General features: G+C 43.9%; 13 protein-coding genes across 14 annotated transcripts in view; 9 read left to right on the top strand and 4 right to left on the bottom strand.

The window, feature by feature from the left end:
* Positions 1 to 33160: 33160 nt before the first annotated feature.
* Positions 33161 to 40137, top strand: skor2 (SKI family transcriptional corepressor 2; the record flags this gene model as incomplete). The annotated part of the gene is given in 9 exon segments (XM_083670451.1): positions 33161 to 33173; positions 33176 to 35001; positions 35626 to 35689; positions 36094 to 36171; positions 38036 to 38101; positions 38376 to 38474; positions 38773 to 38840; positions 39730 to 39792; positions 39956 to 40137. Coding segments are annotated over 8 exon segments (2274 nt in total). The 3' UTR covers positions 39790 to 39792; positions 39956 to 40137.
* Positions 40138 to 40927: 790 nt separating this feature from the next.
* ier3ip1 (immediate early response 3 interacting protein 1) lies at positions 40928 to 42186 on the top strand. Its single transcript, XM_083670718.1, has 3 exons — positions 40928 to 41031; positions 41254 to 41355; positions 41635 to 42186. The coding sequence occupies exons 1-3, from the start codon at positions 40941 to 40943 to the stop codon at positions 41688 to 41690; spliced, it is 249 nt and encodes an 82-aa protein (XP_083526844.1). The 5' UTR covers positions 40928 to 40940; the 3' UTR covers positions 41691 to 42186.
* A 1434-nt stretch (positions 42187 to 43620) lies between these two features.
* On the top strand, positions 43621 to 47952 carry hdhd2 (haloacid dehalogenase-like hydrolase domain containing 2). Its single transcript, XM_083669783.1, has 8 exons — positions 43621 to 43678; positions 44116 to 44188; positions 44530 to 44642; positions 45378 to 45586; positions 45800 to 45884; positions 46186 to 46402; positions 46836 to 46899; positions 47003 to 47952. Exons 3-8 carry the CDS (start codon positions 44542 to 44544, stop codon positions 47104 to 47106), a joined length of 780 nt encoding a protein of 259 aa, XP_083525909.1. The 5' UTR covers positions 43621 to 43678; positions 44116 to 44188; positions 44530 to 44541; the 3' UTR covers positions 47107 to 47952.
* A 469-nt stretch (positions 47953 to 48421) lies between these two features.
* katnal2 (katanin p60 subunit A-like 2) lies at positions 48422 to 56310 on the bottom strand (the record flags this gene model as incomplete). Its single annotated transcript, XM_083670457.1, has 16 exons — positions 48422 to 48561; positions 49068 to 49170; positions 49297 to 49459; positions 49691 to 49801; positions 50252 to 50346; positions 50685 to 50803; positions 51363 to 51426; positions 52327 to 52425; positions 52731 to 52808; positions 54035 to 54133; positions 54543 to 54632; positions 54757 to 54880; positions 55181 to 55214; positions 55428 to 55594; positions 55731 to 55801; positions 56260 to 56310. The coding sequence occupies 16 exons, from the start codon at positions 56308 to 56310 to the stop codon at positions 48422 to 48424; spliced, it is 1608 nt and encodes a 535-aa protein (XP_083526583.1).
* A 2583-nt stretch (positions 56311 to 58893) lies between these two features.
* On the top strand, positions 58894 to 72807 carry zfyve16 (zinc finger, FYVE domain containing 16). The gene is made up of 18 exons (XM_083670256.1): positions 58894 to 59019; positions 60062 to 60170; positions 60531 to 62701; positions 64677 to 64773; positions 67113 to 67289; positions 67390 to 67529; positions 67762 to 68005; positions 68128 to 68250; positions 68588 to 68743; positions 68836 to 69060; positions 69203 to 69285; positions 69701 to 69805; positions 70024 to 70174; positions 70390 to 70470; positions 70675 to 70837; positions 70945 to 71050; positions 71163 to 71339; positions 71564 to 72807. Exons 2-18 carry the CDS (start codon positions 60101 to 60103, stop codon positions 71720 to 71722), a joined length of 4428 nt encoding a protein of 1475 aa, XP_083526382.1. The 5' UTR covers positions 58894 to 59019; positions 60062 to 60100; the 3' UTR covers positions 71723 to 72807.
* A 2250-nt stretch (positions 72808 to 75057) lies between these two features.
* On the top strand, positions 75058 to 81896 carry sec14l7 (SEC14-like lipid binding 7). Its single transcript, XM_083670693.1, has 12 exons — positions 75058 to 75152; positions 75578 to 75653; positions 77946 to 77989; positions 78734 to 78796; positions 78979 to 79167; positions 79304 to 79399; positions 79654 to 79714; positions 79819 to 79902; positions 80098 to 80204; positions 80333 to 80472; positions 80709 to 80878; positions 81041 to 81896. Exons 1-12 carry the CDS (start codon positions 75099 to 75101, stop codon positions 81142 to 81144), a joined length of 1188 nt encoding a protein of 395 aa, XP_083526819.1. The 5' UTR covers positions 75058 to 75098; the 3' UTR covers positions 81145 to 81896.
* Positions 81897 to 83711: 1815 nt separating this feature from the next.
* On the top strand, positions 83712 to 95175 carry LOC310804799 (metal transporter CNNM4). The gene is made up of 8 exons (XM_083670145.1): positions 83712 to 85146; positions 86622 to 86765; positions 87114 to 87248; positions 87507 to 87676; positions 90567 to 90663; positions 92178 to 92267; positions 93992 to 94167; positions 94420 to 95175. Exons 1-8 carry the CDS (start codon positions 83742 to 83744, stop codon positions 95032 to 95034), a joined length of 2832 nt encoding a protein of 943 aa, XP_083526271.1. The 5' UTR covers positions 83712 to 83741; the 3' UTR covers positions 95035 to 95175.
* Positions 95176 to 100197: 5022 nt separating this feature from the next.
* On the top strand, positions 100198 to 106432 carry cnnm3 (cyclin and CBS domain divalent metal cation transport mediator 3; the record flags this gene model as incomplete). Its single annotated transcript, XM_083670144.1, has 11 exons — positions 100198 to 100908; positions 101104 to 101438; positions 101779 to 101955; positions 102240 to 102397; positions 102532 to 102675; positions 102882 to 103040; positions 103650 to 103819; positions 104184 to 104280; positions 104524 to 104654; positions 104778 to 104904; positions 105872 to 106432. 11 exons carry the CDS (start codon positions 100198 to 100200, stop codon positions 105922 to 105924), a joined length of 2262 nt encoding a protein of 753 aa, XP_083526270.1. The 3' UTR covers positions 105925 to 106432.
* Positions 106433 to 115965: 9533 nt separating this feature from the next.
* Positions 115966 to 118606, top strand: il1b (interleukin 1, beta; the record flags this gene model as incomplete). Its single annotated transcript, XM_083670782.1, has 6 exons — positions 115966 to 116006; positions 116263 to 116326; positions 116542 to 116731; positions 116852 to 117037; positions 117547 to 117680; positions 118204 to 118606. 6 exons carry the CDS (start codon positions 115966 to 115968, stop codon positions 118420 to 118422), a joined length of 834 nt encoding a protein of 277 aa, XP_083526908.1. The 3' UTR covers positions 118423 to 118606.
* A 9182-nt stretch (positions 118607 to 127788) lies between these two features.
* Positions 127789 to 130299, bottom strand: purbb (purine-rich element binding protein Bb). The gene has a single exon (XM_083669687.1). The coding sequence runs from the start codon at positions 130247 to 130249 to the stop codon at positions 129353 to 129355; it is 897 nt and encodes a 298-aa protein (XP_083525813.1). The 5' UTR covers positions 130250 to 130299; the 3' UTR covers positions 127789 to 129352.
* Positions 130300 to 132991: 2692 nt separating this feature from the next.
* h2az2b (H2A.Z variant histone 2b) lies at positions 132992 to 135791 on the top strand. Its single transcript, XM_083669685.1, has 5 exons — positions 132992 to 133096; positions 133908 to 133985; positions 134212 to 134325; positions 134584 to 134713; positions 134839 to 135791. Exons 1-5 carry the CDS (start codon positions 133094 to 133096, stop codon positions 134898 to 134900), a joined length of 387 nt encoding a protein of 128 aa, XP_083525811.1. The 5' UTR covers positions 132992 to 133093; the 3' UTR covers positions 134901 to 135791.
* Positions 135792 to 135853: 62 nt separating this feature from the next.
* On the bottom strand, positions 135854 to 137251 carry ved (ventrally expressed dharma/bozozok antagonist; the record flags this gene model as incomplete). The annotated part of the gene is made up of 3 exons (XM_083670781.1): positions 135854 to 136162; positions 136286 to 136545; positions 136969 to 137251. 3 exons carry the CDS (start codon positions 137249 to 137251, stop codon positions 135854 to 135856), a joined length of 852 nt encoding a protein of 283 aa, XP_083526907.1.
* A 5416-nt stretch (positions 137252 to 142667) lies between these two features.
* The window catches only part of polm (polymerase (DNA directed), mu), a 4137-nt gene continuing 3880 nt past the window's right edge, over positions 142668 to 142924 (bottom strand). For both annotated transcript variants that reach the window (XM_083670833.1, XM_083670834.1), the window contains one exon: positions 142668 to 142809. In XM_083670833.1, the coding sequence (XP_083526959.1) occupies positions 142723 to 142809 (87 nt within the window). In that variant the 3' untranslated portion in view covers positions 142668 to 142722. The remainder of the gene's footprint in view (positions 142810 to 142924) is intronic.

The raw sequence follows: 142924 nt of genomic DNA, 5'->3' as shown, positions 1-142924 counted from the left end.
TAGCGGAGGGAATCAGGGGGGACACTGAGGACAAGGACCAGGAACCTTCGGGACAATAGATCTTTGATTGGTTGAATAACTGTACATGATGAGGGGCAAATTGCTACGATGCAGACTGAGTGGCCTCTGATTGCGAGGACAGTTGGACTGAGCACTGGTCACACACGCGTGGTCAGTGACTGGTGGTCTGTTGTATGCAGTCATTGGTATAGACTTGAGGGAGTCAACAGTGTCAGATACACTGTTGTACTTGTACTGTTGATGTCTCACAGGTCATTAAAAGGGTAGTAACAGGGGTGACCATAGAATTACTTGAACACCCTTATACTAGCAAAGGCTACACAAGGCCTCAACATTTTGGAGAATTCGAGTTCCATAGTGATCAATACTAATGTATGTATACATAACAATATTGTTGATTGTGGAAAACAAGCAGGTTATTCTTAATCCAAAATCAGTCGAAAGTCAAATGGCCTCTCTTGTTTCATTGTATTATTTTGATCTATAAATCATTAGCCTATTCTTCTTTTAAAGCAATTTATCATAGAAGATTAAAATAGCCTTTCTCTTCATTACCATAACAAGACATTGAGATGGAGGATGTCAATACCGGAGTGACCAGTTCCAGCGTAGCCGGGGAGAATATGGATTATCCCATACATGCTCGGACTGATCATTTCAAATTTACAACAGAAGTTGTAGCTTGTAAATGTAGACATAGATTTTTACTCCTGTGTTAACTATGTGCAAAGTTTATTCACATTTTAAGGGCAAATCAATTTGATTTATGTGATGTCTTTATACGTCCTATTTCACGTTTTGACTAACTGAAAATGGTTGCATTCTCAGTTTACAGCCCAGGAAAACAAACATGATAGGAATATTTCAATCCATAAAGGCACACATTTACACAACATGCTAGTTGCCTGCTCAAAAAAATCATTTGACAGATCTATTATGGGCCCATTTTACTTGAGCAAAAATTAAATATAATGATGTGATAATTAAATTAAAGGGGCAATCTGGAATTCAAAAACCCACAAAGTTGTCACCCTGCCACTATTTTTGGTTACCAGCTAAGGGCCATCCCTTAGCTGGTAACCAAAAATAGTGGCAGGGTGACAACTTTGTGGGTTTTTGAATTCCAGATTGCCCCTTTAATTTAATTATCACATCATTATATTTAATTTTTGCTCAAGTAAAATGGGCCCATAATAGATCTGTCCACTCCGGCTGGATAAATGTAACAAAATTTATAATTCATATTTGCATGAGCAAAAAAATGCCAGAAAGTGAGCAAAGTCTGCCATCTTAACCTTGATATTTCTTATTTCTAATAGATGAAACAATGGGAGTTTTGAATACTGTAATAAGCGTTTGTGTGATGTGCAATGCATTTTTAAACTGTTTTCTAAAACTCTGGTTGAATAATTACTGTTTTCTCATGTTTTTCATCATTCAGACATATCAGACTCAGGGATTGCAGACATAACACTATTGCGTGAGCATGTGTTGGTGTGTACTGTACAGTATGAGTGTAGTGGTGAGTATGAGTGTGTGTTGGAGAGTATGAGTGTGTAGTGGAGAGTATTAGTGTGTAGTGGTGTAAATTAGTGTGTGTTGGAGAGTATGAGTGTGTGTTGGAGAGTATTAGTGTGTAGTGGTGTGAACTAGTGTGTGTTGGAGAGTATGAGTGTCTGTTAGAGAGTATTAGTGTGTAGTGGTGTGAACTAGTGTGTGTTGGAGAGTATGAGTGTGTGTTGGAAAGTATGAGTGTGTAGTGGTGGGAATTAGTGTGTGTTGGAGAGTATGAGTGTCTGTTGGAGAGTATGAGTGTGTAGTGGTGGGAATGAGTGTGTGGTGGTGGTGGTGGTGGTGGTGGTGGTGGTGGTGGTGGTGGTGGTGGTGTGTCTGTCTCCCACTCAGGCAGGAACCTACTATATCACGAGGCGTGTGTACGACTGTGTTGGTGTGTATGATTGTGTATGAGTGTGTGGTGGTTTATCTCTTTACTCCCTCCCACCCCCCCACCCACCCAGGGGTGCTGTGTGTAAATAAGCATACGTGCCCCCCACCCCCCCAGATGCGAGCTACAACATCCATCCATCACCCCCAGCCCCGAGTCATCTCCTGGGACCGAGGTTACCATCGGCCCCTCGCCCTCCTGCTCGCCCCCCACTTGCCCCCAGCCATCATTTAGTGAGTTCTGTTCAGAGAGTGTTGCGGATGTGTAACACTATCTGAGGCCGTGGCAGACACAGGAAGACAAACCACTGGCCAGTGGGGTGGGGTGTATGTGTGGAGGGGGGTGGGGGGGGGGGGGCGTGTGCATAGAGCTGTGGCAGACAGACAGACAGACAGACAGACAGACAGACAGACAGACAGACAGACAGACAGACAGACGATTGTATAGACAACTACAGAGGTGAGCTCATGTCTTTGTCTTTGTCACTTGTTTGTGGCCAATTGTGTCAGCTGCTTTACACACAAGCCTACAGTAATTCACAATTTTGTTTTTGAAAATACAATTATTTTATATCATCCACTTTATACTGTACAGTACATGCAGTAATCCACTCAGATGTACCCCCAGTGGTGGACATGACATCCTATAAAGGGCGGCATGTTAACCCAGATATATATTTATAGCACATATATTTAGATATATACTGTACTGTACATATATATATAGTGGACCTAGACTCTGTGAAATGATCTCTCACCCCTCTTTCTCCACCAGATCCGCTTATGTATCTTAGCCAACATGAAATGACACATGTTAATAGAGGTTTATTCCATTTATAACTGTATTTACAGGGGATCTGCATGCACTGGCCTAATAACAGGGAATTAATAGACTAAGGGTAGAGAGGAGAGAGTGAGAGAGTGAGAGAGTGAGAGAGTGAAGTGAGTGCAAAAGGGTGAGAAGGCGAGAATGAGAGAGGCGGGAGGGAGAGTTAGTTCCAAAGTGAGCAAGTGAGTTCGAAAGACTGAAGTGACAGTGAAACAGTGGCAAGTCAAATCAAGCACACCTCAAGTTTTTCCAAGTATTGGAAACCTTTTAAAATGCGTATTTTTCCCAGGTCTGTGCTCTACTGACACATTTGCCTCTTGTCAGGTCCTGTACAGGCCTAGACTGATTACAGGGGATAATAATATAGACCCTGGCACCACAGAGAGGTTTAAGCACTTTAGCCTCTTCCTGTTCATCACTGGGCATCTCGTCACTCTCCCCAATGATTACAGAGAGAGGACCAGAGGTGGGAGAGAGAGGGAGGGAGGGAGGACGGAGAGGGAGGGAGGACAGAAGAGAGGAGGGAGGGAGAGGATGGAGGGAAGGAGGTGGAAAGAAGAGAGAGCGAGAGGGAGGGAGGGAGAGCTGAAGATAAAGATGATTACAGAGAGAGGAAGAGAGGTAGGAGAAGAGGGAGATAGAGAGGGAGGGAGGGTGGAGAGATGGATGGAGGGAGCTAGATAGAAAGGAAGAGAGGTAGGGAGGGAGGGAGACGCTGCTCTAATGGATTAAGGCTGCATTATCCTCCACGTCTGTGCTTAAATATTCATCAGGCCATTAGGTGGAGATCTCCTGGTGCCAGTTGCTATTGTCCTAAAGGGTTAATTACGTACAGAGAGGGGTAAATCTCCAGGACTTAGACTTCTTAAGTATGGATATTCTGATTAACAAAGGCTGTGTTATTTCATGTTATTTACATAAAGGCTACACTGTACTTCCACCAAGATTACATTTTCATAATGGAGCCAGATGCTCCATGTTTAAGCCAAGGTTTCATTTGGCCAGCTTTGTTTTGGCCTAATTAAAAATCAGTCTTATCAAAGTGAGTGATAAACACACACGCACACGCACACACACACACACACACACACACACACACACACCCACCCCCCCCCCCCCACACACACACACACACACACACAGACACACACACACACAAACAGGATGAAGTCCTCCATAGCAGTACAGAAGATAAAGTCCTTATATGACTGCCTGATTTCACCAGACAGTGCTCAATTTGACCAAGTGAGCTACATCATACCGACTCAAGGAATATGTTATATCTTGTACATTAAGCCAACAGTTTCATGGTGTATTATATAACTAAATATGTCTATTAATGTAAAGAATAAGATCAAAATAAATGTGACCAGAATTTTCAACTTGCTGTGATAACTATCTTAGTGCTCCTTGTGTGATTAGCTTGTTTAAATGTCCCATCACAATTTGAAGTTGGTTTGAATTTTCTGTGGTGGATTGAATAATGCATTCAAATACTGTATACTGCATATTAAATACGTATGTACTACTAATACTGCATAATATATGTGATGGTGCTGTTGGATGAAATTTATGACTGAAAACTTGCCATATAGTAAATCCGATTGACTGAAGCACGCTTTGATAAGATTTGTTTTATTTGTTATTTTTCCTCCTTTGTTTCTGAGAATTTTTAAATCAGCTTGTTGTCTGAATGCAATATCCACAATATCTGTATCCACTCTGTAAATCTCATAATAATAATACATTTACAATAAAATAAAATAAAACATCTTGTGTTGACTTACTGTACTTTACAAGCTCCTCAGCCTATCAAAGAATATTCAACTACAGTATTTCTCTGAAGAGATATCTTGTTACAGATACCAGTTTGTCCAATCAGGTCTTATTTGTCTTTCTCCATGGTGAGATAACTCCTAACTGAAAGGCTGTGTTGTGGTTACTGAGCGCTATCAGTTGTATTTACACACCAACCATCAATCAAAATATGCTTTTAGGGAGGGACAGCGGTTTCTCCTACTCTCTGCTCCTTTAATGTCATAAACACTGAAGATTTTTTCTATTTTTTTGATTGTATTTCAAATTCATCACCGATGTCAGGAGATGTACGGTAGTCCCTGTTGGATTGCGGTCAGCCGGACCGCTTTGCGTCTATCTCCCCTTTTATGTTCTTAAATATTCATAAGTAGCTTTGCAACATTAATATCTTAGATGGCTTACAAGAACACTTAAATAATATCTTGTGCTCCTGCCCCCCCCCCCCCCTCCCTCCACTCTCCCCGCTTCTTGTTGTTAATTTGCGTAATGCATTTGGTTGTTTCAGAGGCGGGGGCTAGAGGGGGGGTTTTGAGGATTAGTGTCAAGCCTCTGCACTGTGCTGTGGTCATTCACCGGCTCATAATTATGATGCTTCTGCTGCTCTCATCTGCTCCTGTAATCTCTGCTACCCCTCTGACTGTAGCCTAGCCTAGCCCCAGCCCCAGCCCCAGCCCCAGCCCCAGCCCCAGCCCCAGCCCCAGCCCCAGCCCCAGCCCCAACCCCAGCTCCAGCCCCAGCCCCAGCCCCAGCCCCAGCCCCAACCCCAGCTCCAGCCCCAGTTCCAGCCCCAGCCCCAGCCCCAGCCCCAGCCCCAGCCGCAGCCGCAGCCGCAGCCGCAGCCGCAGCCGCAGCCGCAGCCCCAGCCCCAGCCACAGCCCCAGCCCCAGTCCTAGCCCCAGCCCCAGCCCCAGCCCCAGCCCCAGCTCCAGCTTATCTCCTCAAAGCTAGAACACTAAATCCAATTTCTTTCTGAAACTAAGGCAGCTTCTACTAAGACTAACATTCCTCTGTCTTAAAAGGACACTTCACCGATTGTTGACCTCAGAGTCGAATCAGATCACCTTACAAACGTGTGGGCATGTGAGCATTTTGGACGTTGTAGGAAGTTCATCATTCAGACTGTTACATAAAGGTCAGATAAAAGGCTATTTTCTCGCTTATTTGCTTGATTTGTTTTATATTTCCTGGCTATTTAGACAACAAAGACCACAAGTAACTTGCTGTTGAGTCGTGGTGACAATCTGTGAAATCTTCCTTTTAAGACACGCTACAGAAGTTTATTAGCAAATGTTTTGCTTGAGTGTTGAGTATATGGTTATCATACTCCTATGATATAATATCAATCAATGTCTTGCATCATTAAACCACACAATCCTCACGTTCAGGCTTAAACATTTTGGCAAAATAAGCGGACACTTTTTTTTAATGTAAATTCTCACTACTAAGAGGACCCCTTTTGGCTTAAGAGCACCCCCAGAGGCAAATGTATCCGTACTGTAACTTTAAGTAGCACTGTCCTAAGCTGTCCTTGGTAATACTCGGCTTATAACATCATCCCTGTCCAGCCAGCCACACTCAAGGTGACTGCGCCATTTGGTCAGTAGCAAATGATTACTTACCGTTTTAGGCCCAGACACTTTTAATGCCTTTACGGGTGAACGGAAGCAAAGAGGACTTCAGAGGCTCAATGGCTGCTTAGAGGGATTACTGAGAGTCTTAGTGCTACAAAGCTCCTCCTTCTGTAGAGATCCCACTGCTATCTTAATCACAGCCCTATGCAGCAGCTCTCACTGAGGACTATGGAGCTGTAGAGAGTGGAGGTTTAACAGCCCGGCTTAATCCACTCAGCCTGGAGTTTGGCCCTTTTGTGGGATTCCATTGGTTGCATGGGGGGTAAAGTAAATCGAGCGCAGCTCAAGTATGTGGAAGTAGTAGTTGGATGGTGTCATGCGTGTATGATACTAAATCACAATACAAATATTATTGAAACAAGTATTTGAAAGTATTGACCATATGTATTTGACCTGTCATTTGGTGGACGCTTGGACCGACCTCTCACCATGCCAATCACATCCTCTGCTGTGCTGATCGATTGCCAGCCACATTGGCGTTCGCCCATGACACATCTCACACCGGAAATCCTACAATGTTACACTGTATATCATGTGACGTCAAATGCTATATAATGTTACATACATATATCCTATAAGGTCCTATAATGTTATATATAGCGTCCTCTGCTGCATGAGTGGTGCCAATCAGAGTTGAGAACAGCTTCATCTGTGTCCTTGAGGAGAGAGAGAGGCAGATGGGATTGGTAGAGCCATACATCCTCATCCTCGGGCCTGTTCACGGCTGCCGTAACCAAGCTGCTTTACCTGTACTTAAGACTTCCGAGTTTTAATGACTACGCCACACGGACACACATCACACTCACACACTGCCCCCCCCCCCTCCCCCCCCCCCCTCTTCATTATTAGGACTGTGTGGTCCTGTATTAGTATTCTAGAGTCCCATAGGGAGCTCCCTGCTGCTGCTCACTGGCACATCTCTCCCTCTTCTTGTTCCCCAAACAAACGCATGCGGGCCCCTGTCAAAATCACAGCTTCTGGAGCGGCGAGATGTGGGACGCACAGGGGGAGGTGTGTGTGAGTGTGTGTGTGTGAGTGTGTGTGTGTGTGTGTGTGTGCGTGTGTGTGTGTGTGTGTGTGTGTGTGTGTGCGTGCATGCGCGCGTGTGTGTGTGTGTGTGTGTGTGTGCGTGTGTGTGTGTGTGTGTGTGTGCGTGCGTGTGTGTGTGTGTGTGTGTGTGTGTGTGTGTGTGTGGGTGTGTGTGTGTGCGTCTGTGTGTGTGTGTGTGTGTGTGTGTGTGTGTGGTGGGGGGGGAGAGGGTGGCGAGGGAGGTAGGAAGTGGAGGAAGTGAACTCTAAGCAGACTGAGGGGGCCTCTTCATTACCACGCACGCCTCTGTAGGTGTATCGGACCGCGGCTTCCTTCAATAAGACAAATTTCCTGGCGGAGTGTCTACGCAGGGCCGGGGGAAGCCAGTCGGAAAAGAGTGATAGGGCCCGAGCGGGCGAGGTTCATCAAAGTCACCCCTCGCGACGCCGCTCATTTTTCAGTGGCTGAGAGGGGCGCCTACCTGGGAGTACACCTGTGAGGTATATTGGACAAATTGAGCGACAACATGTCTCTTTCATATTTCACGGCACAGCGGTTCTGCTTTGGAGGGAGGGACGGGGGGAGATGGGGGTGGTTTGCTCAAGGGGGAGAGATGGCCTCTCTCTCCTCGCCACCATTCGGAGCCATTATAGGTTTACCATGTTAGCTCTCAGCCGCTTGCCTACACTCACCCTCAGCACCCCCCACCCCCCACCTCACCACCACCCACCCCCCACCCCCCACTCAGACCTTCACAGCCCCCCAACCCTGCCAAATCCCTCCACCAGAGGCCAGAAAATAAACTAGATATAAAGAAACATATTCTGGAGCATTACAGTTTTTCAGTGGATAATTAAGGTGCCATATGGGAACCTCCTTCACATCAGTTCCATCTTTTCACATCTAAGTTGGGAATAACAGCAGGGAAAGAGAGGATTTAAACTGGGTAGAAGGGATAATATGTTGGCAGTCCAGCCCTATCGGAGAGAGTGCATCCACTGTTATCTGTACTTCATCACCATGGTCAAAACGCATCATCATCACATTTTTCCAGGAAGTAAATATAAGCTTAGCATGAGGACTTTTATGAGGCTTGTATGCACAAAATTTCATTTAAGTCATTTAGTAGACGCTTTTTTCCAAAGCGGCTTACAATAAGTACATATGTCTAAGTAAGTGAATCAACTATACAATAGTCAAGTAAATCCTTCGATAAGGAGTGCCATCAGTAGTCAGAGTGCTAGGGAAAGGAACTAACTTTATTGTATTTATTTATTTATTTATTTATTTTTATAATGGTAGGGTAGGGTGTTAGGGGGTGGAGAGGTCTGATATTGTCTGATATTTGGGGACCATTCATATTTCATATCTTGAATCCCATCCCATCCTTCTCTCTGATCCCAACCCTGCTTGACCCCAACCCTGCTAAAAATGACAAGCTACCAGCCAGGGAGAAGGCGTTTGCCCCCCCCCCCCCCCCCCCTCCCGTCCTGTACCAACGTCTACACCCTGTCCCACAGTGGGAGTCACGACCATCCATGACATTGGCACCACCACTCTACCTACCCATCTATCTATCATACCCTTTGCAGCCTGGTATTTAACCCTGGTGGCTGATAGACACCATTCAATCACCTCCAGAGAAGGAAAAAAAAACATTCCTTCAAAGCTTTGTCCATAGACAGGGGGCTGGGGGGCACTGCAGGATCTCCCAAAGGTAGACCAGGTTATCATCAAGCTGTGATGACTCGCGCCTCGTGTCAGTGGAGTTTTGATTGTACGAAGCACCTCCAGTTGGCCTTAGGCTGCTCTCGGTCATCGGGGTAGAACAGAATGGCCGTGGTGGGTCCGCACACACAATCAGTGCCATCACTCCGTAGCTGTCATCCCGAACCGCACGCTAGATGTGCTCCAACAGGCAGAGATATCAGTTACGGGCTCTCTCCTGCAGCGTGGGTTAAAACCTACAAAGGACGGCATGGTGAGGTTGGGTCTCTGTTGTTTTCGACACGGTTTACTCTGGAAATGAAGCTAATCCATCACTTCTCACACAAACACACACACACACATACACAGAAACACGCGCACGCACACACACACACACACACACACACACACACACACACACACACACACACACACACACACACACATAGCCGCCCTCTCCTCTCACCTCCATGTCATATGGCACATCAATGCCCTCTGGCTGGACATCTATATCTAGTCATAAACACACAATTGTTTTATGTGTTACCTCGAACAAGCTGTGTTGTGACAACAGTATTGCCTTAGCATGACAATGATACCTTTAGCATGAAAATTGCTAGTAAGTGATTTGGGGAAAATCTATGTAATGTAGTCCTTATCAATAGTTTATTAAAGCTTAAAGCCGTTGTCTAAAATGGGACCGTGGTGACTTCTGTCAAACATGTCCCTTCAACATAATTTATTGTCTCACGAATAGAAAGTATGTTTTTTCACTCAGCGCCTTTCACTGTCCTTTTTCTTCTCTGTCTCTCGTCTCATTCACGCCATTGCCTCAATGGCCAGTATTTCTTTTCTGTCTCCTAAGATGGCTGAGTAATGCTCCATTAATAGCCAAGTCAAGCCCAAGTTTATTTCTCTGTTTAAACATTAGCTTTTATCGACCTCCATTAGTTTGATCAATATCTCCGCATTTGAGGAGGAGGTGGTGACATTTTGAGGTTAATGATCATACATTCCAAAATCAATTAAATGGATCGCGCTCAGGCAGAGTTTTGACCACTGCAACTGCTGTCATGCAATAGTAACACTTAGACTCTACAATTATGATTGTTTTATTCCAATCACTCTCTTTCTCTCTCACACACACATGCACACACACACACACGCACACACACACACACAGACAGGCACAACGCCGCCCCCCCCCCCCCCCCCCCCCCCCCACACACACACACACACTCACAAACACACTACGACAACAACAACAAAAGAAAACAAAATCCATTATTGTCTTCCGATGCCACCTTAAGGCTCCTGTGACATGTACAAACTGTTGCCGGCGGCGACGGCAACGCGGCTTTGATTTTCTGTGCCGTGAAGGTTGAGTCGAGTCATTTTGCACCCAATTACACCGCAGTAAATTTGGCGGATGGCTCTTGTCGCGTGGTATTGATCCGCAGTGTCACCTTGAACTTGTTTATTGACACATCGGAGCGGGCCTCTCAATTTACTGCCGCTCAATTATATTGCATTCATATGATGTCACACACACACATGCCCGTCATTGGAGATTGTATCCATTTGTACCTACAACCCCCCCCCCTCTCCCACACTCACCCATCGCTCTCCCCACCACCACTTCACCCACCCCCCCCCCCCCCCCCCCTCAGTCACACACACACACACACACACACGCACGCACACATACACACACACTCCCCTGTCTGCCTCTCTCTCTATCACCTGCGACAGGCCTGCCCGCGCCATCTCCCCCTGACCTTTTCTGCCAGACAGATGGCACTGTAGCAGCAACATCATTAGCGCATGTCATACAGCCCCACCCCCCCCCACACCCCCTACTGGATTCCCTCTTATTTTAAGTGAAACATACTTGTTCAACAAATGGATTTTCAATTTGCCGCCATCAGACACATTGTACGTCTGGAGTTTTTCTCCTCTGCATGAAGGGAAAATCGCTCAAAAGGATAGAGATGGAGACCGGGCGGTGCGGCCCCCAGGATTTTTCTCCACCACTTTTCCCCCCATTGTATCAAGGTTGGTTTATTGCAGCGGCCGAAATCGGTTTACTGCATAAGGATCATCCTTCTCTCTGCAGCGCCTGTATTTGTTAGGCTGACTTTCCCCTAGGAAGTTTTTTTCCACAGATAGAAAAAAATAAAAAAAATAAATACAGATATAGGGTGGAAAGTGCAAATAAATACTGTACAGTGATATCCTTATTTTGTGAAAGCCCCCCCCCCCCCCCCCCGCCTAAAAAAATAAATAAAAAACCAATGCGGATAAGAGTTAGGCCTCAGAATGCAGTTGTTACCACTCTATGATTGCGTCATGCAACAGCCGTTCAAGAGCTATCGAACAACTTAATCGAAGTTGTACACTCCTATTGTTAGTACAGTATCCAAAACCCACTGATGAGATCATTAAAATGATCTGTGTACATGACTCTCAGCCGCCCCCCCCCTCCAACCCCTCCACTGCACCCTCCTCCGAGGGGTCCCATTACCCATGAGTCCCCACTCAGCGTTGACCATAGAGGGCACGGGTCAGTGGGAGAGGGCAGGGGAGCCCCTTTTAATGCCCAGGCACAGATGGGCCATCTACTGCCGGGTGGGGTCAGAGTTCACCTGGAGAACCTCTGATTCCTGTCCATCCATCAGATTTTATGGCAGACAAGTGTCACCACAAGCACACACTCTGGGGGGGGGGACACTGGCTGGTGAGTGGAGGGCAGGGCAGGAGGGCGAGCAATCTAAAACACCATGTGTTCATATCATTGATATCAAACAAAATGCAAGAACGAATGAAAGAGAGAAAGAAAAGAGATAGAGACAGAGAAAGAGAGAGAGAGAGAGAGAGAGAGGGAAGAAGCGGGGGGGGGGGGGGGTAAAGAAAGAAAGAACAAATAAAGAATGGACAAATACTGTAGTATAGCTGAACTTGCATTAAAGGTTTAGTAGCTCTGGTTCCAGCTCTGTGCTTAACATGTATTGGTTGGTTCTCTTTGGGGACCCAAGGGTCGGTTGCAACGTTCGTCTCCTGTCACATTTTGTCCTGTCACCCACTCCCATATGCTGTAGTAATGACAATTTAATTTCCCATCTAATTAGAGTGTTACTTAAATGATGCAGTTTTTTACATACATATCTGAATATACATGTAATACAGTGCCCTGCATAAGTAATGGGACAGTGAAGCATGTTGTCTTCTTTTGGCTCTATACTACAAGAGTTTGGATTCAAAATCAAACCATTACTATGAGGTTAAAGTAGAGATTCTCACATTTTATTTGAGGGTATTTGAGTACATATTGATTTTACCATTTAGAAATGACAACACTTTTTATACATAGTCCCACTATTTCAGGGCACCAAAACAACTGTCCCACTGATGAGGAACACTCTCCAGGAGGTTGGCTTGAATGTGTCAGAGACTACCATCCACGGAATATGTCACCAGCCAAACTACAGAGGCTTCACTGCAAAGTGCAAACCACTAGTTATTCTCAAAAAGGATGGTCGGGTTACAATTTGCTAAAAAAGTACCTAAAAAGCTTGCAGAGGTTTGGAAAAAGGTCTTGTGGGTAGATAAGATTAATATTATCATGTACCAGAGTAATTGCAAGCGGAATGTTTGGAGAAAAAGGGATCAGCCCAAGATTTACAGCATACCTCCTCATCTGTGAAACATGGTGGAGGGGGTGTTATGGTTTGGGCATGTATAGCTGCCACTAGAACTGGCTAACTTGTCTTAATTGATGATGTAACTGCTGACGGCAGCAGTGTACAGAAACATCTTGTCTACTTGATTCATTGGATAGCACTTCATCACTTCATCATACAGTAAAACAATGACCCAAAACATAGTGCCATAGCAACTAGGGAGTTTTTTCAGGGCCAAAAAGTGGAAAGATCTTGACTGGCCAAGTTAATCTTCAGATTTAAATCTAATTGAACATGCATTTCATTTCCTGATGATAAGATTTTAAGCAAAAAGGCTTCAACACAAACAACAACTGAAGATGGCTGTAGTACAGGCCTGGCAGAGCATCACCAGGGAAGATAACCATCGTCTGGTGGGTAGTGGCTACATAAACAAACCCAAAGTGTGGAATGCATGTGTCCTTGTCCAATGGACGCTTTTGTCTACTATTTATCACACAGACAAGTCAAGAGGTGACGAGATGACAAGGGGAGACTTAATCTTCTCTTGGTCTTTGTGTAAATAATGTCTAATCATCTTATCCTGCTCATTTGGCTAATGGTGACATACTAAGCACTGTTGTTTAAACCCTCCCATGCCTCCTTGCCCCATGCCCCGGTCCTCAGTAAGGACTGTGTGTGTGTGTGTATGTGTATGTGTATGTGTGTGTGTGTGTGTGTGTGTGTGTGTGTGTGTGTGTGTGTGTGTGTGTGTGTGTGTGTGCGTGTGTGCGTGTGTGCGTGTGTGTGTGTTTAAACCCTCTCCGTTGCCTCATCCTTGTCCTCATCCAGCACTCCTTGATTAAAGCTACCCTCCAAAAGCTACCCTCCATTTAATTTGGGGTTCCACTCAACTGCCTTTCACAAAGTCCCTTTCAATAACTGTAACTATCCATTTTAATACCACAGTGATGGTAAGTAAAAATAACCTTAGCCTAATATCTTAAGATTAAATACATCTTTTAGAGTCTGCATCTGGTAATATAGTGCTTTAAGCTGTCCTGCCCCTGTTTCCCACCGGCTATAGAGGGGGCTTTGGAGGCTGAGGCTGAGCCTTCAGGGCTTTGCAACACCATAGGAAATTACTCTGAATAATAATAATAATGTAAATTGTAAATGCATCATGTAATTGAGGTTTGCAATATAGATAGAGTCTGGATTGGAAGCTTTTTGAAGTAATGGTGTAATTCAGTGGACAGACTTGAATGGATGAAAAAGACGGTGGATTTAGAGGGGCAGAGACAGAGAAAGAGGGAGAGAGGGAAGGAAAGAGAGGGTCATATGAAAGGCAGAGGAAGTAAAGAGAGAGAGAGAGAGAGAGAGAGAGAGAGAGAGAGAGAGAGAGAGAGAGAGAGACAGAGAGACAGAGAGAGTGAGACTATCAGCACTTGACTGGTTGTCTGCACAAAAACAATATTTGCAAATATGTAATGAAAGATCTATGTCGGCCCCACAGTTAAACATAAATAAATACTGTCCAGTAGGCTTCTATAGGATCAATATATTATATTTGGTAGAATAAATACATTGCACATTGTAGGATGTATATATTAAGTAGGCCACCAGTAGGATAGATATAGTATATTTCATAGTATTACAACATATTTTATTTTTGGGGGGATTAACTTAGCGTACATACTATTAGATAAATACTCCATTGGAAATGATAATGGCAAGGGGAGAGAAGGACTGTGATGATGAGGAAAAAGAGGCAGAGGAAAGAGAAAGAAAGAGAGATGGAGAGAACGATGAGGGAGATAAAGAGGCGGGGTCACACACAGGAAGTGTTTTGGCTCTGGGCCACCCTCCCACTGTGTAAATAATTTCTCTCTCTTATTAAATTGTGGGTTAAGGACTCATTGCTCCTGTGATATGCCTGAAACGTGAAACACACACACACACACACACACACACACACACACACACACACACACACACACACACACACAGGCAGATTGTGCTCTAATGACATCTGGACACCTCCGAGCTTGGGCTCTGTGGCAAGGCCGTCACATACACCTGGAGCAAGGCATGCTGGTCTTTCCCATGAGCGGATCCCCGCCGCGCGGCTGCCACTATCCTCCATTAACTTCATCATGAGCGAGCGCCCCAGACGCAGGCAGCCAGCTAACCCAGGGGAACATACACACACACACACACACAGACACACACACATGCACATACACACACACACACACACACACACATGCACACATACACACACATACACACACACACACAGCAGCTCAGAGAACAGACACAATTGATTTAGTTGTCCCTGTGTCTCGTCACATTGCTATACCCACGGACGTGCAAACATTCTGTTCCTAGTGTATGATTTGCAGTATCACCTATACACCAAATGAAACGCTTTGATTTCTGATGGCTACAGTATATTTTATTCAGATAGAAAATTACTGAAAGCTTTTCCAACATGCAATGGTTTGGAAAATAAAAGGGAGGCAGATTCTGAAATGTAGGAAACGACTCTTCCCTTTGTGTACTACATAATGCTAATTGTAATTATATGTCTTGGTGAAAACAATTACTATGTCATCTGCAACGGTCTTCCTCTGTTTACACACACACAGAGAGAATAACAACAGTGTATGTGAACTGGGGAATTAGAGTGTACTTATGCCCAATTATCCACTAAATCTGCTGTCTCCTAAATGAGATTATTGCAATACAGTAAGAGTGTCTCCCATTGGGTTCCATTAACTTTGATTACTGCTAATTATTTACTTACAGCTAAGGCCCTGTTATTGCTTTCACTCACAGAGGGAAACTAGCAAGAAGCTACATCTGTTCTCTGTCTCTCTCAAACACACACACATGCACACACACGCGCACGCACACACACACACACACACACACACACACACACACCTCTATGCTCTCTGATACATTAATACAGTCACACAACACAACAAAAAACAACAACTAAGATACAGTACACACCACAGTAGATAGTATTACTGCCATCCTTCCTCAGAAAGAAATCCATGAATGTAAGCGATCATTTTGCTGCCATTGTGTGAAGTGTTGTTTCACTCGGATACGCTGTTGTGTTTGGTTCTGTGCCCAGTGCTTTGGGCATGTGCCACTCAGTGAGCCACTTGTGCTCTTCGGAGCCATCCAAGGAACTCACCAGGGTAGGAGGGCATTCTTTCTTTCTCATGTCTATTACCCAAGACATCAGCCAGAGAGAATCCAGCTGCTCTGTGCCCAACTTTTGATGACAAAACGCAAAACGCAAAACTACCAAACGAGGGGGAAAAAGCTCTAAGGCCTAATTTCATGACATTGTCCCTCACCTAATTGCGAAAATTCCTTAGTCTTTTTCTCCCTCATGCTGGCTTTCTTGTGCTCCAAGCAAAAAAGACAGTCTAATTTCATTTCAGTTTGTCTTAGGACAACCCTTTAGATGTTTAATTCAATCCCAATTTCATGTAATCAGGCGAAAGGCTTCCCTTGAGGTAGGGCAAAGCTACCAGGACCAGCAGCTCACAATTTGCAAATGTAATTGGTCCACCTTTCCCTTCCCCTCTCTCTCTCACTCTTTTGCGCTCCCTCCATTCCCATCTCTCCCCTTCTCTCTCTCCCTTCCCTCTCCCTCTCTTTGCCCTCTCCGTCTCCATCTCTTTCCCTTCCCTTCTCCCTCTCTCCTCTATCTCTCTCCATCCCTCCCTGTTACTCTCCCTCGTTCCACCACTGGCATTATTAACTATATATATATATTGCTTTCTGAATGTTTTCATCTAGTTTCTCTCCTTTTAAAATGGTGATGCTGCTCACCTATCCTTCCCTTCTATACCCCCCCACCCCCCACCCCACCCCCCGCTATACAGCACCCCATCCTCCTCTGTCCTCAAGGCTACCGTGTTGTTATTGTAATTTCATATTTCTCCGGCTCTACAGCCGCTGGATATTGAGTACAAAATCCATTATCATTTGTATATTTTAATTATGCAAATGAGGCTGCTCAGCTGGCTGGCCGAACCTGCAGGGAAGACCAACTTCATTTCGGGTGATTACAATTTATCCAGTCGAGTCGCTTTAATTGTAACAAGCTAATTACCTTGTTTCATTTAGTTTTAACAATGCCAAAAGAAAAGCGAGCGTGTGATAGCACCGGTAACTCACTAGTCGCTGACAGCTAGCGTGAGAACAAGAAAATAGGCGGAAGGTGCAGGCAGGGAGTGCCTAGGGAGGACCTGAGCGCACATTAGCTTTAGTTTGAAAGCTTTAAGCCAAATGCTAGGCAGTGGGTTAGTGAGGGTAGTGTACCCAGATACAGAGTAGAGTAGCCAGATACAGGGTAGAGTAGCCAGATACAGGGTAGTGTAGCCAGATACAGGGTAGAGTAGCCAGATACAGGGTAGAGTAGTCAGATACAGGGTAGTGTAGCCAGATACAGGGTAGAGTAGCCAGATACAGGGTAGAGTAGCCAGATACAGGGTAGAGTAGCCAGATACAGGGTAGAGTAGCCAGATACAGGGTAGAGTAGCCAGATACAGGGCAGAGTAGTCAGATACAGGTACAGTTCAGCTTGACTCAGCTCGGTTTGGCTCTGTGGTGTGATTAGGATAATTGTCTCAGACCCAGACTAATCCTGTAGGGGGCAGCATCAGAGGAATAAATCCTTCTGCCTGTATAAACGCATCAAAAGCATCCAGTTGTTTCCCGAAAGCTTCATAGTTTAAGTAGTCATAGCCTATTATGGGGCCCTTAGCAACATTTTGTTGGGGCACCATAACCTTTTTATTTGTTTGCACTATAGGCGGACCCTAGTGGCTGGAGGGCCTACGCAGCACGTATAAAAGGATCCAGCTCTGAAAGTAGTACTTTTTTGACAACGCAAGCCTTCGCCTCTCCTAGACCAGTAAAGTTCTTCTTTTAACAAATTGAGTTTGTTCACAGCATGTACAGAAGATTGACCTGTAAACATTGATTTTACAATTGTTACTCTCTCGTGGTTCTAAGGCTTTGTTGCCGGGAGGAATTAAGTACTTTTTAAGCTACAAAGCTTTCAGGAAACTCACCCTAGTTCATGCTCCAGTGGCTACAGTGAAATGAGTCCAAGACTTCTGGGGATTAGGACCAGGACTGTGCTGCTGCAGCGACTGTGGATGAACTCATTATCAGACGTGCCTTCAACACTGACACGCATGTGTAAAAAGAACATGTAAACAAAGACATGTAAACACATGTCGTAGAGAACTTGTACATTTATGTGCGTAGGGAAAATGTCTATGATTGTTAGAGAGAACCATGTATATGATTGTTTGAGAGAACACACGCGTGTGAGAGCAGACTCGAGAGCTGGAGCGTGGCGTAGCTGTGAATTAGTGCTGCAGCAACCGTTCTCATATCACCCTTTTGCAGTGTGTTGCCACTTTCTGCCATGTCATTTGCTTCTTTATCTCTGTCATCCTCCCTCCTGTCTCAATAGTTGGTGAAAAAAGCAAAAGATGAGTGGGATTCCACATTTCTTACAAAAAAAAAAGAGAAACAAATCGATGTCTACCGTAGTGGAAACACAAACAGTACACATGTCAGAGTGAACTCCTCGACCTCTGGGTGACCTCCAAAGCCACATGTCATAGGTCAAAGGACCAACAATGACATTATTATTTTTTGGCCACAGTTGGCCAAATTCACCGGCCATTCACTTACAGTATAGGATGCATGCGCCTGTAAGCATGTGTGCATGCACTTATCATAGCAACCAGCAGAGAGCTACAAAAGGAAGATTGCTACGCCAGGTGGTAGGTTGGGGGTGTGGAGGGCGTATAACCAACACTTGCAACCCAAACGTTGTGGGTTCAAGCCGGCTTTGGGGACATTTTGATAAAAGTGCTTTTAGTTTTTTTTGTTTCTTAGTTCATGTTGCTCATGTTTGCTAATACCTGACAACAAAACCTTAGAAGCTTAGGATCCACGTTCCCTCTCAGTTTGAAATGGCATGACTGCTCTGGTAGGGACTAACTGATCCCGACTCTACTACACATTAGTGTGACTCTCTACGCCAGGATTCTCCTCTACATTAAAAGGCTATTATTTTAGTGACATTAGCTGTAACTCTTTTACAGAATATATTGCACCTCATCAAACTCTGCTCCTACCTACTTTGCAAGTGCCATGGGGAGTGACTTGAAAGGTATTTGAAATAGTCTTCCTTAATCATTTCCCCTCGTCCCCCGAGACGGGGGGGTGACGTGAGGGGGGACTCTGAGAATGAGAAACGGCACAACGTGACGTGTCACTCAACTCCACCAAGGGTAAGGAGAAGAACACTGTGCTGGGCTGAGTTTATCAACCCCAACAAACAGGGAATGAATCATAACGGAAAATATGGACGAAAATGTCTGATTCATAGTTAGCATTTCAATTCATATACCGAAGGCTAAAGTAGGCTAAATGTATACTGATGTGGCTATCAAAATGTACTAATCATGAGTCTTATCAGCTGGTGAAAGAGATCAAATATGGCCCCCTTCTCTTCTACTAATTTCCCCCCCCCCAACTGTCCATGGTGCTGAAATAAGAATGAGGGACTGATCCTTTCCTGTGTGTTTTTCACTTATTCCTACTTATTGAGGCTCTCTATTAGGTTTAAACTAAACACAAGTGATGTAGATCTAGATATACAGCACAATAATCCTATTAAAGCTTCTAGTTTGGACTCATGGGTTGAACTGATTGTGGGGTCTTATATGACACTATGCTAACAGTATGTACATACGTACATATAGAACTTGAGTGGCCAGGAGTAAATAGGACTACAAGGTTCCAGTCTTAATGTAAGAGAGATATCAGTAAATATGCCAAAGATCAGAGGTCAAAAGGATGGTAAATGACAGTTGCATATGTGACCTATATATTATCAAACTCTGAACATCTGTTCTAGATGCAAGAATCTGCTGGTATACTTCAATGTAAACCGATCTGGCATTATCACAGGGCACCTTTGCTCTCTGCTCATAAGAGGATTGGGGTCCTAATCTGTTAATTGATACTGTATGTTCATCAGTGGATTGAGGTTTTTAATTGGGGGCGAGGGCTGAAAACTCAGATGCTTATCAGCGTGTTAACAAGGTGTGTCTTATATTTCCTTTCTTTTATTTGAGCAATATTTATTCTATTGAGCCTACTACATGGTGGAATGCATCTATATTGTGCAGTAGCTATGATTATAAAACATATACCATTTCGCTGGTGATGCTGAATTCACACACAAAAAACACAACAGCAAGGCTAAACCAGAAATGCAAAAATAGCTAAATATTTGCTCAATATATATATATAAGAAATAAATACTCTCTGTAAAAGTGCCAGATCTGTCATGCAAAATCTTTGTTGTTGATGGAGTATAAATTCTGTCCCGGATGGGATAGACGAGACGCATATTTAAATCTACAAATCTGAACTAGAGAGAGTGATCACTTAGAGATCAGAGCCACAGTGGATGATCTTAAAAGTATCTGCTAAAAAAAAAAACGAGTTTTAATCTCCTTAAGACGGTGACAGAATATGACCTCTTCATCCCATCTCTCTTTGTGCTGCCATGCTGGAAAAAGTATTGTCATAAACAGTATACCCAAATATTCTCATGATTAAACTTCTAGGCCAATCATAACACCAGGCTGGGGATTACCACGGCAACATCTGGAGACATCACTAATGTGTTGCATATGTTTTTGTCAACATGTTTCCCCCCCCCCCCTCCCCTCACTTTACTTCCATAGTTGAGTGATGGAGCTAGCTAAGCTAACACCCTTGATAGGGCTCTGGAGTAAGAGTTGTCTAATCCTTGTTTCAAAAATCACTGAGTGCAAATATCGTTAATGAACGAGAGTACTGTGTGATGAAATAAAACTGCCCAAGCACTTAAGAAAGCGAAAAAACCATCTGTCTATGTATTGACTCACTGAACCTTACTTAGAGCAGTTATCTCTGGAAGCATATGCACTGGGCTTATACTAAAGAGGAACAAAGAATCACAAAACGGACATAAACATATTTGCGTTCCACTCGTGTTTAATTTTAATCCAAAAGTGCACAAATAAACTCAAAATGTGACGGAATTATATGGAGATTACTGGACTTTCTAGACAGCAATATCCCAGCTCTAGACCAGAAAAAAACATGGACACACATGTTCTACTTAGAGTCCGTTCACTGTTAACGACTCCACAACAACTTTTTGTAAAAAGCATGATACAGTAAATACTGATTGATTCATTGATTTGATAGTGACGAAATGTATAATTATAAACCTAAACATCTTTTGCTGTCATACTTTGTCTTTTCACACACATTTATGTTAATTGCAACCGTTTCCAATCAGGTTATATCACATCACAATATTGTTTACCTACTGTCTTTGTGGTACTTTATACTGTACCGAAGGTGTGGAAGGACAGGGAGGCAGGACAGTGACCACACACACTGAAGAACTCTTCAGCCAAAACGCTTGTTTTGTGCACTTGTTTCCCTGCTGCCCCATGCTAGAAAAAAAATTATAATAATATTTTGATTAAAAAAGCAAAAGGAAGATGTTTGTGTGTGAACCCACCCCTGGTTTCTGATGGCAGAACATTTAACCCACACACCTTCAGTTCTACTGACCCTAGGGTGGGGTCAGAACTGGTGCAGATAGTTTTGCCATAATCTGTTGAGCCTCCATTACAGTAAGAGAGGTCCTCTGAAATGTGGAAATAACACACTACTTTTTTTGTGAGCTATCAGTGGCTTGAGGGAATTCAAACCTCTTGGAGGTGTGAGCAGAGATAGATGTGCATTGGTTCAATAACACAGGTGGATGGATAGCGCCCAGTACCTCATTGTTAAAGGTACACTATGGAAGTTTAATAGCTAGTGATTTTTGCTTGTGTTGAATGTATGGTTATCATACTCCTATGATATATTATCCAACAATATCTTTAAACAACACAATCTTTATTTTTAGGCTAACAATCTTTGGAAACATAAGCTTCTGCTCATGGACGTGGGGAGGTGTTCCCCTTTTTGTCTGGACATTATTTCTGACTATTTAAGGGACCCCTTTTTACTCAAGACCACCCCAGAGGCAAAAAAAAAAATCTTCCATAATGTAACTTTAAAATGCTCTCTTGAAAGCCTTACTGATCCAAAAAGTCAGTTAAATAATTCTTGTCAAATCTAGATATGGGACTTTAAATTATTTTTGTTAAATTGCCAATGGTGTGTGTACACATCCTTTTTTTAATCTAAATGTCATATAGGCCTATCATTTCTGATAGTAACATATTCCATTTTAAACACATTTTGGATATCCAATTACTTAAATAAAATGAATGCACGTTTTTACACAAGGGTTGTAAGCAGAGTGTATAATATACGGTGTGTATAATATTTTCAGGTATTTTTCATAATTTGTGCGGTTTCACCATGCGTAAGAAAACCTGGTAACATGAGTGCCACGACTGTGACTCTTTACAACAATGATTCTCAACCTTTGGTCCCAGGGGGGCCACAGAAAGCTTTCAGCGGGTCCCTTGTAAAACAGGGCAAAACAAACAAAGAGAAAATAACAGGAGCAAGACACATCAAGGGAACTGTTTGTAAAAACGTTTGTAAAAATGTAACATCTGAAATAGGGGGTCCTCAGATTTTTGGAACGCATTTCAGTGGGAACAGTTTGATTACAACTGCTTCAGAACGAAGAATGAGTTCTGAACAGGTACACTGGGAGCAACACATTGTTTTTATTCTGTTTTCTCTGTAATCACCATCTCCATCATTATGTTATGAAAAAAATAGATGATATAAGAATGATCTGGGGAAATCATAATCTATTAGTAAGAGGAAGTGATAAACATTATCTACCTCCTAATCACATGATAATATCTTGTTTGTGTAGGACTCCGAAACAACAACTCTGTGGATATCTTTCTGTCAGACATATCTTAATCCTTGGTAAATGCACATTCCCATGTGATAGAAGGGTATTTATTTATGTTCTGAAAAATAAGACCTGTTTTGATACTGTGGTGCTGTGGGATGGTGTCTGTGTGGATTATTTATGACATCAAAACAATAGATTCCCTCCATATGTGCCGCATATGATCCTGTTTGTGAGAGCATGTTGTTATGTTATGTTGTGCCAGTGTGTGTGTGTGTGTGTGTGTGTGTGTGTGTGTGTGTGTGTGTGTGTGTGTGTGTGTGTGTGTGTGTGTGTGTGTGTGTGTGTGTGTGTGTGTGTGTGTGTGAGTGTCTGTGTGGAGAGATTACCTTGGCGCTCTTTTTACTGTTGCTGAGCAAACAAGACAGCTAATGACAATGAGTTATTTAAAAACCAGGGACAGATATGAGGCTTAATTGCTGAACAATAATTATTACTATTAAAGCTGTTGTTTACTTGGTTGCCTTGTGGCCCCACTCAAATGTATTACTATCTGCACTGAAAAGTCCTTCAGGAGAAATACACTGAACATAGATATCAAATAATTAAAAATCAATAGACAATGAAATACACTTAACACAGTTATCACACAATTAGAAAAGAAAATGGCAGAAAATAAATTAATTTGATAATGCACACACGCATTTTACTCCATTAAAAAAGTCAAACGCTGATTTTTCAACAATGCTGTAATCATTTTCCAAAACAAGACCAGCTAAAAGTATCTGAGGCGATCTCACATGAGGCTAAATTCCACTCTATAAAAACATCTTCATATCACTCACTGATCAGATTATTACTCAAGTAGAAAAACATCCCCTGGGACCAACAAGCAACACACACCAGCCACAGTGGGAAGGGGCGGGGCTACAGCAATCTACTAAAAAACAACATGTTTCCTCTCTGTTGCTACTTTTGTTTTTATGCAGGAATGATCACAGTATCTGTAAACAATAATAATCTGTGCCCCCCCAAGTCCCTACTCTGTATTCCCTGCTATATGTTTCACAGGATTACACCACAGATCATGGGATTACACAATTAATGCTTGTCTGGGAAGCAGCAGATGATTCCTGGTGTCACTGAGACCAGCTCCCTGCTAGGCCAGAGCCAGAGGCACACAACACCAATCACTATATCAGTCACCATACCAATTACCAGACCAATTATCATTCCAATAACTATAACAGCCACCACACCAAGCAATCACCATACCAATTACTACACCAATCACTCTACCACTCACCAAACCAGTAGCTATACCAGTCATGACTACAACTACAGCAATCACCATACCTATCACCAGTCACTACACATCACCATACCAGTGACCACACTATGAGTTACACACTGATGCAGCCCCTGTTGTCACAGCTGTGGTTATATGGAAATAATGCCAACAGATTTAATTAAAAGTGCTTTATTTGGTCAGTATAAAATAGTTTACATCCAGACATTAAAGTCAGCACACCAATCCACCTCTCTTTAACAACCCAACCAAAAGAAAAAAGAAAGAAAGAATTCAGTCATGGGGTGAGACTTCCACTGACAAATAGTCAGTACCAACATATTGGCTTAATCCAGTGTACAAAACACAGTAATCAGACAGCGAGAGAGAGAGAGAGAGAGAGAGAGAGAGAGAGAGAGAGAGAGAGAGTGAGAGAGAGAGAGAGAGAGAGAGAGAGAGAGAGAGAGAGAGAGAGAGAGAGAGAAAGAGAGAGAGAGAGGGGGGGGGGGGTAGAAGAAACATTTAATTTTCCGATTTCTGATTTTTGTTTTACTGTTGATGTCAACAAATGTTTACAATGTCAATAAAGCCTGTTGAATTGAACTGAATTAAATTGAGAAAGAGAGAGAGAGAGAGAGAGAGAGAGAGAGAGAGAAAGAGAGAAAGAGAGAGTCAAGTTTATCAATGCCCCTCAGTCCTGTTTCTCTCAGTGCTTCTGATTCGTTCATTAACCTCCTTTCTCCTGACCACTGCAAACAATGGTGATTAAGCAAGAGATTAAACCTCCTCATGAATAATGAAGGGCAGCTTGTTTTCTCTGCATTTCCTGTCCTTCCTCACTAATAGCCACATTAAAAGCTGTTTACAGGCCGGTGGTGGTGGTGATGGTGAGAGGAACAGAAACAGAGCACTTACAGAACCAGAGAAAATTACCAACGTCGCTCCCCACTGGCTGGGGGGAGTGGGAGGTGGGGGGAGGCGATGACTGTGCCACCTAATCTAAACCCTCAAAAGGAGGTCATCAAGGCAGGACAACTGGAAGCTACTTGATGATGAAGATTATGGTTGCTTGAAACTACTCTACCATCAGTAGCCTTGCCTGAGACTTGTAGACATGCATTAGCGACAGTATTTCCCTAAGCTAAAGCCTAGACATCAGGGTTTGCGCGTGTCTTCGAAGTAGGAGACCAGGGTTCTAATCGCGGCTGGTCACACATTTCAGGTCGTCTGCATTGTAGTCAGTGCTGTGCAGGGCACCAGATGTTCACAATGCCTGTGGGAATGTAGTTCTTAACACCTCAAGAACTACATCAGTATGATATAGCAATCTCCTTCACCGCACAGACTGACTGCAATAGTCGCTCACAAATACAAGGTTGCGATCCAGGTTGTCTTCATAGTGATCAGGCTGGGTCGATCAGCCGATTGTTTTAGCGTATAGTAAGAAGTAGGTTGGGTTCTCATCTTTATTGCAGTCCCTCAAGCGAGGTTCGAAGTCACAACCTTCTGCTTCCCTACCGGTCACGCTAGTTACTGCACCAAGAGAGTTAACACACTTACCCAGAATGCTAACAGGCGTTATATAGGATCGTCAAACTAGCCCCTCTGTTGGTAGCCTCTCCGATGGTACACGGTCGCATTCCCACTTCTGACACCAGTGTAGCGAACAATGGTGTAGAGTAACTGTAGTTACAATATAATCAGATGACAATATTGTATCACATTTATGTAATTCTGGTTCCTGAGAACAGAATGCAGTAGTAGTAACAGTGGTGATAGCTGTGTAATAAATACAGTATATTGTTACATAGCCTACTTACAAACTGAGCTAAAGCCTTGATATTTCATCCCAAAATGTTATGTTTCTGGAATGCTTCTGTGACGTCTGAAAGTCAGGGTTAGTTTTCAAATCAAAGAAATAGGCCTGTAAAAATAGCACAAATTCTTCAGTCTCCGCAGTGGGCTATTGATTTGATAGCCTACTTTAGAAATCAGCAGGTGTTTGAAAATTGCCCGTAAACCGGAAAATATGTTTAGCCTAATGTATTACTATAATAGTAAATGATGACGAACTGCGACGAGAAAAAAGCTAAAATCAGGATAGTGATATTTCAATTCATGAGAGGGTGAAAAGTTGCCTATTGGTCTAAGGACAACATCATGTTTGATATTAACGTGGTAAGATGTTTTGCATTTACAGAAGTTTGATTTCTAAACATTGTTGCAAGGGTTGCTGAAATTGTGAAGCATAATGTGTTTTTTGAGTATGATTCTATACAGCATGTATTTATTAATTTGAAGAGGTTGAAGCATTTTTCGTGAACACCTGCGGAATTTCTTCCTACAGTATATGGTTTGCCGAAGTTCCACAAGTGGCCTATTGACAATACAAAGTATTGCTCATGCAAGAAAAATTAGACATGATCTGAGATCATCCCACATTTGTTATTTTCACCCTTCAGCAAATATAAAGAGGACTCCGATTTGTTGGTGTTGACTCCATGGTGTGCGAAGTGATAGGCTGAAAAAATATTATGTTTCACAAGCGCACCTCCCATTGTCTGAGCGCGCGCAGTGTAATTTCACATGGTCCCGCACCTTGCCGCGCATCGCCCCTTTTATCTTGGTAAAGGGGTTGCTAACCTAAAGTACACAACTTACGTTTGCTTGCATCTCATATTATAATAGTAACGTTGTATGTCTGGGTTCTGAAACATTCTGTGGCATCCCTGAGAGGGAAGAAAAAGGTAAACGCGGGTTGCAGTGTCCACTGGATGACATTCTTCTGGTAGATGGCAAATCAGACTATATACCCCATGTCAAAAGGTAAGATTGGAGCTATTAAATCGATAGAAATTGAAACGTTGCTGTTGTTGTTTTTGTTGTTGTTGATGATGATGATAATTATGTTATGTTTTCATACATTCTATTTTTAAATATTATAAGTTCAGATGGCTTATGCATACTTGCTTAGTTTGATCCCACCAATTTCAACTGTCCATATCTCGGGAAATTAGGATACATTTTGACTAGGCCTAATGATTTTTAATCAATATCATTCATCTGGGGCTATACATGGGCTTAATAACAGCATCGATGCTAATCCGTAAAAACATCAAGAACTCCAATATGATTTGAGGCACTTCAGTCTGCACATGCAATTTGATAAACAGAATTCTTGCACAAGGCCATATGTGTAAACTTTCTGTACCCCAACAGTAATGTTATTTCACAATGCACAACGTGATTGTGACCTTATGAGTATATTGTACGTTTTATATCTATTGATACCTACCACAGACGTGATGGCGCTTTAGCTTGGATAGTTTGTGTTCAGCGTGTTGCACCGTGGAGAGCTCGCGTGGCTCAACTGCTCCTGGGCACGTGGGTTGTGGCGCGGCGTCTGTTTTCGCTCATGTCAAGTTTGAACTCGGTGATCTTAGGTCAACAGCATCCTCTATTATCAAGCATGGCCTGTTGTAAGTTGTGTGCTTTCTCGCGATTGACAGGCACGATGTCCTCTAAAATTCCTAGCGCCCAATTGTCTGTGTTTCTAATTGATTTCATGCACTTCCATTAACTATTCCGTTTAGAATAACTTTCAGAACGTTGCTTGCATTCTTGGGTCATTAAATGTCGAGTGGTCGTTTAATTACAACCTGGAATAAACTGAAATAGTTGACTAAGCATATTTGGCTATGTTACCACACTCTTGAGTATGCCACACACACATACCTACTAATGAAGGCCAACCCTGGTCCATGGTCAACAATTTTGCTGCCGAAACTTAATTCCAAAACAGTAGCAATAGGGCAAATCCTGCTGTTGTCAGGTGGGTTTCAGATTCATTTGTTCATAAATTGATTGATTTGTTTAGAGTTGATTTTGTGATCTGTTTTTAATGTGGTGTGTTTTTGTTTTTTTCTTCAGAGGTCTGACTGAGTGAACTCGCCTGCATCAGAGAACTGGGGAGACCAATTGGGAAGAGGTGTGTATAAAGTTTTGCTTTCACATTTGCTGCTGTTTTGCAGTTCATAGTCAAAGCTGTCCTTGTGATCTTGCATCAAAAGATTAATTTACATTTTTTTAAATGCATGTATGGAATTCTGAATAAACCACTGAAAAAACCTCTAGGGGTTGAACTACACTATTTTCAACATGTGTAGCTCCAATGGGGGATATATGCTTATGTTCAGTTCTGATTGCTGTAACATATCCTCAAATGACATTACTAAGATATCACATAGCCTATCTGTATCAAGGCAAAAACACCAGGGCAAGTCTCCGAAGCATTGACTATGTGTGCTGCATTATATTCAGTGTGATGTGGGTCCATAGAATTAATTCTATGGATGTGGGGGGTCTGGCCCCAGGCAGGTAAGCCTATAGCCTAATCTATACCAATGTTTCACTTTGCCCTACATTAAACAAATTGTATTCCAGCATGCCCATGTTGTCACTAAGCAACTGAATAGTTCCAAACCTTTCTTTTTTTTAGGACATGCATATCACTTTAGGCCTATAAAACCTTATAATATTTGTCATTATTTATAACCAGTATTTGAGAAAATGTCAGTGTAAATCTAACCATGTCGATTTGACTTTATTGTAATGATTTAGACTATGAAATTATTAGGGCATTTGGTCGGCTACTAATTCATCCCAATAGCCCTAGGCACATTGTAGCGAACGTCAGTTATATGATGGCTGCTGATTGACTTATACATCGGTTGTGGCAGTTTGTGTTTAATATACATTTCGGAGCTAACCAAATAGGCTGTACTTTTGGCCTACATTTCAAAGAAGTCAATCGCAAAGCTGCGCATTGATTGTAGATCAACCAACCATCTATAGCATTGCTGTGGTTATCCACATATGATTTGAAGCCATAAGGATGTTTGCACCGTTATTTTCTGACATCGATTGTCCTGTATAGGGTCAGCGCAAGGCCATTCAGGGGTCCATTCAAGGGGTCACCAAGTCGCCAAATCCACACCACAGTTGAGGCATCTTGCATTATCTACATGAATCACGTAATCTAGACTAATGGAAAATGTAAATAGAGCAGAACTGTATTCATAATTTCCCCTCAATTTAGATAGCACAAATCTTAATTGTATTGCATGGTAGACCTACATGTTTTCAGATGAAGGGCATTTGAGTCTTGCAATTTTCTGATAGACTTGCTATATTAGACTAAAGGATTAGCCTATATCGAGAGCAGGACATAGGCATAGTGATATCCCACTGCAGCCTGTCTGGTGCAAGGTATAAACCTACGTTCTTCAACAAAAATAAAGTTATCTAAGTACAATGCTTTTCAACCGCCAAAAAGGCTTAATCTTTAGCTCACATTTTTATCACGTTATAGGCTATAGGTGGAGATGATGTATTTCAATATGATAATTACACTCCCGGGGCATCTTTCATTCGTTGACTGATTTGATGTTAAACGTCGCAGGCTCACTTAGTCTTCTAGCTCTTAATTTATGTTATTTTTTTGTGGTGACCCTAACGGTCACACAAGCAATTCTTTTTTTTAAACGCATGATTAATTTCACAGTAGGGTAACCTCTTTCAAAGATGACATGAAAATGTGATATGAATTTATTCCGGAATCTAAAAGGGCTATAACATCTATTGTACAATGTAGGTCTAATCAATTATTAGGTCACTGGACATATTGCAATGCCAACCATAACCTACTTCAAGTACAAATAATTTACCAATTTGGTAGTTTATATACTTTTCTTCACTCTTTACACATCAAAGACGACAATTCTAGCAATGAAATGGACCCAACCGTATTCTTCGCAATCAAGCCTTAATTATATAACACTATGCAGCCTACTGTAACAGGCCTATTGAGTACTGAGCAACTTAATGTTAAGTGCTAACATATAGTTAATGAATGAAATAGGCTTATTAGACACTTTATTTTATTCTTGACTAACTCGATGCGATATTCTTAATTTGACTTGACTATTGTCATTCTCCTTATTCCCGTTGAAAAGCTGTGTACACGTTGGTACGCTCATGTGCCTTTGCCTATGCATCTGCTCTGTTGCCTCTGCGGAAGCGAGACAAAAGCAGGAGCAATGACATCTAAATTGGTTTATGGAGAAGCAGATGGGGCTCGTGCTTAGTCTACTGTCACTACGGTCCGGTTGGAGCCAAAAACGGTCTTGTAATATTTAGTGAGGTAATCACAGAGAAGGCAGGAATTGAAAAATATAGGCTAGGATAACGCAAGTAAATTGATTACTTCCCATCTACCACAATCAAGCGAAATTCTTAATAGGAAAACTTGTAGGCTCTTTAAATCTATTGCATGGCATGCATTTTTAATATTATTTCCATTCAAAATGCACCACTCAAGTGTGAATGAAACGTGTTTTATACAATTCCATAGATCATTCCAAATTATACGACTATATAGCCTATTGTATACTGTTTAATTTAATTGACAAAAATGCGAACTCTCAGTAACACTTTGTAATCCATCCCTTAGTTCTGTGTAATGCATTTCATTGCAATCGTTTTTTCAGTGTTAGATCCCATCATCTGAGTGTATATCAATACAGAAACAGTTAACGTAATTGATGAGTCGTGCTGTCTGCAAACCTGTCATCTATTTCAGATGATCCGTTTAACACTCCTTCGATTGTTGTTGATGGGAGACATATGCTGCCCTCCCTAATGATGAAGAAATATCAGCCCATTTATTGCCTTTCGCTGCTTGGAAACACAATTGATCGAATTTATTGGGTGTTCTCTATGAGGTCTTTAACATTCTCTCTCTAAATTGAATAGCCTTGAAATTAGTTTCATGATGATGACAATTAGACGATTTGTGCTGAATGCTTATGTCACTAAAATATGAATACCAGATTATACGACCATCATCACCATCGTTGTTATCACCCTGTCAGTTGCCAAAAGTCATCACGGCCAAGCAATAATTCGGCTGGTGTGAATTTGAATAGCAATGATTTATGAGTTATTCAGGGCGGCACACATTTATTTCTAATAACCTATATTCCCGAAAAATAAGTTCAAAGAAAATCTATTGAAATTGGAATTTGCTAACAGCTACAATGTTATATAGACACTCCGGGTGGTTAAATTTTAATTTGCTGTCACAAATAGACTAACCATTTTCGTATTTATTGACTTCGACACACTTTTGGGAATACCTAAGTCATTTTCCGAGAAAAGATGGATCAATGGCAGTGTACAACTTGCTACATAACAAATGCAATACAGAATTTATTAACTCCAAGTCCGCTTATCTACAACCGCGTTTGGCTATTTGGTTAAGCCTATGAACGAGTTAGGCCTATGTGATTTGGGACTAGCACCATTTACAATGTAGGAGACACGATTTGTGTTGGTGACATCGCCCCACTTCTTTCTCCACGTTGTTAGTAAACCAATGCATATCTGGTGCGTGTGGATTTGTGAGTGGTCCTCATTCAGATTTGAGGTTTACAGCGCGGCGATTGCCTGGGGCCAGGCTCGTGCGTTAGTCTCTCTTTAGAGTGTTGAGTGGCAGTTAGTGAGACGTCATTGGCTCCTAGCGGAAAGTCTTTTGAGCTGTGGAACTAGAAGAGGGGCAGAGCTACGCCAATCAACTGCCGTCCAACACCGGCGGCGAGACAGACGGCGTGTCTTTTAAAGGGAATAAGCCGGTGTGCGGTGCGCAGTTACTCACTTCTCACTGACTGTTAACTCACTCGGACAGATCCCACGACTTCTTCCTCAAAATTTGGAATTAATTGAGAGTAGTTTTGTGAGACATTTTGTAAGGACGGTGGTTTTAAATGTATCCGGTTGTTTTTGACGCGAAAACAGGGATGGTTTTAATTTCGTAACGTTTGGATTTCTCTCAGCTTTAGAGGAGGTAAGCTCTATTTTGTGTGGTGTAAAAATAAGTAAAACATTCACAATCTATTGTCTTTATAATACTAATAATACTACTACTAATAATAACAATTATTATTATTATGACAATTATTACTATCATCATTATTAATAGCCTCATAGTCTTATGTTATCCATATTGTTCTTGTTACTATTATCATTATTTTTATTATTGGTGTTTTTGTTGTTAGGTTATTATTATTGACTGTGTCGTGGTTGTTATGTTACCATTTTGTTGATGTCTCTGTTGGAAATGGATAGCATAACTGTCTAAAGTTGAATACGGACTGGCCTCCGCGCGAATCTGACTGTGCATTGCATTATACTGTGGAGCCGCTTCTGTCAGGACAGTATAACCTCCTCCGCTGTCATCACATCACACAGGTGTATCGGCTTGATCTTTGCGAGTTGCCTAACCTGCATTTTTATGTAGCAGTGTAGACTACGGCCTGAAATTAATGTTGTCGTCGTTAATTTAGGCTATACGTGTAGACTGCTAGATATAGAACGAACATTCCACATCAAATATTAAGCATATTTTTGCAAATTACTAGTGTATTTCACGAACTTAGGAGTTAGAGTTCTATTGAATATGATCCGTTTATTTTGCATGTTGTTAGCTTCAAATATTGGTGTTTACTTAGGCCTAAGCCTACAACAAAAGTCGAAGGAAAGGCATGTTACTAAATAAGAATTCTGACATGCAGATGGTCTGTTCCACTTTCAGTTTTAGCCGAGTAGGTTAGGCCTATCGGTATGCGTGCATCTTTCCTTGAGTTACACATTTCTTGTAAACCATGTGGCCACGTTTTGTCTTTGATGTCTTTGACCTTCTGTCAAATTTATAAAGTCCATCATCTGAGCGGGCAGGTGCCCTTAAACGTTATCCTGCGTTACAGTAACCTTTGACATTTTCTCCCCAAATTCATAAATAAAATCTGTTAAAAAAATATACGCTTTCAAATATATACATGTACACACAACTGTAATTAATCTTTAGGAGCAATAACTAAAGTAAAATAACTTTAGTTAATAGCTAACTAAACTAATTTGTATTTCCTATTTTCACACAACAGATAGATAATGAATCAATCAGAACACAAGAGACATTTTGACAACTATCAAATCATCATATTTTTGTTTGATTTTATTTTAATAAGACATTTTAATAGGCCTACTAGTATTATTATAACACTATTTTAGCAATCTTCAGAATCAACAGTAATATTTTTCTACTGAACAATTCTGTCTATAATGCGCTGTACAGTTTGTAGAGTCATATTTTTATGCAGTGGCATGTTTTTCTTGATTTTCCAGCAGAGCATCTGCCTGAAGATTCCCCTCAGCAGTGGTCACCACCGCATGGACAAAACCCTCCCCCTGTCCCCAACGACGACATAGCCATGACCACCCCGCCCAGCTCGTTCCAGCAGGAGCCCCTGACGCCTCCCCGGCCCCCCCACTCCTCCATGAAGCCCAACCAAGTGGGTCAGGTGGTGCTCTACGGGGTGCCCATCGTCTCCCTGGTCATCGATGCCCAGGAGCGCCTGTGCCTCGCCCAGATCTCCAACACCCTGCTGAAGAACTACAGCTACAACGAGATCCACAACCGCCGCGTGGCGCTGGGCATCACCTGCGTCCAGTGCACCCCGGTCCAGCTGGAGATCCTGCGGCGAGCGGGCGCCATGCCCATCTCGTCCCGCCGCTGTGGCATGATCACCAAGCGCGAGGCGGAGCGCCTCTGCAAGTCGTTCTTGGGGGAGAACACGCCGCCGAAGCTGCCCGACAACTTCGCCTTCGACGTGTCTCACGAGTGCGCCTGGGGCAGCCGCGGGAACTTCATCCCGGCGCGTTACAACAGCTCCCGGGCCAAGTGCATCAAGTGCTCCTACTGTAACATGTACTTCTCCCCCAACAAGTTCATCTTCCACTCGCACCGCACCCCTGACGCCAAGTACACCCAGCCGGACGCGGCCAACTTCAACTCCTGGCGCCGGCACCTCAAGCTGTCGGACAAGACTCCCCCCGACGACATGGCGTTCGCCTGGGAGGACGTGAAGGCCATGTTCAACGGGGGCAGCCGCAAGCGCGCCCTGCCCTCCTCCCACTGCTCCTCCATGGGAGGCATGAAGGGTGTGAACTCTGTCCTGCCTCACATGATGTCCTCAGAGCTGGGCCAGAAGAGGGGCAGGTTCGAGGAGGACGAGGACCTGGACGGGAGCAACCTATCTCCACGCAAGAACCCCCGCAGCTACCCGGTGATCCCTGTGCCCAGCAAGGGCTTCGGTATGCTGCAGAAGTTCCCCCCCACCTCCCTGTTCCCCAGCCCCTACACCTTCCCAGCCTTCAGCCTGTGTCAGCAGAAAAAGGACGACAGCGACGGAGTTAACGGACAGAAAAATGGCGTTGGCGGGCTCTCTGGGTTGCTGTGGCCCGGCCGTAAGGACACGTTCTACCCTCCCTTCTGCATGTTCTGGCCCCCACGGGCCACGGGTGGCATCCCTGTACCTACCTACCTCCAGCCCCAGCCCAATGCCCTGTCCTCCCTGACCGAAAACCCTTCTCCCAGACAGGCTTTCCTGGACCTCTCAGAGCCCGCAGAGACGGGGGCCGGGGGGGCCGGCGTGGGGGTCACTCCCAGGTCGGGGTTGTTTGAGACCCCCGAGTGCCCGTCCGTGCCCTCTGACCTCAGGCCTGTTACCTCCGAGGGCTGGCTGAAGCTCCTGGATGTCCCGTCTCTCCAGGCCAGGAAAGCCAGCTACCACTCGGCCTTCCGGCCCGTGGTCAAGGATGCCGAGAGCATCGCCAAGCTCCACGGTGGGAGTGCCATGGAGGAGTTTGGCTCGGACCGCCACCTCTCCCCGGCCACCAGCTGCAGCTATGGCAGCGAGAGCGGGGGAGAGGTAGAGGGAGTGGGAGAGAGCGAGGAGGAAGGGGAGGTGGATGTGGAGAGCAAGCAGGACGAGGAGGAGGAGGAGAGCTTCGCCAGGCGAACGCAAGCACAGACGTGCGGCCTGCACCTACGAGGCCTCAGCGACGTGGCGGAGGACAGAGGCAAAGAGACCACCAGTGTCTTCCCCGGCACCCCGCCAGCACACAGCCAGGACAAGCCCAGCCTGGCTGCCTCTCCACCCGCCAGCCTGCCAGTCCCCAGCCCCACCACCACCACACACACTCCACTGGAGGACCCGGCCTACAAAAATGTAAATATTCCCTCAAGGCACTTTAGCTAATTATTATTTAAATGCAGGCGGCAGGCGGGGGCTGATCTTATATGCATAACCAGATTGATAGCCGGAGCTCCCTGAAGAAATGAAATATTCACAGCGCTTTGATCCCTGCTAATAAGCCCAGTCGTGTATTGTTTAATGGCGACATTATATTTGTTCTCTCTTTTGTCACTTGTGCCTGTTAGCCTTTTTAATCTTTAACCTGTCGACACTACATTATCTGGGGCTGCTGGAGGTGCTGTACCCAGCTGTGGAGAGAGAGAGAGAGAGAGAGAGAGAGAGAGAGAGAGAGAGAGAGAGAGAGAGAGAGAGAAGCAGCATTCACATTTTAGCATTTGTATACCAGGCTCAGTATCCACCCAGTTGCTGTTAACGGTGTTAGCAAAAGAAAGCATTTAATTTCACTCTCTATTGCAGGAACTCCCTTTGTGAGAGGCAAGGGCTTCTGTAGCGTACACCAGCAGCATTCTGTTTCTCAATGACACCAGTAATTCATGATTCTGTATCATCAGACATTGGAGTATTGACACTCTCTACCCTGGCTGATGTGTCAATCTGTGATCTAATCTGGCTCTGGCTGTGTGTGTTCTCTCTCAGGTTCACAAAAGCAGGGACGATGGACTGCCCGCTTACGCAACCAAAGAAAACTCAAACATCTCTGGTGAGTCGCAATGTCTATGTTTTCACCTGACTGAGAGAAATAGTCATTGTGTCACAGAGATTTTTGTTATTGCACATGGAATGAGGAACAGTTCCTATTACACTTCTGGAATGTACTGTATGTAGTATATTATATTACTTTACATATATATTAATTGTAACCAACACCATAACTGCAATAACGAAGGGAGTGTTACCTTCTAATTTGTACAAAGTCATTGAAACTTTGAAGTATTACTCTGATAGTCAGTTCAGTCAATTCAGCTCCTAAGACCACCAGCTGAGTACATGTTCTCTGTCCTGTATATATCTACCCGCAAATAATTTTCCTGTCTCTTGATAAACTGTTGAATTAATGGACCTTATGTCCCCCTTATTCTCTCCCTCACATTATTCACTCCCTAGACGAGAACAAAGAACAGAGCAACTTCTTCGTATCCGAGTCTGAGACCTCTGGACCAGAGTATTGGAGAGAGGCTTCAGGTACGAACCGGCTTTCATGCCTAACCGTTTTATCATGACATGGGGCGAAATGTGCAGAAAGAGAAAGAAATAAAAGAAAACATACAAATGTTCCTATCACAGACCATAGGTTTAGGGATTAATCTACGTACATAAATAGATGAAATAAAAAGGATACACTCGGAAATGGAGCAGCGAGCCGCCTCGCAATGTCATTGGCAAATGTATTCTAGAGGGAGCCATTACAGTTCAAGAAGACAATCAGCTCAACAGAGGGAAGGTGACAATCTCCATTTGAACAATATCAAAGGGATATAATTGCCTTTTCCTGCCGCAAAAAACTCCCGTTCCTAAGATCAGCGTTTATTGCCTCCTCTATCTGTCAGCGAGACATTAAAAGTGTTTTATGACATCTATGCCAACATTTATATTATCTAGCCCATAATGATCTCCTCACATAATGTATAATATATTTCAGAAAAATTACACGAAACAAATTAAATGAAACCACCTTTGCCTGATTGCTAAACGTCTCCAAGGGCTGTTGGGGGGACGTGATTAGAAGTCCTGATTTCCAAAGAGTCTGAAGGCAGTGTCTTAAGGAGAGTTCTGTTTCTTGGGAGAAAAATAATCAAATTTTCCATTTATGTAATGCAAACTGCCTTGGCTTTGACTATTCACGGTTAATTGACTGTCAAACGAGGTTGTTATCCTCAGGCACTGTCTGCAAATTTGCTTGTCAAATGAGACAGAGAGAGGAGAGGAGGCGAGAACACGCGCTGTTCCAAATGAGGAAAGCGTTGGGAGGCTTAAGGAGGCAGGACATGAAATGAGGAGAGAGGGAAAAGGGGGAGATTATATATACAAATGTGCTGGATTGCTCCATTTAAGGGCATTCGATTTGCCACATTGTCAGGATTCAGACACACACACACACGCGCGCGCAGGCACAGGCACAGGCACGCACACACACACGCGCGCGCACAAAAACACACACACACACACACACACACACACACACACAGACAGACATGCACACACACACACACACTTTCTGTTTTGTAAATGCATTACAAAAAGCAGCCCATAATGAAACACTGTAAACGCAGCACAATAATAGAGGAAATATGGTTAGCATGGTTAAGACAGTACACAGATACAAACACACTCATATCAAAGGCTTCACAGCAATAGAAATACTTTTAGGCGGTATGATAAAAGTATACTGTGAAGACAGTATAATGATGAAAATACTGTTATGCATGAATGTTATTTCTCCAATTTTAACAAATCTACCATTTATGCATTTACCATTTCATCCAAAATTGGGCCAAACCAGTTCTTGACTTCTTCACGAATGCAGTTGTTTTCATTAGTGTGTCACAATACAATCATAATGCAAAAAGGACTTATCGGTCAGTTCAGGAATAGTGAGCGTGATTATTTGGACTTTTGAAATATAGATGCAGAGGTTTTATGTTGCTTAAGCAAGCTTTTACATTTAGAGAGGCACATTTTATGGCTCCCAATTTCAATCAAACGCAAATTGTTGTTCCTTTATCGAATGCAATAACAATTGAGCCAAATGTTACATTAATTTACAGAGTGTGAGATTGAAATAGTTTGTCTTGGTGAGCTGAAATTGTCAATCATACGGGCACTGGAAATTGTAGCTAGACTGACACCTGGTGGCAAATAATTGAACTGCGGTCAGAGACCTATCAAATACAAATATGAACTCACTAGGCTACAGAGGTGTTTGCCTTTGCTTACTCACCGTTTTACAACTTTTTAATAATGTACATTATTTCTACTTCAACATGTGTTTTTTAGGGCTATTGAATTATTTATACTCAAAAGAGAAAATGTGTGTTTTACCTTTCAGGTGATCAAAGTCAAGATGCAACTTCCCCAGTATCTCTGAAGAAAGGTGTTGAAAACATGGAAAAAGGTACAAAAGCATAACTACACTGTACAAAAGTAGCAGTGGATTATTTCTATTTGAATGTTGATTTTGTTATTAATTAAAGCACTTCATGCAATCTTTATCATCATATATACATTCAATATGCAATTGTGGTGGTGATGGTTATGCACATTTTTATTTTTTTTGTTCTCCATGTATTTATTGTATATCTGATAATCAAAAGTATGTGCACCTCTGATGAGACATGTTTTACATTGGTGCATCATGCATTGTCAAATTCCTCTTCTTTTTTTTCCAGAGGAACTCCAGAAGGTTCTATTGGAGCAGATTGACTTACGGAGACGACTGGAGCAGGAATTCCACGCGTTGAAGGGCAACTCCCCATTCCCTGTGTTCCGTAAGTCACCCTCCCTCATTCTGTCAGACCGGTACATCCACGAGTTTCAGTCCTTTACACAGAGTCTAAGCTCTGTCTCAACCCTTCAGATTTTCACCAGATGTATGACAGTGGTGTTGCTCTATATCAAGATACAATGGCTACACAATGGCTGTTGTCTTTTTATCACAAAATGTTTGTGGGCTATTGTAAAGTTTTCTGTCGCTGATTGTGCAAACCGTGTTGCAGTAACTGGAGTTTTTTTTACATTATTGAGGAGTGAAATGTTTAAAGGGTTTTTCTCTCCATCATTTTGCAGATAATTTCCAGGACCAAATGAAAAGAGAACTTGCATACAGAGAGGAGATGGTACAACAGTTACAGATGGTAAGATTACTGACAACAATGACCACAAATGGTGGAACAATTATAATGAACTGTCATTATTTGGCATAATTCATTAGTAATTATTTTATACTGATTGAAGATATTATGAACATAATATTATATGAATACGATAATTATAAGAACCATTTTAGAATATATATATATTACAATATATTACATATACATACATATATATATTACAATATGATACTTCACATGTGCAAGCCTATTCTGGACTAATTTATTTCATTTTTAGTTCTTAGATTGATAAGAAATAATAAAAGAAAACACTTAAAAAAAAAAAAAAGCATCTCACATGCCTTTCAAGGATGAGATCTTCATCTGTAGCAGACAGTCTATGAGTTTAACAGTGCACCACATTTTGACATCAATCACGCGTGCATCTCTGTGGCAGCTCTTTAGAGACAGGCAGACAGCCTGTGTTTGTCTTTACACCATCAGTCACGTCACCCAGAGACTCGTGATGGAGAACATGTGTCGGGAATGATTGATATGTTTCAAATGAGCAGATGTACTATACTGTATATCTGTCTGAAGTTTAGCAAAAAGTCTGAATGTTGAACAGAGGAGAAAATTAAGAGTTTATGCTCTGTGTCTCTTATTTTGTGTTCTGGTGGGGCGGTGTTGTTTTGGCTATGGACGCAAAGTCTGATTGAAAAGCATCAGCAAATGATTGCCTTTATCTTGAATTACTGATGCCTTATATTGTAATGCAAAATATGTATTATATTAGCACTTAACCTTTATTATAATAAGAGGTGCTTAACACATGTATTTACAAGGTAACTTAGTGACATACTGTATAGTAAATGTTGTTTTTGTTGATAATATGAAGATAATAATTGTCTCTCAACCTTTTTTTTTTCAGATTCCCTATGCAAACATTCTCAGAAAAGAAAAACTTGGTTCACATCTCAACAAAAGTTAAATGGTGAGTCGCCTGACACATGCTGTTTTTCCCAAACAAACAAGTTTTCTAAATGCGATGTTGTTCTGGGTTTTAATTTAGCAAACATATACACAATATACATAACCTACAGTACAGAATAGATGGTATATATCATAGTAATGATGTCTTTCTTTTCTCTTCTCAGAGCACTTGGAGGCCACCCCGTGTTATACCTGGAAAAAGAACCTGAGTTTCTATGAATCTTGGGAATTAAATTATCTGACACTGAAAACAATACAACGTAAGTGACCTCGTCCCCCAAACCCAAACTGTCTCTGTGCTGGAGGACCAACACAACAGAGAAGACATTTATCTGCTGAATGTCCAAACAGAGACAAAAAAAACACTTCAGTATGTCCAACTGTATATATCACCCCTGGATGAACGCTGACTCCCACACATCTATGACACGGAAGAGATCTTTGTTGGTGCGCCGATAACATACGATTGAACTCTTTTCATTATGTACCTGTACAGTGAATCCTACACGTGTTTTTGTTTGTCTATCAATCTGACTGTACATTAGGCCTATGATCATGATCATGAAAGTATTTAACATGTAAAAAGAAGACACATGCATCAACATGTCGTGCCAGAGAGCAATGAAGCGAAGAAGCACTCATCCCTCCCTGTTTAGATGATATAAATGATGAAATTGACATTAACGCAAAATCAGTAATGTTATTACAAGCTGTTGATGCTATGTATTTAAATATGTTCTTGTAGTTTCTCTACTATTTATGTGGATACATAATAAATAAAAAGTCTATACAATAATAAGTCTTTAACGTTTTTGCTTTTCTCTGCATATTGAATTTGAATTAACTATATTTATGATTTATTTATTTGTAGTTTTCCATTTGGTGAGACAGAAATACAATTGCCTACATTTGACGAACCTCTTTGGTGGACATATTTCTGGCTGACACTGCTACCAGCATATAGAATACAATATCTGGCATTTTCATTATGATAAAAAATACCTTTTTCCAAACAAGATATTACATGTAGTTAAAAACTAGAAAGCCCTCTAAAAAAGCGTATTTGTTTGCCCTTATATGGACAAGGCGCACAAAATTGTCGTCACTACGATTGTCATCAGAAGAGGGCAGGGACGAAAAGCTGCCAGCATGGCGTTTACTCTGTACTCCCTGATTCAAACAGCTATTTTATGTGTTAATGCTGTTGCAGTTTTGCATGAAGAGAGGTTCCTCAGCAAAAGTAAGTGACATTTTTCGTTCGTACATTGCACATACCAAGCATTACACTTGTGTGAGCGTGTGACAATGTAAAGCAAACTGCATTAGATACTGTAGGCATCACCAGCTCGAAACCTTGCGCCCCCCCCATCGCAGTACCAGTGAATGTGATGCTGATGATAGTCGCTAATGTTATCTCCGAAGAAGGTTTACTGCTTCCAACTGTAACGTTCTCTCTTACCAGTTGGCTGGGGGGCAGACCAAGGAATTGGAGGATTCGGCGATGACCCTGGAATGAAAGCACAACTTCTGACGCTGATCCGATCAGTGAGAACCGTTATGAGAGGTGTGGCATTGTTGTTTTGAGATGCTAATTAAGAATTCATGATGTTTCATGATAAGCAGTGTTGTTGAATAAGACAGTGTTGTTGAATGATATTTTAGTTGCACTAGTAGGTTAATTTTTTTTTTTTTTAATTTTTTTAATCTAATTCTAGAATTATTTTCAGAATAAACATTGCTTAATTTCACATGATTTCAGACCATTGAATGCATATTCTCTACCTTTTTTCATATTAAAGAAGCATCTTGCCTGAAAGTGTACTCTTTTGTCTATTGTTTACAGTGCCCTTGATACTAGTGAATTCAGTCAGCATCGTCCTGCTGCTTCTGTTTGGGTGAGGGCGGCAGCTCAGGACACACAAATCTCCAAAGAGGAACTGAGGACTGAAATATGGAAGAAGACAAAAAAATCCTGTCTTTGTTTAGAGCTCGGTCTGTTAAGAGAGCAGAATGCCTTGAGTCCTCCACCACCACTGAGTTTTTAAATCTATGACACACATCCTCCTTTTTTATACAGAAAGATTTGATAACAACAGCTTTTCATACCCCAAATGTTAAATGTAGTCCAGTATTGTTTTTAAGAGATTTTGATCAATATCCCAGATATCAGATATTGTGATTTGTTAGTTTCATCTCTGTGTGCTATTCTCTTTGTCTTTAATCCTTTACTGGCATATCTTTATATGTTCTACATTGTTATTGAAATCTCTAATGATCCTACTTATTGTGTAGGAAGCGGTGCAATCCAGTTCATTCATAATACTTTACAAGTTTCACATGTTTGCTGCGATATATGTGGGAGGAATTGATAGAAATGTATACATCTTTGTTTTTTTAATATCTAATGTAAGTAATTAATAAAATGGTTTTAAACATTCTTATGTAAAATAAAAAACTATTTGCATCAATAATCTGTTTGCCATGTGTGTTGCATTGTTTCTGGTGGAAAGATCAAAGGATGTATTTTGGTTTAGTATTATTTTTATTAGAAAAGTATATCATTTGTTATGTTGCTTGTTAGAACATCTCAACAAGGTTATCCTCAAGGCTGGTGTCCAAGGTTTCAACAAATGTTAGGCCTACTAAATAAGGCTCAACATAACACCAACCATACTGGTGGATTTACACAAGCTCTATGGTCTCTTACATCTAATTTCCTGCAGATAGATTATTTAATTTAACTGACCCTGTGTAACCTCTAGTGCAGTCATTTGTCATTTGTTTATCCCCATATGATTTGAATTATCATTCTCCAAGTTGTATTCGCCACTGAGCTGCATGGAGAGACATGTTTATTAACAGTAGTTTGATCCTAAATACACGAAAGGAGGATATTTTCTATGGAATTATGACCATATGTTTATGAGAGGGATTAGACCCTTAAACCCAGTTTTATCTAAGATAATTTGCCATAATCTTAGTCTGTGATAATGTGGCTCTATCACTCTTAACAGTGATGCATCACAGGTCAGTAGACCTATTCATACAATGTGACAGAGAATCAGTTCAGGATGTTTTGTAAGGCAGTGAGTTATCTCTATATCTGAATGAAACCCCCCAAATTGTCCAGTGATTACATTGTTGATTATTCATATTTTGAGGGTCGTTTTTGGTCAATTTTAAAAGTAGTATAAGTGATTAAACATACAATTCTTAATTAAAATGTGTCTAATTGTGTACACTATAGTTGTGTTTGAAGATTTTCCATAGATAACCAAAAATATCAAACAAACAATACAGTTATTTTGTTTTGTAGAATTACCATTTAAAAAAGGCTGTGAGTGTGTATTGGCAATGTGCAAAAGAGATTTTGAGCTGTGTTAATGCTGTCTCCAATATTAAATCGATTTATGCACAAAAATACATGCTAATGCGATACATCTGCTACTTGTTATTGAAATAGGCTACATATGTTTTTCTTTTAATGAGTGATTAATCTGTTCCATGGATAACCCTCTTATATGATTAATGTTCATTGGGAGAATAACATGAGTGTGTGTGTGTGTGTGTGTGTGTGTGTGTGTGTGTGTGTGTGTGTGTGTGTGTGTGTGTGTGTGTGTGTGTGTGTGTGTGTGTGTGTGTCTGTGTCTGTCTGTGTGTGTGTGTGTGTGTGTGTGTGTGTGTGTGTGTGTGTGTCTGTGTGTGTCTGTGTCTGTGTCTGTGTCTGTGTGTGTGTACAACTCTGTTCCATGACCCATTGTCAGTTTGGAACTGTACAAAAATAAATACAAAAATACAGGCAGTTTGATAGACAGCTATCAACCCGACAGCCGACACGAAGGACCTCAAAACACAAACAAGCGGCAAGGCAGAGAGAGAAGAACAAGGTGTTGTATTCTGAAGTTAACTTACTTAACATGAAACTAAAAACATATCTTAAAGCTGATCTATTTATATTGTCATTGTCTTGCCCTTGCATAAGATAGTAGCTGTAGCTAACTTGGTATAGATTACTCTACAAAATGCTGTCACGCTTGTCTTGCAGGCTGTAGTAGCTAGTTCGCTAACTCACCAACCTGCTTTTACCAGTGAAATGCATGGTTTGATTTAGACCTCTCGTCAACCCATCCCATAAAGTGAAATTATCTAACGTATTTACTTTAAAGAGGCTTTGCTTAGGCTACATTGTTAAACCCCATATGAATCATGATGTCAGATACAGATCAGATATGCACACAATTCCCATGTCTTGGCAGCTCAACAGCCTCTCAATGTATTTAATCCACATTGGGATGATGAATAAGAGTATTAATTGTATTTCCAGACTGATAACTACATGACAAAAATCCAACATCTCTAAATAATAGGGGATCGTCCTTCCAGTTTGGGCACCAGAGGTTTGTGCGCAACCAATAATCCCCCAAATTCCTGTACTGATGTGTATTATGATTATTATTATTAAAATACCTTAGAATTTACTGTCAGCTTGGGACCTGGGTCGATAATCAGAGCTTGATGTTTGTTTTTTGTCTAAGCACATTTTTGGAAACGTTAATGTGGAAATACTGTGTGTGTGTGTGTGTGTGTGTGTGTGTGTGTGTGTGTGTGTGTGTGTGTGTGTGTGTGTGTGTGTGTGTGTGGACTGACAGACTACAGTAGATAAAGAAAGTCAGTATGGTGTATTTCCTCTAGTCCACATCACTTCTGATAGGCTTATGTCTGGCTTGCGTAATGTCAGGTACCTGGCGTCATGGTAACCCGACGGGCACTGAAAGCCGTGCTTATTGACCTCAGCGGGACTCTCCATATTGAGGATGCAGCCGTGCCCGGGTCCCAAGACGCCCTAATCAGGTGTGTCCACTATCCACTCAACCACCAGAAGACCTGGGTCAAGTGCATGTCAAATACTTAGGAAGTGGCCTATTTGAGGTGTGCTTGATTTAGTTTGAATTTAGTTAACCATTCCATGGGTCCCTTCTACCTCAGTGCAGCCTCAAATATTTGAGACGTGATTTAAGGAAATACTTTGGGATATGATGTCATAGCAAAACGATCAGGGCAACACTGCCGGACTTTAAAAACTGGAGATGCAACAGACTAGAGAATAGAGCAGGTTGTGACAGAGCCAAAATCCAAAGTTAAAAATTCAAATCCAAACCAAAGACATTTCAGAGAAGGTAGGAAAAGATACTGTAGAGTTGAATGTGATTTGTGCATGTGGTCTGCCATCTTATGTTGGAGGGCAGTGAAACAAGTGGCCGCTCTCACAGGAGTGATGTCATATCCCAGAGTCTACCTTTAACATGATGTATTTGACCCAGATATACCACTCAGGTAGTCCCTGTTATCCCTCTACAAATATCCGCCCATTCCTGTAATTTTGCTCAGGTTATATTTTCCAGTGTTGGCATTATTGATTTTATCACTGGAAACATGCATCCATTCATGCATGGAATGGAATGAGGAATGGTATCAAAATGTGTTTAATACCATTCCTCATTCCGCTCCATCCATAAAAATGAGCCTATCCTATTGATTTCTCCCTCCACCAGCTCCACCAATTCTGCCTCTGATCTAAATGTACAGGTTACGACAAGCGCCCGTGGCTGTGAAGTTTGTGACCAACACCACCAAGGAGTGCAAGCGTAACCTGTTGGAGCGTCTGCACCGTCTGAACTTCCACATCCAGGAGCACGAGATCTTCACATCCCTCACCGCGGCACGTAACCTTGTGGAGCAGAGGCAGGTGCGCCCCCTGCTGTTACTGGAGGATAGCGCACTTGAGGACTTCTCAGGTGAGGTGAGGTGTGGTATTAAGTAAGGTTTAGATGAGGCCATAGGTTGTGCCAAGTTGAACGTTTTTTTTTTATTAAGTGGAAATGTTTCAATGTCCGCTAGCTTATGTAAGACTGCCCTCATATTCATTAGCAGATATGCATCTTCCCATAATCACACCTGATGATATTTAACGGGTTATAAACTTCTTACACTACTCATTTGTGCTGTAGGCATTGAGACATCGGATCCCAACGCTGTTGTGATAGGATTAGCTCCCGACCACTTCAACTATCAGAGGCTTAACGAGGCCTTCAGGTAATTAACTTAGGCCTCATAGGCTCCCCACCTCCCGGTACCACCTTTTGAAGAGATAGTTCACCCACATTACTAAACTGATTGCTCCTTACCTTGAAAGTAGTCTATGGGCAAGGAGCGTCTGTAATCCGCGGTTCACATTTGCTTGAATAGCCACTGCAAGTTACGCAAACCTTTAGATCTTTTCCATCTACGGATTTTGTAATTTGGGTGAACTATCCCCTTAAACTTGACCCTGATATGATTCCATACATTCTGTTATGTCATCCACATTTCTCCCCATGTTGTCCATTCTTACTAGGCTCATCTTAGATGGGGCTCCCCTCTTTGCCATTCACAAGGCTCGCTACTACAAGAGGAAGGATGGCCTGGCCTTGGGCCCAGGTGCGTTTGTGACGGGGCTAGAGTACGCTACAGAGGCCAAGGCTACGGTGGTGGGGAAGCCTGAGAAGACCTTCTTCCTGGAGGCACTGCGAGACCTGGACTGCTCCCCTGAAGAAGCTGTGATGATTGGGGACGTGAGTAGCTAGCTAGCTACAATTGCCATGTGTTACCTGACTGCCCTGTTTTTAAATCCATGTCGCCTGTGTGCCACAACACTGTTAGCCCATGGAGCTAAAGCCTAAGCTTTATTTTAGGGAGCTAATGCTTGTGTTCAGGTCTCAGGAAAGATTACTCATCATTACACGAGTGTGGCTCACCAAATCACCCCCATTACACATGACACGGGAAATAAAAATATATTATAATAGCATGTTTAGTGTCCTTAAAGACTAAGTGACGTGATTTGAATGTTTGTTGACTCTGTCAATAGAAAAATACAGGATTATATTTAGCTCACATTAAAAACATGTTTCAGTCTCACAACCTTCATCAGACCATTTGATGTGATTTGGAATTACAGCTTCCTAATCATTTGAGTTTTGTCATGTTTCTGTCGACACCTGACAGGATGCCAGGGATGATGTAGGCGGGGCTCAGAATGCTGGCATGCTGGGAATCCTAGTCAAAACTGGTAAGAGACAGGAAATGTCTAAAAGTGCTTTGACAGCATTGGATCAACAGGTGTCAATCATTTATCACGCGACAAAACATGAAATGGATTTTGTCTTCTGTAGGTAAATACAGAGCTGGTGATGAGAGCAAAATCAAGCCCCTTCCGCTTGTGACCTGTGACAACTTCCCTCAAGCAGTGGACCACATTCTCCAACACCTCATCTAGCTACACATCCACCAACGCCTCGCATGTCGATTAATACAGGATTCAAGTGCTTCTCAGAAACTGGGCAACTCTCATTACTTTGAGATCTCTGAGTTTCCCACTCGGAGCTATCTCAGAATTAACCAATGGGGAGCTCTACACAAAGTGTTGCTGGTAAACTTCGAGTTGCCGAGGAGCACTTTTCACAACTAACTGCGTCATATGACATCGCAATCTGCTTACTCCACTGCGCAGTCGATGACATGGAATGCAACCATTGGTTGATAGGTACAGACTAACTGCAATGTACTGGAACACGCCCATCCTGTGCATATGATCGTGATGTCATACTGATGCGGTAGCCGCAATGTTTAACACTTCTTCTAGAATCATCTGTTAATGGTAGAATGCACTCCTGGTATCACTGGAGCTACAGTACTGATGAGTGATAATGTCTGTGCTGCAGGATGAACACATACTGTAAATGTGCACTTTTTGTTCAGATGATTCATTGGTATTTGTATGTTTCATGGGTATGTACACAGACATAACTTTTCACAGCAGGACTGTTTGTAATTGGTGTCAAGCGTTTTCGATCATGTATTTATTCAGTGTTAGAAACTGCATCCCACCATATGAGTTTGATACATTGTCAGCAATCTCATGCAACAATGGCAAATGTCAAGCCTCACATAAAACAGAACAGTTGACCATGAACAATAACAATAAGAACAATTTTAATTTAAAAAATATGAAAATGACTACGAGTGACTTTATTTTCTCTAACAGAAGGAGAAGATCAATAAAACAGTAACAACATTACATTCTTGCAATTCTATTGATTTCCAATGGAGTACCATAACGTAACCTTGTTTTAAAAGGTGAGCCACCAACAATGACAACAGAATAGAGTTTGTTAGTTTGTTATAAATAGAGTTGTGTATAAGTATTTTTGGTGATATGTTTACAGAACACAGACAGACCACAGAGCTGCTGGAAGTGTGGTTACAGACTCTGGCGCTGTTTGAATACCTAAAAAATGATCTAGTGTGATTGGAATGCTCTCTCACAGCCCTGTTAATGAGGATCGAATGCAGAATTTATAGAAATGTATAGAGTAATGTAATGAGTATAGAGTAGTAGAGTTGTGCTTCTATATGTATATCTATGTATAGCGCTTCTATACGTTTGGAAGGTTACAGGACATTCAGAAAGAAATAAGCTGTTTAGAACATCATTAAGACGAGGGAGTCGAGTATGAATCAAATATTTTTCTGCAATGTTGTGAAGTGTGTGTGTGTGTGTGTGTGTGTGTGTGTGTGTGTGTGTGTGTGGTTCACACCGACTCGTACTCCTTCTCCCAGGCGCTGTATTTGTCCTTCAGGTTCCTGGCCGAGGGTTTGGTGTGAGCAATCACCTCCAGGAAGTCCACTGTCGTCACGGTTTCCAGCTCAATGATAGGCATTTCGGACTTTCCTTTGAGGAGGGACAATGTACCGTATTAGTGCTTCTGATTGGTCAGGTGAGTGGAAATTCTATACAGTTCTATAACCTGTTGAGGAACAACCCTACTACCTGGACCACTTGTGTAATGTAGATCTGGAAGGATTAGATAGGTATCACAGGCAAGATGGCGAAAATTAAACATAGCCTATCAGAGTGTACAGTGGAACGTGTGTATTGCTTATACCTATCCACATTTACAAGTGTTTGGGGAGACATGACTGGACATTGTTTCTGGACAGGGCTATAGTGAATTTACATTTTGACATTTTAGTCATTCAGTCTTATCCAGAGCAGCTTCCAATCAGTACTTTAGCCTAAAGTAAGTGAAACACCTACGTGTACATCCCAATCATCGCAAGTAAGACTTTCTAGAAGAAGAAGTGCTAGAAACAGTGCTAGATAAAGGGAAGATTATTGCTTTCATGTTGTTGGTGTGCTCAGAACAGAGGTCAAGGTGACATCGGTGTCTGTCTTACCCTCCTGGTGACTCTCGAGAGCATCAAAGATTTTGCGGACAGGTCTCATAGCAGCCTCCTTACACACTAGCTTGATATCTGATCCAGAGTAACCCTCCATCTCCTGGAACAAGTGACACACATTACCATTGTTGTTTTCTCAATAGACTTGGCACATTTCTGGTAACATAGGTACATGCTCTCCGATAAAAAAAGGATGCATTTTGACGTACTCCCTTCCTTGGCCTACCTGTGCAAGTGTTTCATAGGCTAGCTCTGTGCGTAGCTCCACCCCTCCATTGCAGCTGAGTGGTGGCAACCAATGAGAGACCATGGCTTGTCGTGCAGGGCCGGAAGGAAGGCCCACCAAAATCCTCTTCTCCAACCGCCTCAGCATGGCATGGTCCAGCTCCCTGAGAGAGAGAGAGAGAGATAGAGAGAGAGAGAGAGACACACTCCGGTCTTACATAAATCAATTGCAGGTAACAGGTTTCCACAATAACGCAAAAAGGATATGGACCATTCAAATGAAAGAACGCTAACTGCATTTCAAATGAATGAACATGCTGTCTTGCTGCGCAAAGAGAATCACATCTGTTAATGATCCTGGAAACCTCATTTGGGACACCGTTACAGCTCCTCACCACGGTAGGTTAGAAGCAGCCAGCACGAAGACCAGGTCGTCTGATTTGGCCAGCCCGTCCATCTGAACCAGCAGTTCGGTCTTCATCCTGCGACTGCCCTCGTGATCTCCGCTAGACAGAGAAATCATGGATATCGGATAAGCAGCTATTGAGCTGGGAAATACTCAGACACCACTGGAGCCACAAGGGACTTTCACTTGAGAAGTGGCATGCGCTGCCGTCCACGGGGGGTCCAGTGCAGTCACCGGTCAAAGTTCAATGATATTTAATCCTGGGCTTGGGCTACCCCAAACGTCTGCATTCAAAAAACAATGGCTTGCCCAGTGCAATGCCATCCTTGCTGCAAATCATGCAAAAGGCCCTTTTAACCAATATTTCACATTCCTCCAAATAATGTCACTTTTGTCATTATAACATAGTAAGCTGATATATATATAAAGTCAAAATTATTGTTAAAACACTGCAGAGTGCACCTTTAAATACTAATGATCATGTACATGTTGATGGTGAATTAGGGTCATTGTAAGAGACGTATGAGTTGGCACAGTCCTTGTCTCTCACCCTTGGCTGGTGGACCCTCTCTGGCTCATCACTGACTCCAGTTCATCCAGGAACACAGTAGAAGGGGCGTGGTAGCGAGCAAGCTCAAACAAAACCTGTTGAGGATGCACGCACACAGACGCACAGGTGCATAGACACACACACACACAGACACAAAGACGCACAGACATGGGTTTGTTTTGAAGCTGCCATTGGTAACAGCAGAACTGGGTTCAAATAATATTTTAAATCATTTCAAGTACTTTTCTGTGCTTGATTGAGTTTGCCTGGCACAATAGAACCAATGGAATAGTCCGAAAAGTGCAAACCCCCACCTATTTGGCTCTCCAGGCAGGCTCAAGCAAACGCTCATTTTGGGCCTGGGTAACAGTGCCAGTGCTAGAGTAAGGTGTTGATAAAACAGCAGACACCAGAGGAATTGAAAACCACCCACCCTGACCAGCTTCTCTGAGTCTCCCCTCCACTTGCTGACAATGCTGGAAGCTGAGATGTTGAAAAAGGTGGTGTTGCACTCGGTAGCTACAGCCTTTGCCAACAAGGTCTTACCTGTGCCTGGGTGAGGGAGGAGTTCATGAATAAAAGAGAGAGAGATACCGGGTTTACAGAGATGTAAGACAGACACAGGGCAGGGCAGGGTAATAGAGACGGGGCAGGGAGATGTAGACGGATTTTGGTGGTGCCAGTCCTGATTTAAACATGCATATGTATGTACCTATTTAAAGCTGAATGAGCTTTGCTCATCCCTGTGTGACAGGCAATCGATCATATCGGATCCTAGATTCATTAACTGGGTAACTCAAAGAACATCTTGTTGTCCCTTTCCTTCAGTATCATTCCCAACAAAGGACAAGGAATTGACAAATGGCGAGGGTGCGATTTCTTCAGGATGTCCGCCAGGCGTGCTCATTCAACTGTAAATAGGTATACACATTTAAATCAAGGCTGGCGCCACCAAAATCCGTCTACAGAGACAGATCGGGGAAAGAGGGAGAAGGAGATGAACAGAGTGAGTGATACACAAACCAGATCTGGGTGATGAGGGGAAAAAATTAAAAGGGAAGCAAAGTGTGCAAATGAAGAAGAAATACCATCAGACGTGAGGTGGTCTTACCTGGTGGTCCGTACAACAGCAGACCTTTCCACGGTGACAGAATGCCCGTGAACAGCTGTGGATACTGAGGAAGGAATGAGGACATGTTATCCAACCATGTCAAATGAATCTCAGTCAACCAATCAATGATATGTATGACCTTTCCACAAAAACAATTTTGTGACAAAGTGCTTAACAACAAACAATATAATCAATATAGACAATAACCCGACTACAGACCCTCAAAAAGCAAGCCAGGGAAAAACTTCCCAAAGGGAAGAAAGTACCTAACCTTTCTGTTCAACCTTGCATTATGTAATGCAGCAACTTGCTTTAGGGTGAAGTCGCTCCAAAGCAACTTAACTGTTAGCAAATCCTAACATATACCACTGAAGAAAAAATAAGAAAACTGACCCATGATCATGGGGGGCAACTTCATCCTATTCCAAATACACTATACAGACCTATGAGTGTGTATGATTAAAATAGTGTTAACTCTGGAGCAGGCCAGCAAAGGCTTGGACACACCAACAGCTAAGGGGAGATGGGTTCCCAAACTAGGACAGGGCTCGAGGAGTGCAGAGAGGAACACAACTATGGCAGATATTGGCAGGTGGCGCCACAGATATCATCATAAATTCCTTCCGTGTCCTTATATGTTCTTTGGCTGGTACTACAGTACATCAACCCACCTGCTCCGTGCACACAACTAGAATATAGGAAGGACGAATAATACCTAATCATTCTCTGACCTAATCGTCGGGGGAACGGGACACGTATTTGTTGTCATCACCATGCGAGGCTGATGATGATGATGAAGGAGGGGCCCCGTTCCGGACAGATTGGGTGGTATTCAAGTATGGATTTAATGTCACCTTAAGAAATAACATGACCCTGTTTCCTGTAGGCCTTTAGTGGAGACGTATTCAGAATCGAAGTGGGGCGGCCATGGTGGAAAATACCACAGTGCTTAGCGGGGGGATACCTTAATGGGGTAGACGACAGCCTCTTTGACTAATCGCTTGGCCGCCTGCAGGCCTATAATGTCGTCCCAGCGCACGTTGGGGTTGTGTAAATAGATATCCTTTAGGAGAAAGACAACGGAGAAGAGGGATGGAGCTTAGACCTTCATTAATACAAAGCATGCCACACACACACACAGCATTTGATACAATAGTGGCATAGCACTCATCGAATTAAGGAAGCTCTTCACTGCTCTCTAGTGTCACATTTGAGTATTACAGACAAAAAAGTAGCCTACAGCACATCATCTGCTCTTTTGTCATCTTATCTTGCCCATGTTGTTTCTCTTATGACATCATATTTAGTATATGTTTTCCAAGGCAATCGGTTCTTATGAAGGGGGTGAGTGTATCGTTCTTCTCTTACCCTGCTTATAACTGAAGCCAGCTCTCGCATTTCAGCATTCATCCCACTGAAGGCACTCAGGGGTTTTAGAAGGCGCTCCTGCCACAAAGGAGATGAGGGAGAGACATACGCTCTGGGGTGAAGTTGCCGATAGGTTCTGATCTTGGAAAAGCTTACCCTCCCCAAATCCCAAACAGTAACTATCAGAGGCAAAAACAAAAAACTGATCCAAGATCAACAGCACCTGGGGGCAACTTCATCCTGAACCAAAACATCCTATGCTATGAGAAAGGTTTCAGAACATTGGATTGAGTGTAGTAGTAAAGTGTAGTAAAGTCTTCAGAGCTTAACACTGCCCTCAATGGCCAACAGTACATAGTTTAGAGAGGGAGGGCTCTATTTTCGGCAGGGCGCAGAGCAACGGTATTGTCAGGCACGTTGGCAATTTCAGCTTGTAAAAGTTGGCTGTTATTTTCAAACCCTAACTCCAAGATTGACAATTAACCAGTCTTACATCAGCTCACTGCTCTAAGAGGGGCGGCGTTATTTGAGGTGTGTCCTTAAAAACATGCGCCAAAGTGCCATTTTCAGGAAGCACAAGGGAGCTTAAAGCACCACCTTTTATTGCAAACGCAGCTGTTTATGAGAACAATTTTGACAGTGGTGGCGCATAACAGGATGCTGTTCATTTGAAAAGTAGGCCTATAGTCTCATAGGATGTTAAATGTCTAGCCTATATTTATTAATGCTCTAGGCAACAAATTCATAGGTTATGTGAAAGTTTCACAAATTCTCAACATTATCGGCTCAATCAGGATGTTATGTTCATTTTCGCATTTGCAAGCCTATTGAGATACGTGGCCTGACTGTTGGCTACGTGTACCAAGCCTAGATAATGTTTGCCTAATTATGTAATTGTCAATGCAATTATATGATTGTATTTGATAAACTACCAGACAATTCAATATACGTGTAGCCTATCGCTCGTGTCCTCCTGCTGTTAATCCAAGTTGAGGAAAAAACACAAGCCGTCAAACACGGTAAATACAGACTTGAGCTCCTCACATATTTGGCTACGGAATGCATTTTGATTGGTCAATGAGTGGTCAAGCCATCAACACACAACTCTCATTCATATATTCATCAAGTCAGCCTTTTTACGGTACCGCTGGCATATGTCCCAGTAGAGGTGCTGCCATAAATTAAATGCCTATACAATCTTCATTTTATTCAACAATTCTGGTTGAAAACAGGACAATTCGGTCGACATGTCCTTCATCAATCTGACGAAGGTCATGTCGACCGAAACCACTGTACATAGTTACCATGGGGTCTGGGTGGCAGGAGAGACTGTGGGACGCTGCGTCACTGGCGGCTCCTCTAATGGCGTCCTGGATTAGACTTCGGTAGTCTAAAACCTGACCCTAACAGGGGCAATAATACAATACACCCTAATGTTTGGTCAGTCTGAAACAACCACAGTTGGGATAAATTTACCCAAGTCATCTCTTAATCAGTTAGCCTAGTCTATGTCTTGTGTACAGATACGTATGTGGAAAAAAAATCATTGTTTACAAAGGCCATCCTCTTTTTCTTCATTCAGCAGAGGCACAATACCAAGTCCCACAAAACACTCTAAAAACTCCCCGTCGTCCCAATAGTCTGTCCTCTATTCCTCATATCCTCCTCCCTCGCTTCCTTCTCAAAACGCATATGAGGAGAATATCAAAGGGGAGGAACCTTAGATCTTCTCCTCCACTGCATTTTGAGAAGGAAGGGAGGAAGGAATAGAGGACAGACTATTGGGACGCATACAATGTCTGTCATATTAACCTTCTTCATCTGCGCTCCCTCTCCTGCTCCATTGCGGACGATGGAGGACACGTTCAGGCCAAACTCTGGCGGGGAGGATCTACCATTCTCCTGCAGCAGTGAAGAATACATTCAGAGTGTCAATCTTATGAGGACAGTCCAGGACATAGAAAATGTACATTTGTGGGCATATTCTGTTTAGATACATATGATATTTTTGTAAATTACAACGTACGCCTACAGCTTTGCTGGCATCCTTGACTGCGACCTTGGACTCCACCTTTTTGACCCCACCCCTGGACATGGGTCTGTGACTAGAGTTTATTCTGGGCAAAGGCTGGATTGCAGAACAAGGGGTCCTGAGGGACACACAGACAAGAGAGGTTACATAACAACCATTTTTGATATTGAGGTTTCATGTCAAATGGACAAAAGTCTCTCGATGTAATCCACATGCAAAACGCAATATCCACCATTTTCGAAAATATACTTTCCTTCCTTTAAAATGATTGCTAAGTTATTTTCATACAGAAAAAAATCTTAATTATAAATGTTTCATGTCAAACATGTTTTCAAATAGATATATAGCATTTTGGTATGAAACCCTTCACATATTGTAGTATACATGGATGAAAACATAGATGTAAAAACATTCTCACCTTTTTTTGCCACTTCTCGGAAGTCTGCTTTCCACTAGAGAGAAACATTTTGAGATTTAAAACAATACGTGTGAATGAAGATTCACTCGGAAACACAAGACAAAATGTTTTAGGCAGGGCATTACAGAACCTCCCCGCCTATTCAATGGTAAAAGGAAACACTTAACCCACACCATCTGGAGTAAACAATAATAGTGAATAAATTGAGTAAACAAACAGATCAGTGAAGTAGCTCTGTCCTTCCAACCTGGTTCTGATAGTTTCTTTGTTAGCTTGGGATACTTCTGAAATTTGATGTAGTAGTAGCTTTCATACTCCATCAATATTGTGTCAAGGTCGATATTGTCACAGACTTCAAAGCGGCGCAGTCCTACATTGGTCTCTTGCTCCAAGGCGTTGGCAGCATCCATGTACCTAACAACATAGGTTCCCATACCATCATGTATCCAGTAGGCCTATTCAAAAGCAAACATATTTTAAGCTACTTTTCCAATAAGTGGCTAGACTAAAAGTCTACATTAGGCTTGACACAGGTGCAAATCAAACTTACCCTTCCTCCATTAAATGATGAAAGATCAATATGAGTAAATTTCTTCTTCTGGCCTCTATTCTCATTTCATCCTAATGTGGAACAAAAGTTTTATTAAATTCAATTAAATTCAATTAAATGCATTTCCTTCAGTAACAATATCAGAGGTCTGCAACATCTTCCAGTAGGTGGCGCCATATACATGTCTGATGTCAGACAGATTGCCTAGGCAACGGAGGACGCAGACTGACTCCACTGATGCGTGTAACTTTGTACACCAAGCTAGCTAACTTTATACAACTGTATACACCTTTTTGACTTAAAAAGATCTTGCTAAATAGAGGGAAATCATAAGATACAACTTGTCAATTACATGTTTGATACTGCGTGTTTGCTGCTGTTGAAAGGTCCAGATGTTCCATGTTCATCAGCTGACTAGCTAACTAGTATGGCCTAAACTACCCCAAATGACCCATGATTTAACAAAAGACAGGCAAACAAGCATATAGGTATTTCTTAAGACATTGAGCACAGTGCACAAGATACTCACCGCTTCTCTTGCTTGATTTGCGGTTTTGATAGATTGATATGAAAGCTCCATTGTACAATGAAACTACGCAAGTTGTCGCCTCTCTCACTTTGCTAACACTAGTAGTAACTTGTAACGTTAGCTAGCTGTGGGTGGTTAGTAGTTAGTCAAAGACACTGGACCAGATGACTCATCAAACCGCATGCAAACAAATCCTCAGCTAGCATGGTAAATGTGCAGGAGGATAATGTAAATGTACATTATAACACTATCAATGGCTGTTGATTTGAGAGGGCTGAGTGAGAGCAAAACAAGTGAAGTGAGGTCCAGTCCGGAGGCAGGCCGGTGGAAGGACGTTCACGCGTTTGAGACACGCTCCCCTACGGCGTGCGGATTCCGTTTTCATTGGTTGTTGCGACAGTTGTACCAAAGAGAATGCAAACTGAACAGGAGTCCATAACCTAATGATTTTTTTATATTCACGTCTGGAATATAATTCTTTCTCATCTGAAAGCTTGCCTAAAGTGAACTCTTTCCAAGATGTCTGTGTAAGATGTAAACATATGAATGAATATCAAGCAACCAAGTTTGGAAAGACCAAGGCAAAGTTAACTGTTACATTAGCATATTCAACTACCCAGTAATAGTTTGTAATGTGGTGGTGGTGTAATATTAAATAAAATTATATATATATATATATATATATATATATATATATATATATATATATATATATGTTTGCTTTATATATATATAGTTTAATTTAATATTACACCACATTACAAACTATATATATACACACACACATACAGTATATTCTTAAATTGATGAATTTTCATGTTCTATCTATTTTCTTTTCTATTTTAAATTGTGTAGTGATACAACAGGTCATTCTACTTCCAATGCATTCCACTTTCACCGCTATCAACGCACATCAATCATCTTCATAGCATTTCCTCTAACAATCACATTGCAGTGGTAAAGAGCACACTAACCCTAACCCTAACCCTAACCATGGCAGGCCATAAATACAGGCTGCCAGCGGAAGCCCTCTCTGCATGCTGACTCTCAGACGGTCAGGTTTAAGAGGTTATTTGTTTGTTCTGGTTATTTGTTTGTTCTGGTTATGATTCAGTCTCCTCCCAGCTCTCTCCCAGTTCTCCCCAAGGCTCTTCCAGTAACCTCTTCGTCATTACTGACAATCTACAAATAAAAACAATCTGGGCCTTTAGCCCCATCTAGTGCAAGAAGAGCCTTAAGCACGTTCTCCTAGATGACAGTTATACTACTTTTTATTGGAAGTGTTAAAAAAAGAGTCACTGACGCATCCACCCGGTTGTCTGATGTTACTTGTAATAGAAGTCACTGTAGCATACGATCACTAAAGATCACTATTTTCTCTGTTTTATCAGCAGTGGGGGTTGGTAACAAAATTTCCACGTTAGAATACAAAGGAAATCTCTGGACTGGGTTGCAGCAGAATAATAGAATACCATATCCGACACCTTAAACTATGTCATAACTTCTTTTCATTTTTTAAATCAACTTCAGCTCATAAACAAGTTAGTTCCAATTTCGGCACATTAGTTTATCCGCAAAGTCTCCTCCCATGTTAATCCCTTTCCCTTCCTGCCTCCTCTGGCAACAAAGGATGGGCGGCACTTTGAGGTCTAAAAAAAGGCCTGGCTGTTGACAACAGGATATAGAGAGTAATATTATTATTTATTTTTTTAATCCTTCCTTCTTCTAGCATTGTGACTGCCAATGGCACCTGGTCATAGCATATATTTTTTGCTTATCATAACTGATGTATAGATGATTCACTTACCTTAGACAAATGTAAGAAAACATTTCAAAATGTAAATGTAAGGAGTGTAGGTGCAGTTCTGAGCTGGGGTTTGACTAAAGTTAACGTCCTCCCCGCTTGAGCCAGATGAGAGTACCACTCTATGATACTGATGACGGTTAAGTTAACCGAAAACATTGGTCTTTCACTTTTTCTCAATGCACCTTTTTGTACTTTTTGAGCATCATCTCCTGAATAATTGATATAATACCACAGTGCTTTTGACAGTGTACGGGTAACTATTCTACTATTCTACCCCTTGTTTGCCACCCCGTTCCTCTCTCCTCTTTCTCTCACTCCCACTTTAACCCTCTATACCCCATCTCCAGAGACTGCATCTGTCTCATATGGCCTAAAATAAGGCCCAGATATTTCTTCAGTGAAAAAAGGACCTGTATTTATGTGCTTGTGCACTTTGATTTCATATATAGTTCTACTCAGTCACCTCCAGGTGCATGACACATAGGACCAGATTTAATAAGCATTTAGATTAGTTCATGAACTTTGTTGTTTGTCTTTTATCCGACTATATTATCTGGCTGTATGTATTATTTCCAGAAACATTATGAGATGATTATCATCATCTCAGGTTATTTTAGTGTTGAAATAGATTACCTTATTTCTGAGCGCAAACCGTCCATCTGAAATGTCAATTGATGGATAATATGTGCAGTGCTGACAACACTCAAGTAAACAAAGCAGCAATATAGGTGCTGTCACTTTAAGAATGTTGCGATTCCGCCGGTGAACGAACGTTGTCGCGTCTATCTGGCCAAAAAAGATGTCGGCAGAGTGGGAAACTGCCCTAAAAACTTCAGTGGAATAGCTAATGAAATGTCAACTAGTATACCGTCTTAGACACATCTTCCTCTCACGAATCGGAGGAGCCGCATAACAGTGCGAAGGAAAACCCCACAATTATAATGGATCTTCTGGTAATGACACATATGCTTGTCTTTCTAGCTAGCTTGTTGCCGTTGTTATGGCTAAAATGTAGCTGTTATATACCTCTCTAATTAGGCTAATGTCACCTGCCCTGCTGCTTTTCATAAAATGAACGGATGATGCACGGTATTGGTTTGGAGCCCAACAAGCTATCGTCAATTGTGTGATTAGCCAACTTAGCTGAGAAAATGTATGTTAACTGACATCAACAAGCTTACAAACTACTAGCTAGCTAGCTGGTAGCCAGTCCAAGTTAGCTAGCTAGCTAATTAGTCTGAAACTGAAAGCCAGTAAGTTACAGAGTTAGCTAGTAGCTGTCTGTCATGGGTTTTTCTCTGTTGAACTGGTCGATGATATGCAACTAAATGTGTTGAATGCAGTCAGTGGTATATTCATAATATCAGCCAACATATACTGGTACGTAATCTTGCTAGCTCTATAGCTTGTTTGGCCTAATGTTGCAAAAATAATGCAACTTCAGTTCAGGTCGACCCATGTTGAAACATTGTTCCTATGTGATTGTAAAGTAATTTCCCTGAAACTGGATGAAAGGTGCATTTGAAACCTGATAAAAGATGGATTACTGTCGATGCTACATAGAGCTGAATATTGTGTGTTAAATTATTATCAACAATTCCCATGTAGACTATCCGCTCGTGAGGCTAATTAGATTTGTACCAGGCTTGTTTTTCTGGCACGTCATGAGGCTATTCTTCCTTATTCTTGGCATTCCCAGTTTATGTGTCATCAGATTTCTTCACAGACGGGCAGAGAGCAGGGGTCAAAGTCTGAAGGGCACAATCACTAAGTCATCGGGAAAGTTGATTCTATATTAGAATCAGCAGACCTCAGGAGTACGTATGGGTCCGAGGCTCCCCTATTGTGGCCCAATTAGCTCGGGCTAATGCTGCATGGTGCTATGTTGATCTATTTTGACCTGCCCAGGGACTGTGCATAAAAATGACCACCTAAATCAACTAGTTAATTACGAAATTATAAAACTGGTCTTCTAACTGTGCTTCTGTGCCCTAGGAGGTGGAGGCGTGAGTTGAGCCTCTTTCACAGCTCAGCATGGACAGCTTCTTCAAGGCTGCTGTGTGTGATTTGGACAAACTGCTGGATGACTTTGAACTCAACACAGGTGAGAGAGTTTACTACAAAAAAATACTAATTCTTATTTTCTTCTCTTTTTTTTGCATGCTGTTTTCATGCAGTGTCTATGGCATGGGGGGAATGTTATAATAGTTTGCTAAGTCATACTGGCAGTGTTCTAGTTATGGCTGTTTTGTTTTGTCAGACTTTATGTGTTTTGTTTATGCATAAATTGTGGTTAACAAACTAAATTATATGAGACCTGTACATTGTACTTTGTTGTCGATCAGTTGAAACATATTGCTAATTTCTCTAGAGGTATTTACAATGGAATTAACAAACTGGTACTTGTTTTTCCTCTCTCAACCCTGTTCCCACCATCTCCCAATTTCCCCCTCTCCATGTCCAGAAGAGCTTGACTGCAAGTCTGTTTCTCTGGCTCCTCCTGCGTACCCCGTCTCCTCTTTGGGCTCCCAGTGTTTCCATCCGGAACCCTCCACTGTCCCACACACTCTCCCTGACCTCAACTCTCTACACTATGGCTCTGCCCATAGCTGCCCTGACCGTCCCCCCAACTACAGTCCCAGCCCTGCGGAGCACGAGGCCAAGGGTCAGCCTCTCACTGGTGTGGACCTGCTCTCCTCCGTGGATGGCAGGACAGTCAAGAGCTCTGCACCACCATGTCCTGACCGAGCCCTGAAACCTGTGTGTGACCTGGTCAATGACACAGGCGCAGCTAACCTCATCAGGGCTAACAGCCATGATGCTTTTAGTGAGCTGGATGTGGCGGAGAGACGGCTGGAGGAGGAAGGGGGTCTGCTGGTGGACTTTGACAGCCCTGTGGTAGCTATGCCTGGAGATGTGATGAGGGGACTGGGCCTGGGCCCTGGCCAGGGAAGGACTGAGGGAAAAGAGGCTCTTGAGGGGGTGGAGGGGCTGCTGGGGCTGGATTCGTGTGAAGTGGTAGGTGGATACTCGGCCTCTCTCAGTCTGTTGGATGTAATTCTCCCTGCTGCACTGGAAAGGGCCTGTGAGCCTGCAGACACTCCCTCACTGAACCATCAATCTGCAGACGGAGACGGAGAGGGAGAGGACAAAGAGGTGGCCCACATCATTCAACACCTGGATAACTCACCCCACCTAGATAACTCCCCTGATGACCACAACCACGCAGGTGACCAGCCTTTTCCCACATATACCACAATAGAGGACACTCCTGTGTCCACCTCTGACATCTCCATAGAGGCAGCTGATGAGGGGAACAACTTTAAAGAACAGTCTGAGCTGACTGAAGCCCAGAGTTTGGAGGGACTCCCCACCTCCAGTCCCACAGCCGAAAGGGAGCCTGTGGGCCTCTCCTGCCTGTCAATGTGTGGGGGCCTTGTGAACCCCAGTGCCCCTGAGGAGGCTCTTCGAGGGGATTCAGGGGAGGAGGCTAGGTTGTCTGAGAGTTTAGAGACAGACTCCCTGTCTGCCTTGGAGGCCATGGAGGGTGTTACTCTCCCCAAGGAGGTTGTTAATGTGGTACCAAGTACCATACCTGATGCTTCCTCTGAGGACAGCCCTGTACCGTCACCTAACGCAGAAAAGCCAGAGATGCATTTTCACTTGGGAGTCCCCACTCGCCCTGCCTCCCAGCGGACACTTGAGGACAGCTTGTCCCCAGTGGAGGAGCAGCTGTCCCCAGGTGCTTCTTCTCCAGAGCAGGCGCCCTCCCCTCCCTCAGAGCCCAGCCCAGTTGACCCTCCTGAGTTTGGGTTTGAGTACCTGCCCGAGAGTGACCAGGCTGGACTGCTGGTGACAGATGAGGAGCTAGATGCTTTCCTCCGGGGCGAGACAGAGGGGGAGGAAGGGATCCCTCACTGCGGTAGGTCTGGGGAGAAGGCCCAGGACGAGGGCTTCTCAGAGTTTAACGGGGACCTGGAGGACAGGTTGGTGGAGGAGGAACTAAGGAGCTGCAGAGGGGAAGGATTTGAGGGTCTGTCCTCTCCAGAGAGTGACCAGATTATGTCTGTGTCTATGGAGAAGTGTGTGAGCCCATCCCTCTCTACTCCCTCCCAGGACCTCCCCGGCCCCTACCAGGCAGAGCTGTCCTCCAATGCGACCCTCAGCCCCAACCCACAGCCCTGCTACGGAGGAGCCAGGCCCAAACAGCTGCACTGCCAAACCCCCAGAGCTCCCCCAACAGCAAGGGAAGGAGACGGCCAAGACCATGGACCCAGTGGCCCTACAGACACAAACACTGGGGAGGAGGATGAGAACAGCCTCCCCTCTCCTCCCAGCCCCAACCCTGCAGAGGACCTTTCCAACACTAGTGAGCTCAGCCCGGTGTACCCTCCTGAGGAGCGCTACGAGAGCAGTGAGGGCTATGATGAGCTCTCAGAGCCTCCGCCCTACCCCGGAGAGCCCCCCGGGGAGGGGGCTAGGACTGTGGATGGCAGGGGAGTGGAGGTGGAGGTGGAGGAGCTGGGGTGCAGGCAGCCCCCCTGGGTGCCAGATTCTGAGGCCCCTAACTGTATGAACTGCTGGCAGAGGTTCACCTTCACCAAGAGGAGGCACCACTGCCGGGCCTGTGGGAAGGTACGTGGCTCTGTCTATCGGGAAGAAGGACGGTTTTTTTGCTTTGTACTCATCTGTTTAAATGTGTGTACTGTGTGTGTAGACGCTGAATAGTAATAAAAGCAGGGGAGGAAAATCATATTGCTGTTTTGAATTATGATTGGGCAAAACAAGCCCTCGCCATTTGGAATTTTACTGGGCATATTTACTTATGTTTTTGTGACCAACTGTGCCTCATATTGTGTGGCACTGTAGGCCTGACAGCGTAGCACAGTCGACGGCTGATATTTTAACTGACGACGGGGAAATGTACTGTAGTCTATAATCTTAGAAGATTATATATCCACCTTTTTATATCTGCATCATTTTTACTGTCCTAAACTTTCCTCTCTTAGGCACTTCCACAGTAAACCTCAATACAACAGCTGAGATAACAGCCTAATCATTTTGCAGATAAATCACATTTATGTGTCATTTATGGCTGAGGATTCCGATTGAAATGTGAATTCATCTCAGGTCATGTTTCTGGCTTGAATTAGCCTAGGCCTATTGTTTCATCTCCAACAACCATAGCAGTGATGCTCCTTTTGATCCAGGCTGGTTTACGAAGCAGTATGGACCCTGCTTGTCGTACTGTACATTATATTGTTTATCATATAGTATGACAGCCTACAGTGCCTTCGGGAAGTATTCAGACCCCTTCACTTTTTCCACATTTTGTTGTTTTATACACTCAATTTAAAATGGATTAAATTAAAAGAATTTGCCATTAATCCACACACAATACCACAGAATGACAAAGCGAAAACACGTTATTTAAGATTTCAGTAAATGTATTAAAATACAGAAATACCTCATGTCCATAAGTATTCAGACCCTTTGCTATGACGCTCTTAAAATGAGCTCAAATGCAAAAATGTCATCAACAAATCACTCTAAGTTGAATTGAGTCCATCTTAATGCAAGGATAATAGTTCATGTAATTTTTTGTTTTTATAGGGTCTCTGATTTGTATAGGAATTAATTACACACTGTGTGGAACAGGTTGTCATTACATACTGAGCAAATGGAGAGGAACAAAACTGCTCAGGAATGCAACACTGAGGCCTGGGGAGACTTACAAAAATCTCCAAAGTTGAATGGTGGAGAGGAAAAAGCACAGTAGATGGGTCAACATCATCTCAGTCACTCTACAAAATTGGTCTATAACCAACTGGCCAAAAATAATCCCTTAATGGAAAATAATAATAATCTCATATCCATAATTCTGTTTGCAACAATGAATTCAAGTGATACAGCAAAGAAAGTGGCTGGAAATGTGTTTATTTGGTTTTACTACAAAGCATTAAGTTTGGTGCAAATCCAGCACATGCAATGCAGTTTCCACACCATCTCTTGTGAAGAATAGTTGTAGCTGCATCTAGTTATGGATATGTTTGTCACCGGCAGGGACTGGGGAGTTTGTCAGGATCAAGGGAAAATTATGACATTTTGATGGTAAATTCTTTTGAATGAATCCATTTTAAATTGAGTCTATAACACAACAAAATGTGGAAAAAGTGAAGGGGTCTGAATACTTTCTAAAGGCACTGTATATATTGTGACCCTCGGCTGCTAAATATAGCTCAGCAGATATCATACTCAGAGAAAGAGCATGAGTCATCAGTTATTTTTCCTGTGCCTCTATGGATCTCCACTCACTCCTTCGAGTGTAACCCGGAGCTAAGATGTTTAAAGTCAGTGAATCTGATTAAAACTGCTTTAGGACTCTGAGGGAGGGCTTTTATTATCCTGAATAGACTTTACTGTAGCCCAACGGGATAAAGACAAGTATTTGTTTTTGATTTTGGTTCTTCCATTCACAGTCCAATGCAGCGATTCCTTTAATTTACTGGTCTCAGTTAGATTAAGAGGATTGCCGCAGGGCAACTTATTTTGAAGTGTCGATGAGGTATACTGTTTGTTTCCTGTGGCTGACTGCTCTCCCCTGTGGCAGGTGTACTGTGCCGTATGCTGCAACAGGAAATGCAAGCTCAAGTACCTGGAGAAAGAGGCCCGTGTGTGTGTCATCTGCTTTGAAAACATACACAAAGGTAAGAGTATGTCATTCTGGGAGTATTTTTGTCTCCTGTTCTACACCTGTATGATGTCATCGTCAAACCTGGAGATGTGCTAGATTTCTTGACCTAGATGTCTGAACAGTCTGACTGTCTTTTAGGGCAACAACATACAGTATACTGGTGGATGGCAAAAGTTGGGGAAAGTTAAAACTTATTGCAAATCTTTTAGCTAGGGATTTAGCAGTGCTAGGCTGTGTTGTCTAGAGTGTTGTCTGTTCCATGTGAGCTGTTTGATTCTCTACCCAGCATTAGGTGCCTGTAGCTCAGCTGACTGCTCTGTCTGTGTGAGATGTTGAACCGTTGTCCTCTGAAGGCATGAAAGAAAGCTCAGATCTTTCGCAAATACTGAGTATTCATAAGGTCTCTGATGGGCAGTACAGATCTTGGCTCAGAGGCATATGTGGCTTTATGGTAACACTGTGAAAAAGGCCTTAATTCATGCTCAGCTTCTCTCCCTGTGCGTGCGTGCGTGCGTGCGCGCGTGCGCGCTTCCCAGCCCTCGTGTGTTTTGTTATGTGTCGTCACAGTAATAAACAATTATCTCGTAATATTCTGAGAGCTAGAGAAAGAGACAAGTTGTACAAGATCAAAAGTAACGAGCCGTGCAAGATCAGATGGCAAAGAAAAGCATATCTGTTCTATGCCATTCAGTCCACTTCTATCCTTCTGCTTCCCTGGTCTGGTGATGAAGGACTTATTTCTCCCTAGGGAGTTGTAGCCAGTGCAGTGTGACTGCTGCTGCAGAGAGGGGGGGGGGGGGGGGGGGGGGACTGATAGAGAGAGGGAGGGATAGATTTATAGCCATAAGGAGTCAGGACACTGGTGTGTGTCCTTGACTCGGTGTGTGGTACAGGACCCACCTGACGCAGTGAGCGTGTGAGTGAGGCTCACAGGCAAAATCTCGCCCCCTGTGCGTGAGGAGAGAGTGACTTTAAGAGGGAAAAGGGACTAACCGTTGGCTTTGCTTGGGACTGTGAGGGCTAGAGCAGTGTGCAATACTTCCTCCCCCTCTCACTCTCTCTCTCCTTCTCTCTCTCGCTCTCCCTCTCTCCCTCTTTCTCATTAGTATGGGGTGCAGCTTGTGTGCCTTACTGTACACACCCCTTGCCAGGAATCTGCAGCTAACACTGCTAACAGGCTATAGGGACTAACATCGACAGCTTCAGGGAGGTTAACAGACTAGCCCTCTGAGCTAGCTTGAGTAAGGCTACGTAGGTTAGCATGTTCAAGGAGACAGACTCAACTCTGGAGACATGCGCCAGGTAAGATCAGTCAGACATTTAAACGGGCAGACTGACGATTTACCTCAGGTTTGTTCATTCTTTCGTTTTTCCGGTGTTCATGTGCGACACACGGCATGTTTACATACCCGGTACACATGTATACACACACACACACACACACACACACACAGGGAATTCAGGTCAGCTTGGGCTTGTTTACTTGTCCCACCTCTGTGGAGGACACTGGGTTGTTTTATGCCTTGTCATTAGCCTAGATTAAGATGAACAACTTCAACTTCTCTGTGCTTGTTGTCCTCTGGGTCGTTGGTGTGCTATTGATCTATTGTGAGTGTTTTTATCCTTTGTTGACAATAACCTTAATCAGTAATCATACAATCTCCAGTGTTGAGCATGCATTGTTGTGTGCTTGTTTTAAAGGGCCTGTGTGTTCCAGTGTTGTGTGTGTGTGTGTGTGTGTGTGTGTGTGTAGCCTGTACCTAGCCGGTGCCTGTGTAACCAGGTCGATAAACATTATATGATGCTTGATCAATATAATGTAGGCCAGAGCCCAGTCAGCACTTTTGAGACTGTAGGCGGACAGCATTGGGTGTTTCATTCTGTCATAGCTTGCTTTCCTGGAAACAACTACCCCCCCACCCCCCCCCCCCCCCTCTCCCTCACACACACACATGCACACACTCTCCCTCAGTAGAACTATGCTCTCACACAGATAGAATAAAGTAGATGGTTCCCTGTATTCATTTTCTTTTCTTTTTTTATTACTTAATTTTACTATGGAAACCACATTGAGAATGGAGTCCTTCTCAAGTGATCCCTGCTCAAGAAAGGCTGTTGGGATAAAAGGCCCCCCCAGCCTTACCCTAGTCACAACTGTTTAAAGACTTGTAGGTTTATACAATAAGGTTCTGACAAGCCTATAGCCTATTGGAAGGCGAGGTGATAGTGGCCAGGTAGGGTCAGGGGAAAATGCTAAGAATAGCTTTTGGTTTGGACAACACTATGGCAGGTGTGTGTTGTGTTTGCTCACTCCCCCCCTCTCCCCCCACACCGTCTCTCTCTCCCCTCTAGCCCAGGCCCTGGAGCGTATGATGAGTCCTACGGGACCGAGCCCAAACCCCAACATCCCATCTGAGTATTGCAGCACCATCCCCCCCCTCCAGCAGGCCCGCGCCGCAGGCACCCTCAACTCCCCCCCGCCCACCGTCATGGTGCCCGTCTCTGTGCTCAAACACCCAGGCAACGACGGTACACACACACACACACACACACACACAAACGTTTCTTTATTGTACTTTGCACGCTGTCACCCTGTCTAACTGACTGTGTCCTTGTGTGTGTGCGGCAGGTCTTCCTCGTGAGCAGAAGCGTGTGTGGTTTGCAGATGGCATCCTGCCCAATGGAGAGGTGGCAGACACAACCAGGCTGTCGGTGACAGGCCGCAGGAGCTCCCAGGAGTCCAGCCCCGTCACCCCAGACCCACCCATGGTGAGAAGAGGCACTCAACACACACACACACACACACACACACACACACACACAATTTCTGAAATTGCACTCTTATCTTCAAATGGGCTACCCAACTATACATCTTGTCTACTTTTCTGTCCATTCCGTATGTCTGTCCTTTCCATATGTCCTTCCTTCATAATTTTCATAAGTTATCATCGTTCTCTCTTTCTCTTGGTTAATATCTTGGTATTCGTCCGTCTCTCCCCAGTCTGGCAGCAGAGGATCCCCTGTCCCGGCAGTGTTGGAAGGTGGAGTGGGAGGGGGTGTGTCGGCCCCTGAGGCCCCTGGGGAGGTGGAGGTGGTGCGCCCCCCAGTGTCTGGGCCCTGGGACTACAGCCTACTGTGCGGAGTGGGAAGCTGTGTAGAGAGGAGCCCCAGCCTGCTGCCTGAGGACGAGGAGGGGCTGCCCCCTCTACTCATCACCACAGGAGAGGACGATGAGGGAGGAGGAGGTGTGTGTGCATGTGTGCGTGAGTGTGTGTGTGTTTGTGTGTGTGTGTGTGTGTGTGCGCGCGTGCGTGCGTCTCTGACCATTCACCAGTCACAGTTCCCCCTCCTCATGTTTTTCATGCAGATTTATTGGTGGAGGAGCGCCCTGCCCCCTGCCAGATTATGCTCCTATTGGAGGAGGGAGGACCACGTCCTTTGACCTTTGTCCTTAATGCCAACCTGCTGGTCAACGTCAAACTGGTAACCTGTGAGTAGAACACCCACGCTCAGTCCCAAACCCACCCCTCCTCCCTACGCTCTGTCAACACCGAAGAGGCGTCTTTAAACTTCCTCTTCCTCTTAACTTTGCCTTCCTCTCCTTTTCACCTCCACTGATCTGAAAGCAACGGACAGTTGAAAGCCGTTGTGGAAGCCTGCTGGGAATTAGCTTTCACTTAGTCTAGTTCTCTCAGATCAGTTCAGGTTAAAGTGAAGATGACGGAGGTGTCACCGAAAGAGTTTTCCAGAAACCCCTCTAGGCCCAGTCCCAAACCAGAGTGTGTTTTCCTCACTGTGTATGTGTCTGTGTCCGCGTCTCCTTTCAGACTGCAGTAGAAGGTGCTGGTGTTTGGGCTCCAGTGGTCTGCAGGCCGTAGGCCAGAGGGAGCTGGTGTTTGTGTTGGAGTGTCTGCCTGAGGAGAGAGCTCTGCCTAAAGAGCTCTTCACACTCTATCTCAGCATCTACCAGGACGCCCAGAGAGGTGAGCCCGCACACACACACACACACACACACACACGTGTGTGCACGTAGGCAACTCTTCTGACGTGTCTTTCCCCCCCCCCCCTCCCACAGGGAGGTTTGTGGAAGAGTTGGGTAACATGACGTTTACGGGCAGCTTCTTGGGCAGTAAGGAGCACGGCGGGGTGCTGTTCTTCTCCCCGTCCTTCCAGCCGTTGGAGGGCCTGTGTCTGCCGCCCCTGCCCTTCCTCTTTGGCCTGCTCATCCAGAGGCTGGAGGTCCCTTGGGCCAAAGTCTTCCCCCTCAGGTTGCTGCTACGGCTGGGCGCAGAACACAGTGGTTTGTCTGGTTTTTTTTGAGTTACACTAAAGATTGTGACTGTTTTGACTGACGTGTGTGTGTCACATGTTGACAAATGTCTAATCCTAAATTACTTTTAGTTTGACCTAAAAAATAAAATGTGGTGTTTTATGTGGTGCAGTGTACCCCAGCACACTGGTCAGTGTCCGCTTCCGGGATTCCGTGTACAGAGAGACTGGTCACACCATCATGAACCTTCTGGCTGTAAGTACCCAAAAACACAGGCACACTGTACTCCATTTGTGTCTTCTCATCCCACGTCCGAAGTGTTCAAAGTGACCATGACATTTCAAATTTAAAGAGTTATTCGTTAAAACATTTGCCTTGCATTTTGCTTCTTCGCATGCTGCTCTCGAACTGCTCTCTGGTGGCCGTCAAATAAAGACAGCGTGTGTAGCAGGGTTACTCTATGGCTCAGCCTGGGGGACTGAACTGTGTGGAGAGACCTGATTGTGTGTGTGTGTGTGTGTGTGTGTGTGTGTGTGTGTGTGTGTGTGTGTGTGTGTGTGTGTGTGTGTGTGTGTGTGTGTGTGTGTGTGTGTGTGTGTGTGTGTGTGTGTGTGTGTGTGTGTGTGTGTGTGTGTGTGTGTGTGTGTGTGTGTGTGTTGGGTACCCACAGGACCTGAGAAACTACCAGTACAGTTTGCCGGCTGTTGAGGGGCTGAGGATCCACATGGAGATGGGCCACAGCTACATCGACATCCCCAAGAGCAGGTTCACTGAGGTAAGAGAGACCAGATACAGAGAGGGACGACATACCTCTGTACAAACGTCCCCAAGAGCAGGTTCACTGAGGTAAGAGAGACCAGATACAGAGAGGGACTACATACCTCTGTACAAACGTCCCCAAGAGCAGGTTCAGCTGGGAGAGAAAGCCTGTGTGTGTATCCGGCATATGTTGTTTAACTTACATTTATGTGTGTGTGTGTGTGTGTTGGGCAGATGCTGAAGGTGGTGAACGCGTCTAACGAGCATGTGATCAGTGTGGGCGCCAGCTTCAGCACGGAGGCCGACTCTCACCTGGTCTGCTTCCAGAACGAAGAGGGCAACTACCAGACCCAGGCCAACAGCATGCCTGGCAAGACCCGCACAGGTGAGTACCACCAAACTAGACCCAGACTAACACACTAACCCAACCACACACCCTGACTGATCCATACCTACCCGGACTCTGACATAACTCTGGTTAGACCCAAGCCAGACTGATCGGACAAGACACACCTCTGACCTGTAACCAGAAGGAACCTTGTAGGAATGACAGTCGTTACGTGCATAAGCAATTCTGTGTGTGTGTGTGTTGTATTGTAGTGACGGGGGCCAGCTTCGTGGTGTTCAACGGAGCTCTGAAAGCCTCCTCTGGCTTCATCGCCAAGTCCAGCATTGTCGAAGGTACTGCACAGATTCATTGACGCTTATTTACACTATCTGTCTTGAATCCAATGCTTTCGGAAATTCTAAGGTGCCATGATATTGGGTGGTCCATCAGTAAATCCAGCGGGTCTGTTTTGCTCATTATATTTCTTTGTACCTCTCAATAACTACGTCTCTTAAGAGTAAATCACATTTTCTGCCGTGTGTCTGTGTGTGTACCAGACGGGCTGATGGTGCAGATCCCTCCAGAGACCATGGAGTCTCTGCGTTCGGCTCTGAGGGGGCAGACCGACTTCCACATCCCCTGTGGGAAGGCTGACGGAGGGGAGCTCAGGGACAACGTCACCGTACGCTGGGTGGACTGGGTCGCACCCATCAACGCAGAGTAAGGGACAGATTACACACACACACACAGACAGAGACATGCACCTTTTGTAGTGATGCAATAATCTATTGTTTGAATGTTTTGTGTGTGTGTGTGTGCTCCTGCAGTGTGACGAGTGGTGTTGATGGGAGATCCATGGAGGGAGTCCACAGTGTGAAGATGCAGCAGGACACAGAGTTTGAGTCGGAGGGACGCACAATCAGATGCACTGAGGTGGGTCACTCACACACTCTGAAACTCAAACATCCACATACACACACACACAAACACACGTGTATGTTATTCCACGGGGTTGTATGACTACCAGCCTGTCTGCCCCCCCCAGGTGTTCTACCTGTTGAAGAGTGCAGACTGCCTCCTGTCGGCGGTGCTGCCGTCCTGCAGCGTGTTCCAGAGGGAGATGGCTCTGGCTAGCTGTGGAGCTCTGACCCCTCACCTGTCTGTGCTCACGGCTAGTGGCATCAACTCCCTCTCCCTCAGAGTCTCCACACAAACCGACATGGTAAATGACTGCACTCAGGTCAACACCTCCAATACAATTTACAGAATTGCTTTTTCTAAGTATCTGATTTGAGTTCATTCCCTGATTTTTAATGAGGTCATTACAGTTAATATGGATTTAGCCCAGTCTTGTGCAGAAAGACCCTGAATCCTGATCCATGACGGCCACAGTGTCTGATAGTGGCTAATTGGTACTGAATTGATCTATTGATTTGTCTGTGTCAGGTGGAGTACCAGGCTGGGTCGGGCGGCAGGCTCCTTCCGCAGCGGTATATGAATGACCTGGACAGTGCCCTCATCCCTGTCATCCATGGAGGAACCGCCAGCGTACCACAGACCGCCATGGACATGGAGTTCACTTTCTACATCACACACAGCATCTAACACACACACACACACACACACACACACACACACACACACACAACACGCTTGAGTTTACCTTTCAGTGTGGAATACACATACCCACACACACACTGCTAACACATACATTCAGTCTCTCACACACACACACCCACTCTCTTGAACTCTCAAGTGCACACACAAGGCCTGGACGTGCACAGAGTAAGATGTTTGAGCCCAGGACCTGGTTTCAATTGACAGGATCTGAGGACACACAGCTTTCAACCCGGCTGAGAACACACAGCGATTCACTCATGGTTAACAACTGGACAAAATAAACCCAATGGCAGGACATTGGCACATTCTCCTTCTCCTACCCCCCCTGGAGGCCAGATGTGTGTGCCTTGGCAGGCTCTCCATTCCAGAGATGTGTGTGCGTGTGTGTATGTTCCCGTGGTTACCAACACTGCTTTACTCCAAGAGGCCAAACACTAACCATGGACAAAGACAACCAAAAAAACAACCAAACCATTCTAACCATCCGACTCTTCTTTTCTCCTCCTGCTTTGCCTTCAAGGCTCCTTCTGGCTTCTGTCAGTCAGGAGCATCTCGATGAATGTTTCCAACAGACACACTGTCAACAGACTGCTTTCCTTTCCTTTTTCTGTATTTTCTGTATATTTAGAATATGACAATATGGTAAAAGATTAATATTCGTAATGAAACAAGCTACTTGATTTGACAGCTGTATACCAAGCTTGAGAAGAGATACACCTGATGCTTAGGTGCTACATACAGTAGGTAATTCTCTTTATGAACCATTACTCAAAATATGAGCTCTGTTTTAGAATAATGAGGACATGAGGCTAGCCTGATCCCTTACTACAGATCTGGAACCAGGCGAATATGAAGTCATTCATTGTAGCTTCTTGCCAGCTCATGACTCTAGAATCAGGTTTCTGTGTTCTCTTCTCTCTATGGGCAAAGTGCAGTGTCTAACATCTTGTCTTGTCTCATCTCATGGTGTGTGTTTCAAGTGGAGGTTCTGACACAAAGTCTCACTTGTCAGCTTTGTCCAAATGTACTGTATAGAAGATGTATGCATATAGAAATTATATCAAGCTTTTCTTTTTTCTTTTTTTTTCTTTTTTTTTTAAAAGCTTAAAGAACTATTTTTGGAAAAGTTCAGTCAATGGAATAGAAGTTAATATTTTTGATAGGATGTTAGCCGGGTCCCTTTTGCAGTCGTAGTGCAGATAAAGTGAACACACAGAGGGAGAAAACAAGGGCCAGAACAGAATCAACTGAAATGATTTATTGACAGAATAGTTCAGACAAAACGGAATAATACTATAAAATATTAATTGCTTGAATTGTATAGATTGAAGAACATTGTATTATGTAGACAAAGCTGTAAAGGTAAAAATACTTCCCTGCCGATTCCATGTAGCCCTTAGTTGGTGATAAGGGCCTAGAGCCAGCCTGCCACTCAGATGCTTCGCTAACAACTTATGTCACTTATATTATTGAAACTGAATGATATTGTGGAAGTGTTGTATTGATGAAGGTGAGTATTATTCTTGCCATTGTGATGTTGGTGGATAGGAATTGACATTCTACATTGATACTGATGTGAATTGAACATGCCTGGGTTTCTTCTTCCGTTATGTTGCACTGCTTTATGGGAGTTGAAGTGCCCAGTGCTGAAAACACTGAATGTGACCAATGGTACACTTTAGGGCTCTTGTCCGAGTGGTCATTGATAACATCCACCTCGGGGAGTAATGCCTCTAGGTGCTTTTCTCTGACCCTAACCTGTTACATTACCCCAACTGTAACCCACCCCCAATCCGCTCCCCCCCCCCACCCCACCCCCTGTCTAGCTCTCAGATCCTAGTCTGTCTGCTGACACACCTGGTGTTGTGTGATGAGCTCTCCCGTTCTTGGTTAATGATCAGATCCTCTATGATAACGGACTGTCTGAGTCGGTGGTCTCTGCCCCCCCCAAGAAACGATCCCTGGTATTTTATTGCACTTTAAACACCCTCCCAGTTCGATGGTTGTGGAACTAACCATTTAGTCTGGTGCTCCACTACATGGAGGGGGTGAAACTTTGCTCCAGACGGAACCCCCACCGACAATTTCAAGCGCTACTCCCCCCCCCCCCCCCCCCTCCTCCACCCTATAATGACTGGCTCTCATTGGCCAATGGAGCATTGGAGCAATCTCTTGCATCTCTAATTGGCTCTGGTTGTTTGTGCCTCGTTATATATACTTTACCAGACAAGTGTTGAGTATTTTGTAATGTCTACATGATAAAAGGTTGCTACAGTACAACAGTGTCATCTCTTATCATTTGTTTCCCTCGCTAACAGTGGTTATGGCTCTCATCCTCTGCATCTGGTCACCTTCATTTTCTGTGTACTTTAGGCCTGAAGATGAGGAGCAGTAGGACAGATGCCATTTCATATGTTGGTGGAAGTTGCTCCCAACCTGACTAAAGTCAAGTCGTTTTTATCCTGTAATGGTTAAAATTGGGATTCAGGCATAGGGTCATCGAATCCCATGTCTGTTGTAAGGGACAACTTCTATTGTGAGTCTGAGTCTTTGCAATGAGCAGACTGTGAATCAAAGAGTCTACTTTTCATGTGATATGCAAAAACTGAGGGCTTTGACCTCTTGTCAGGAGCTCAATGTTGGCTGAAGCAAGCCTCACATGTATGTGAACTGTCAAACTTATGATTGGAGAGTGTTATTGATAGTCATTTTCATAAAGATGGATTTTATCACTCCTTTGTACCAGGAGTAAATTAAATGTTTTGGGAGTTAAATTATTTTTCTCACTGTTGCTGATTAATAGAACTTTCCATGAAGTCTAAATAAAAAGTATTTTTATGCTTTTTAAAACTGTTAAAATGTATTGTTTCGTGTAATTCACCTGTATTTATTCATAAGCACCAACTTTATTTGGTGAACATGGTATGGGGTCTTGTTGATCTCTTAAAACAATATTCATTTAAAAATATGTATTTCACATGTAGAATAAAATCATAGGTTTTATGTAAACTGCTCTAGTCTCAGAATTTGTATTTTGTTTGATGCTTGAGGCTTGTCCTGCCGGTGATATTGGGAATGAGGTTGTGTTGGTGGTTTCGATGGAGAGACCCAGTCTCGCACCCTGCGGGCGGGTCGAAGAAGCGGAGACGTAGGCGTTAGTGTTAACCAATGACTAAAGGTTAATAGACAGAAAATCACTGTACCTGTGGGCGTCACCGCACCTTGGGAGAGAAGGGGAGTGTCGAGGGGCGGGGCAGGGATGGGGTAGGCGACAGAAGCGCATCTATATAGTCTCTAGGGATCATTCAGAGAAACAGATTTATCCGAGCAACAGTCCGCCTATCGAGCTGTCACCGACATAATGAGCGGACGAGTAGGAGACCTGAGCCCGAAGCAGGCGGAAATCTTGGCGCAGGTAAAATAGCAGTTGTTACCTTGGTGCGGTATTGTATTGTTTTTTTAGGCTGTATTTGAATGCCCATAATGAGAAAGTATGTGTCTAAAACGTTAAAAGGAAAACGGACGTGTCTAGGCAATGTTTCTGTGCATGCACAGTGAAAGGTGTTGATTGGGATGTGCTGCGCAATAATTATTAGCCCCTTTTCCTGCCTACAGTAGCCACATTATGCCTGAAGTAGTTGATGAATTTGCGTAAAACATAAGCACACCATGCGTCCACGTTTTCCACATTTCAATGTATTTACTGTATTAATTGTTTTAATTGGAGTCCGTCCTGTCCGTTTGCTTTGCCTAGTTAGCATTTTCTCCCAATTCTCCATATTTCGTGAAATAATGTCTGTCAGTGTCAGTATTATTATTTATTTTTTCTATGTGCAATAGTTTCGGGAGAGGATTGCGGACATTCTCCCTGACCTTCCCCTGCAACATGATCACTACCTCCTCCGCTGGCTCCGTGGTGAGGCCTGATCTGCACCTGTTTTTCCATAGTAGAAACTCAAAACTTGACAATTCAGCAGTTTGTTGTTTTGATATGGGTTTTGAATGGGTTTGTAAGCTAAACAGAAATGCACAGTCATGCATGATTACGAACTTTTAGGCTGTAAGTAGCCTACAGCTATAAATAAGCTATAGCTTATAGGTTTTGTAATAACCCCCCATCTATGAATAATTTAAAAATCTCTCGGTCATTGGTAAATGTCCTTAGCTCACTATCACTTGAAGAGTCCTGTCTTTTCCCTTATGTTATAGAAAGAGAACTAAATATAAACATGGGGATCACATGGGGATAATGATGCCCTCTTCTACTTTCACTCCTAATGAACAAAATGTGGTGAAACTGGCTGTCGACCATGTCAATTCCTTGCCAGAGAAAACAATGAAACTTCTAGAATCATTCTCTCTCTGTATGGGAACTGGTTTAGTTATGACAAACAAACATCTCTAATTCTGACAGACATTGGCTATGTGCCAAGACCTCTGGCCTCAGGGAATAACCCACACAGGAATCTGAGACATGTTGCAGTTGTGGCGGCCAAATTAATGTGAACTCCTCATTTTAATTTTCTTTTTCTGAGGTAATTTAAAAGGTAAATCTGTCTTTTTTTTTTTTGCTCTTGTTTTTTCATACGATTGGGATGTCTGAAACTAGAATGTATTTTAAAAGTAGCCAATGCTTAACCCACACACTCAGTCTCACTGTCACTATAGCAATAGCCCTCATGTTTGTGGGTATAACCATAAACACTGCTTGAGAGGCAGTGGCACTGTTCTCAAGCTACCACACACTACAGCTGACTCCACCCATCGATTCATCTCCCATGACAGTAATACCACAGAAAACCCTTCATTAGCATTCTCACTGAAACAGGTGTGTCCTGATCATTTCTCTCTCACCTTGGTCTCTTCTTTCTTCCTTTGTGTTAAGTTTAGAGTAGTTTGAGTCTGTCATGAGGTATTAATGGCCCCAGGACAAGATAAATGACACTTAGGAATACATACACACACCTTAAAAATCTCACACACCTTAAAAATCAGAGAATAGGATATTAGCTCACATCCATGTTTGAGTTTTTGGTCTTTGGTTTCAGTGACAGATTTGATTTCCACTGTGCCTTTTGCTCCTGGTGATCATTGCAACACTCAGAGGTTGTTTCTGATACAATTATTAAGTAAACATCAGCTTATAGGGCACACCGCTGGACTGACCAATAGGGTTTGACAATGAGCCCCTCTCCTCCCTCTGCCCCTAAATCCATATGAGCTTATTTACTCAGCCAAAGGGTAGTTTGGACAATGAAAAAAGGGAATGTCCGCTCAATGTTTTGCCTCCAAATGTGATATTTGGCTAGTGAACAAGCAGCCTTCTGTAACCAGTAAAGCTTGTGCCAGATTTGGCCATTGACTCAGTTCATATGTTGAACGAGACTTAAATAGAAAGACCCCTGAAAATGTGTGTGACAGCCAGGCAGCTGGCCACTAATCATTTAATAGATATTACACAGGACAATGCAGACTGTGCAGACAGGATAAAGAAATAGTAAGAAGCATGTGTACTGAAAACAATTGGATTAATCAGTGGTAGTACTGTAGCTGTATTAGCTTCCGTAACTCCACAGTGGTAGCACGCACCTTCCTTTGTGTCTGATTTAATCGTCAAGTGTATTGAGCTGTTCTTAAAGTTTAATTCTATTTTGTCTTGACACTGCATCTCTGCCTTGTGTGCAACGGATGAATATTTGGCTCTTGTATTTTGGGTTTTTGAATGGTGAAATGCTAAGAATTACACAATATAATAAACATAAATATATGTTAAATGTATGTTAGCCAAGTCAGTGTGAGCTAAAGACTGAAGGTATCCTAGGTTTATGTGTGTTGACACATCCATGTAGGGGGCAGCAGTTCAAGGCAGGCACAATTCAATATGGCCCCACGTTTAGATCAATATTAGTATTGGCCCTCAGCCTGTGTCGGTGTCTTTGCCTTACAAAACAGAGCCCAGACTTTTTCAACTGTGTTCAACTATTGTACTATCATGAGACAGTGTTAAAGAGTAACATGTGCAGTATTTACACTTCAGTTATTAAAAGCAGTGGTAAACAGGAATTCAGGGCCATACCCATTCTATGATTCATATGTTTCATGAATATTTACATAACACATTTTCCAAAGACACATCTTTTTTCAAGAACTGTTTCTGTGACATGAGAATGTTTTTTTTAGTTTCTTTGTTTGCTTGTTTGTTTTTCAGCCAGAAGCTTCAATATTCAGAAATCTGAGGCAATGCTCCGGAAGGTAAGACCCTGGCTCTGTTTATTATGTCATTTAATAAGGTCCTCTTCTCCTCTGTGCTGTCTCTCTCTCTCATATTGTATGTCCATATACTGTGTACAAACCTAATCTATCTAATTAATAGTTGTTGTATTGCTTATGGAACATGTTGATCAGAGAGACTAGATAATGATAAGAATGGTGAGATCACTTTCTGGGGCCAGTAAATTGTCACCATGGTGATTGTTTCGTGACAAGGGATTATAGAACACACACACACACCTGTGAGATAATACATTCTTACTATAAGCCTCCTGATCCCCTTCATTACTAGAGTGCAATGCTTCCAAACTGTCCTACAGTAACTGTCCTGGGATTGTGTGTGTGTGTGTGTGTGTGTGTGTGTGTGTGTGTGTGTGTGTGTGTGTGTGTGTGTGTGTGTGTGTGTGTGTGTGTGTGTGTGTGTGTGTGTGTGTGTGTGTGTGTGTGTGTGTGTGTGTGTGTGTGTGTGTGTGTGTGTGTGTGGTTCACACCGACTCGTACTCCTTCTCCCAGGCGCTGTATTTGTCCTTCAGGTTTCTGGCCGAGGGTTTGGTGTGTGTGTGTGTGTGTGTGTGTGTGTGTTCCTTCTTCTCCAAGAGAACAAAAAACAAAAGTGATCTTAATTTACACAGTTCTGTGTTCATTTTCCAGATGCCTTAATACATTCTACCGGCATGAGTACATATTTTAGATGTGTGTAATGCTGTCACCCTCTCTCCTCTGTAGCATCTAGAGTTCAGGAGACACATGAAAGCAGACACCATCATCGTTGACTGGAAGCCTCCTGAGGTACAGCCATGGGGTCTACCACTGTCTTATGCTACATGTATTACAATCATTTGTGTGGCTCTTTGGGCTTCTCTAGTGTGACCAGCGACACCAAGATTGTGTAAGATATGATAGCTGGCTTGACTTTGGAGCTGTGTCCATTCTACTAATTAAACTCTGCGATGCTCCTCAATGGTCCTCAGGTGATCGAGCGGTACGTGTCTGGGGGATTGTGTGGGTATGACCGGGAGGGCAGTCCCATCTGGTATGACGTCATTGGACCCCTGGACCCCAAGGGCCTCCTGCTGTCGGCCACCAAGCAGGACTTCATGAAGACCAAGATCAGGGACACTGAGCTGCTCCGCTTGGAGTGCCAGAGACAGTCTGAGAAGGTACTTACTGTACACGGTTTTCACTCTGTTGTTGTTTTTCTTGTCATCTTAGGTTTACATACAGAATCTTCGTCCACGTCTGATTCTTCACCCCCCCACCCCGTCCCTCCTCTCTTTCCTCCATTCTCTCTCTCAGCTGGGGAGGACCGTGGAGACTATAACATTGATCTATGACTGTGAGGGGCTAGGGCTGAAGCACCTGTACAAGCCTGGTGTTGAAGCCTACGGAGAGGTGAGTCCTACACTGTTGAGCCTGAAGAACAGACCTGTAGAAGAACACCAATAAACTAAATCGACAGAATCAGAATTAAAACCCAAATATTCATATTGAATGGAAGAAGTGGATGTTTGAGGCTGTAACATTGCGTCCACCTGTAACGTTTGTCAAACTCTCTATATGACTGTCTGTAGAAGCACTGATGGACTGTATGTCCCCTATTTGTGTCTCTTTCTCTCTCTCTCTGTCTCTGTCTGGCACCTCCACAGATACTTACCATGTTTGAGGAGAACTATCCTGAGGGCCTCAAGAGGGTGTTTCTAATCAAGAGTGAGTTGTTCTTCTCTGTCTACACACTGGAGAGGTGTTTGTGGATGTGTGTACGTGGGTGTCGGTGTGATACAGTATATCTAAAGTACCCACTCTCTCTGCAGCTCCTAAGCTCTTCCCGATGGCTTACAACCTAGTTAAACGCTTCCTGTGTGAAGAGACACGACGCAAGATTGTTGTTCTGGGAGGTGAGGGGCCTTTTCATTACACAGTATAGAAGTTATAACAAATACACTTGCACACACAATGACCACTGCAAGTTGTACTATACATTTGGTGATTTCTCTTCCTTAAAGGTAAACACCAAAATGGTATCTGTTTATGAGAAGGATCCAATTGTTGTGTTCTCTCTCTCTCTCTCTCTCTTCTCTGTCTGTCTGTAGCTAACTGGCAGGATGTGTTGCGTAAGCACATTGACCCGGACCAACTTCCGGTGGCGTACGGTGGGACTCTGACTGACCCTGACGGAGACCCTTGTTGCCGGACCATGGTGAGAGATAGGGAGGAATAAACAAGGGGCAGGAGACGACACAGCCATTACAATACACAAAAACCTTGTGTGTGTGTGTGTGTGTGTGTGTGTGTGTGTGTGTGTGTGTGTGTGTGTTATGGTTGTAGATAAACTACGGTGGTACAGTCCCCAGGTCGTATTACGTTCAGGATTCCTTGAAGGTTCAGTACGACTGCACTGTGACCGTCAACCGTGGCTCCTCCTTCCAGATAGAGTGTGACGTCACCACCCCCAGCAGCCTACTGAGGTAAACACTTAATATTACATTTAACCCCTGACTGGTTGAATGTGTAAGTGCTGGGGTGGGCAAAATCCTGCACACCCTGTAGCTCTCCAGTACCAGCGCTGGCGCCCCCTGCTGTTGAGTAACCATTATCAGGTGTTCTAATAAAGTTGGAACACTGTATCTCCCCTATCCCCCTCTCATCTCTTCTTCCCCTGTGCTCCTCTCTCCTCCCCCTCTCCTCCCCCTCTCCTCTGTAGATGGCAGTTTGCCAGCGAGGGGTCAGATATTGGGTTTGGTGTGTTCATGCGGACCAAGAACGGGGGGAATCAGAAGGTGGGCGACATGCTCCAGGTGCTGCCCAGCGAACGCTACAATGCGCACCTGGTCCCCGAGGACAGCTCACTCACCTGCTCTGAGCCTGGAGTCTGTGAGTGTACACACACACATGGAGATACAGCCACACACTCACACAATAGAATTTCAGTTGTTTCGTGTGTGTGTGTGTGTGTAATGCTTAGTCAGGATCGTGACTTCATACTCCCTCTGTCCATTCTATTCGTTGTAACTCTGTGTTGTTCTCTCGGTGCAGATGTGCTGTGCTTTGATAACAGCTACAGCATGATGCAGTCCAAGAAGGTGAGCTACAGCATGGAGGTTCTTCAGCCTGACGAAGAGACGCAGAGCCTGAACTAGGCTTCAGCAGGGTTCAACAGCTAGTGATTATCAATTCATACGTACTGTTATGCACAATTATTGTTCTTATATGATTATGGAAATGTATTCATGAACCTATCTCCACATTCTGCTACAAATACCAGACTTGAAAGATAGCATGGTAGAAATAGGGACATAGAGTGTAGTTTATACAGCAGCAGCATTGATATAACAGAAAGCGAAGAGAGAACTTTTCCGATCATTTTATGTCTTTTAATCATTTGTACAAGCATTTCATATCACAACCACTGTCCTTTTACTGTGTGGTTTCATCATATTGTGTGAACAAGTGCTGACAGTTTTCAGCACAGAAGAAGAAACCTCTTTCTAGTACTGTCCAAGTCCTATTTCTGCTTACATTGAACCAATGTACAAAAGGACTGATCCTGGAAATATTGTAATTTAGGATTTGTAGTGTAATGATCAGAATCTGTTCGCAGCTTATCCAGTCTAATTGCTTTGTATTTTCACCAGAGATCCTTTTTACTAATGTTGGTAATTATGTGGAGATATTTAGCAGACATTTGTATTAATCTATAGCAAACATTTACAGCTGACTACACTCAATTTAATTGAAATTAATGTTCAGAGTTTTGTTACATGAGAGATTATAGATACGTGTCTGTGATGTTCATTTGTGATTTTGTTCTCAAAATGTTTCAGATTTGTCCTTATCTCTATTGTGTACATTTGTCATTATCTTTGTTAATTAATTAATAAAGTGGTGGTAAAAAATATATATACACTCACAAAACACTTTATTAGGAACACTATACTAATACAGGGTAGGGCTTCCCTTTACTCTCAAAACAGCCTCAATTCTTCGTGGCATTGATTCCACAAGATGTTGGAAACATTCCTTTGAGATTCTGGTCCATGATGACATGATTTTTCAGGTGCACTTTCAAGGTGTAAATCTCCCATTCTAACACATCCCAAAGGTGTTCTATTGGATTCAGATCCGGTGACTGGGAAGGTCACTGAAGAACACTGAACTCATTGTCATGTTCATGAAACCAGTTTGAGACAACTTTTGCTTTGTGACAGTGCATTATCATGCTGGAAGTAGCCATTAGAAGATGGGTAAATTGTGGCCATGAAGGGATGCAACAATACTCAAATAGGCTGTGGCATTCAACCGATACCAATATATATAATATAATAAAGTGCTCGGTGAGTGTATATTTCCTCAATGTGGCACTTCATTATTTTGCAGGACAAATTCGGATTTTGACCACTGGATGGCAGTGTGGAATAAAAAACGACCATGAGGTTTCCATAATGTAATTTCAGTTTGACAAGGGATCAACCATCTACACGCTTATTACATAAATAGGCTAGGTCACAGCCTTATTATTCCGGTCACAGCAAAGCCAGGGCAAAAATATAAAAGGTCAAAGCTGGGAAAATAAGAACAGGACTTGTGGTGATCAACTCTGAAATTAGCCTACTTATGCGCCGAAATTAGAGTTGTATTTTTATATGAAATATCGTTGTGTATTATTGAATTTAGAATTCACGGAGTGACTGAACTAAAGCACAATTTAAATTATTTCTGTTGATACTGACTATCGTTATGCCTTTGCAGTTGACAAATGCCCAAATCCCACATGAGAGACAGGCCTCGGCTCAAAGTCAAATCCTTTGACCCAGCAGTTGAAGTTGCGGATCACAACTGCTGACCGGACTGACAAATGGTATCGACCTTACTATCTACCCACCGGGCATAGGCTTCAAAGCAACATCTACAGTAGGCTATATGACTGAGGTGCCTCTATAGCCGCTTGAATTCAACATTAAACAATACTGACTAAACCTTTACTTCAAAGCTGAGCTAGTCCATAGTTCTCTCTCATCCCGGACCCTTCTGGAGATGAGCAGAGATGCGGTGAGGTGCAGATGGTGGGGTGGGGTGTGTTTACATAACAAGGTCCGCAGGATTTAGTCTGCCGCATTGCTATAGGGCAGATTTCTGCTAAATGCGATGATGCAGGATGATATTTACTTTATGATATATATGCAAGTATGACATGAATCCTGATGTGTCCCTGTAGGGAATTTGAGCCAAACTATTACAATTCAATGTTTATTCTATAGGTAGGCTATACAGTATTTTGACACAATTACGCTGCGTCGACTCACTTGGCTTATCTATTCCTCACCAAAAACGTGTGTAACCTGGTCTGCACCACTCTGGTTGCAGCACCATCGTCACGTGCAGCTCAGACTCCTCTGCTCCGTGCGAAATTCCCGGACATGCACGCGCACCATATGCGTCATGAATTTGAAAAATAATTGCAGCGCAGTCCCGCGCAGTGATAAGCAGCTACATTATTGTTTCTCAAATTGTCACATATTTCCCAGCATGGTTTAGTTCATGCGATCGTGTGTGTGTGTGTGTGTGTGTGTGTGTGTGTGTGTATGTGCGTGCGCGCGCGCGTGTGTCGGGTACCACTCTACAGTACCTGTCGCGTCCGGTAGGCGGTGCTTAAGATATATTATGGTAATACATGGGCGGAGTCGAGAGATATGAGTAAGTGACGTCACCTCCCAGGTTGCCAGAGAGTGAAACAAACATGGCGACAGAATGGAGTGGGCAGCACGGGTATGTTCTAACTTTAATCGTTTTTCTATGGACTGCAGTCGGAGGAAGGACCGAGACAGGGACATCGAGTGTCAGCAGCAGCGGGAGCCAAGTGCTTGGCATGCGGCTGGAGAGGAGCGACAGTCCGGCCACGACCACTGACGACGGGGTCATACAGGTAACAGAAGAGAGCACCATTCAGCTCCGGTTTTACGGGGTCCAGCTCCACTCAGGCTCTTGGTCACAGATCCGCTTCACGGAACGAGGGGATGACGAGGAAGGGGGGAACAATTATGTTGACACACCAAACAGGACTTGTGGTGATTTCACAAAAGACATCAGCATTGGGACCTACATGAACGTCAGTGGTCGAGGTACGACAGGAGTGCTGAGTATGAACATTAAGCCGCTTCGCAAAAACGAACCGCAGAAGGAGTATGGGCTGTGCATCAGGAGTGAGAACGGGGGCAGATGGGCTCTTCTGGGGGACAGCGATGGAAGGCTCAGGGTGGTAGAAGAGAAGAAATCCCTCCTTCCCTTGTGGCTGCAGATCATCCTCATCAGCTGCTTGTTGGTGCTTTCCGGTATGTTCAGCGGGCTGAACCTGGGGCTCATGGCTTTGGACCCCATGGAGCTTCGCATAGTCCAAAGTTGTGGCACTGAGAAAGAGAAAAGATACGCGAAACAAATCGAGCCCATTCGCAGCAAGGGGAACTACCTGCTCTGCTCACTGCTTCTTGGAAACGTCCTGGTCAATACGACCCTCACCATCCTCCTGGATGACCTTATAGGCTCCGGGTTGGGCGCTGTGGTCGCCTCCACCGTCGGTATCGTGATCTTCGGGGAGATCATTCCTCAAGCGATGTGCTCTCGCCATGGGCTGGCCGTTGGCGCTAACACCATAACGGTAACTAAGTTTTTCATGCTTCTGACCTTCCCAGTGTCTTTCCCTGTAAGCAAGTTGTTGGATGTCTTACTGGGCCAGGAAATTGGCACGGTATACAACCGGGAGAAGCTCGTGGAGATGCTTAAAGTAACGCAACCATACAATGATCTGGTTAAAGATGAGCTGAACATGATCCAAGGAGCCCTTGAGCTCCGGACGAAAACCGTGGAAGATGTGATGACGCCCATAATGAACTGCTTCATGATCCAAGCGGACGCGCTGCTGGACTTTAACACCATGTCTGAGATCATGGAGAGTGGATACACACGCATCCCGGTGTTCGACGATGAACGGTCCAACATTGTGGATATTCTTCACGTGAAGGACCTGGCATTTGTGGACCCGGATGACTCCACTACACTGAGGACCATCACCAAGTTCTACAACCACCCAGTACACTTTGTGTTTCATGACACTAAACTGGACTCCATGCTAGAGGAATTCAAGAAAGGTGTGTGTCTGTGAGGTGATCTAGGTCTCTTTCCTTAATTGTTTTGCTTCCTCTCTCTCTTGTTCTGACATTGCTTGGGTAGGCACTGTTTTTGGCCTCTAACAGATACAAGACAGGCCTAGTGGCCAATGTACACACACACACACACACACAGGATACATGCTCATATGATTGTTCATCTGGTGCATCTATGTGCATGACCCCCCCCCCCCCAAACCTCTGGCTGTGTATTGATAGGTGTATTGATGAGTGGAATATTTCAGCCAAGTTTCCACCACACAGCAGGGGACAAAGGGACAAATGTGACACACACCATGTGACACACCTTGACCAGACTGTCCCAATCTATTTTCATTTAACAGCACTCCAGCCAGGGGTGGGCAACTCTGGTACAGGAGAACCATGGTGTGTGCAGGCTTTCATTACAGTCCAGCACTCACACACCTGGTTCTACTTAATTTACAGTTTTTTTTAAATTGTGTGCCCAGATGCAGGCCTGGTACATATTCCACACAGAAAGAGATACTGATGCGACGATCACAGCCCAACAACCATTACAGCGTTGATGTCGTCATCACAGTGATAAGCATTATGTGACCTCACTCCTCCTGACCTAGTGGGCTAGCGAGCTTTACTCTGCTCTGATTGGCTAAACAGTGGCAGTCTGCAGTGAGAGGTCATGGGATGTGAAATCACTAGTGTGTGTTTGTGTTTGTTTGTTTTGTGAGCTGGGGGGGGGGGGGGGGGTTCGTGTCAGCCATTTTCCGTTTTTTTGTGTTCATTATCCGATTTGTACAGACTGAAACATAGTATACTGTTTTTAGATAATATATATATAATATTTTAGATAATAATATATGACATAACAAGACACACACACAGACACACAGACCTAGAGAAGTACTCTCTGACAGTCTTTTAAACACGAGAGGAGAGGAGGAAAAGTAAGCTAGTGGAGTGGATTACCCCCTTCCGTCTCACTCTACCCCATCCCCCTTTCTTGTCATGCCTCTCCCTCCCTCCCCCTTCTTTCCCAGTCTCTTATCTCATTCTGGCAGTTCTCTCCGTACCTCTGTCCTAAGCTCCTAGTCCAGTCTGGTCTCAATCAGGCTCCTCCTAACCCTCAGCTCTGGGTTGATCAGTCAGAGACTGCTTTGACTGATCAAACAGCATGGAGGTTCTGATGGCTCCGTTTGTTTAAGCAGAATGCTGTCAACAGGGTTGTGGGTTTACATTCTGCATGGGCCACATTACACATACTTGGGTGTTGACCCGAAGTAACTTCAGATGAAAGGTATTCTGGCTCCCTTGGCTCAGTTGCAAAGACTCATATATTGAATGACAGGTTAACTGAGGGCCTACCTTACTAATTGATGCCGGCAGTGCTGGCGGTGTGCAGGTGATAGTAGGCCCCTGCTGACCTTCTCTCTCTCTCTCTCTCCCTCCTTCTCTCTGTTTATGTGCTTACTCCCCAGGCAAATCCCACCTGGCAATCGTTCAAAAGGTGAACAGTGAGGGGGAGGGAGACCCCTTCTATGAGGTGCTGGGATTGGTCACATTAGAGGACGTCATCGAGGAGATCATCAAATCAGAGATCCTGGACGAGTCCGACCTTTACAGTGAGTCACCATGAGTCAGTCGCTATTGGCGCGCGCACACACACACACACACACACACACACACTCCCAACTGTTTTACCTCCTACCACTACTATTATTGAGTTCTACTAACTGACATTATAGCCGACTTTGATAAACAGTGAGAGGAGCCCAAAACATATTTGTTGTCCTCTCCTCTCCTGTTCTCCCCTGCTCTCACCCTCTCTCCCCTGCTCTCTCCCCTGCTCTCACCCTCTCTCTCCCCTGCTCTCACCCTCTCTCACCCTCTCTCCCCTGCTCTCACCCTCTCTCACCCTCTCTCCCCTGCTCTCACCCTCTCTCCCCTGCTCTCACCCTCTCTCTCCCCAGCTGACAATAGAAACAGGAGGAAGGTGGATCCTAATAAGTCTAGGCGGGATTTCTCCGCTTTTAAACACGACGTTGACAGTAAGGTGAAGATCTCTCCTCAGCTGATGCTGGCAGCACACCGCTTCCTGGCTACAGGTGAGTGCTGTACACATACTGAAGACCATTCAGGTGAACCCTGAATCTCCCATGACTCATGTCATTCAAAACAGAGACTCACCAGTCACTCGTTTCTAACTGACAACCTTCCCCTCTCCTCCTGCCACTCTACTATACACTGTACAATACATCTCTTCCCATTGCCTGCCTCTGCCAACCCATTCTGCGTCTCCCCCCCACTCCCCCCTTTCACTCCCCTTCCCCCTGCCTGCCCCCCCCCCCCCCCCCCCCTCCCAGAGGTGTGTCTGTTCAGCCCCCTGCAGATCTCTGAGAAGATCCTCCTGAGGGTCCTCAGGCACCCAGATGTCATCCAGGAGATCAAGTTCAACGACAGCGACAAACGCTCGCCACAGCACTACATCTACCAGAGAGGCAAACCAGTGGACTACTTTATACTCATCCTACAGGTACACACACACACACACACACACACACACACACACACACAAGCTATGTCAAACCAGTGGATAAGTGTATCCTCATCTTACAGCTAGACACACACACACACACACACACACACACACACACACACAGCCCGAAACAGACTATCTCGTCATCTTGGTTGTTAACGGCAATCGATGATGACGTTGTTGACTGTTGAGCTAGGTTGAGAGGAGGGGGTGGGGGTGGGTTAGCACTGGTGCTGCCCCGTCACTCCATGTGGCTGTGGAGGGAGATTCAGGAGCTGAGCACACTGCTGCATGTAGGACACACCTGTTTGTTGGTTGTCGGATGATTCTCACTTCTCGCTCTGTAAGATGGTGTCTTGGAGGTGTTGAGTCCCTCTGACGCGGGTGGTCCTGTCGAGTATGCACACGCACACGCACACGTTCAAACTTGCTCCTTGGTTGTGTGGATTAGGGTCAATGGTGTGATTCTTGTGGTGTGACTCAATCCTATGGCTTTAGCTCTTGAAATGCTTACCACATTGACCCCACACATACACACAGCATACCAGAGGATTGCGAATGTTTGTTTTGTTATGAATATGTATGGTGCGTACAGACACAGCATACCAGAGGATTGCTAATGTTACTTTAGTTATGAATATGCATGGTGCAAAATTGTGTGTGTGTGCGAGAGAGAGAGAGAGAGGGAGACATCTGTGTGGGTTAGGCCCCGGAAAACCTGGCTGGGGGTAAACCTGCCCTTCACTAATATATCCCTCTTACGTAAGAGAAGAGAGGGAGAGAGTGGGTGGCAGGGAGGGGAGGGAAAGAGAGAGTACAGAAGGAAAAGATAAAAGAAGGGAGGAGAAAGAATGAGTGGAGAGTAAAGAAGAAGAGAACAGAGGAGAAGATGGAGTAAGAAGGGAGAGATGGGAGAGAAGGGAGTGGAGGATAAGTGGAGAACATAAGAGGAAATGATAAGAGGAAATGATGAGAGGAGAAGTGAAGAGGAGATCCCATTGCTTTGCTTCCGAGCCAGCATCAGTCAATTAGTCCCTCCCCTGCACCAAGTTGAGAGGGAGGGGAGGCGGGAGAGAGGAGAGAGAGAGAGAGAGAGAGAGACAGTGGGGGTTTCAGAGAAGGCAGAGCTTGTGGAATAATGTAGAATAATTGAAAGAAGAAATAAACACACACACATTATACTGTATATTTTACATTATACTGTACATTTTACACACAACCTTACAGATGTATCGTTACATCACATTCTAGATTTAAACACCCGCAGTGACAGTCAGGTCAAGGTCACCCCTCCCCCCCTCACACACACACACACACACACACACATACACACAAATGTGGAACACACACTCTTCCATCCCTGTGTGCTGATTTGCTGGGGGGGGATTACCCAGCTCACCCAGAGATCAGGGATGAGTCGTGAAAGGCTCATTTATTTTAGGTGTCAGGTCGTGTGTGTGTGTGTGTGTGTGTGTGTGTGTGTGTGTGTGTGTGTGTGTCTCTGTGTGTCTGGGTCAGTTTGAGTCTGTCTATGGAAACAGGTTGCAGCTATTGTTAGCCGTTGTCGTCCTCAGTTTAGTTCTGTGCCCGTGTAGGGGTTTGTATTTGTTAGCTGTGTGAGTGAGTGAGAGAGATGCTCTGTTGTTGACACCTGAGGTGCAGATAGTGTGACTGCAGACACTCAGCATGTAACATGAGCACATCTGCTCTGGTTCCACTGTGTGTGTGTGTGTGTGTGTGTGTGTGTGTGTGTGTGTGTGTGTGTGTGTGTGTGTGTGTGTGTGTGTGTCTGTGTGTCTGTGTGTCTGTGTCTGTGTCTCTGTCATCCCTTGGGGGTGGGGGGTCATTTGGATAAGTTCATCTGGGACACCGTGATACTGGACCCTGTGTGTGTGATACTGCAACCGCAGTAAGCACACCTGGGCTGTGATGTAATATTCATGAGATGGCCAGGAGCCTCTGCCAGCCACAGGAGACATTCTTAACATAGAAACACCTTTTTTTATAGTCACAACCACCTACATAGAAACATACATAGAAATGCAGTTCATAGAGCAGGCAATGATAACACACAGACACTGCAGTACCATCAGTGGTGGAATTTCAGTTAAGTCAATTCACAAAGTGAACTAAAATTAAATTCATGAGTACTGAGTGAATGGAAATTTGAATACGCTATGAAAGTCTATACGTCACAAACTACAGAATGTAAACATAACTGGAGACACTGTTATGGTTGCTAGCAATGGTTGCTAGCAAATGTAAATCTGAGGGGTTTCTAATGAACGGTAAATATGTTCTGATTTTGGCCAACGTTTACTAAGCTTGCAGGTAATTTACTGCAATTTACTGTTATTTAGCTACCGAGCGGACTCTTTTGCTTGCAATCATAACGCTTATGTCTGTCTCCAAAAATGGCGAGTGTCTCCAGTTTTGTTTACATTCTGCAGTTTGGAACCATAGCATATTGCCCTCAACACTGGCTACTACACCGTCAGTCAATCGTTCAGGCCAAACTGCTTATCAGAGGGCTTAGACTCCTCAAGGACACATACTTAGACTCCTCATGGCCACATGCTTAGACTTAGACTCCTCATGGACACATGCTTAGACTCCTCAAGGACACATACTTAGACTTAGACTCCTCATGGACACATGCTTAGACTTAGACTCCTCGTGGCCACATGCTTAGACTCCTCATGGACACATGCTTAGACTTGGACTCCTCATGGACACATGCTTAGACTCGTCATGGACACATGCTTAGACTTAGGCTCCTCGTGGCCACATGCTTAGACTTAGGCTCCTCGTGGACACATGCTTAGACTTAGACACATGCTTTCGTCAATGTTTCGTTGCAACAATATCCTTTGTGTGTGTTTCTCAGGGGCGAGTGGAGGTGGAGGCGGGAAACGAAAACATGAAGTTTGAGACGGGACCGTTCTCTTACTACGGAGTCATGGCTCTCAGCACACCATCCCTGGGTGAGCCAGCCTGCACACACACACACACACACACACACAGGCATACGCACACACACACACACAGGCACACATACACACATAGGCATACACACACACACACACAGGCACACACACACAGGCATACACACACAGGCACACACACACAGGCATACACACACGCACACACACACACACACACACACAGGCGCACACACACACACACCATATGTGATGACACGCTGTCCCTGACTCTATCTCTCTCCCTCTCTTTGCTCAGTCTGCAGGAATTAAGTCACACAGTGCATCCATTATACGGTATAGTTGTGCTTAAATGGTGTTTAAAACATCCAGAGTTGATCAGCAGAGTAGATAAGCTGACTGCTCCCTGCACACTGATGGCGAAGGAGATTCTGCAGACAGAAATGAGATCCGCTCTCCTCAGTTGATGTTGTAAACGGGTAGAAACACACACCACTGACACCCTGAGAGGGGGAGGAGGAGGATGAGGAGGAGAATAGGAGAAGGAGGAGGAGGAGGAAGAGTAAGAGTGTGTGTGGAAAGGGTGCGTGTGTCTGCCAGGAGGAAGATGATGTCAGCTGTAATAACAACACCACAGAGAGTCTCAGTGTGAGTAGCACACACATACAGATAAAGAGAGCAGTGCATTTGGCCACAGGTCACTTTAGCTGTTGTGGTTTAAACTGGAGGGAAAGCAAAGACTGTTGAACACTGGTGACACCTTGTGGTTGGATACCAGTATGGCAGCAGGTCCATATAGAGCTAACTATAGCAGCTACAGAACATTAATATACATACATACAGACATGAGTACAGTCATAAACAAGCAGAGTCAGTTCTAGTGGTTGTGAGCCTTGGAAAATAAGGTAACACCTATTGTAATATGAGCGTGATAGGACAAAAAGTACTATTCTCTTCTCTATCTTGTCTTTCTTCCTTTCTCTCCCTCTCACCCTTTCTGTTTTCCCCCCTTTTTTATCTCTTTATCTCCCACTTTGTTGTAAATTGTTCTCTGTGCTTTGTGTGCACAGTGCGCAGCATTTATGTCTGTTTCCATGTGCTATGATGTGTCAAACGCCTACATGTGTCAAACGTCTGATGATGTCAATGTCAACAAGTCAAGCCCTTCCCATTGGTCAGTCTGTCGCCTCCGGTCAGAAAGCAGACCATCCGTGCGCAGTGAATAATTCTTCCAGTTGTCCCCCCCCCCAGTAATGATGAGTCACCGGTCGCATCTCAACGGTCTAAAGTGGCTTCCTCTCTCGTCTCCTCTCCTTCATCTTCACTAAGCCTGAATGTCAGTGACGTTTTAGGAAAGGAGACGAGGAAAGAAGGACACTTGACGCTTTTGAGTGTGCTTCACTGTACTGTCTGATGTGCTGAGGTTCAGAATGTTCGGGTGCTCCGTGTCTTCAGCGGAGATGCTTCGGGTCAGTCTGAAACTCCAACAGTAACGAGTTACGAGTTAACAAGTAAATGAGAACGTCTCTCTCTCTCCCCCCCCTCCCCTCTCTCAGCCGTCACCCCCCCTCTCTCCCCATCAGTGACGTCCCCCCCTCCGCGACGCCTCTCGCTAAAGAGGTTTTCTCTGTTCTCTCGCTTCCCAGGTAAAGACCCGCATGGGAGGGAGGGGGGGAGATGGGTTCAGTTTGAGCCAACATCACAATTTCGCTTCACTCTCTTCTTCTTTAAGAGCCCTTTTCCAGCAAGTACAAGCAGACTATTGAGAGGTTCACTATTGAGCAGAGACTTCAGTAATATGGGGGTGGAAGTGGAGGATGTAAATGGAACAGCCTGTCAGCTGCAGTTCACTCACCTCTCTCTCTCTCTCTCTCTCTGTGGGCAACTGCGCAGCTCAGTTAGAACTCTGCCCGGCAACTGCTGATGGTGACAAGCTCTGATGCTGACAGAGAGCCCAAATGTCGAAGCAGATCAGTGGGCTTGTCCTCAGTCAGCAGGCCAGAGTAGCACAGGGAGACTAAGCAGAACGAGAAGAGAGGAGGAAGGAACTTGCTGGATGGGGCTCTAGGTGGAGCGTCTCTTCTCCACGACACTGCCTCTCATGTATGACCTCTAACCCCTGATCCTCTCGCTATCTCGTTGCCCCTAACCACTGATCCACAATCAGATATTTTGATCGTAGACTTGTGGTTAATAGCAACTTCTACCTCATGCCCTTACCTGAACCTATCACTGGCCACTCCTCCTCTTCCTCCTCCTCCTCCACCTCTCTCACTAAACACCAATCACCAATCACAACTCTGCCTCTGATCCATTCACTGTGGACCGAATCCTAATTTGAGATCCACGCTCGTAACTTGGGCTTTCACATGCGTTGTATGTTAATGTCAGTGTGACACTTGATCTCATATTAGGTTTTGGCCCTCAGTACATACTTTTAACTTCACCCACTACCTTAACCCCGTACACACCCACACACACATACACACCCACCCACCCACACACACACATACACACCCACCCACCCACACACACACATACACACCCACACACACATACACACTCGAAGCCCTGATGAAGCCCACTTTGCCCCCCACGCTCCCCATGCTGGCCCCTTAGGTCCAGAGACCCTGTCTGGCCAATTAAACATGCAAACGTTCAGCCTCGTTTGCATGGTAAACTTGTCATCTCATAGTTTATAATCTGCATATAACCTCATACTCATCAATAATCATCAATCATACTCAACATGTGGCTTTCGGTGTGTCAATAAGTTGCTGTGTGTTAACATGTTGCTCTGTGTGTGTGCACTGCTGTGTATTTGTTTTGCTGTCTGTGTGTGTGTGTGTGTGTTTGCAGTACAGTACAGAGTCCTGTCTCTTACCCAGTGATCTATACTTAATCAATAATCTAGGTATACCACTGGGCTCATGGCCATTGAGTGAAGTGGTGTCTCATCTTGACTGCCTTCATCTGTGTCTCAATCACTAGTGTTGCAATCACACCCTCCTCCCCCTACTACTGTCTCCATCCCAAGCAATACAGCTCTGTCTCTCTGTGTCATGTACACTTTTCTTGAATTCTGTGGATCTGTGTGCATGTCAGTGTGTGTCGTGTGTGTGTGTGTGTATGGTTGTGAGGGAGTCTGTGTGGGTGTGTCATGTATGTATGTGTGTGTATGGTTGTGAGGGAGTCTGTATGTACGGATTGGGGTAAATTATAAAGGTAAAATGTAAAAGTCCACAGAAAATAAGGGGCAACTATCCATTTTCAGGTTTGTAAATTTGGGTGGGTGGGTGTGTGTGGGTGTGTGTGGCTGTGGCTGTGCATTACCCCTAGTTCAATCTTCCTCTCTCTCCGCCAATCTCAGAGTTCCGTTCTCCGTCACATGGGGGCGGTCTGAACCGTTCTGCATCTCTGAGCTGTACTGACCGTGCTCCAGAATGCGGCTCTGTAACCGCGAGCAACTCGCAGCTCCCCAGCACCCCCTTCCAGTATACGCCAGACTTCTACGTGCGCGCACTCACGGACCTGCAGTTCATCAAGGTAAGACTCCTCCCCCCTGACCTTTAACCTCAGGGCCGTCTCCAGGAGAATTAGACGGCCAAGGAGCACTATTGAGGTCTGACTGTGTCTGAGCTCATATGAGATGATGCTGTACTTCTGAAACACCTTGGGATGCTCACTCTTGTCTCTCTTCTCTCTCTCTCTCTCTCCTCTTGACACTGTCTTTTTTGTCTCTCTCACACACACACACACACACACACACACTCTCTCTTCCTTCTCACTCCTCCTCAGATCACTCGTTGCCAGTACCAGAACGGTCTCCTAGCGTCAAGGCTGGACAGCACGCCCCAGTCCCCTGAAGGCAGTCACTCTCGCCTGGACATCTCTGCCCACCTGCCTCCCATCACCCCACCAGCTACCCGCCCCCCCCTGCCCCTGGCCACCCCACCTGCCAAACGCCCTCCATCCCTCCATCAACCTACACCACCAACCAATCGCCCCAAACCCTTACCCCAAACTGCCACCCCCACTAACCCCAAACCAACCCAGCCCCTTTTTCAACCAACCCCCCCTCCTACAAACCGTACTCCCCTACCTCAAACACCTCCCCCATCCTCAGGTTTAGGTACAGGTACACGTACCCCTCTCAGTCACCCACCTTCCCTCTCATCTCTCCCCGAGCCTACTCCCCCCTCCTCTCTCTCACCTAAAACCGAGGCTTCCCCACCGTCTGCTCGCCCAGAGAATGGGCCGGGAGAGATGGCCACTCTTCTCCACGAGCAGCAGAACTGCCTGGGCCCCCGCAGGCCGAGCTATCCACACACACACACCCATCCCCACTCACACTCTCACCCACACTCACACGTGCACACCATCAGTCACGCACACACAGAGAGCACCATCTGACAACAACCCCTCCAGGGAGGTTTGTTAAGATTACACACACACACACACACACACACACGCGCACATCCACTCCCTTGTGCTTCTCATTGCTCCCCAATAACCGTTTCACAGGAGGATTCTAAGGAGCAGTGCATTGTGGGTACAGTGAACGGGATCCTCCTGTCTCCCCTGTCCCTCCTCGACCTGCCCCCCCTACCCTCCCGACCTTCAAAGAGCAGGAGAACGAGAGAGCCGAGAGACAGAGAACTCGCCACGTAACCCTTGACGGGCTGAGACGGAACCATCACACTCCCACTGTCGTCAACGTTAACTGCTACATCTGTAGCTTCAGGCATGAAACAGCGAGGCATGAAATGTCTGTCTTGCATTTCTCAAGTTCTACGTGTGCGTGTGCGTGCGTGCGTGTGTGTGCGCGTGTGCGTGCGAGTCTGTGTTGTTTGTTATATTAAGTTGGCTGCCGGAACAGCCTGGGATCAGTTTTGGAGTAGGGAGGGCAGTGGGAGGTGGGCTTATTTCACCACAGATACTGCATGTTTGACATCTGTGTTCATTCCATGCACTCGGGTGTTCGATATATAGACGTCTGACCTGTAGTAACCAAAAAAAAAAAAGAATTCTCTAGCCATTTCAAAAGAGAATTGTAGCTACATATATTTATCTATTTTAGCTAGGTGTATACTGTGAAACCCCTCCTCCCTCACACACACAACTTCTGAGCACTACCGGTTGGTCCCCCTCCCCTGTCCTGCATGTCCAGTTTCCACAGGTAACCACAGAGAACAATCTATGACCCCCCCCCCCCCCCCCCCCCCCCGCCTCCGAAGTAAAAAGCATTCTTGGGAGGAAGTTATAGAATCTTTGGTTGTTTGTTTATTTTGTTTGTATGTCCATTTTCTTTCTCTCTTCCAAAGATTGCGACTTCCAAAAACGTAAAGAATGGTTTGTTGTTGAGGAACATAATTGTTGAGGTGTGTGTGTGTGTGTGTGTGTGTGTGTGTGTGTGTGTGTGTTCGTTCGTTCCTCCTGGTTTGGGGTGGAGTTACTGGATGGAGGGACTGACAGCTGTCGGTGTACTACCTACCACCCTCCTGACCAGATGTGAAGTATGTATTATGAATGATATATTATGGATTATTTAAATATAAAGAGTAATGTATTTATTTTGCATAAGATTATTTTGTATATATTTGAGATTTATTTGTATGTAATGTTTTATATTCTATAGATTTTATTTTTTGTTTTGTTTGGACACTTTCATTGGTTCTTGAAAACATCTGTGTACTGTGACAAGTTGCACTCTTCAGATTCACTGACGCTCTTGAATAGAGACACTTTCACCGTGACCAACTCCCCCAGCACCTACACACACACACACACACACACACACACACACCCTCTAACTGTGAATCGAGTTCAGTAGATGTATGATACTAGCTCCATTTCCTATCACCATTATTCCACAAGCTAGCCTTGAGTGTCAGAGACATTGTGGGTCCACATGGAGTGATGGCGATGTCACAAAGGAGTTTAGAATTCCGAGTTTTCATGGCGTGATGTCACAATAGAGTTTGGAATTGAGTTTAACTGTGAGATCATAATCAGTGAGGACATGTCGAGTTTGACCCATATTATGGCAAGAAATAGGCAAGTGAGAGGAGCACTCCACTTCTACGACAATGTCTCTTCGCAATTTGCATAATGTACGTTCACTAAAGACATTCCAAACTGGGGACCCCACAGATAAATTGTGAAGAAATTGTATTGTGTGTGTGTGTGTGTGTGTGTGTATATATATATATATAAATGAAACTGTCCAGGCATGCTAGAAGTAGACATGGGATGTGACAGTGATGTAGAACTGTAGGACTGGTCGTAGTGTTGAATAACGTGTGGGTTCTCATCTGTTCATTCTCCAGGGGTTGTAGGGAGCTCAGACATTAATGCTGCTAGCATGTATTTCTTCCAACATATGAAATTATACTGTAATGACAAATTATTTTGTTGATGATACTATACTGATGATAACAGTGATTTATTCACGCTGAATAATCACAATGCACAACTTGTTTGTATAAGCTACCACTAATTAGACAAACACCTTAAAGCCAGTGAGTCAGAGAAAAGTACAATGTATAAGTTAATATTGAATATATATATATATATATATGAGATATAGATTCCAAAGCATTTTCTCTAGGATTTCTTCCATGGGGGCAAACTTACTTCCTCAATGAGAAGAGTAGCACTCTGTCAGCACCACAGAATTAGAATTAGTCGAACAGACAAATCCCTCAGTCCACAGCTTGTAGGGAATGTCCATTCTACTAATTCTACAGTAATTCTGTGGTCGGCACAGCCTTACACACGACACACACAAACCCTAGGCCTGCCTGCTGGTTCATATAGGTCACATGTAGCAATTGGTCTTACTGGTTTCCAGTTTAGCCACTGGTTGGCTGTAAAACTCCCAGTCTGTGTATTGGGAGTAGTCATGTGAAAACATTGTTCAACTTAGAAATGTTTTATTTATTGAAAATTATATTGTATTTATTAGCTTTAGGCATGCACCTCGAGGTGTTGTGTTATGTGAAATGGGCTTCCATGTATGAGAAACACATCTGTCTATGGTCATTGTGACAGAAGAAGACTGTGTTTAATTCTCTGATTCCTGCTTGTATAATGTTACTGTAAATACTCTGTTCATGAAGAAATGGGCATTTGTGTGATATGTGTGTGATGGAGTGAGAGAGAAGGGGTTGATATGGATCACATGTATAATGTAGCCTCTGTGAGAATACTAACCGGAGAAACTTTCTCTCAATCGATGTTTTACTACTAAGACATTGCATAGCAATAAAACATTGCTCCGATTTCAAATAAATAGCATTTCTGTTGTACTCTCTTGCTACAGGTTTTGAGCTGAAGTAAAGTAGCATTCATAGCATTCTATGTATTGTCATTGGACCTGTTGACCAAAGTCACAGCACTGCATTAGCTTAGCTGTTGTCTGTTTTGGCCAAAGCCCTGTGTCCCCACATTGGTGCCCCCCCCCCCCCCCCGTGTAGACTGGCATTCCTGGCCCTTCAGAGGCCCTGCTGCCGCTGCCTGGAGCCGCCCTCCCCTCTTTCCCCGTCCTCTCCTCCCTTCACCCTGCCCCCCGGTCCCTCCTCCCCATCTTTCTTATCTACTGGCCTTCTCCCCTCACCTGACCTCCTACACTCCCGCCTTCCTGCCTTCCTCTCCTTTCCTGACCTCAAATTATACCTACCTTCCTCCTCTTCCTCCCCTTCTCTCCTTCCCCATCTCTCCCTCCCCTTCTCTCCTGCCGCTCAGAATTATTGAAATTCCTCTGGTATTGACTTATCCAGTGTCCTAAGCTGTTTTTAATGTTGAGAACATTTTAACTGGGATCCTGGCAGGAGGGCCCAGGCTTAACAACAGGTCCTGTAGTGTTGTTTTTAGCACCACACCAGTATGATGATTAGACCTGGTCACTTGGAGGAGGGTTAAAGATTTCTGGAGGTTTTCCACTGTGTATGATTCACCAGTGGATGGTTTAACAGCAGACTGGGAAACTGCCAGAGCCAGGGGTGCCATACAGCTAGCCTTGGAGCCAGACCCCTAATGGGATAGAGAGGAGAACACATTGTCTTTAGAGCAAGAAAACGCTTTGCATAGAATTAGTATCAGTTATATTATTCCATTATTCTCAGAGAGGTTACATTGTCAGCTCAGTGGTTGTTGGATAGGAGAGAGAGTTGTAAAGTTTTATTATTTATTTATTTACTGAAGTAAGGGTTTGGAGTGCTTGTGTCCCACAACTTAAGTGAAATGACTTTCATGTCGAATGACTGATCAGCAATAATTTCAGAGGTAGTGACACGCACTAAATGTTGTGGTAGGTTTTGTTTTATCTTTGCTTTTTTTTTTTTTTTTTTTTTTTTAAAGGGGAGGGTGTTATCGTAAATGTACTGTAACTACTTGTCCACTCGGATTGTTTAACTTAAAGCAATGTGTACATACTGTTTTATAAGGACTCTACTCCGAGTTTGAAACAAGATGACAATAGGGTTAATAAACCTGAGATATATTTCTCTACTTTATCACAGTGTCTCATGCTTTTTTCTTCCCCTTCTCACTGTTTATGCACTGCATAACTCCTGTGTACCTAGATGGCGTCTCCTAGTTCTGTTACGGAGACACAGAGCTGTTCCAAATTGACCCCAGCGATACCCCGATTTGAGAGCTGTAAGTGGTATAGATGAAGTCTGCTCTACAGAGGGCATGTTGGTGCTATCACCATGTTGTTTCTACATATCAATGAGGGGCAACAGCAAGGGAAACACGTGTTTGATACCATTCCTCATTCCATCCCATGCATTATAATGAGCCCGTCCCCCGATGTCTACCTCCACCAGCCTCCACTGGGCTAGGGTGAATGTGGCAGTGAAGTGTGTAGGTGAATGAGTGATGATTAATTACAGCTATTCCACCAAGCACTAAAACTGTGTTTTCATTTAGGTTACATGATAACTTCAGTGTTAGGTTCCAGTTACAGGGATTTACCAATCAGTAGCCACATTGACTGACCACTTGCACTGGTTTTTATTCCAAATAGTTTTGTCTTCGAGGGATATACAGCAGGCCTATTATGCTCTCACAGGGCCCAGCTTTATGTGAAATGCTCCTTGAAGAAAAGACAGATACATTTGTTAGGAAGAGATAAGTTACTTCATCAATAACTTGATTTAGAATATAAAATTAAAGTTCCCAACAGATTCAATTATGCGTCAATATTATACAATATACGATGTGATGAGCTTTACATTTGGCTGAAAGTTGACTTGTTTTCAAGAAACCAAACAAAGATGGGCGTGGCATTCTCCCCCTTTCCGTGCAACACAACAGACATGAACTCACATTGGTCAATTGCTAAGAGGGGCGGTGTATGTGGTGTAGTTGATGGCGAAACTGCCTCCATTGTGGCTCAGATTGAAAGCAGCGGTTTCAAGCAAGCCCATGGATTTTCTTCCCAAAATGGCGACAAGAGTGAAGCAGTTTCCATCTCTGTGCTGTTTGGCTCACAGAACCTCGGTGGGCGGGTAGCTGCAGCACGGACAGACTGTCACATGATTCGCACAGAGCCAGCTGCCTAATTCCAATATGGTGGCCAGCTTGGCAGACCTACGGTTCTTGTTGATGATATTATTGCTCTGCGGGATCAGGTACGGCGCCTGCAGCCAGCAAGCCCCGTGGGTTCTGGGGCTGCGACTGGAAGATCCCGAGGGTCGGGTGTGTATGAAGGAGCGGGTCATCTCAGCACCGCAAGGGGCCTATTTCAAGCTCCGCTTGTTTGGGTCTGAGCTGTTGAATGGGAGCTGGCCGTGGTTAGCGTTCGCTGGAGCGGCCCGGGGGGAAGCTGGGGCCGTGGGAGACGCGGCGGACCCGTGCGGGCAAGAAAGACGCCGTGACGCTGCCGCTTTCCGGGTTATAGGCAAGTTCACGGCAGATGAGGATAACAGCGGGTTGATAACGGTGCATGCGCGTGTGAGCATCTCTGCATCGGGGGGAGGAGGGGACGACTCGACCTACCACCACCTGTGCGTTCTGAGGGGTGAGAAATGGCTATCCGTGGGACCGGACAGGCTGCGTATAAACAACGACGTCGGTTTACCGGCAGATTACATCCCGCCGTGGGGCCTTGCGGTGTTGATTGTGATATTAATCCTGGTTTGCGGGGTGTTCAGGATTCTGAACCTAAGTCTGTTGTGGCTGGATCCACTGGAGTTATACGTCCTACACAGCTGCGGGTCCGAGGAGGAGAAACGGGCTGCCAAGCGCCTGGAGCCCATCAGGAGACGAGGCAACTTTCTGGTGGGTTCTTTGATGGAGCAGGAATATAACAAGTATCTCAAATGACATCGTATTTCTAAAGTAGTTAATTATAGAGGATAGTGTCACAGATGGATAGTTGGACAGATGAATAAAGTTTAATTTGGCTCAGAGTGTAGATATACAGTGACTTATGACATCACTATCTAATAATAATCATCTTCATCTTTACTCTAGGTGTGTTCTCTCTTGTTCCTGTGTGCTCTCGGCCACTCAGTTCTAGGTGTGCTGTTCTACCGGGCCCTGGGCTCTGTGGCCCCTGCTGTTTTCATCAGCGGGTTCCTCATCTTCCTCTTGGCTGAGCTGGTACCGCACATAGTGTGTTCTGGCTATGGGTTCCAGCTGGCGCCAGGCCTCACCTGGCTCGCCCAGGTGTGTATGGTGATCACCTGCCCTCTGTCGTGTCCGCTGGGCCTGATCCTGGACCTGGCGCTTCGGCGTGATGTTAGCACGTGTGGCGTACGGGAGAGAGCTATGGAGATGATCCGCACCAATGTCAATGACCCCTACAGGTGCCTGCCACACACACACACACACATGCGCACAGTCACACGCACACAAACACCCTGATCCATATGAATGTAAGTGTTTATTATGTTAATGGTTGGTACTGAGCAATTGAAGGGGAACAGTCTGGGCAGTGCTTGGACCAGTGACTCTGCAGTGTAGACCTACTCGAGATGTTATACAAGGATCTCTCCATTATCTATGGATACTACTTTACAACTCGGTGGTCGATGGGGTTTATTACCGTTTACATTGCAAAACACTTTTGAGACACTACACTGGTGAACGGTAACCTGAAAGTGTTCTGACATGAAAATACTTCAGTGATCACCATTGTTGTTGCAGTGAGTTCGTGAAGGAGGAGTTTAGCCGCGGCTCTCTGCGCAGTAAGACAGTAGAGGATATTCTGACTCCCCTGAAGGACTGCTTCATGCTGCCCAGCACAGCTGTACTGGACTTCTCCACCATGTCTGAGATCATGCAGAGTGGATACACACGCGTACCTGTCTACGAGGAGGAGAGGTGGGCCCTTCACGTCTTCATAGCAAATTGTATCAAACTGGTGTGCTGGTTTAATTCGTTCCCCCCTCTAGTTACTTGTCTGGTTGAGACTTGGGTAACCGGGTGTGTGTACTCTCTCAGTAGCCAATCAGTGACAGCAAACAGGGAAATCCAAAAACCAGAAGACATTGCAGTCCTGTTGGAGTCAATGTGATACCTCTGAGTGTGTGCTCTGAGAACTGAAGAGTATCGAGGGGAATGATCTAGGTCCAGAGTCGCTGATGGAGATGTGTGGTTCTGCCCAGGTCCAACATCGTGGAGATCCTGTATGTGAAAGACCTCGCTCTAGTGGACCCAGACGACTGCACCCCCATGACCACCATCACCAAGTTCTACAACCACCCTCTACATTTTGTCTTCAATGACACCAAACTTGATGCCATGTTAGAGGAGTTCAAGAAAGGTAAGCGTGCGTGTATAGAGCTGTTGCCAAATAAGATAGTAGTTTCCCCCCAGCGTACGCCGACCTTGGATTTGTGTGAAAGGGCAGAGTTGAGCCCAGCCTTTGATTGACCCTTGATCTGTCCCCCATCTCAGGTAACTCCCACATTGCGATTGTTCAGAAGGTGAACAATGAGGGGGAAGGAGACCCTTTTTATGAGGTGCTGGGATTGGTTACCTTAGAGGATGTCATCGAGGAGATCATCAAGTCAGAGATCCTGGACGAGTCTGATGGCTACAGTAAGTGTGTGTGTGTGTGAGACGGCATGTTTGTAAGCGGTTGAGCCGATGGCTGGTGTTTGGGTTAGCTTCAAGAAGTCAATGGAATTCAGTGAGAGTACAGTTCGTTTGTTTGTAAGGAAATGGTGATCGTTAAACATGACTCTTCTTCTTCTCCCTCCCTCCTGCTTTTCCTGTGTCTTGTATTGACCCCCTGACCCCTGTAGTGGAGATGAAGGTGAAACGTCCGATGGCCCCTCTGGAGATCCCACTGGAGCCTCGTAGCGTCCATGAAGAGTTCTCTCTATTCAAACTCCCCGAGGGGGAACCCAAGATCCGCACCTCACCACAGCTCCTTCTGGCCACACACCGCTTCCTCTCCCGAGGTGGGTGTGTGTGTGTGTGTGCGAAAGAGAGAGCGTGAAAGAGAGAGGTTGAGAGTGACCGAGTCTTACCAGCCCCAACTTATACATGCCTGATAATGGGACCACGTTGTTGGCGTGTGGTTTAACAGTCACAGTATAACAACACGACTAATGGTTACATAGGTTTAACAGAACCGAATGGAGCCAGTGGAAAACAGGCAGTGTATCATTCAGTATTTAATAGGGTCCATCACTGTGTAGTTAAACTGTCTATGGAAGGGTATATTCATTGGCCTTGCTTTGTTTGAGTAGTGACCCTTCTCTGTCCTCTTCAGCTGCTTTTCCAGGGCACGGGTACATCTTTAGCCCGTAACGGTTAGGCTGGTGTTACACACAAGGTTTGGACAAAGTATAGAATACTTTGGTAGCTAAATAGAATGTACAGTAGAACACTGGTAATTTAGACTTTGGTAGATATAATAGAGCACTTTCTTGTTTAGTTTAATTTGGCTCCCACTCCCTGTGCAGGTTCCTGTAGAATTGGGACAAGTATGACGGCACTGTATAATCCCTCTTCGTCTCGTACAGACAGTAACTCTCTCTCTCCCCTCTGACCCACGGCTCCTGTAGAGGTGGAGCACTTCAGCCCTGGGCGCGTGTCTGAGAAGGTCCTCTTCCACCTGCTCCGTCACCCCAGCGTGAACCAGGAGGTGCACTTTGACCCCACGAACCGTCAGAGCTCCGACCACTACCTCTACACACGCAACCATCCAGTCGACTACTTCATACTGCTGCTGCAGGTGTGTGTGTGTGTGTGTGTGTGTGTGTGTGTGTGTGTGTGTGTGTGTGTGTGTGTGTGTGTGTGTGTGTGTGTGTGTGTGTGTTGAATGGGGAAATGCTGCTCTCCTGAGCTCCATCTGAGTAGCTCTTCTTACTAACCAGCCTATCAAAAGATATAGAAGATGCATGACCTCACAATCAATGATTGGTCAAGTCCAGGACATTTACCTATGAGAAAATGGTATTCACATAACTGTTGCCACTTAATTCAGTTCTGGGAAAGTAAAGCTAGATTTGTGTCTGTGTCTGTGTCTGTGTCTGTGTCTGTGTCTGTGTCTGTGTCTGTGTCTGTGTGTGTGTGTGTGTGTGTGTGTGTGTGTGTAGGGGCGTGTGGAGGTGGAGATCGGTAAAGAGGGGCTGAAGTTTGAGAATGGAGCGTTTACGTACTACGGCGTGTCCGCTCTCACAGCGCCATCCTCAGGTAAGTCACGGATCTGCAGAGAGGGTGAATTACCTTTGCTTTATGATTGATGCAAATTATATCAGAAGACTGAGATACCAATTATGGCACTCGATTTGCATGCTGTATCTGAATGAGGTTGCACAATTTCGGAGTAGCGTAGTGTTGTGGGCCTGGTTGCCTGTAAAATCAATATACCATCATCACAGAAATGTGCAGGATACCACAAAGTGTGTGTGTGTGTGTGTGTGTGTGTGTTTCCAGTGCACCAGTCTCCAGTGTCCACCCAGCGTGGCTCTTCCAGAGATCCGTTTGAGTTGGGAGATGCTACAAGCCCGTCCAGCTACTGTCCTGACTACACCGTCCGCGCTCTCACTGACCTGCAGCTCATAAGGGTGCGTGGTTTTGTGTGTGTGTGTGTGTGCACTGTCCGTATTCTCACTGCCCTCTAGTCCATACAGTTCAGAAGAAATACAGTACAGTGTGTTTGACCGACAGTGTTTGTGTCTCTCTCCCAGGTGACACGCCTGCAGTATCTGAATGCCCTGATGGCGTCGCGTGTTGCCCAGAGTCCAGACCCCCCTGAGATTAAGATCTTGCCCAACAGCCAGACTAAGCTGCTCAACGAGAGAAACACTACACAAGGTACTGCCCTCTGCCCAGACCCCCTAGTGTCCCTCTCACCCCTCCCTCCATAGCCTTTCTTCCATTTCTATGTCTCTGGTTTGAATACTCAACCAGAAGCAGACTTTTACAACTACAACTTGATATCTGATCTGAGAACAAACAATATTAGGCTGTTATTAATAGTTTGCATTTATAACTAAGTTGTCAGAGAGAGCTGGTTTAGAAATAATACTGTTGCTTATCTCAGATCCTGAAGCTGAACTAAGTATTTTCTCTCTTTTTCTTTTTTTCTTTTTTTCTTTTCTTTTTTTTCTTTTTCTCTTTCCTCCCTGTCCGCTCTCCTCTCTCGGTCCTCTGGCCACTCCAGAGTTCGCTGTAAACTTTTCATTCTTTGACACCATTGAGAACTACTGTTAGTGTTCTGTGTGCATGAGGTAAACAAATCACAGTCTAGTCTCTCAGTAGCATGACACACACACGCACACACACACACACACACACACACACACACAATAGTCAGGACATGTTGAAAGGGAGTGTGTACATGATGCTTGGAAAGAGCAGAGCTGCAGCACCAGTGGCTCTTGTCTGTGTCTCACTGCACTTGTGTGTCCTGTCCTCTCTGCCTCTCTCATCCCTCCTCTCTGGTATGTATGGAGAGCTATGAGCCCTTATTCTCCAGATAGATACCCACGTCTCTCATCCATCACTGTGTACACCCCCACAGGACTGCTTGAGACTGCATGTTGGACTGTCTCTGTTGATGACAATGGAACCGTCTTTATGTTGATTCCCTCCGTTTGTATTGCAACAGAGCCACATACACATCACTAGACAGAACAGGAACCCTGCTGTCATAGTAGGCTGCATTATGACCTCATAGTGGGTGCCATTCTGACCCATAATGGTTTGCATTGTAATGTCATTGTGGTGTCATCCCCCCCCCACTCACCCCACCTCTCCTCTCATTGGCTTGGTTCTACAGGTGGCAGTAAGGCCCAGGAGGAGAGTTCCACTGAAGAGGAGGCTCATGGATAGTGCAGTTCTCTCTGCCCTCCGTCAGAGCTACATGTTACTCCAAACAATCAAGCCACAGGAGGCTTTATTTGGAATAGACCTTTATTTTGTATCAACAGAAACTCCACTTATCTCTGGAATGTAGCGATTGAGCCAGGCTGGTGCGTGCGTGCGTGTGTGCTTGTGCGCGTGTGTGTGTGTGTGTGTGTGTGTGTGTGTGTGTGTATGCATGCATCTGCTTTATTGCTTTCCACAGCTCCACCAGTTGTTCCTTTCGTGTTTTGCATTGAATCTCCATTGACATTATTTTCAGATGTACACTGCATTCGGAAAGTATTCAGACCCCTTAACTTTTTCCACATTTTGTTATGTTACAGCCTTATTCTAAAATGGATTTGTTTCCTCATCTATCTACATACAATACCCCATAATGACAAAGCCAAAACAGGTTTTTATAAATGTTTGCTAATTTATTAAAAATAAAAAACTGATATCACATTTACATAAGTATTCAGACCCTTTGCTATGACACTCGAAATTGAGCTCAGGTGCATCCTGTTTCCATTCATCATCCTTGAGATGTTTCTACGACTTGATTGGAGTCCATCTGTGGTAAATTTAATTGATTGGACATGATTTGGAACACAAACACCTGTCTATATAAGATCCCACAGTTGACGGTGCATGTCAGAGCAACAACCAGGCCATGAGGTTGAAGGAATTGTCCGTATACCTCGGAGACAAGATTGTGTCGAGGCACAGATTTGGGGAAGAGTACAAAAAAAATTCTGCTGTATTGAACGTCCCCAAGAACACAGTAGCCTCCATCATTCTTAAATGGAAGAAGTTTGGAACCACCAAGACTTTTCCTTGAGCTGGCCGCCCGGCCAAACTGAGCAATTAGAAGGCCATCGTCAGGGAGGTGACCAAGAACCCAATGGTCACTCTGACAGAACTCCAGAGTTCCTCTGTGGAGATGAGAGAACCTTCCAGAAAGACAACCATCTCTGCAGCACTCCACCAATCAGCCCTTTATGGTAGAGTGGCCAGACGGAAGCCACTCCTCAGTAAAAAGCACATGACAGCCCGCTTGGAGTTTGCCAAAAGGCACCTACAGTGAAGCATGGTGGTGGCAGCATCATGCTGTGGGGATGTTTTTCAGCGGCAGGGACTGGGAGACTAGTCAGGATCGAGGGAAAGATGAACGGAGCAAAGTACAGAGTGATCCTTGATGATAACCTGCTCGAGAGCACTCAGGACCTCAGACTGGGGCGAAGGTTCATCTTCCAACAGGACAACGACCCTAAGCACACAGCCAAGACAATGCAGGAGTGACTTCTGGACAAGTCTCTGAATGTCTTTGAGCAGCCCAGCCAGAGCCCGGACTTGAACCCAATCGAACATTTCTGGAGAGACCTGAAAATAGCTGTGCACCGACACTTCCCATCTAACCTGACAGAGCTTGAGAGGATCTGCAGTGAAAAATGGGAGAAACTCCCCAAATACAGGTGTAGCAAGCTTGTAGCATCATACCCAAGAAGACTTGAGGCTGTAATCGCTGCCAAAGGTGCTTCAACAAAGTACTGAGTAAAGGGTCTGAATACTTATGTAAATCGGATATTTCAGTTTTTTATTTTTAATAAATTAGCAAACATTTCTGAAAAGCTGTTTTGGCTTTGTCATTATGGGGTATTGTGTGCAGATTGATGAGGGGGAAAAAATGAATGTAATTCATTTTACAATAAGCCTGGAACATAACAGAATGTGGAAAAAGTGAAGGGGTCTGAATACTTTCCAAATGCACAGTATAACCTTTAAATTTGTTGTGTGTGTGTGGTGCCTCTGCCCACAGTTGGAATCCAGCCTCCCTACCTTATCGTTACATTGCCTGTTCCTTTCCGTTAGCTTTGTCTGGGTGCCAAAGTGACTCACCTCAACTCCTAATGTGTGTATTCAAGTCCGTCCATTAGGCTATAGGTGATGCGTTACACAGATGGTGGTCAAAAGCTGATTTGCACTGATGTGTGCACTGTTGTTGGCTTTTTTAGCGATTTGCTTTAGTGGTACGTCCAATGATTCTCTATGTACGCTGCCACATATCAGTTGGATTATACATATTTGTATGTACAGTACAGCGAAATATGTTTCGCCTCATCATTTGTTTTTTTCCTGGGTTTTTTACCATTCAGTGCTAGTTGATCTTTGGTGCATAGTCTGTATGGACTAAGTGGTGAGACTGTTGCAAAGTGGCCTGAGATCTGTCTGCTTTAACCAAACATAACAACAACAAGGAAATTGGCTAAAACAGACAGATTTTTGGCTAGACATGATCCTGGGTCCATTCCTTTACACAGTCAGCCATAAAGCTTGCAGAGAGAGTTGGGACCAATTCCAAACTGACTTCTAGCACCTACATCCTCAGTACTTGTGTAGTGATGATAGGAATGGATGGGTGTAAATTCCACCTAGCCTATCAGAGGGCAATGCGGTGCTGCTACCAACATTTCCTACACCTATCCAAGCCCTTCAGATCTACTTGAAGTGCCTTGTGGTACTGTCTAGGGATCATTTTGGACAGTTAATTTGTTGCATGTGTTTTGTCTGAGTGAGGGAGATGCAATCTTGGAGTGGTATAGTGCCCCAGGTCTTCATGCCCATGTTCAGTATAGGTCTGCCCTCTACCCTCTGACAGGGAGTGCCAACTTTGACCCAGCCTGTATTCCTCATGCATTCCATTTGTTTGGCCAACGAGATTCATGAAGGTGTGTGTGTGTGTGTGTATATCTAAAGCACCTTGTTAATTATCTCATCATTGCTATGCCAATAGGTTGAGTTGCATTAACATTCCAGTGTGTGTGTGTGTGTGTGTGTGTGTGTGTGAGACTGACGATATCTGTATGACTTTTCGTGCATGTCAGTCAGTATTCAGTCTTAACGGACTCCTTCAGGAAACTCCATTACCCATGTAACAGTTGAACTAACTGTTTATGCAGGGAAAACATCTGTCACCAACTGTCCTATAGAGGCTGGAATTTTAGAGTATGGCCCGGTCTTAGAAAAAAGCCTCTCCTGGCCCCTGCCTCCTCTCCTGGCCCCTCCCCCCTTGATGATTTCACATATAAAAGAACCAGATTAATGGCAAGCAAAATAGTGAAGACTCCTCCTAGCCTTTCAATCAGGTTAGGGGAACTTCTGCCAAATTGCTAACACCTATCCTATTCATTCAGATTTACAAACCCCAAAAGGTTAGCAGCAAGGGGAAGAGTCTACGCAGGGGTTATTTGGGCTGGTTGGGCTGAGAGACTCTCCACCATGCTTCACAGTGGGCCTCATAGAGGTTGGTCTCGTAAACGCCATGATTTTTGCCTCTGTTCTTCTAATTCCCTCTGGCTGATGTTTTTGTTTATTTTATCTAACATTGTCAATTACAGACATGCTAATTGAAGACATATTCTTCAAGAGAAATGATTAACTGTGTGATTCAGAGTAAATATTTTTCAGCTGTTTAACTATATTGTAACTGTTGGTTCTGTTGTATTAAGTCCATTTATATTGTATCAAGAGACTGAATGTATAATGTAAAAAAAGTAATCCTTACTTGTGATATTTGTTCTGATCGGGAGAAATGTTGGGTTTTTGATGGGGTAGAGAACTGTATATTAATATATAAATACTTATATAGAGAGAATATAAATCAAGGATGTAGATTAAGCTTGTAGTTTTAATCTCAGTTTTCAGGTACACAGCTAGAATACTGTTAGCAGTGAATAAAATAAAATGAAAATTAAGTTTGACCAGCTCTTCTTTTTAGATTTTGTTTTGTACTGAATTTCTCTTCATTTATGGAATGCTGACAGTTGTGGGTGCATTTAAACCATTGTATTGGAACACTTTGAATAATTCAACAGTTTCCTAGGAAATAAACTAAATCCTGTAAAGCTGTGTTCTCTTTGTGGTTTTTTACTGCAGCAGAAATCTGCAAATGGTCTTGTTTTCTTCTCTTTTCCATTCAAAAACTGACCAATAAAAAAAGTGTAATTTGATCACATGTATACCGCATCACTCAGTTGGTAAGCTAATTTATAGAATGGCAGTCAGGCAGTGCACAAGGAACGGAGAGGTCTTCAATATGATAGCAGAGCTGTACCACTAGAGGGACTTAAGCTCTCTTACCTAATGAAGTATACACACTAATCTACTGTATATGAAGTATGTGTGTGTACTGATGATGGATTGTATGTGTTGTCTCAAAGCACTACCAGGCCAACACATTTACAGTGGTGAGAAGTGTTTTGAAGTTGAACTTTATTTGTTCGTGCGTGAGGTTTGGCGTGAGGTTAGACATATGTGTGGGTGTTAACTTCCCTTCTGGGGAAGTTACAGAGGTAACTTCCCCAAACATGGCTGAGCATGCTTTAGGGGGATGGAAAGAAAGTATTATGTTGTGGTGTAAAATGGTTGCTGATGCAACATTTTCAGTTCTCACATTTCCTCATAATGTTTTTTACAATCAGCTGACAGCAACATTTTTTTAAAATAAATGTCAGGAAAACCATGTGCTTCAACTTGTGCTTGTGTTTCTTGGTAAAAAAAATATGAAATACACGTACCTGTATTACACATGAAGAGACGAGGAAGTCCCCCAGTGCTGGTGAGATAGGTGGGAGTCTACTGCTGTCATATATTGCATACATAAACTCATCTGTTATGTGTTTATAGATCAATTCAGATGAAGGAGATGAGATGGAATGGAATGTCCTACAAAGAAATGTTCTAAATCGATGACTTCTTGTAGTCTGTACCCTCCCCAAAGGGTTAATTATGAAATCTCCACTCAAGCCTGGTTACAGCTGACCTACAGTCATGAGAAAAAGTTAGGACACCCCCCAAAATATTAAGTTATTCTCTTAAAAATATGGACATATCAATATGTTATCTTCTTTCTAACAATGTCTATAGATAAAGGGGATGTAATTGAACAAAAAACTATGAAAATGTAACTTTGTAATCATTTATTTAACAAAAAATTAACAATAATGCCAATTCCTACTGAGGAAAAAGTTAGGACACCCTATGCCCTAATAGCTAGTATTGCCCCCCTTGGCTGAAATAACCTCAATTAGACGTTTCTTATAACTGTCTACAGGTCCCTGACATCAATTGGGAGAAAGTTTTTCCCACTCGTCCTTGCAGAATTCTTTCAGCTGTGTGATGTTCGAGGGGTGTCTTGCATGCACAGCCAGTTTCAAATCAATCCACAGCATCTCAATAAGATTAAGATCCGGGCTTTGACTTGACCATTCCAGAACTCTCAATTTATTTTTCTTGAGCCATTCCTTGGTAGATTTACTGAAATGTTTTGGGTCATTGTCATGTTGCATGGTCCACATCTGCTTCAGCTTCAACTTTCGAACAGATGGTCTCACATTTTCCTCAAGCACCCTCTGATACAATACAAAATTCATAGTGGATTCTATGATGGTGAGCTGACCAGGCCCTGCTGCAGAAAAGCAGCCCCAAACCATGACATTTCCACCCCCATGCTTCACAGTTGGTATGAGGTTCTTGTTCTCAAATGCTGTCTTGGTTTTGCGCCAAACATGTCTACTCTTACTGTGCCCAAATAGTTCAACTTTGGATTCATCTGTCCAAAGCACATTGTTCCAGAAGTTCTGGTCTTTCTCTAGGTGTTCTCTGGCAAACTTTAGTCTTGCCCTGATGTTTTTTTTTGACAGCAGGGGTTTCCTCCTTGCACACCTCCCATGTAATGCAAACTTGTTCAGTCTCTTTCTTATGGTGGATGCATGTACTTTGACATCAATTGTGGCAAGAGATACCTGTAGGTCTCGTGATGACATTCTGGGATTGTTGGAGACTTCTTTAAGCATCTTTCGGTCAGCTCTTAGGCTGAACTTGCTTGGGCGGCCTGACCTGGCCATGTTGGTGGTGGTTTTAAATGTTCTCCACTTGTAAATTATTTTCCGGACAGTGGAATGGCCAATTTCGAATAGTTTGGAGATCTTTTTATATCCCTTCCCAGACTCATATGCATCTACAATTTTTCTTCTGAAGGCCTCAGAGAGCTCTTTTGATCTCGCCATGGTGATGCAACTCACTTCAACAATCAAGAGCAAACCAAACTAAATATCTGAGGTTTAAATAGGACAGGCTCCTCCAAAATCCTCTGTAACGCTGTTCTAATCATTTACACCTGATGTGGTGCTCTTTATTATAATTTTAGGCATTTTAAGTGGAACTAAATGTGGGGGTGTCCTAACTTTTTCCTCACAAGAAGATTGCATTTCTATTAATTACATTTTACCAATCATTTTTTAAATAATTTGTTTCAGTTGTATTTGTTTAGTTATATTACCTCAATTTTTCAATATTGTTCAAATGAATATCAAATGTCCATATGTTTGAATATGTTGAAGAAGACAAAGGTTTTCATAGGGTGTCCTAATTTTTTCTCATGACTGTATATGAGTAATAGTTGAACTGTGGTAAAAACACAGATTATATCTTTCACCTTCTACCCCTCTCTGCATTACAACCGCAGTTCTACAAACGTTCAACAAACATTCAACATGTCCAACCATTCTGTGTGTTACATTCTGTGTGTAACCTCAAGGAAATCCCCAACTTTCTAATTTCTCTGACGCACAATCTGATATACCAGAAAACACAGCTACTCCGGCAGCCCTCTCTGATGCCTACTCCTTTTCTCATTCCCCTAGACTCTCTGGTCGAGGGGGAGGCACAGGACTACTCATCTCACCTACGTAAGTGGTCACATAATGTACTTCTCCTGTCACACCTGTCCATATCCACCTTCGAATTCCATGCTGTTTCTATCAAACTTCACATTGGCGTTATCTATTTTCCACCAGGTCAGCTTGGCCACTTCTTAGATGAGATGGATGTCCTTCTCAGCTTCTTCCCTGAGGACGGTACACCACTCTCACTACTGAGTGACTTCAACATCCAGTCAGAGAAGCTTCGCTCGTCTGGAGTACTTGACCTTCTCTCCTCCTTTGGCCTTACCCTGTCCCACTCTCCTCCGACTCATAAAGCGGGCAATCAGTTCAACCTTGTCTTCACCAGATCCTCCCATACCTCCACCCTTACTGTTAACCCCTCTTCTAGTTTCTGATCATCATTTTGTATCCTTCTCCTGGTATCCTTCTCCCTTCCCCTCAAATCCAACCCCTCCCAATCAGTCTCTACCCACACTGTATCCTCTCGTTGCAACCTGCGTACACTCTCCCTCACCGCTCTCTCTTCCTCTGTCTTATCCTCCCTACCCTTTGTTGAATCCTTCTATCCACTGATGTAACCTCCTCCACCCTTCTATCCACTCTTTCCTCATCCTTCGACTCTGTCCACAGACCTCAAGGCCAGCACGATCCTCTCCACGTGCTCCTTGGCTGTCTGAAACCCTGCAAGCTTGTAGAATAGGGCTCAGGGCAGCTGGGAGGAAATGGAGAAAAAACGGCCTCCCTGATGGCCTACAACATTATCTCTCTCTCCCCCTCAACTATATCTCATCTGCATCAGCTGCTAAAGCTTCTTACTACCATTCCAAAATTCAATCCTCTGCCTCTGACCCAAGGAAACTGTTCTCCACATTTTCCTCACTCCACAAACGTGCTGTCTCTAACCAACTGTCTCACTACCTCCTTCAGAACAACCTCCTTGACCCTCACCAATCCGGCTTTAAGACTGAGCACTCTACTGAGACTGCTCTCCTCTCCACTCTGTTCGAGCTTCCTCCCTCTCCTCTGTTCTCATTCTTCTGTCTTCTGTCTGCTGCAATCGACACAGTAAACCACCTGATCCTTCTCTCCACCCTGTCAGAACTGGGCATCTCTGGCTCTGCACTCTCCTGGTCGCAGATTGAAGACCCATCTCTTCAGGCTACATCTTAACTGTCCCTCCTAAAGACCTCTTCATCCCCACTACCCCCCTGTATAAGTTTATCTCCTGTAAATAAATTATTAATAAATTAAAAAAAAGTAAAATAAATAAATATATTATAATACATTTTTAAAAAGTAATTCTTCCTTCTTCTAGCATTGTGACTGCAAATAGCCCCTGGTCCTAGCATAGATTACTTTTTCTTATGATGACTGATGGATAGATGATTCACTTACTTAGACAAATGTATTTGTTGTAAGTCGCTTTGAATAAAGGCGTCTGCTAAATGCCATAAATGTAAATGTAAATTAACCCTATTATTACTCTTGTGTTGCTGCAGTTGACTAGTAGCATTGTGAACAGAACAATGTCCTACAAACCAAAAGGTTGGGGCTTCAAACCCCAAATGCTGTCATAAAAAACTGTGTTTATTCGGTTGTGATGCATGGAGAAAGTACTCATATAGCTTATTTCAATGTTAAGTAAAGCATTCAAGTTCTATTAATGTAATGATATTTTTCACTTCCCTTTGGTTAGGAATCAATAGGCAACCTTGTTACAATACTGAATCATCTCAAATAATGTAGAAAACGTTTCTTTACAGTCCACATGCAATCTTGTCACAATATTGTGTGATGACCATCAAATGCAGATTTTCAGACCCTAACCCTAACCTGTATTTACGTAAATAGGCAACATTTTCAAAACTATTATCAACTGTGAGATGGTCTGATGCTGACCGTCAGCAGCCAGTGTTAAGAAGACGTTAATTTTCAACCCATGGTAAACAATGTAGCAACGTTGGATGATGACCATCAAACGGCAACCATAAACCAACATGGTATCATGGTGTTACCGCATTCTACTGTGCAACGTTTGGTTTTAACGTTGTCCCACAGTTATTTTTCATCGTCTATGGTTGGCACAAGACAGTGAATCAACATCTTTTTACATACATTTATACAATATTTTGATTTAGGATTGTTGCACCATACCATTTTCAGTCACAACAGATTTACAACGATATAACCAAAATCCAATGTTAAGACAATGTTGTTTTTTCTAAAATGCCCACGGCGATGGCATTTACAAAATTACACTGATTGGCCCTTTTTTACCTCAAATCCGTGGACTACCTTAAAACTAAAAGACTGATGAATGAATCAAATAAGCAGTACACATTCCTGTAACTTTTCAGTCACACGTCTGAATAATTGTTACCAATTCACACAAGGAGTGACACTACTTAATTCATTTACATTTATGGCATTTAGCAGACGCCTTTATCCAAAGCGACTTACAACAAATACATTTGTTTAAGTAAGTGAATCATCTATCCAACAGTCATCATAAGACCACGTAATCAATGCTCACACCAGGGACTATTGGCTGTCGTTTATTTTTTTTTATTTTTTTTTATTAACAGGAGAGAACTTGTACAGGGGGGTAGTGTCTGTGTTTTTGTATTGATTGTATGCCTGCATGCTGCTCAAAGCATTTGCTCATCAAGTAACATCGTTTTCTTATATTTTCTTTCTGTGAAGTATGAGTTTAAATGTGCAATATAAATCGCCACTTCTTTTGAGTAGAGAGATGGGGCTTGGAAATTCATTCAAATTCACACGAAGGTTAGGGTTAGGGTTAGGGTTAGGGTTTGTAGTGGGACTTTCCCTTGCTGAGCATTTCCTCTAAAAAGTCGTTGGCGTGTTCATTTCAGATCAGTTTAAAAGAGGAGCCTAATCCTAATAGATAAACTCGCGTTGAAAATCTAAAGGTATTCAGGAAAGACTCAAGGCTATCTAAAGGTAAGAGAGCCAAGCAAAACATTATATATATATATTTCAAGAAGTCGAAATAGGCCTAATATTTCGATAATTAAGTCAAAATATTTCGAGAAAAGGGTCCATATTTCGCGAATAAAGTCGAAATAATATTTTCCGAAAGAGCCTTAACGGTTAAATTAAGTGCTAGTATATTCCATGCCTAACTTTATGCACTGCAGCTCATATAGATTAGGTTTAGCCTATGTCATAGCCAGCCAATTGGAAATACATATTGACTTTATTCTCGATGATTCTAATGTTACACTTTGAAAAAGGTTTCTTCACCGAAACGTCAGTGATTTTCTTTTCTAATTTCAGAACGATGTGCGACAAAAGGTTCGATTTGTCACAGGCTCTGGAGAGGTAGGTTATTATTAATTGTCAGAAAACTAAACTACTACTATACATTAATATCAATATTATTTATTTGAGTGTGTTTACAGCTTCGCACGCAAAAAATTTTTTTATTTTCAATTCATTTTCTGAAAGTTATTTGACCCGTTATGAAGAAAAATAAAAGTTGATTCGTGTGAACTTGATGGATTTCTAGACTAACCTGCAACGTAATAACGAATCGACTGACATTTGTCATTCATAATTAATTACGTTTCTATTGCAGTTCTTCTGACTCGGACAGTAGACCTAAGGAATTTGATATGAAACACTGCTCCCAAGAGGCCAAGGTAAGACACTGCGTCATACCAAAAACGGATGGAAATGTAAAGAGAGCAGTAACTGTATACAATATGAGAAACATGAATTGTCAATGTTGGTGTGGTGTTGTAGTGGGCTTTAGTGGTGGTGTTGATGTGACAACTAGGCCTGTCATCATCACAGGCTGGCACAATTAAATGTGGTAGTAATGTGATTGATAACGTGTGAGCTGGTGTGTTTGTAGGGTGTAGGCTTGGAGGAGGAGCAGTTCCTAGACTGTGACCTGCATGCTGAAGAGTTTTGTAAGATGAGCATGCGGCAGGTGGCTACCCTGGTCATGGTGCTGCACAGGATGAAATGCGAACACACGCCTCAGAGCTCCGAGTTCACTGATGACCAGCTCTACTCCATCATCATGGAGAATCTGGTGGAAGGTAGGCTACCACAACATTACCCTCAGTGTCTCACTGAGATATAGAGTTTGGTAAACTCTCCTTAATGTTGGCACCAAACTGTCCTAACTCTCTCTCTCTCTCTCTCTCTCTCTCTCTCAGCAGAGAGTGTGGTCGTGAAGGTTGAGGAGTGTACAGTGCATGCAGAAAGGAGAGAAACGTATATACGAATGAGAGGAATGACACAGTGCTCTCTGCGCGATCGTTACCAGAAAGACATGATCTACTTTTCTGGAGCTGTTGAACTGCAGGCCATCACCCTGCAGGGAGGCACACAGGAGCGGAAAGGTAGGTTCATGCTAACTATTGTCATTGATTTACCACAGTCATTGTTTGCATCACAACAATATTGTATTCTCCCTGAGAGTCAACATACTAGGTCTTATGCCAAGACGTTATGCCATAGATGGTAATGCAGCCTGTATTTTGTCCTCTTTCTCTTTCAATTCAAAGTTGCTTTATTGGCATGGGAAACATGTTAACAACACCAAGCAAGTGGCATAAACATAAACGAACTAAACAAACTTCTCTCTCTCTCTCTGAGGGTGGGACTAGAGATAAAGCTGGAGATGAATGGGGCGGTATCGGTATTGGGGTTAGGACACTGAGGTCTCGGTCCAAGAGACATTGTGAGAATAGTTGTGAGTTGTGTAAAGTATTTTTGATTGTCTGTTGACGTTCTCTTTCTTTTTTGTTCTCTCTCTCTCTCTCTCTCTCTCTCTCTCTCTCTCTCTCCCTGTCTCTCTCTCTCTGTCTCTCTCTCTCTCTCTCTCTCTCTCTCTCATTCTCTTTCTCAGTGAAGTTTAATCTGTCCACATATCTGAGTGCCCGTGCCTCCACTCAGGGCAGGGTAATTGCCTTGACAATCGCCAATACCAACTGGAACCTTTCCTGCTGCATGAAGAAAGGCTCTCCCACCCTACATCTGGAGGTGTGTACATATAACACACATGCACGCATGCATGCATGCATGCACACACACACGCACACACACATGCACGCACGCACGCACACACACACACACACACACACACCACACATACATGCACCCACACACCACACACACAGACACAGACACACACACACACACATACACACACACACACACACACACACACACACAGACACACACACAGACACACACACTTGGGCCTACCCTCACACAGGTGTGTGTACAAACTCATACTCATGCCTCATCACCCTAGGTGTTGTAACTAATCAGATAGTATCGTTTGTTGTATAGAATAGTATCGTTTGTTGTATAGAATAGTATTGTTTGTTGAGGGATTAGCGGTCTCATTCAGTTCGACAAATAAATGATCACACCAGTGCTTTTACACATCAAATTCATTGAACATACACTGTAACAATGCAAGTCAGGTAACCATGACAGTAGACAAAGACAGACAGTAGACACATGGGTAATATAAAGTCTGTTTATCTCTCTCTGCCAGGTGTTTAATGAGAAGGAGTTGAAGGAAATCAAGGCCGCGGATGACCTGGTTCGCTTCCTGTTCTGTAAGAGGACAGGTGATATGTCGCTGGACACCTTTGAGTCAGTCAAGTACCCGGGATGGTACATCAGCACCTCTCTAGAGGATCGTCTACCTGTGGAGATGTGTCTGAAAGGCACTGCCCACCGCCTCACCTACTTCAAAGAGACTGAAGACTGATGTTACTGATTATAACAATAACACATTAACATCATATATAATGATAATGGTATGCATTTGTATAGCATCCCATAACCACCTGTATCAGCGCTTAGGGGCACCCCTGCTCCTAGCAGTCACCTGTTTGCTTGGTTGTAGGGACTCTTTATTGCCACCAGGAGGCGCTGTTTTGCTTCTCTCCAATGCTCAGAAACCCTGCTGTTAACTCTCAAGAATGGTCTATTTTTTTTTACCAGACTCTCTGTGAAGTAGATAGGGAAGTTGTCATTGCTCAGAAGCATAGCATAAAAATGGCTATAGTTTATTTTAACAATGTTTAGTCAAATTCTGTTAATACTTAATGTGTTTCAAAAGGTAAATTCATATTGAATTTTCAATGTTGTACATCATTTTATGTGGAATGGTGTACAATAGAATGGGATTGTGTATCATCTCTAAGGAGGATTTTCCTGATTATGTGTGTTTTGATTTATTATTAAGTTGGTTTATATAAGATGATAAAGGATGTTTAGATTGTGTCTACCTTTGTCCTAACAAGGGAACACATTGAAAATATGTGATTTTTATAATTATTTTAATTTTAAACATACCTGTCTGCCTAAAAGGGACCACAATATGTGACTTTTAAGATATTTAATATGATTTAAATGTAAAACAATTCTAGACATTTTCTAATTTAAGATGTTGCTTTTCTTTCTTATGTATTTCTTCAGTTCGTTACATGTTATTTTAATATGAGTTGTGTGTATATTAAACTGATTGACACTGATTGTGACTCAAGTATGATGTCTTTTTTTTGTTTTAGTCAGAAAACAACAGGATCATGAATGATTTGTGTTGGACGTGAAATAAATAATTTCTTTGAATTTAAACGCTTTGGAAAAAAGCGTCATCTAAATGGCATATATTATATTAGTTGAGTGTCCCTTAATACCAGCCCTCAGTGTCAACCCCTTTGTTTGATGAGTTTCAAATAGTTTTTCTGCTATTGAAAAGGTGGTCTCCTCCAATACCATCAACAAACACGTTAAAAAATACCATGGCCCAGGCCCTTGTGGCCATGGAGAGAAAGGATAGGGCATTGAGGTCTATTCCGACATCAACATACATTGTCACCTAATGTCAATGAGCAGCATTGCAAACTTTGGACACTACATTGTAGATTGCTCTAGTCTAGACCCATGGTTACTCTCTGTGTCTTGTTATGTTTATGTTTACATTTACATTACATTTATGGCATTTAGCAGACGCCATTATCCAAAGTGACTTACAACAAATACATTTGTTTCAGTAAATGAATCATCTATCCATCAGTCATCATAAGAAAAAGTAATCTATGGTAGGACCAGGGGCTATTGGCAGTCACAATGCTAGAAGAAGGAAGAATGATTATTATTTATTTATTTTGTTGTTAGAGGTCTTTAGGAGGGACAGTTAAGATGCAGTACATAACCCTTCTTCTCTCCAGGTTGACTGTAATTAAACGTGTTGCTTGCCTTCTAACACATCATGTTGTATTTTGAATCTAACATCCTTACGTTATAAGTAGTCACAGTATTATATCTGTCATAGTCCAGGCTATGAGATGGGGCTCTGGTGAATCCCTCCCTGACACACACACACACACACACACACACACACACACACACACGTCACACACACACGTCACACGCACACGTGTGCGTAAACACGTCACGCACGTGTCACACACACACACACACACACACACACACACACACTAAGATTCAGATTGGCTCTAGTGCACTGGGTCCATTAAACACAAACCCTTATACACTGGAACCTCACAGAGGCGGGCTGAAGAGAACCTAACCAACCAGAGGAGGTATCGAGAAGGAAGAAGCATCATCATTGGCTTGCTGTGTGTTGGTTTGCATAGTGATATCTCCATCCTCTCCTTGATTGGTGCCCACTGGTGTGGAGATGCTGAGTTTTGTAGCCATGCATTACAAACTGCAAGTGGTGTAGTAGTGATAGCAGATTGGGGGGTGATGTAGTTTTGGCTCTTAGAGGTAGAAATAGAGTCACACCAGGGGTTAAGAGGATGCCTCAGAGCAGATCAGGTGATATCTCAACCTTTCACTCCCTCAGGCCCTTGAGGTTCTCATCAAAACCCAGGACCCATTGATTGTCAGCCCACAGTAGATTAACCCGTTTGAAGTTAATTTTGTAGGGACCTTCAAATCAGCAGTGACAGTGTTCTTCCCCCAGCAATGTGAGACATTTTTAGATTTTAGACAGTACAATTTCTACCCTATATGGTCACAAACGGATCCCTGGTGCCCTGAGTATGAGTGCATGAGGATGATAATGCATAATGTATAATAATGTATATGATGATAATTATATATACTACACTATATTGGACTGATGTTGTACAGTCCATGTAATGTAATGGACTGTCATGTGTACATTAAACCAGAGATTCCATTGAAATCACTGTATCCTGAAGAATTTGAAATTGGGTCTGATGAACTGCACTTAAACAGACTTTGTACTACCTACAGTATCTCACCAGGAGTCGACTCTACACCGACTTACAGCATGAACATAACAGCAAGGAACTGATAATGATTTGACTATTGGCCCATTACGCCTGTAATGTTTTGCAAAGTAATATTCTATCTGTGAAAGTTCATGTGTGTGTATGCGTGTACATTAATTGATCTTGACATTAAATGTTTTGCCTCATTTCGAGGGCTGATGATCTGAAAGGGACACAGAGAGATTCTGTGTTACTGTAAGACACTGAACAAAGGAGAATCTTTTCATAATGATGTTCTCATACGATGCTGTTCATTCCTGTCTCTATGTGTGTGAATATGCACACCCCCACTCACTCACACTTACACACACACACACTCAACCCTCACTCCCTCAAACAAACACACACACACACACACGTGTGTGTCTCTGCCATGCACATTCCGGGCACATGGCAACAGGAGCTAAAAATAGCCCCAGCAGCCCGGCATCACGGCAGAATCACAGCTTCCTCTTGCTAATGTAGAATCCCTCTCTCCCTCCCTTTCTCTTCCTGCTAACGTAGGTTCCCTCTCTCCCTCCCTTTCTCCCCCTTCTTTCTGCTAATGTAAGATCCCTCTCTCCCTCCCTTTCTCTCCCTTCTTCCTGCTAACATAGGATCCCTCTCTCCCTTTCTCTCCCTTTCTCTCCCTTCTTCCTGCTAACATAGTATCCATCTCTCCCTCCCTTTCTGTCCCTTCTTCCTGCTAAGATAGAATCCCTCCATCATGCAACTGCCCGACTACTTCCTCTCTCCCCTCCGACCTCCTCTTTGTCCTTCCTGCACTCCCTTCCCTCCTGCCCTTACTCTCCTCCTCTCTCCCCTCCCCCCATTTGTGAGCATGCTTAGTGCTGTTTCTTTTTGGGTCGCTTGGTTAGCCAAGCTGATTGCTTGTAGCAGCAGCAGAATTATTGAGTCAGCTTATTTGATAAATAGAGAATGGTATTCTGTTGCTCTCTAGAACAAATGACTCCATTTGCACTCACCTTCAGTGGTCAGAGGCACCATCATAGTATGGTTTCTTTACATTACATACCGAAACAGGAGGTGTATTCAGAATGCTTGAAACATTGAAACGTGAGCAGTATTGAATTTAACATTATTTTACAGAACTTCAAAACATGAAGATCAAAACATTTTGCAATGTTAGTCATTCTAAATGCACCCCAGTTCATCAGGTTACCAACTCAGCTCTGATTAGCTGTTTGGCCATGTAAGCTTGCCCACCGTGAGCGAGACTGAACCAGACTCCTCCTCCTCTGCCTGTAAATCAAACTAGTCATGAGTCCACGGATGTGTGCATGTCATGACTGTAGTGTGAATGACGATACTACCATTCTATAACTGCTAACTACAAAGGATAACAGCAGGGTGTTCACTCCAATCTTGGATGATACGGTCCCTGCACACACACACCAGTCACGGTGGGGTGGTTTTGATCTTAGCGTGATGGCTGCAGGCTGCTGGGAGCATGTGGAATAATCCCAGCTTGATTTGGCAAAAAGCCCAGTGTGGTATTACATGGCTCAAAGCCCACACTACTTCCATTGCACGCGCACGCACGTGCACGCACGCACGCACACGCACACACACACACACACACATACACACACACACACACACACACACACACACACACACAGAAATCAAGTCAAATCAAATCAAAGTTTATTTATCATACACACACACATCCCGTGCTTACAAAGAGGGGGAAGGGGGTTGAGGTCAGCCAGACTGTCTGTGAGGGTGGAGGCAGGGGAAGGAGAGGTCAGTCAGGACAGGGAAACACTTCCTGCTGGCTGCTCAGGTATTAGTAGGTGAGGTGCTTACATGAAGTGTTATGTGTGCTCAGAATGAGGTTACCCAGTTCCCAAGAAAAGATAAAGCAGACATTCAGTGAGTGTACAATGTACAATCCCCCAATCCTTACAATGGCTGATAGTTCTGTAGGTCTATGTCCTTGGAGATTAAATATGACCAGTCAAATATATAAATATATCACATCAGAAACCCTAATGGGATTTGGGCACCAGTTAAAAAACCCACAAATATAGGATCTTAACCTCCTCCAATCCTTATCATGAATTGACTGTAAATCAATGTGTCTATGGGGCCACTTCTTCCTCTGCACCCTCTTCAGTTGAAGAAGATGCAGAGGAAGCTCAAGGAGAAGCTGAAGGAGAGCAGGGACACCTACAGGCGGAAGATGGAGGACAGCCTGCAGGACAACAATACAAGAGAGGTGTGGAGCAGTGTGAGAAAGATCACCGGCTACAAGCAGGCTAATGACCCGCAAGTGGCTGGAGATCTGGACAGGGCCAACGAGTTGAACCAGTTCTTCAACAGGTTTGAATCGGGGGCTCATTGTCTCCCTCCCCCCAGCTCCACCAATGACTCTCCACTCCGTCCTCCTTCTCCTTCTCCTCCCCCCAGTTCCTCTGGCCCTGCTCAGCTACCGGACCAGCCCCCCCTCCCGTCCCCCTGCCCTGTCTGGACCTATTCACACCTCTCACCTACCCCTTTGTCCCATCCAGTACCCTCTCCCTTCCCTCTCCCTCTCCAGCCCCTTTGACTCCATTCACACCTCCCCTCCATTCCCCTCCTCCTACAGCCCCACCATTTCCTCACTTCACAACTCTTCAGCGCCCTCCATTATTCTGCCCCCCGACACCACTGTCACAGCCAACGACCCCCCCACCACCCCCCGCTCCAGTGTCTTCATCAGTACGGCTCAGGTGAAGAGAGAGCTGGGGAAACTCCACACCAGGAAGGCTTCGGGCCCTGATGGTGTGAGCCTGAGGGTGCTCAAAGTCTGCGCAGACCAGCTGTGTGGAGTACTCCAGTATCTCTTTAACCTGAGCCTCAGTCTGCAAAAGGTCCCATCAATATGGAAAACTATACTATAGACCGGTAGCCATGACATCACACATCATGAAGAATAGGGAAAGATTGGTGATAGCACACATGAGGCCCCTGATGAAGACTTCCTTAGACCCCCTGCAGTTTGCCTACCAGGCAGACATTGGTGTGGATGATGCTATCATCTACCTGCTACATAGGGCACTCCCATTTAGATAAGGCTGGCAGCACTGTGAGGGTCATGTTCTTTGACTTCTCCAGTGCATTTAACACCATACAGCCCTTACTACTACTAAGTGTACTACTACTAAGCTGCTGAGGATGCAGGTGGACTCCCCCATTGTTTCCTGGATTACAAACTACCTGACCAACAGGCCACAGTTTGTACGGCTGCAGGGATGTGTGTTGGATTGGGTGGTGAGCAGCACTGGTGCCACCCCAGGGGACAGTTCTGGTTCCCTTCCTCTTCACCCTCAATACCTCGGACTTCAGACTCAACACAGATACTTGCCATCTGCAGAAGTTCTTGGACGATTCTGCTGTTGTGGGATGTGTCAGTGGAGGCCAGGAGACAGAGTACAAAGGACTGGTGAACAGTTTTGTTGAGTGGTGTGAACAGAACCACCTGCTATTCAATATCAGCAAGACAAAGGAGATGGTGGTGGACTTTAGGAGGACTAGGGTCCCCCTGTCTCCTGTTTCCATCCAGGGAGAGGACGTGGAGGTGGTCCAGAGCTACAAGTACCTGGGGGTGCACCTGGACAATAAACTGGACTGGACTAGTCACACAGATGTCCTGTACAAGAGGGGCAAGAGCCGGCTTTATTTCCTGAGGAGGCTCAGGTCCTTCGGCGTATGCAGGACTCTGCTGAACTTGTTCTACCAGTCAGTGGTGGCCAGTGCAGTGCTGTATGCGGTGGTATGCTGGGGGGGCAGCATCAAGGAAGGTGACACCAAGAGGCTGAACAAGCTTATTAGGAAAGCTGGTTCTGTCCTCGATGTCACCCTGTACACTGTGGAGGAGGTGGCCAATAGGAGGATGAGGACCAAACTCCTGGCCATCATGGACAATCCCTCCCATCCCCTACATGACACTGTGGCAGAGCAGAGAAGCTCCTTTAGCAACAGACTACTACAACCACGTTGCACTAAGGAGCGCTATAGGAGATATTTTCTGCCTGCCGCAATAAGACTGTACAACTCCTCCTCCGGCTGGCTCGATCGGGGTGATCTAAGTCAGGCTGGGGGATGTTAAATCATACTGGACTGTTGTTACTGTATATAATGTTTCAGATGTCTATTTTATTCTATTCTTTATTTTGTTGTTGTTGTTTGGTTGTCATGTGAGTTGCTGTAATGCCTTAATTTCCCCTTGGGCATCAATAAAGTATGTATCTATCTTTAGACTACTAAGTTCTCAGCTCTGAGAAACAGGAAGCCAAACTTCACCAGAATTAATACTATTGTCTCTTCCTCTGTGTGACGCCTGAACTTCCTGTCAACAGCACAGTCCCCCGTCCCACCGTTTTTCATTCCTGCTTTTCCTCCCTATCTCCATTACAGTAATGTTAACTCACAACACAAAAGCAGGTGACAACACTGATTCTGTGCCAGATGGTTGTGTCATGGAGGTCCCAGCCCAAGAGTAGCAGACATGTTTCATTAAGGGAGAATAGCCTACTTGTACGTACATCCACATGTACAGTAAGCACAGGAACTGGGTAAAAACAAAACAAAGACAAGAAAGTTCATATCCACGCGACTAGATCTGATTGGACAGTTACAGAGAAATGGACCCGTTGTACTACAAGGAGCTACTCAGTAGTAGAAGCAGAAAACGATCATCTTATAAGGGAAAGTGTTTTTCAAAAGAGTGATCCACACACGTCCTAGTAGTTTTTTAGGCATCTCACTTACCATCGTTTCCAAACTCCTCGATCTATAATGTGGTCATGTCAAATCATGCCACTAGCATAAAAGTGGGACACACACAGGATTGGATGGTGGAGTTGTGTTCTTGTGAACTCCTCCCCTCGTCTCTCTGTGAGTCAACCCTCAATCCCACCCCTCCCCCCACAGATACACAAACACAATCACAGGCCAGAATTGTGAGTAATAAGAAACCCACTGGGCCAGTTAACCAACTGGGTCAGCTCTCCTGCATACTGCCTCTCTCTCATATACAGTACACTGTTTGACAGAGGATATGGGGTGAGGGAGGAGGGAGGAAGAGGAATGGGAGGAAAAGGAGGAATAAAAAGAGGGGAGTATAAGGAAGAGTGTGATAGGACAAGAAGCAACAGAAGTACTGGCAGCAGCTGTGTGTTTGTGTGTGTGTCTGTGAGAGAGAGAGAGAGAGAGAGAGAGAGAGAGAGAGAGAGAGAGAGATGGTGTGTGTGCTGTGTCACGCTTTCACTTGGCTCTCAGGCCCTCTTCAAACCCTGCCTCTTCTGATTAGGCTCTATCTCTCTCCCTGCTTGCCTAGACCCACACACACACGCACACACACTGACTCATCAACACACACGTACAGGCAACAAGCAACACTATCCAATATTGCAATTTCACATGCAGATCAGTTGACCACACTGAACCTTCAACCTCCTGTGTGTGTGTGTGTGTGTGTGTGTGTGTGTATGTGCGTGGTGTGTGCAAGTGTGTGTCAGCAACTGAGCTGTGCTGTCCCTGTCCAGCCAGGCTCAATGTCTCAGGGTGTGCTACTGCCTGTCTGTAATTGGGTTTGTATGCCGTGTGAGCAGGCTTTAGCACAATCAAACCCTTGTTTGAGTTTCAGTGTCAGTGTGTGTGTCTCCGGGCACTAAGAATCTAATGGCACAGCTGACTCCTAGGTCAGGAATGTCAATCTGTCCATGCCTCCCACATTAAAATAGCCAGCCTGCCCAGTCAGCACACACACACACGGCTGCCCTAACAGCTGCCCTTACTCCAGATTTACAGACAGAGAGGGGATCGAGAGGAGCTGAGTGAAGGAGGAAGAGAGAGAAGAGAGCAACCTGATAGGCCCGGAGAACAGAGGAAGAGACCACTGTCGGGGGAGGAGGGAGTCGAGTTACCTCCAAATCTTCCTGCTGCTTCATATATAATTCTTACACTATCGTCTCCCCTCTATTGCTCAATTCCATGTCCACTTTACACCCTAAGTACATGTATAGATCAAGGAGAATTCAGTGGGTATAAGGAATATGGCAAAAACGTCATCATACCTCAATGTGAGATTGAGCATAATGAACGGATTGTGCTGTGTAAGTAAGTGTTGAAGTGAGGCTGTTTTCATCAGAAAATACGTCCTTTATTGACTCAAGAGAAGAGACGGTCTTGGTATGGTGGAACAGCAGAGCACATGTCTGAGACAGCTGCCATATCACACCCAACAGGGCGTGAGTGGGGGCACAATAGCAACCCCCCATACACACAGTCATGGGGTGAAGAGTGGAGAGAAAGGACATCATGCTAAAGTTACTGTGAACAACTAAGAATGTTATTTTCCTTAAAGTGCAACAGTGGCAAAAATTTCAAATCTATATGACTGATAGCAACTGGTTTACCATATTACCTCAGAATCGTTTCTATGTGAACACACTGACTAGTGTTGGAGCTCTGTAGAACTGTGAATGTCCCACGTAGAGTGCACCGTTTTTAGACTATAAAACTTTATAAACAAAACTAAATCTGACAAACGACCTGGTGGCAATGCAGTTAAATAAGAACATGGAATAAATTCAACAAAAGGCAGGTTCAAGCTTGGAGCAGGAATGCTCATTTTATAAATACCTCTTTAAGGAGCACTTGGAAGAATGAAGTGCTCATCTGTTAAAGTTAAGAACAGTAACTTAAGTGAAATATTGAGTCCATTAAGAGTGTTAGGGAAGATACACTGGAAGCTGGTTGTGTTTGAGTGAGGGAAGGGGAAGAACAGTGTTTCTCAAGTATGCAGTCACAATATATTGCATTTATATTTTTTTTTAATCACAGAGGTGTTATTCTTTCACTCTGGGAGAAAAACCAACAAATGAAAGAGAAAATTAACCCCAAAAAAACAAACATCATCCTGGACAATTCTGTTGAATCCCAGCTATGTTTCATGAAATAAGCCTGTTACATAATTCTGGAATTCATATACATTTCCTTTCTTTTAAGTATTTAAAAATATCTTATGCTGGTTTGTTCAGTATTTTCTCTCTTATAAGTATAATCTTCTTTCAATATAGTTCTCTTTTGAAATAAAAAAGAAACCATCCATCCATGTGTTTCTGTCCAGAGGCGTTTTATGTTGCCAGCGGTGTGCCAGTCTGTGGCCTGTGCGCTGACAAGAGAGAGACAGAGATCTTTGCTGGTCTGACTGTTGCTGAAGGACTGATGGTTCTTGACAGGCAGGGTCTGGGGAGCTTCTCTGTATTTGATCCAGTGATCACTTTCATTCTCCAGATTGTTATACTCCAGATGTGTATGTCTCTGTGGTAGGTGTCCCATCCATGTGTCGACCCTGGTAGGGTGACACACAGGATAAGTGTCCTCCCTCTCTGATTGGTTAACAGGACTGCCACTCAGACACCGGTGCCACAAGGGGAACACATTGCTCTGCTCCACACTGACTAGATCTTTACAGATGTGGCGATTTGATAACTCAGAAAAAAAAAATATCCAAGGAAACAGACTTTGTAAATATTGCTAGGCATTTTTATGTAAAAAAAACAAAAAAACATGATTCACCATGATTAGGCCTATTTGATTGAGGGTGACATGATACTGCTAGCTAACTAAGTTAGCACAAGGCTCCAATTTAGTTTCCAAAAGGCCCTTGGACAGGCCTACTGATAGTTGTCTCATGAACTTTCAGTAACATTTCTATTTCATCATCTGTTAGGGGCTTGTTATGGCACAGCCCATGTTATCCAGCTCTCCATCAGTTAACACACCAAATATAAACCTCAACAAAATGACAGCAGCATTCTATACATTCCTTTCTGAACACTTTTACAAACTTGTAAAGATCCCCCACACACTGCCCACAAAGGAGAGACCTGGACAAGAACAGGAATACAATGGATGCTGGTTCTCTCCTTACACGGAGCAATGGAAATATCCAAATTAATCAGGTCAAGGTACACTCCTTAATCTTTAAATATATACCTATATTTTAAAGGAAACATTTTTATAAAGACTTCTTACTGTTATGCAAACCAAATTGCTGGTTTTGGGGGACAAATATTATTTTTTTACAAAACATAATTAATTCTCTTTTAAACCCTCTTGAAATGTGTCGTTTACACACAGCCCATAACTTTTACCAGGTTCTCTGCTTTTTTTTTTTGTTACTCACCCCCCACCCCTCAAACAAAAACTCCAGGTTTAATACATAGTTCCCTGTCAAATGTACTTTTACGCCACGATATTTTTAGTATTAAAGTTCGATTCATCATGCACTTAAATCTGTCATTTCTGCATTTTGCGACATATCCTATTTGAAGATCTCATTGTGTGAACTGAACTCTCAGCTGTTTGAACTAATCAGTCGTCATCCACTTCCTCTCCCTCTGACTCCTCTCTCCTCTCGTACATTTTATCCCGTTGTCTCTCCTGGATCTCTTTCATCTCCTCGGCGTAGCGGGAGAAAGCCCCTCCGAACTTCCCCCAGGCTTTGAATGGGATGGTGATAGAGTTCCTGTAGCTAGGCTTGACCTCGCTGACTCGCAGGAACACTCCGTATTTGTTGGACCCGACGTCGAAAAAGAACCGTTTAGAGTCCACCATTATGGATGTGCCCTCGGGAAGCTCTCCGTAGCCACCGGCCGCGGTTCCGCCGGACAACTCCTCGTCGTCTCCACCGTAATCATCTATAAGCTTGGCAAGGGCGTCTCTAAACTCTATTAAGCCTTGAGCCGGAAGGGCTATGGTCTGGCCGGCCTGCATGCCGCCACCAGGGCCCCCTACACCAAATCCGGGCCCGCGGTTGACGGTCTGTCGGATCCGCAGAAACCTCCCCCGCTGGTTCTCCTTTAGATCGAGGTAGTATTTACGGTTCTCCCGGACCAAGAATTCGCTCTTCAGGGCCCGCCTGGGCCCGCCATCCTCACCTACGGAAGACTGGGCGATTTGCTCCGGGCTGCTAGGCCCGAGTTGGGCGTAGTGCTCTATGAAATCCCCCAGGTAGTCACGAAACTCCGCCGCGACTGACATGGAAAGGGTCAGGCGACTTTTAGAGCCCCCGGCCCCGACCTCGGCAATTTTAATGAACCTGCCCTTGTTGTTTTGCTTGACGTCCAAGTAGAATCGCTTGTTCTGGATATCTAACCGCTTGGACGCCAGCTCCTGGGTCTCCTGCTCCCGCTGGAAGTGCTGGAAACCGCTCCCTCCTCCCCCTCCACTGCTGCCACCGCGTTCGCTCCCACTGTCACCATCCGCCATCTTCAGCACCTCCAGCCAGCTTCTCCCTCTTCGCTGCGTATCTCTCTCCGCGTGCACACCCCCTTCACGGTCACCGCGAAGGCCCACCTTGTGCGCGCCCCATTGGCCGTGTATCTGCCAATCACAAAATGTTCACACATTCCCCATTCTTTCATTGGTCACGTTTCATTGGCAATCACGCATCTCTTATTCCTCTCTAGTGTATTATTGGTTTAGCTTCAGATTCTGTTTACGTAAACCTCATGTTCCTCTTATCCTACTGGACACCGATTAATACTCAGTCATTCACGAACATATCATCGTCCAATCGGCTTGCATTATTGTTTCATTTTTACGATGAACATAATCTATTTGCTTGTATATAAATACATTGTAAATGATCATTTTCTGTGCAGTTGCTATGGCAAAACTATGCAGGCGTGAAATTCTAGACTGAGGCTACGGAATAAAAAACAGTAGCCTACATTTGAGTTGTTGTGCAGAAATGCAATAGGTCAGAAAGTTTTGCTGAAATATAGTAGGTCATGTTAAATACACGATTATTTTTCCTGTCCCCAGTTCTCGTCCAATACAATTCGTCAAACATTTCCCAGCACATTCTGTAGGCTACATGAGAACGGTGGAAGCTATGAATGTGAATATTGAGGCAACATACATGCCCATCCTGCCAATCAATCAGAAACATGTGGCATAGTCACAAATACCACAGTCCTTATAGGTTATCTGCATATACCAGAAAATCTCTTCGCCATGGGCATGCTTCAATCGACAGTCGAACTATTTAGTTTGCTTGCTTGTTTCACATTTTGTGACTTCATCAGACATAGTAATAGTCAATGCAAATTGTTTTATTGTTACATTTCTTCCCTTTTTATAATAAAATAATAATAAAATAAAAATAAGACAATAAAATTACCCTCCACAAGAAAGACTGGTCATATTGCACATAAAAAGCCTTAAAGCATAACAAGACACAACAAATATGAATCCAGTACATACATATGCTATACACAAACTCATATGACACAGTTAATAACAAAACAGAAATATTGTCAAAAATATGGTGCATTTATCAGAAATTATAATGAATTAGTCATCTTAGTGTAGGATTTCCATATTGAAACAACAACCTGGACTTACAGATACAATGTTGTAGATAACATTGAGTACTCCATGCATGGTCATGTGTGGTCCTCTGTGGCTCAGTTGGTAGAGCATGGTTAGGTTGTGGGTTTGATTCCCACTGGGACCATATATACTGAAATGTATGCACTCACTGCAATGTAAGTTGCTTTGGATAAAAGCATCAGCTAAATGGCATATATTATTAATATATATATGGTCAACAACACCTTACAAAGTTGTAGCATCATAACAGTTCCAAGTCTTCACTGAATCGAAAATAAATAAATCACAATAAATCACGGAAATAAATCACATCAAAGTGCTTGTCTAACCTCTTCGATTGTGAACCACTCAACTGCTCTGACAGAAATAAGTAGAGGGCCGCATTTCTCAATCCAGACAATTTCCCTCCACTTGCTCACTCCTGTAGCTTTAGAAGATCTGGACTGGGTATGTGTGATGTCTGTGAACAATAGGGCAGAGCAGAGCATGTGTGCCTCACAGGGAAGACATGGGCTTATCAGGAGAGGCCCTTGCTGTAGAGCCTTCAGTTTTAGTATTACAGTAATAAACATAAAAGTCATGAGAAATAAAGAATCAGGGCCTGTTCAATACAACTATCTGAAGTTGAACATTCTGTAATGTTGCCCCCTCCTCAATAAGCACCCAGTGACTGGCTGAACATTGAATCTGTGGTGCCTGGCTCAATGCTGTGTTAGCCCACTGAGCTAGAGCCTCATTCATGGTTCTGGGAGCTCTTCAGCTTTTCAGGTCTCACTTGTCGTACAGGCGTGGCTCTTCAAACCACTATCTCCACACTGGGCCCAGGGGTAGCAGATGAATGGTCAGATCCAGCCTGCTTTGTTTGCCTGTATTGTTTGGGGCGATGTGTCTTTCAGGGCCTCTTTGTGCTTTATAGACATGCAGGCATGGATTCAACTCCCAATCCCAAGATAACCCTTCGCTGCCCAAAACCTAATGCACTTGTGTTTGATTTGGAAATTGGACAGGTGAATTCAGGGGATCAGAGGCTTTATTTTAAATCACATTTCCATAATAAACTATTTGTATAACAAACATGGGTAGCCACCTATGCTTGAATGACCAGCATGTCATACTGCTGCATTCATTCAGAAATGCATTTTGGGACATGGAATATGAAGTACAATCCTCATCCAGTATGCAAGGAGACAATCAGTATGTAGGCCTAGTGAGCTAGAGAAAGAAATCATTAGAGAAGTTATATGTGGATTATCATTCATTCTGTCATATTTAAAAGTCAATGCAAATTGTTCTCATTAATTCTAGATATTTAAGGACAAATTAAGCAACAACGACAGAAATGCATGTCATTTCTCATAAATCATGTTTCATATCATTGACATCGACTATTTACCCTTGATTTATGTTTTTACATTCTTGTATGTTGTCCTTTTTAGTGCACTAGCAGTAGTAACATATCTATGTGGATCCCTTCCTTTATGGTCTTTGGTATTCTACTCGCTCAGTATCCAATCCAGTTGCATGAATGGGTAAACACTGTACAAACCATGACGTAATTGGGTGAGGATAGTGTTAGAACCAGCATTGAGATGTGCTATTGGTTCCCGCTCAAGGCTCCAAGTGAATTCTCCATGTAATTTATCGGCTTGCATCTCCATCTAGCTCTTTGGTTTATTGTTTGGTTCAGTTTTTTCGAGAGCGAGAACTACCGGCGATATGGTGAGATTTTCTTTTACTCGCTCTGCGCACTTTATTTTGTACAAAGAATCATAAATATGCAAGGTAACAAATATGGACACAATAAACCGGCGAGTGAGAACAGCAATTACATATTTGCAAGATTGTGTGCAGATTGGACCGTTGTCTAGCTTATCTATCACTCTCGAAAGCTAACGAAAGAGCGCCATCTATATTCACACATCCGCCACGTTTTTATGGTTAATTCAACCATTTATAATCACCAACACACATACGGTCTTTTCTTGTTTATGTATTCAAAGCTAGCTCAATGTGTAAGTAGAGGGGCTGCTAGCCAGGTTATTTAGCTAAGAAGTGACAGTTATTGGTGCTTCAGAGACCACCTGGCCGTGTTTACAGTACGGGCGCTAGCTAGGAGTTTCCGATATTTTATTGTCTGTGTGATAGCCAACTACGCATACGTGTAAGTAGGCACTCCTAGCTCAGTTTTATGTATTTCACACTGCCAACACAATATCATAATTCATGTGTTACTTAAGCAATTACAATACTAGATTAAAGAATGAATAATACTAGATGCATAGCAGGTTACTGGTAGACAACTGCACCGGATGTGGTCCACTAATGCTGACAGTTTGCAATGCATGTGCTTTTTTCGATTTGCTGGACATTCCTTCAATGGTGTTTGATAAGCATAGATTTTTTTGTCTTTTTTTTATTATTTTTTATATAACTATCTTGTTTGTATTTCACATTGGCACAGCTCTGGTGACTCTATGGACTCTCCCACTACCTCTAAGGAAAATGAAAATATGTATCTTTTTTTTTGCAGGCAGGAGGAAAAGCTGGAAAGGACAGTGGCAAAGCCAAGGCAAAATCAGTCTCCCGCTCTCAAAGGGCTGGGCTCCAGGCATGTAGCCATCTCTCCCCTCCTGGCTCCTATAGCCACATCACATGTGAATTTTGCACCACTGAACGTACAGCTTGTCCCCCATATATAAGTCTACACCTCGCTGGAAATGTGTAGCATTATTGGACACGTGTGACAGTCAACAACATGTTTTGTTCAATCAGTCTCTGTCTTGTCATTGGTTTACAGTAAATTTCTAAGCATGTTGTTTGTTCTTCCTGGCTAGTTTCCAGTGGGCCGTATCCACAGACACCTGAAGACCCGTACTACTAGCCATGGCAGAGTAGGGGCCACAGCAGCTGTCTACAGTGCTGCCATCTTGGAGTACCTCACTGCTGAGGTCTGTTCATTATTTATTTTTCATTTACCCATTTAAAGTATGAGAGAGTACGGTGTTTCTCCAATACAACGTGCTTCATACAGGACAGCTTACTAGGCATTCTAATCAATCACCTCAACTGGCAAACAACCATTCATTAACAGATCATTACTTAGGACAGATTAGTCTTTGCATCACCCAGCTCAGGCTGGTGCTCATGAATATGCAGTATGCCCACAGATGATTATGACTGAAGCTGTGTTTTACTTTGTGTTTCAGGTGTTGGAGCTGGCTGGGAACGCCTCTAAGGATCTAAAGGTAAAGCGCATCACCCCGCGTCACTTACAGTTGGCCATCCGTGGGGACGAGGAGTTGGACTCACTCATCAAGGCCACTATTGCAGGAGGAGGTAAGTTGGCAAGACACACCTATGTAGTTGTGGGTGGTTAATTCTGGGTCTGAGGGGTGCAGCTTTGTTTTTCTTCTATAGCTAATAAGTAAACCCCTAAATGTCCCTATCACTTCTCTCTGCAGGAGTGATTCCTCATATCCACAAGTCGCTAATTGGAAAGAAGGGCCAGCAGAAGACTGCATAGAGGAAGTGACCTCAGCCACCAGGAAGGAATGGGTAGCCATGTTGTTTTTGTTTCACGTATTTGTTTTGGTAATTTTGTAATGGTAGTTGTAGTCTTTTGGGGGAGATGTGTAGTCTTTTGAGGTATGTGTTGATTTAAACTGTTTTAAATGGCAGAGGAGAGTGTTGTGGGCAGGTTTCTTTTTTTTCATTAACACAAAAAATGTGTACATTTTGTACATAGACGGACAAACGCTTATTGGAAGTTCTTGTCATCTTCTGCAATAATTTGAGTTTATTGGATTTTTGCTCCAAAAGTGTTTTATACCTTAAGATGTTAAACAATCTTTTAAAAATATTAAATGTGTGTTTTCATTTCTTTTCAGTACAATATTGATTGAATTATTTCACAACTCAGTATTGTGCAACCTGTTATCTTTTTAAAAGAGGATTATGACATTGTCAGTGTACTTAATCTGTAGGAGAATACGTCTTTTGGCCCTCCTCCCCAAGTCTTTAGTATTTAATTTATTTATCACAACAAATGTATCTATCTTCAAGTAAATGCTTGTATTTTATTTTACCCAATACAACCAAATATTTGTCAATAGTAGGAACCATGAGCATCTGATAATAATGCAATTGAGACAGTATTATCTTTATAATTTTGATGACAACATTTAAGTACAGCAGCCACATCTTTATACACAAGGATCCTCTAGAATTATTTAATGTTTTGTATTTAAATAGCACTTAACTGTACAACAATAAAAAATATCAAAAGCAGATGTTCATTATTGCACTCTACCCTGATATATTAAACATCCACTAAGGTGATTCCACCATGTTTCTATAACTTATCCAGCCCTTTCAGTAGTCACTTTAGTAGAGTGAGCCAATGAACACAATCAGGAAGCCCTCTTTGGAATATTGAGACGCAGTAGTAAAATTAAAAGTAGTAATTAAATTGATGTTCTAATACTGATGATGGTAAGGCTGGTAAGACCCGATTAGTGGGGAAGTCCCATGAGGCAGCACCAGTCCTGGGAGATTGGTGTATTGGTAGAGAGAGTCCAGAGGCAGCGATGGAGTGGCTGTGGTGGGGTTGCAGTGCAGGTAGGAGGCAGCTGTGGGCCCCTCCTGTGCCTGGTGGGGGTGGTAGCTTGGGTAGGGGCCTGGGCGGTAGGCCTGCTGCAGCTCAGGGTAGTGCAGCACCACTTGAGCCAACGCGTCCTGCACGGTCCTCTTCAGCTTCATACGCCTGTTCTGAAACCAGTTACGGATCTGAAGGGAAAGATAGGGAGGGAGGAGTTAGAGACGCAGTGTTCCCAATGGTGTAAAAGCCATAAACGTGGTCACGATGACTGAGATGAGCTGTGCATTTAGTGAGTGTGTGCCAGTGCTTACCTGTTTGTCAGAGAGGTGGAGCCTCTTGCAGAGTTCTGCCTTGTCCTGTGTTCCCAGGTAGGCGTTCCTCTTGAAAGCTCTCTCCAGGCTGCTGATCTGCTCTGCTGTGAAAGCTGTACGAGGCCGCCGGCCTGAGGGGGGAGATGGGGGAGTAGTGGAGGTGCCATCTAGGGGGGCTGTGGGGGAGAGGGAGCGCCCCCCCTCACTCTCGTACCCTGACGTCTCCTCCTCGGTCGCGCTGCTGAAACCAGTCTCAGCCGCTGAGGAGAGGAAAGCAGTTAAATTAAAATGTTGCTCTCAATCTAGAATCTAATCTAATCTTTGTGTGATAACTGCAACTAAATGAGGAAGCTGGAACAATCATGTAATTCATTCATCATAATATACACCATTAAAAAGTGTTCTCAACCACCATAGTGGCAGAAAAAGATAATTAGTATATACAAGAAACATTGGAGTGCCAGTCTGATTCTGCTTTAGCCAACTCTTAAGCTCTGCCACCCAAGTATAGTCATGTAAGGGTACTCCAGAATTGCGCACTTTTCTCATCAACAATCAACAATGTGTCTCAAAATCTATGTAAACAACAGCTGTAAATAAACAATTACATTTAATCAACTGTTCCCCACATATGAGATCTTCAATATGTTCATTAAGTGGAGCGAGAGAGAAAGTAAGCCTACCTGGTTGGTTGTGGTGTGAGTGGGGGCTTCTCTGGAGTTGTGTGCCCATTTCAGGGGAAGCAAGGTTGGGGTGGCTGTGTGGGTCAAGCCCCTGGCCTCTCCTCACTTGGCTCTCCTGGTTTTCAGGTCTCTGTCGGCAGTAGAACCCAGGCAGGCTCTCTGGGTGTGTTCCAGAGGTGCTGGGTTCAGTTGAGGTCCTGGTGCAGGAGGGGGCAGAGAGGCTGTCCCTACCAGATCCTTGGCTACTCTGGGCCAGCCACTCGATTGAGAAATGTCCCCTCATGGTCAGAGAGGAGAAATCCAACAAATGGTTTAGGTTTTGGAATAAGATCAAAAACGTGTCCCTTCAGCACTCTTTGGAAAAAGCAGGGACGTATCTTTGGGTCCAATGATGCAGAAAATCTTCCTCTGTGCCCAGTAAATCCAGCATATGTCTGTGTAAGATCTCTCTCAGTGTCCTGTTTGGAAAGTAATGATCTGTGGTCTTGGAAATGGGTCCGTATTTATGCAAGGCATCCCTCCTCATTTACAACTCACTCAGCCCAGGATCAAAGCACACATCCTCCTCTCCCTCCCTCCCCTCCTCCTTGAGTTTTCACAACTGCAGTAATTAAGATGTCTCAATCGTCCTGAATGAGACCATTACCTACTGGCTCCAGTGAGTCTGGAGAGGTTACCCCCCCCCCCACACACCCACACACACACACACACACCTCGCCCCATACCACTGTCCTCCCCTCCCCTCTCACTACAGCCCCATCTACTCATCTCTCCAGGCTGGATGTGTGTGTGTGTGTCTGTGTGTGTGTGTGTGTGTGTGTGTGTGTGTGTGTGTGTGTGTGTGTGTGTGTGTGTGTGTGTGCATGCGTGCGTGTGTGCGTTGATGTTTTTCATTCTGTTTATATTTAAAAAACAAAAAAAACAACTATACCTATACCTTTAAAAAAAGATGCTACTAATTGAATGAGCAACTGGCTCACTGATTGATTGGCTTAACATAATGTAATAATGGCTCATCTGGTTGATCCCTATAGTGAAGGTAAAGGCATTGTCCAATAATTATCAATCTGTTATTTAGATCAGCCTCCACGAGAGCTAAAGGACAGACAGGGGAAATGTATTACCAGTGGACCCAACGGATAATAATCCTTGTAATTAGGAAAATAAGAAAAACCAACAACATAAAACCCAAGATATAATTTCCAAACATTAGTCTACCGTTAGTTGCGAATGGGTACATAACTTAATTTCTGTCTCTGAAAACAGTTATCTCGTCCCTCTCATTCTGGTGTGGATGTATCAAAGTGCCGTGCGTCTTTGAAGTGCCCAGTATCCGTTAATGACATAGCACTACTACACGGAGCGCTATTGCGCGCGGAGACAGCCGTCTGGCGTCGGATAGATAGTGCGCATGCAGTCCCCGGATTGATTCACCGTTTCAAACACTTTCATTATCTTATCAATGGGCCAGTTTGTGATTGAGCCGATTAATCCCTAACACAATGTATCACTCACTCTACATACCACACGTAATACCCCCCTCATTCGCCCCTCTTCCAGCCGTGGACAGAAGAAGAGATAGGCTACTCATTCAGAAAGACCGTTTTGCGCGTTATCGCCCATAAAGGAGACCAATTGACATGATCCCCTGATCCCTATTTTGGCATTGAAAGTAAAACAATTGCTTCGTTTGAATAAGAGAGGCAGAAACTGACAGGGATCCGCGGCGCCAATATGGCACGAATAAACAGTGATCGTCGGGCCCCACTCCAGTCTCCAAATCTAACCCTAACTGAATTGCGCATTTCAGTCACATAGTAGCCTAGCTCCCCTCCTGGACCCCCAGGATCATGTCAAAAGTTGTATCATTGCACTGATGGAGTGGGGTAGGACATATGGGTGGATATGCCTATGTGGTCTGGGGTGGTGTGGAATCAGCACAGTATGCCTGATACAGGATGGATCAAGAAGATGAGAGCTATGATATTGGTTAATTTATTACATCAAATGATGGACATAACAGGAATGATCTAGATAGATAAAAGATAAAAGATCCACAATGACGACTGACAGTGCCAGTTATGATAGGCAAGAGTAGACTTATTTCACTTTCAGTATTCATTTTCTCAATTCTCTGGTTGACATACAGGTTAATTGTGTCAACCTTATTTCTCATCATGTAGGTCTAGTCCTAATTCAGAAGTTTTGTAGAGGGAGTTATCAAACCTTAATTCAGTCTTTTTGTACAGGGATTTATCAAACCTTAATTCAGACTTTTTGTAGAGGGAGTTATCAAACCTTAAAAATACGACATATCATTTGCACTAATAGCAATCTTCACATAGACACACAGACCCCCACCCCAGTGTAATCAGGTCTTTCATGGCAGCTGTATTGCAGTGGTATGGGAGATGGCCGTGCCGTCTCCTACCCTCCCGTCTGTCTGAGGTCCGTTAAGACAGGCTCCTGTCTGTTCTCTGTCTCTGTCCCTCTGGCTCTCTGTCTCTTTCTCGTTCAACAGGCCCCACATCAAAGAACACAGCACCCAGCCCACTATCACTGATCAGGACGAGAGATTGGTTGGGGGGGGGGGCTAGGCTGATATCCATCCTACTCTACAGTAGTGAGACGAAGGGTAAAATAAAGAGAGATAGGGATGTAGATATGAAATGAGTGAAACTGATCATGATCCTTTCATGTTTTAACTGTAATCAATGAGCATGGGTGTGTGTAAATTCCTGTGTGTGTGCGTGCGCGTGCGCGAGTGTGTTGGATCTATGGAGACAAGGTGTCACTCATCCCCCTCAGCCCCAGGCCCAGGCTGCTGTCTGCTGTCTGTGGGGTAACAGTCTCCTGCCGTGCCTGTCTTTGATTGGTTCCATTCAGACTCTTTCATCTCTAATGGGCCTGTTTGCTACTCTGTTATGGACACAAACACACCTTGAGCCCCTCAAGCACTGTCAGGAACAGCACAGTGGGGGCCTCTGGCAGTCACACACGCACCAAGTTGACTCACTACCAGCTGGTCCAGGGTCAGATTGGATGGGAGTACATATGTCATTCCTTCATGGAAGTTGCCTCTGAGTACAGATCTAGGATCAACTTACCCACCCAAAATCCCAGGATTTTCTATCTCAGGGGAGAAACTGCCAACTGACCAGATTTAGGGGAAACAATTCTACACCAGCCAACCACAAGATAGACAGTAATGATTTAATTCTGTTTAAGTCCCTCTTCATCTCATTCTAGCCTCATGACAGAAAGCTGTTTCTTTTTTACTTTGATTTGAAAGTGTATTTGTCAAATCAATCAAACAATCATATACAATTCAGTATAAAAAATACATAAGAAAAGTAGAATGTTTGGCGCATTACTATTCTAGAACATTTAAATACTTCCAAAGTTTCATAATTTCACCGACAGGAAGCAGACTCATAGGCAGCAGTAGGGACTTGGTGAATATAATACATAATACATTTATTTGAATAATGTCTGTATTTGAATATGCTGTCAATGAATGAATATCTATATACCTATCAATAAAGATCAATGTGACAAAGCCTAATCATTATTAACCTGCTCTGTAGTCTCCACCAGTGGCCCGCCCCGTCTGTACCTTAGTTAGACCTCTTGTCTTCCCCTGCTCTATTGATTCCTATCAGCTCCTTCAAAGGTTCCTGGGGCTCTGATGAGGGCAGTGGGACTGGTCCTGTAGGAAAAACAGGCCTGGTGACTCATTGATCAAATGGAGGAGGGGAGGAGGAGACAAGGGGTGGAGAAGGGAGAAGATTGCCTTTGTTGGTCATGAAATCCCCTAAAAGTACAGGCCTGTAGTCTGGCCCCATAGATAATCTCTTCTTTACTCCATCTATATTGTAAATATACTGTATCCTGCAGACCCACAGACACACACACACACACACGCGCACGCACACGCACACACACACACACACACACACACACACACACACACACACAGACTCCCATAGACCTGCAGTCTCCACTGTTCCCCTCAGAACAGAAGGGAGTCGCTCCATTTCCCTCCCACTCAGAAACTTTTGTTTCACATGTGAGGTGTGAGAAAAGGTGACGTGCCAATGGGAATCAGGCGCCATAAAGGAAAACTAATGCCTCACCTATCTCTGACACAAAGGCGGGCAGGATGGCAGGCGCCCGCACCTTCACTATGTCACACACAGAAACGCTCATTTAGTAATTTTCATGATCTAGATTGGCAGGCATATTCATATTTTTGTACTCAAGACAAGTTGTCTGACTGTCTTGGAAAGGACTTATAGAGGACAGGGCTGGCTCTGGGGCTTCCCCCTCAACTCTTCCTGTCTCACTGAGAGTTTGGTGTGAGAGAGGAGCGAGAAGGGTGTGTGTGTGTGTGTGTGTGTGTGTGTGAGTGCAGAGGTATGACAGAGGATCCTGAGGTGTGAATAGTGACACAGCCTTTGAAGTTAAACCGGCATTTAGAGGTTAATGAGGCTGTTAGGAAGAGGTGCTGAAAACGCCTGTGAACTCAAGTCAGTCAGTCAGACACACACACAGTGGAAATGCTCCAATCGAGTAAATAAAATAAATGACCCTGTTTGTTTCCAATTAAACTTTAATACCTTGGGGGAAGTCATATGTGATTGAACATAATATATGGAAAGGATAGTACAGAATTGAGACAGAAGTGTTGTGTATTTCTAATGGGATGACATTTACATTTACATTTATGGCATTTAGCAGACGCCTTTATCCAAAGCGACTTACAACAAATACATTTGTTTAAGTAAGTGAATCATCTATCCATCAGTCATCATAAGAAAAAGTAATCAATGCTTGGACCAGGGGCTATTGGCAGTCACAATGCTAGAAGAAGGAATATTTTTATTATTTTTTATGATGAATACGTTCAAACTCATCATTGACAGTAGTGGGCTTTCATATATCAGACTGCATCTCGAATATGTCCACACAATATATCCTCATATTACATAGTTGATTTCAGGAAAGGGCGTTTTGTATTACAGCATGCACACAGAGAGAGAGAATACAAATAAAACCAATATATGAACCATGAATTGAGTACATATAGCTTGATAGTTGTAAGGGTTCCATGTGCATGCATTTGAACCATACATATGCTCTGAAATGCAGTACTTACTAACCCTTAAGTTACTTGTCATTTCGATGTGAAATTCAGGTCAACAGGTGTGTAAGTAGCACAATGCAGTCATGCAAAATGTGTTTTTGACAAATGTTTTGTCTTAGGCCTATGTTACACACCACATGTTAAGACAATGCACGTCAGAATGTCATTTTAATTCACATACAGTTACATTAGTTTCTCAATAGTGCAAACAAGCAATCACACAATGACAAGGAGGTAGCAATTAAAACTAAATAAAACATCCAGAATTAGATTTGATACTTTCCTTAAAAATAGACAGGGCTATGCCAGCTATCACTTAAAAACATTTAAGGCAAATATATTTGCTTAAATAAAATATCTCATAAAATCAAAGGGCGGCATTTGAGTAAAACCATTTGAACATTAAGCCAGTCAGTTTCCTGTCTGCAGTCCTGCTGTTAAAAGAGAACCCCCACCTCAATCCCCTGGCCAACCTCACTCCCCCCTCTGCCTCTCACCCCCCTCTGCCTCTCACCCCCCTCTGCCTCTCACCCCCCTCTGCCTCTCACCCCCCTCTGCCTCTCTCCCCCCTCTAGGGGCCCATAGTTGGCTAATTTGGTGGCCTTCACTCAGGCGTTTCTTTCACAAGGAGGAATATACTCCAGACCCAGATGAGCAAAGATCTCCTCCTCTGAATTAGCCCTCAGATACATCCCCTGAGGAAGAGAAAGAGAGAGAAAGAGAAAGAGAGAGAGAGTGAGGAAGAGAGAGAGACATCAGACCACAGACCTTAACACACCACTTGGTTATCAGCATGTCTATGTGCAGGTG

This window comes from Argentina silus, assembly GCF_951799395.1.
Source record: "Argentina silus genome assembly, chromosome: 5".
Classification (NCBI taxonomy): domain Eukaryota; kingdom Metazoa; phylum Chordata; class Actinopteri; order Argentiniformes; family Argentinidae; genus Argentina; species Argentina silus.
This window is presented reverse-complemented; position numbering and strand designations above follow the sequence as displayed.

Excerpts from the sequence above, each read along its gene's own strand:
- ier3ip1 (XM_083670718.1), top strand. The coding sequence starts at position 40,941 with ATGGCGTTTACTCTGTACTCCCTGATTCAAACAGCTATTTTATGTGTT. Across the intron at positions 41,032-41,253 it reads AGAGAGGTTCCTCAGCAAAA|TTGGCTGGGGGGCAGACCAA; the intron begins GTAAGTGACATT and ends CTCTCTTACCAG. Across the intron at positions 41,356-41,634 it reads AGTGAGAACCGTTATGAGAG|TGCCCTTGATACTAGTGAAT; the intron begins GTGTGGCATTGT and ends TATTGTTTACAG.
- sec14l7 (XM_083670693.1), top strand. The coding sequence starts at position 75,099 with ATGAGCGGACGAGTAGGAGACCTGAGCCCGAAGCAGGCGGAAATCTTG. Across the intron at positions 79,715-79,818 it reads GAGGGTGTTTCTAATCAAGA|CTCCTAAGCTCTTCCCGATG; the intron begins GTGAGTTGTTCT and ends CTCTCTCTGCAG. Across the intron at positions 80,473-80,708 it reads ACCCCCAGCAGCCTACTGAG|ATGGCAGTTTGCCAGCGAGG; the intron begins GTAAACACTTAA and ends TCTCCTCTGTAG.
- h2az2b (XM_083669685.1), top strand. Across the intron at positions 134,326-134,583 it reads TGGAGTACCTCACTGCTGAG|GTGTTGGAGCTGGCTGGGAA; the intron begins GTCTGTTCATTA and ends TTTGTGTTTCAG. Across the intron at positions 134,714-134,838 it reads GGCCACTATTGCAGGAGGAG|GAGTGATTCCTCATATCCAC; the intron begins GTAAGTTGGCAA and ends TTCTCTCTGCAG.
- zfyve16 (XM_083670256.1), top strand. The coding sequence starts at position 60,101 with ATGGACAGCTTCTTCAAGGCTGCTGTGTGTGATTTGGACAAACTGCTG. Across the intron at positions 69,806-70,023 it reads CCAAGAGCAGGTTCACTGAG|ATGCTGAAGGTGGTGAACGC; the intron begins GTAAGAGAGACC and ends TGTGTTGGGCAG. Across the intron at positions 71,051-71,162 it reads GCACAATCAGATGCACTGAG|GTGTTCTACCTGTTGAAGAG; the intron begins GTGGGTCACTCA and ends TGCCCCCCCCAG.
- LOC310804799 (XM_083670145.1), top strand. The coding sequence starts at position 83,742 with ATGGCGACAGAATGGAGTGGGCAGCACGGGTATGTTCTAACTTTAATC. Across the intron at positions 92,268-93,991 it reads TCTGTTCTCTCGCTTCCCAG|AGTTCCGTTCTCCGTCACAT; the intron begins GTAAAGACCCGC and ends CGCCAATCTCAG. Across the intron at positions 94,168-94,419 it reads CGGACCTGCAGTTCATCAAG|ATCACTCGTTGCCAGTACCA; the intron begins GTAAGACTCCTC and ends ACTCCTCCTCAG.
- hdhd2 (XM_083669783.1), top strand. The coding sequence starts at position 44,542 with ATGGTAACCCGACGGGCACTGAAAGCCGTGCTTATTGACCTCAGCGGG. Across the intron at positions 46,403-46,835 it reads AAGCTGTGATGATTGGGGAC|GATGCCAGGGATGATGTAGG; the intron begins GTGAGTAGCTAG and ends GACACCTGACAG. Across the intron at positions 46,900-47,002 it reads GGGAATCCTAGTCAAAACTG|GTAAATACAGAGCTGGTGAT; the intron begins GTAAGAGACAGG and ends TGTCTTCTGTAG.
- purbb (XM_083669687.1), bottom strand. The coding sequence starts at position 130,249 with ATGGCGGATGGTGACAGTGGGAGCGAACGCGGTGGCAGCAGTGGAGGG.